This window comes from Gigantopelta aegis, chromosome 10 (assembly GCF_016097555.1).
Source record: "Gigantopelta aegis isolate Gae_Host chromosome 10, Gae_host_genome, whole genome shotgun sequence".
Taxonomy (NCBI): Eukaryota; Metazoa; Mollusca; class Gastropoda; order Neomphalida; family Peltospiridae; genus Gigantopelta; species Gigantopelta aegis.
In genome coordinates this window covers 30,780,117-30,888,415 of record NC_054708.1, presented here as the reverse complement: position 1 = coordinate 30,888,415, position 108,299 = coordinate 30,780,117, and the positions used below count along the sequence as shown (strand labels likewise).

The 108,299-nt window shown below is 38.4% G+C and overlaps 4 protein-coding genes and 1 pseudogene across 4 annotated transcripts in view; 3 read left to right on the top strand and 2 right to left on the bottom strand.

The window, feature by feature from the left end:
* Positions 1 to 1,589: 1,589 nt before the first annotated feature.
* LOC121383363 (ribosome-recycling factor, mitochondrial-like) lies at positions 1,590 to 15,994 on the bottom strand. The gene is made up of 7 exons (XM_041513347.1): positions 15,959 to 15,994; positions 12,684 to 12,920; positions 10,587 to 10,736; positions 9,386 to 9,504; positions 8,050 to 8,141; positions 5,219 to 5,375; positions 1,590 to 3,403 (listed from the first exon to the last, which is right to left on the bottom strand). Exons 2-7 carry the CDS (start codon positions 12,901 to 12,903, stop codon positions 3,317 to 3,319), a joined length of 825 nt encoding a protein of 274 aa, XP_041369281.1. The 5' UTR covers positions 12,904 to 12,920; positions 15,959 to 15,994; the 3' UTR covers positions 1,590 to 3,316.
* A 133-nt stretch (positions 15,995 to 16,127) lies between these two features.
* LOC121383172 (arylsulfatase J-like) lies at positions 16,128 to 30,000 on the top strand. The gene is made up of 8 exons (XM_041513011.1): positions 16,128 to 16,423; positions 17,761 to 17,947; positions 19,882 to 20,123; positions 23,278 to 23,389; positions 24,878 to 24,973; positions 25,361 to 25,604; positions 25,906 to 26,057; positions 28,138 to 30,000. The coding sequence occupies exons 1-8, from the start codon at positions 16,178 to 16,180 to the stop codon at positions 28,407 to 28,409; spliced, it is 1,551 nt and encodes a 516-aa protein (XP_041368945.1). The 5' UTR covers positions 16,128 to 16,177; the 3' UTR covers positions 28,410 to 30,000.
* A 984-nt stretch (positions 30,001 to 30,984) lies between these two features.
* Positions 30,985 to 46,319, top strand: LOC121383579 (annotated as a pseudogene).
* Positions 46,320 to 49,246: 2,927 nt separating this feature from the next.
* On the top strand, positions 49,247 to 66,480 carry LOC121384428. The gene is made up of 6 exons (XM_041514822.1): positions 49,247 to 49,386; positions 60,577 to 60,736; positions 61,505 to 61,632; positions 63,571 to 63,688; positions 65,250 to 65,398; positions 66,226 to 66,480. Exons 1-6 carry the CDS (start codon positions 49,344 to 49,346, stop codon positions 66,270 to 66,272), a joined length of 645 nt encoding a protein of 214 aa, XP_041370756.1. The 5' UTR covers positions 49,247 to 49,343; the 3' UTR covers positions 66,273 to 66,480.
* A 7,681-nt stretch (positions 66,481 to 74,161) lies between these two features.
* LOC121383578 (endothelin-converting enzyme homolog) overlaps positions 74,162 to 108,299 on the bottom strand; it is a 56,438-nt gene continuing 22,300 nt past the window's right edge. The window contains exons 2-21 of the mRNA XM_041513668.1: positions 105,041 to 105,089; positions 100,487 to 100,675; positions 98,063 to 98,273; positions 96,872 to 97,143; positions 95,398 to 95,550; positions 94,144 to 94,260; positions 92,522 to 92,611; positions 91,214 to 91,350; positions 88,569 to 88,654; positions 84,871 to 84,989; positions 83,841 to 83,939; positions 83,290 to 83,367; positions 82,072 to 82,178; positions 81,038 to 81,148; positions 79,958 to 80,025; positions 79,091 to 79,215; positions 77,782 to 77,847; positions 77,019 to 77,114; positions 75,970 to 76,046; positions 74,162 to 75,000 (exon numbers count right to left, since the gene is read on the bottom strand). Of these exons, the coding sequence (XP_041369602.1) occupies positions 74,901 to 75,000; positions 75,970 to 76,046; positions 77,019 to 77,114; positions 77,782 to 77,847; positions 79,091 to 79,215; positions 79,958 to 80,025; positions 81,038 to 81,148; positions 82,072 to 82,178; positions 83,290 to 83,367; positions 83,841 to 83,939; positions 84,871 to 84,989; positions 88,569 to 88,654; positions 91,214 to 91,350; positions 92,522 to 92,611; positions 94,144 to 94,260; positions 95,398 to 95,550; positions 96,872 to 97,143; positions 98,063 to 98,273; positions 100,487 to 100,675; positions 105,041 to 105,089 (2,350 nt within the window). The 3' untranslated portion in view covers positions 74,162 to 74,900. The remainder of the gene's footprint in view (positions 75,001 to 75,969; positions 76,047 to 77,018; positions 77,115 to 77,781; positions 77,848 to 79,090; positions 79,216 to 79,957; positions 80,026 to 81,037; positions 81,149 to 82,071; positions 82,179 to 83,289; positions 83,368 to 83,840; positions 83,940 to 84,870; positions 84,990 to 88,568; positions 88,655 to 91,213; positions 91,351 to 92,521; positions 92,612 to 94,143; positions 94,261 to 95,397; positions 95,551 to 96,871; positions 97,144 to 98,062; positions 98,274 to 100,486; positions 100,676 to 105,040; positions 105,090 to 108,299) is intronic.

The following is a 108,299-nucleotide window of genomic DNA, read 5'->3' as shown; positions in this document are numbered from 1 at the left end:
GGATTAGGACATTTTGAACAAATTCATGTTTTGCTTCATTGTTTCAAAGGTCAATGCCATTGCTACTAAACAAATAAATTACCTCACTGCTCTCCAGACATCATTTCTCATTCAGTTTTCATTAAACTTGATATACATGGGGATTTGCAGCATTCATTTTCATTAAAACACTGCTATTTTTTTTAATGTTTAAATGTAGAGTTTTTGCATAGATGTTACATATTATCAGGGTTAAATAACAGTCCAATGATGCTGCAGATCTCAGGGATTCAAGAGGTCCTTTTTTTAGAATTCTCATCCTGCCCATCCCGGATATCTTAGTCCTCCCTTGCACCGAGATAAGCTACCACATGTTCAGAGATAAGCTACCACATGTTCAGCAACGCTGTAGAGGCAAGACAAAACTGGTCAAATCAAACGACAACACAGGATTATTTTGTAAAAAAAAAAAGGGATTACTTTTATTTCATTCACTATCCTAATCACTGCAACACCACATTGTTAATACATGTATAACAAAGGGTTCACATTCTTAACATTAAACACTAAACTATCTTTAAAAAACGAAACTGCACACAATTACGTGTCACTGATCAAAGTAGACGTAAAATACAGCATTCACATTTCAAAAATTTCAAGAATTAGGACCACATAAAATGTACAAAATCGAATTTCAAGAATTAGGACCACATAAAATGTACAAAATCGAATTTCAAGAATTAGGACCACATAAAATGTACAAAATCGAATGGTCTTAAATCTAAAGTAAAGGTTTTAAAAGTATTTGCTACAAAATTCTTTACTAAAGAAATAAATCCTTCAAAGTGTTTGAAAAATCCAATTATAATTTATATAACGGGATTCATTAATCATCAGCAAAACATCATTTGTTAGTGCACATCTTTTTAAAAAGTCTAAAACCTGGTAGAACATGTAAAATATATTTCACTGTAAGAGCAGTATTAAGCTAATGACAGTGAATTCTAATGACAGTAGAAAAATCTCAAATAGACCATCAGGTATTGATAATAGTATACCTTTGAACAAGACATATCACCTACTAGTTTTAGGGACCATTGGGCTACATCTCGTTCCAGCCAGTGCACCACGACTAGTATGTCAAAGGTCGTGGTATGTGCTATCCTGCCTGTGGGATGGTGCATATAAAAGATCTCTTGCTGCTAATGGAGAAATGTAGCAGGTTTCCTCTCTAAGACCGAATGTCAAAATTATCACGTTTGACACCCAATAACCAATGATTAATAAATCGATGTGCTCTAGTGATGTTGTTAAACAAAACGAACAAACTACTAGTTTTAGGAAGTGGTTTAGCTTCATCACTGATCATCAGTTTGCAATTATGCAATCAATTAGAATATACTATATTAACTAAGGAAGGATGGAAATGTTTTATTTAACGATGTACTCAACACATTTTATTTACGGTTATATGGCATCAAGACATATGGTTAAGGAACACATAGATATTGGGAGAGGAAACCCGCTGTCGTCACTTCATGGGCTACTCTTTTTGATTAACAGCAAGGGATCTTTTATATGCACCATCCCACAGACAGGATAGTACATACCACAACCTTTGTTACACCAGATGTGGAGCACTGGCCGGAACGAGAAATAACCCAATGGGTCCATCGACCCCAAACCGACCGCGCATCAAGCGAATGCTTTACCACTGGGCTACGTCCTGCCTTCAACTTACGAAGGATTTGATTTATTAGTTCTATGCTCATGTATGGTCATGCTCAATGAGATATTGTCTATACATTTTGCTAATTTTACATTTAATACATGCTCAGTATCATTATATTTGCATGAAAACTCAAATTCCAGCAGTTCACAAAGTTAAAGTTTGTTTTGTTTAATGACACCATTAGATCATATTGAGATATTAATCATCAGCTATTGGATGTCAAACATTTGGTAATTTTGACGGTCTTAGAGGGAAACCCGCTACATTTTCCTAGTAGTATCAAGGGATCTTTTACATGCATCATCCCACAGAGTAGCACACACCACAGCATTTGATATACCGTACCAGTTGTGGCACTTCACTATCTAAACATTTTCCATGACAAATTGCTTCCAGATTTTGGCACCTCATTAAAACTCAACTGATAAAGGTTTTAGATTATAACTGATCATCTAGACACCACTAATCAAAATTCACTCTGGGTGGGAGCTGGTACTGGGATCAGAACCCTGCACCTACCAGCCGTAAGGCTGTCGACTTAAGCACTATGCCATCAAGGCCAGTCAGGACATGAACAAAAAGTGAAAGCAACATTTGTTTTATTTAATGTCACCAGGAGAAGACATTGATTAATTAATCATCAGCTATTAGACATATGCAGTCTTCTGAGGAGACCTGCTACATGTTTTTCCACTAACAGCAAGGATCTTTTATATATACTATTCTATAAACAGGACAGCAGATACCACAGCCTTTGATATACCAGTCATGTACATGTACGTATATATGAGTATTCCACCAACTAAGCGAGATCTGATCCCACCTCTACATCAACAAAGAAGTCATTAAAAGGACAGCCATATTTAATGACACTCCAGCTCATTTTAAATTGTGACTATCAACATAATATGGCTGGGTATCAACAAATGGTTATTTCGAAGAGTTGAGAGAGGAAACCTACTACTACAAGTCTGGCTACTCCTACAGAAAAAGCACAGTTTTTTTTTTATCTTTCCCAAAGACAGGACAGTACATACCATAGCCTTTGAGAAAGACAGCAACCCATGTATGTTCAATAGCTCCCCAGAAAGGTGTGCAATGAGGTATGTGATATGATATTCATAAAACAGTTTACTATGTTACCATAGAGGAACCATAGTTCAGTTTGGCAAATATATTTTATAACTATAGCTGCCCAAAAATCCCAAGAAGACAACTACAATTAAATGATAATAATTAGCTTATTGTATGTTTTTTTTAAAGGTTAAAATGTTTCAATTTGTGGCATACATCTTCAAATATATATTATTCAAATGTTAACAGTATGTTTATCCAATTTATAAATGACATGGCAGACACATCAATGGTTGTACTAGATTATTACTGGAACCACTGAATGGAATTTCAACCCCTGTCCATCTTCTCAAGTTATTCAATGGGAAAAGCTGAATCCCTCACACTGTTCTGTCACATCTTCCATACGACAGTCCATCTACTACATGTAGTTTACACAGAAATGGAGGCATCAGTGGTATTTGTAAGATTAATAAAGCTTGCATTAATATGGCATAGTATATTGTTTTTGCAGATGTCATCTAAGAAGCCTCATTTACTTCCTCCCAGTAGATCCTGTTGTTTCATGTTCATCATTTTGTCAGCCTCCTCGCTGTATTTGTGGACACTGTTTAAAATCTGTAATGTAATATAAATGTTAATATTATTAAATACAGTCTAAACACTAAATGTATTAACTGAAATTACCTGGTTACAATTTAATTATTATAAATAAGAGATAGACTGATAAAAAGAAATGAATCCACTGATGACATGTATGTTCATGTATGTATATAGAGGTTATTGCCAGAGTGTTTTTGGTATCGTCAATATCATATACTAGGAATAAAAATTGTATTATGCGAGCCTCTGGCGAACATAATACATTATTTTTATTCCTAATATATGATTTTTATGATATCAAAACACAAGAGGGTAATAATCTCTTTATCATATAATCTGAAGATTAATACAACATGATTCTGTAAACTGTACACGCAACTTTAATTCTAGTCTGCCATTACTAGATATTCAAATGATGAAAGAATATGTGGCGCAGTGTCTTTTTGAATGGCAATAACATCAAACTCAAATGACGTCATTTTGGATGTCCTTACATCAAAATTAATTAGTGTGTAATGTTTTTTTTCTTCTGAACAGTAGACAGCTTTCAGTGTAAAATTGCTATTGAAATGTTTATATTTGATGACTGAATGCATACATGTATGTCTATCATGGAGTGTCACCCTAGTACGTTTGCTTAAATGTCAATAAACCTAGTGCCGTGACCTCAATTAATTTACATTTAATTTGCAAAGTTATCAAATTCTTAAAGTATGTCATCTGAAAAATATCAAATACTTTGATTGCACTGAAAATGCAAGGTATTATATGATAATTATTATTACCCATATGGTTAAAAATACCTTGGTACACATCACAGTGATACGTCCCACTAGAATGCCAAGTGGGATGTAACACTTCGTGACGTCATCGATTGGCGCACTACAACCTTCCAGGACCGTCAACCAAACGAGTTGAGTGATATAAATTAAGATAGATTATGGGTAATAAATACAATATTAAACTCGCTACCATTGCATATTATGCTTATGTCCCTCATGAAATAATTTTCACAACAAATTTGGACAACTGAAAATGATTTCACTCTGGACATAAACATGATCCGAAATGGAAGCTTGTTTAATATCCTATAAATATTCTCACTTAAGTATGCCTTTCCTCTCAACATGTTTGAATGTTTAACACCCCAGAGCAAAAAACATGTCATGATATGTAATGTATTCAGACAAGTATATTTTTTCAAAGGTTAGTTTGAAAATGTATGCCCTCACAAAACTTGCAGGTTTTTTTTTTACAGAAACCTTGCACAAGACTTGACGTACTTTGTTTTATTACCCCAGCAGGCACTCATAACGGGGAAAAAAAAAAATCATAATTCTCAGTTGTTGGTACTAAATATGACGCCATCACGATTTGGCAAAGCACACACAATGACGTCATGTAGTTTAAAGCGTTTACGTTTATGTCTTTCTGGTTTCATTGTTAAACTTGTAATAAAATGGTAGTAAAATTATAGATTTCTTTTCAGAATATCTTTGGATTTTGAAAATTATCTGTGAATCGTGAATAAAACAAAAAGTTAAAGCAATACCCAGAACAGTAAAATAGTTTACGTCGTTTCTATAGGCCTATACATGGACGTGTAGCCGATGTAGGCTATATCGAAAATAAAGGCTTAAAAAAACCCCCCAAATAGTTGGGGTAATAATTAGAATAACAAACTCGGTACCAGTTATTATCAAATTTATGTCCCTCATGAAATAATTTCACTCGGGACATAAATTTGATAATAACTGCATGATAACTCGTTTATTATCCTCTATGTATTTTTGTACAGAATGTAGGTCAAAGCAATAAAACAAAGGCTACCATTTCTTTAACATTTCTTATTATATCTTCTGAATGCTCCGCTGATCCTTTCAACTTGCGTTGATATTTGTTGCCAATATCTCGAAGCTTGGTCTTGGCTTTGTCACACTGGTTTTTGGCAGACTTTGCTAGATTTTCGCGATGTTCTTTTGTCACTCTAAAATAGAGAAATGTTTTTAAACAATAAAAAGAATGTGTACATTGTTTAAGGAAGGAAGGAAGGAAATGTTTTATTTAATAATGCACTCAACACACTTTATTGAGAGTTATATGGTGTCAGACATATGGTTAACCACCACACAGATATTGAGAGAGGAAAATTGCTGTCGACACTTGATGGGCTACTCTTTTCGATTAGCAGTAAAGGATCTTTTATATGCACCATCCCACAGACAGGATATAACATACCACGGCCTTTGTTACACCAGTTGTGGAGCACTGGCTGGAACAAGAAATAGCCCAATAGGCTCAACAACAGGAATCAATTAGGATCGATTGCGCATCAGGTGAGTGCTGTACCACTGAGCTATGTCCTGCCCCTTTGTTTAAGGAAAGGAATAATCCCACAGACAGAACAGCACATACCACAGCCTTTGAAATACCAGTCATGGTGCACTGGCTAGAACAAGAAATACCGGTAGCCCAATTTGGTTGCACCGACGGGGATCGATGCCAAACCGACCACTTATCAAGCGAGTGCTCTACCACTAGGCTATGCCCTGCCTTGGACAGGATAAAAGCCTAAATCTATCAGTGAGAAATCCTATGACTCATCACAGGCATGGATTCAGACCTTCCTGTGAACAAAATTAACGGTAGTGATTGATTGCTCACCTTGATTATGGGGAGCCATTTAAGATATTACCATATTGATGCCATATTGCTACGGGTACCTAAAAATTATTCTCCTTCAGCTAGTCTCAGGGGAATGATGGGGAGTGGAACTAACATCTTCCCTTAAATGGTGAGGTCCGATTCTGCCAGAGATACATCACAAAAAGACAATCGGGATGCAGAAATGGAAAACATATCACTGGTCCCCTGGACCCAAACCAATCACAATTTACTAGTCTGCTGACAGAATTGCAAACTTCATGGTGTTTTCAAATATAATGAATAGCTGACAAATTTTGAAATTCAAATAAAGGTCATTATTTGTGAAGACATTTACGCTATTAATCACACATATTATACGTAGATTCCTTCAACCAACATAGCTTATATACTGAGTCAAATTAAAAACTTCACAATCTAAAATTTTCAGGAATAAATATTGTAATGGTAATGTCGACACTCCATTTGAAGCCCATCTCAGCCCACGTGACCCGATCCATAGCACGTGCACAGCACAATCGAGGCAAAAGTGGTTTTGCATATGCCACTGGTCACGTGACTACAACAACACACGTTTTCATCGTTACTTGCTCACAGTAGTCTGACACAATGAAAAAACACATTAAAAATGATATTTGTTACGACCTGTTTCGATGCCACGCCTCACAAGTGTGCAGCGTGAATGTGCCATCGGCATGTTGCATGCGGGAACGTCGGTAGCTGACGTTACAAGGCGTTGGGTTGCAGTCAACAGGCAATTTATGATCTGCGGTCACGATTACAACAAACGGGCACCCCGACCAGGTAGACCACGTGTGATGCCACAGGCAGATGACCATCATATTGTGTTACGTCACCTCCAGCAACCAGTAATTAACTTTTCAGACGTCGGGTGTCAGCGCAAACAATCCAAAATCGACTGCGAGCCGCTCACCTCCACGCACGGCGCCCATATGTTTGACCCATTTTGACGCAATTTCATCCACGTCAACTGTGGGCACAATGCCACTTGCGATGGACTGAGGGAATGGAATAGTCGTTTTTAGCAATGAATCCAGATTCACACTGCGATTTGCCGATAGCAAGCAGAGGGTTTGGAGACGACGTGGTGAACGTCATGCTCAGTGTTGTGTCATTGAAGTTGACAGATTCGGAGGCGGAAGGGTAATGGTTTGGGGTGCTTTCTGTGGAAATGGATGTTCTCGACTTCTTGTCATCCATGGCAACCTCAACACTGCTGCATACCACGACCGGGTGCTGGCCCAGGAACATGTACCCTTCATGGTAGCTCATGGTCCAGGCCTGATCTTTCAGCATGACAACGCCAGACCCCACATGTCCATCTTGACAAGGGTTTACCTGAGGAACGTGGGCATCAATGTCACAGATTGGCCTTCACGGTCGCCCGACCTAAATCTCATCGAGCACGTCTGGGATGTTCTGGGAAGACGCCTGCACAATCTCAGGAAGCCTCCACAGACTTTGCAGGAACTTGGTGCCTCATTAGTGGAACAATGGCACCGTATCCCTAATGCAGTCTTTACACACATCAGGCAGTCAATGAGGAGGCATTGCCTTGCAGTTGTGGGTACACATGGAGGGCATACATGCTACTGAACCTGTGATTTTATCAACCGACCCCACTTGTGAATTACCATTTTGACCATTTGTGGTCTTGACGAATGCTGTAGGCACATTTTGACTCAACATTTATTTGTATTCTTTCTTTGGATGTCATACAATAAAAAAAAAAACCTTATTTAACATGTTCTTCTGTCATATTTGCTAACTAGCCAAGATGAAATGGTTGTGAAGTTTTTAATTTGACTCAGTACATTACATTATATCATTTCAATGATGTGTCTATTATAACATGTATTGGTGCTGCTGCAGAATATTTAATAGCAAGTTGTCAACACATACTTTAACATTAGCAAAATTAATAGTTAAATTCAAACAGTGTTGGTAAAAGTTATAGTAAACTGTCAATGGCTTACTTTGGTATAGGTAAAAATATGGTAGTTCCGTCCTGTTGTGGATTCACATTAAGTCCTGATGATGAAATTGCCTCTTTTACAGCAGGAAGATACTGAAACATAAATGAAAAAATACAGTGCTGTTATTTACAAAATCGGAATATCAGCTGAATGTACATTTATATCTTCTTATTAAACTACCAAAAATCTAATTTCAAAATCAAATAAATACAATTCTGTAAAGAGCCTTACTTTTATTTTATTTAGTTTTTTTGCCAAATGAGCCTGAATTTATCGAAAGATTGTCTGACCAATTTGCCAAATTTCTAATAATATTCAGGGCTTTAAATTGCTTCAAAGTCAATGCAATAAGAGCTGTGCCCAAAATAATTATGCCCAGATAAGAACAAACATGCTGACCTCAAAACATTTTTCTTAAAAACCAGAAAAATGCTTTAGCTTTAATTACATAACAATAACTTGCAATGTAAATCCGGATTTCTACAGCTCTTCAACTGTTAATATTGTGCTACAAAAAACCTGTTGTATGCAAATTAGTCAAGATTTAAAATCCTGAATATCTGGGGTATAGCTTAAAACCTTCCCTCGTGACACCCTATTTTATTATTGTGGTCTTTCTTTTGACACCACCTCTAAAGCATATTGATTAATGATCAGCTACTGAATGTCAAATATTGGTAATTCTGACATGTAGTTTTTAAAGGAAACCCACTATATTTTTCCATTAGTAGGAAGGGATCTTTTATAAGCACTTTCCCCACAGATAGGACACCACACACCATGACCTCTGATATATCAGTTGTGGGGCACTGAAAGGGATGGGACCCTTTAGCACAGCTAATTCACATTACTGACAGTCTACTATTCAATAGTACAAAATGTATTTGAATGCAGTGGCGATCAAAATTAAGAAAATTTTTAATAATTGTCCACTGACTGTCTGTTCAGTGCTCAAAATGTGAAATGCCATCTATAAATTAAATAAGTGTTGAGAAAAAACCCCCCCCCCAGATGAACAGAAATGTTATTATATTGTACATCATGATTTCTCTCAAGTGCTGTGTAATTAATTTGTATTTGTATCTTACATAATCTGAAAACCCCCACAAAGGATTCAAAGTGTATGGAATGTTGTTTTTATTTAATCAGATGTTGTCAAAAATAAAATGCTTTTATCAATTTATTGTCATGTGACAATCTCCTGGTAACCTTAAATGCTCTTAGCTTATTTTGATACTGGAGTATCTGTACACAAGTGATGCTATGGTATGGTTTGTACAATATGCCCACTGTCTGCAATGTCAGTTGATTAAAACCAGACTTTTTCACAGTGTACCTGTGGAGATGCTGCCATGTTGATGAGAATGAGCTGTGGGTTTTTCTGGACAATCTGCCCGAGCTGAATGAGAGGAAACCGTCCATCATCAGTGTTCACAACCAGCGAGTCAAACGCTCCTGACAGAGATTGTTAAAACACAATGTTTACACAATATCATGTAAAATTAAAATGTTCTGATTGGCTGATGTCACTAAAAATGTTAATGTTATCCTTCAATAAAAGACAGTTGTTATCAACAATGGAACGTCATTATATAAAATATGTCATGGAAAGGACATGTAGAAACTGATTTATGTGTATTTCGATCTAAATAAGTTGTGTTGTTTGTAAATTGTTGTGTGAATTAACCATGTATAATAGTCACAAATTTGGTATAAAGTTACTTTGCTACACCATGTCATTTTATACAATTTGTGATTATTAAACATAAAAATATTCAATTTTTTTTACAAACAATTCTTATGTAAAAGGTCAAACATATTGTCACAAACATATGAAATATACTCTTTATGTAAACATATTCTCTTTCCCCCAAAATAACCCAAAATTTACAATTGCATTACATTATACCAATTTAATTCTTTCAATGCCATCAATATGCCACCATGGTACTATTTTTAAATAGGGGTGGGGGTACGTAGCCCAGTGATAAAGCGTTATCTTGATGCGCGGTCAGTCTAGGATCGATCCCCGTCGGTAGATCCATTAGGCTATTTCTCGTTCCAGCCAGTACTCCACAACTGGTGTATCAAAGGCTGTGGTATGTACTACCCTGTCTGTGGGATGATGCATAAAAAAATATCCCTTGCTGCTAATCAAAAAGAGTAGCCCATGAAGTGGTGGCAGCGGGTTTCCTCTCTCAATATCTCTGTGGTCCTTAACCATATGTCTGATGCCATATAACCATAAATCAAATGTGTGGAGTGTGTCGTTAAATAAAACATTTCTTTCTTTTTTTTCTTTCTCAATATCTGTGTGGTCCTTAACCATATGTCTGACGCCATATAACTGTAAATAAAATGTGTGGAGTGCATCGTTAAATAATACATTTCTTTTTCTTTTTCCTCTCTCAATATTTGTGTGGTCCATAACCATATGTCTGACGCCATATAACCATAAATAAAATGTGTGGAGTGCGTCGTTAAATAAAACATTTCCTTCCTTCCAGTTAGATGACGATGTCTGATACCGCCCTTACCTGACGTAGTTCTCAGTGCTAGCTGGTGAATATAGGTGTCTTTAAGATCTTCTACCACGTGTTTCATCTCAGACTGTAGAGAACTCATATCTATTACGCCTTCCAACTCCTCGGATGTTAGCTCCACAGTCTTGTGACCATGTTTACCAACTGAAAATAACAGCAAACGAAATAATGAAACATCCAAACACAGCACTGTATTATCAACTAATCTAATCAATCAGACATGGATTCTCAGCCATGATATTTCTTTCACTCTGGGGTTTTGCTCTTGCAATGCCAGGGCTCACACTGAAATTTTGGTTTAGTCACTTTTCAGATGTACTTGAAAATTATTAAAATATGGTTAATTTAAGGAATATTTTCAGGGCTTCTAGATTATGGTAGCCCCACTCTCATGGCTAGTGATATTCTCTGATGGGCTATTAAATAACTACTATTGCCATGCTCAATGGCAAGTGAAAAACAAGTTGTCAAATGCTGCATTTAAGTTTATTTTGTAAATATGAATAACCTGCCCCCACTTCACCCCTCAATCTTAGTGTTTTTAATCTTCATCTCCCTCTTTGGGTAACATATCCATTACTACTATTAGTGAAATTGTAATAAGTAAAGTAGGACTAGTGGATTTTTAATCATGGCTAGTACATTTTTTAAATCACTTATCCCATGGTTAGTGGATTTTGTAAAAATGCTAGAAGCCCTGATTTTATTAGCTAAAGACTAAATGTAAATTAGCAATTGGCAATGGACAAATTAGCCATTTGCTCATTTTTATGCAAATTGGCTATAATATTTAGTACACAATGTATTTGACTAATAAAAATTAATGTTGTTTCACTTAGCCACTTTGTAATATTTTCCACAAAAATACAATGTACTCCCGAAGGAAAAAAAATTGTTGTTTGCAACCCCTGGAACTGCCAAAAATTGCATTCAATGCTAACAAATCCAAACTGGTTATAACTTATAATATAACGCACACATCATAAACTTGAAACTGTGAAAACATGCAAATGAACCTAGTGTGGTCGACAATATTGAACATCATGTTTTTTAGGTGTTTTTTTTAGATGAAATGGAAAAGTGCATTTACATGTTTCCGCATAGCTCTCACATCCCTGAACATAGTTACATCATTGCATCATGTACAACAGTGAATAGTGCCCAACTGCTTTGGAAAGGCTTGAAATTCATTTTGTGGAGTTCAAAGCAATCTTTGCTTCTCAATTTTTAATTTGAAAGCAAATATGAGAAATTGAGCCGCAGTTCTAGAAAATGGTCTCGGAATTAGACAACTTATAATTAGATTTACAATGTGACTTTTTTCAATAGCACCCATTGGGTTATTTCTCATTCCAGACAATACACCAAGACTTGTATATCAATGGCCGTGGTATGTGCTTTCCTGTCTGTGGAATGGTGCATATAAAATGTAGCAGGTTTTCTCTCTAAGACTATTTTTCTCTCTAAGACTATGTCAAAATTACCAAATGGTTGACATCCAATAGCTGATGATTAATAAATCAATGTGCTCTAGTGATGTGGTTAAACAAAACAAACTTTTTTTTCTACAGCAATGCAAAAACATAAGACAAACACAGATAAAAGCTTTTGATTTATATGATACATCTCAGATCTGGAAAAGTTAGTTTGTTTTGTTTAATGACACCACTAGAGCACATTGATTTATTAAGCATCAGCTATTGGGTATCTAACATTTGGTTATTTTGACAGATAGTCTTAGAAAGGAAACCCACTACATTTGTTCTATTAGTAGCAAGGGATCTTTTATATGCACCATCCCATTGACAGGTTAGCACATACCACAGCCTTTGATGTACCAGTTGTGGTGTACTCAGATCTGGAATACTGTGAACAATGTCTTGTTGATTGTGCTGCATTCAGCATGCACAAATTTATTGTATTGTAAATATTCAATTCCATAGCACCATACCCAAAAATTTCTTTCTGGCAGAAATAGCCAAATGGGTCCACCAACAGGGATAAATCCTAGGCCGACTGCGCATCAAGCAAACGCTTTACCACTGTATTTACTAGAATGTCTACTAATTCAAAGACAGAAATATAACAAACTTTTTTCCTTCTTGGCTTTTTTGGAGTAGCATCTGGCTACAGACCATGTGATAGACGTGTGTGGAGCAACAACCCTTGTCTGTCTGAAGTGTGGTGAAAGACAAACACCACTTGCTGTGTGTCGTGCGAGAAGAGCTGATGGCCAAGTGTTCACTGTTCGGAAATTTACCACTTGAACAAGCCTCATTGTCACATCCAGGATGCCTCGCTTTGTGGCCATGTTTCAAATATACCTTCCTGGAAAAAAAGAAAAAATAGTGTTAAAAAGAAGAGTGATTTAAAAACGAATTTGCCTTGGTTTCAACAATATGCAACATTTTAGTGGTGCAGTTTTTCAATAAATGTTAAATATTTTAATTAGTGGTAATAGGAGATTAATGATATCAAACCTCTGGGAAAATCCAGTTTGAAGCTCTGCAAAAAAAAGTCTGGAAACCAATTTTTCGTATCTCCTAAGTTCAAGGGCCATAACTCTGTCACAAATGGATAAATAGTCATAAAAGTACACAATAAAGCTATTTATCCTATAACTTACCCATGATATCCATGTGATAAACCCATGTGATAATTTAGTGTATTAACCTGTATAATAATGATATGCAAATTTGCAAGGTCTCTAGTTAATGTGTCACTACCAATGGGTCATTGTTTACAAGCCAATAAGACCTGCATGTATACCCGAGCGTAACATTTTCATAAGATTTAGTTAAAATATGTGATGTCAGACTAATTTGTGCTAATCATGATGACATCATATTGCCATATTAGTACTGTAATTTACTAAAAGATTTATTAAAATGTTATTTTATAAGTGTTATAGGATAAATAGAATTCGCTTCTCGTGTTTTGTAATATATAAAATATCAACCTTGTCTTGTTAAAATTTTGTTATTTTAAACATAGACTCGGTTGATATTTTCCATATTAAAAAACACCTGTGGCGAATCCTCTATACATATATATACACAATTTCAGCTCAATATCCTGAGGAATTGGGGGAAAAAAGTCAAAAAAACTAATTTTGGTATCTTCTAAGTTCATGACTTGAGCCATAACTGTCAAAAATGGATATATCGCCTTAAAAGTCAAACCTGATATGTAACAGTACATTAAAAAGTTAAATAGAACATTTTAGCTCAGTATCTCAAGGCATTGCAAGAACAACATCGAAAACACAGCCAGACGAACATAAATAAAACCTATACTACAGTTCTCTCCAGTTGGACCAGCAGGGCACCAATAGTAAAGAGTGGCTGGACATATAGCTCAGTGGTAAAGCGCTAAAGTGTTCCCTTGATGCAAGGTCAATCTAAGATCAGTGGGCCCATTTGGCTATTCCTCGTTCCAACAAGTAAATCACGACTGGTATGTGCTATCCTGTCTGTGGGATGGTATATATAAAAGATCCCTTGCTACTAATAGGGAAAACTGAAAACTGTAGTAGGTTTTCTCTAAGACTATAAGTCAGAATTACCAAATGTTTGACATCCAATTGCCGATGATTAATAAATCAATGTGCTCTAGTGGTGTCGTATAGACTGAAAAAAATAGTTTTGTTTAACACGACTAGAGCATATTGATTAGTTATCGGCTATTGGATGTCAAACATTCAGTAATTCTTACTCGTATCGTCAAGGTTCCAACTCCGTTCGGTTTGTTTTCTTGTGCACGGTTTGCGCAATCAACATCCGATTTATCGTATGCTTCTTGTTCATTTGTGAGGGTTTTTTCACAGTTCATGAACATTTTCATTAACAATAAAGATCAGACAAGTAAGTATCTCAATATAAAACTTTACAAATCCTTATTTCCATTAGTTTTGCCAAGTCGATTTTGTTTATTCTTTAAAATGACCAATATCGGGTCCACTTGACTCGTAGAAATTTATTTAAAATGGAGGAATTAGATAAATTAACGTTTGGTCAATATAATATATGTCACATGACCTCACACATACTAGATCAACAAGGCCAAATCATTTAATTTTGATGATTTTTAAACCACCTATTGTTAAAATGTGTTTTCAATAATGAAATTTGATCTGCAAAAGGTATGCTACATTTGTGCATGTGCCTCTACTGTATTGAATATTATTTATAATCCATTCGTAACAATTGTAAATAATTTTGAGTGTATAAATTGTGTTAATTACGAATCAATTAATTTGCAAATTGATATTTTCCTATCTATTCACTGGTATGAACGTAACGTCTGTATTCACTATTGATATTACATTTAGCGATGGGTGTTGGTAAAATGCAGACCGGACCAGATCGCTTGACAAACTGAATTTATCCTTTTAAAAAAATATGAAACAAATGTTTTTGTTCAGTGTACATATTTCAGAAACATATAGGCCCCTATTTTATCACACAGTGGCCATAAAAATGGAAAATGACGAACCGCACATACGTGGTACGATACTTTCAGGGATAGCTCTGCCACTCGCCAAATTTGCCAATTGCGAATTTTAGGAACAATTGGCGAATTTTATTTTGATTTGGCGAACAAATTTCATGTACTAATTGGTGGGTTTTTAAAACAAATAACAGTGCACATGAATTAGCATTTTTTAAGATGATTTGGCAAAATGTTTTGCCCATCCAGGGCTAGCCCTGACTTTTTACAAATGCATGCGCCTGAACCAGTGAACGCAGTTAGAAACGTTACCTCTTTCCTGTTTACTGGAGGGTGCTTCACTTTTGTTTACTAGAATGCATTTATTTTACGTCCACATTATCGTAACTGAAAGATGTTGAATAGTATTTCCATAAATATTGTATTGTGTTTTTGTCATTAGGTGAACGCAGTTTGGGACATTGATGGTAGTGGACTAGTTCATCAAGATAAACTTGAATGTAAGTGCACATTGCACTTACATTCGAGTTTATCTTGATGAACTAGTAGTGGACCATCAGATCAGAGGAAACCTGCTACATTATTCCATTAGCAGCAAGGAATCTTTTATATGCACATTCCCAAAGACAGGAAACCACATACCACGGCCTTTAACCAGCTGTGGTGCACTGGTTGGAACGAGTTAAAAACCCAATCAGCTGAACGGATCCACCGAGGTGGTTTGATCCTGCGACGCAAGCACCTCAGCCTGGCTCAGGTCGAACAAGACTCACTGCATACTGTCCCTACAAAGCTATATAATCATAAACAGATATGCAAAGAGTTTTAAAACTGCTTGCCATGCATAGACAACGTGTTTACTGGTCAAGGGCACACAGGCATTTTTTAAAATAAAGAAATAAAACCAATAAACAGACCTGCAATTTGATACGTGCAAGTTACGTGCGCTAAATATAATAAAGGGACACTACTCTAAAATAATTGTTAAATAATCACTCGGAACTCTTCGGTTACTACCGTAGCATGTTCGCGAAATTGGCCGATGAATGACGAATAAAAAGTAATGTGATCATGTGACAACTGGTATGCCAGTCACATGGTATTTGTTAGGGTTTTGATTTTCCATTTTCATAAATATGAATTTAATCTATTTTCTTTCCATTGTCAGCACATTAATTCATTCGGTACATACAGATAAAAGACCGAACATTGTGTTCGTTTTAGCAGACGATTATGGATTTCACGACATTGGTTATCATGGAAGTGAAATAAAGACGCCACATTTGGACAAACTTGCCGCGGAAGGCGTCAAACTTGAGAATTATTATGTCCAGCCAATATGTACTCCGTCAAGAAGTCAGCTGATGTCCGGCAGATATCAAGTAGCCAAATTTGAAATATAATTTTATAAATCATTTTAGTGTGTGTGTGTGCGCGTTATGTTATGTTATGTTATCATTGTTATAGGGATTAACGTGCACATTGGGAGCACACATTCAGTGACATTGGGAGCAAGCTGTTTTAGCGAACGCCTTAACAGGAAAAGGTTGGGGTGGGTGGGGGAAGGGACCGCCAGCACTGGCAGGTGCAAGAGAGCACCAACAGCTCAACCGGGGTCGGTAGCAGGGGAGGGTGTGCGTGAGTGTTTGCGTGCGTGTTTTCTAGTGCATTAAAATAATGCCGAGATTTATTTTAACGAGTTGGGGCCTACGTGTTTTCATGCTTGTTGGTTATTTTAAATTAAGATTCATGCACACTACAAATCTATTCAAATTCCATATTTGACACTAACTGTTGTAGGCACAAACATAGCCCAAGGCTTATCAGTTGCTTGTAGGGTGTAGAGAGGCACTTGGACAGTTAAACGGTCTTTTACTGCCAGAAACTAATCTATATCAATCTCTGCCCAAACTGTATTCAAAGATTATTGGGGGCGGCAGCGTTACAGCACTCGCTTGATGTGTGGTCGATAAGGGATCGATCCCCGTCAGTGGGCCCATTGGGCTATTTAATGTTCCGGCCAGTGCACCACCACTGGTATATCAAAGGCTGTGGTATGTGTTATCCTGTCTTTGGGATGGTGCATATAAAAGATCCCTTGCTACTAATCAAAAAGAGTAACCCATGAAGTGGCGACAGCAGATTTCCTCACTCAATATCTGTGTGGTCCTGAACTATATGTCCGACGCCATATAACCGTAAATAAAATGTGTTGAGTGCGTCGTTAAATAAAACATTCCCTTCAAAAATTACAACAATCCTATATTTGACATTAAATACTGTTACATCCATAATTTTAGAGCTCCTTGATAACAAAAAAAATACACATATCACTAATACACACACTACAGGAAGAAACCTGACAGCATCCCCTTTCTTAAATATGTATTTGCTGACGGGTTTCTTTCTGTAGTGTGTAACAGTGCAGGGTATAGCCCAGTGATTTAAGTGTTTGCCTGATACTGTGGTCAATCTAGGATCGATCCCCATCAGTGAACTTACGGGGCTATTGCTTGTTCTAGCTGGTGTATCAAAGGCAGTGGTATGTACCGTCCTGTCTGTGGGATAATGCATGTAACTATAGAAGATCTTTTGAGCACTGATACTCTAAATGAGTAGCCCACTGAGAGGCAGTTAACCATATATATAACCAATGCCATATAAGCATATAATTAAAGTGTTTAGTGGTTCATTAAATAAAACATTTCTTTCTTTCTAGATTCATACAGGTCTACAACATTCCATTATTTGGGCTTCTCAACCCAACGCCTTGCCACGAGACAGTCCAACACTAGCTGACAAGCTCAGCGAGACCGGATATTCCACTCACGCGGTTGGGAAGTGGCACCTCGGTTTCTACAAAGAAGAATATCTTCCTACAAGACGTGGCTTTGACTCCTATTATGGTATTATTTGCTTGAAGTGCAACTAGCATTTTAATAGCTGTATTTATAGAAGGAGAGGCACTGTCATTATTAGTCCCATACTGTCCAGTGTTTCTGCCAGAAAGAAACTTTTGGGTAAGGGCGCAGTGGAATTGAATGTAACCATACACAGTCAACAGTGGATATGGAGGACCTCCCCCAGAAAGAAAATGGGTTAAAATTAGGGTTATGGTTAAGAAAATCATAAAGTAATGATCAGAGTAATTAATTTTGTTAAAAGGTTAACTTTAAAAAAAAATCTGCCATAAAATTTGGGGATGGCACCATACCCGTTTTACCCTTTGGCAGAAATCCTGTAGCACCATAGTTTTTTGTCTCTGTATGTCCATCTGTCCCGTATATGGTTTTCCAGACCTTATTTTGACAATACCTCAAGATATTGAGCTGACATTTTGGATATAGCTTTATCATGATGTAGAGTTACATCAAGTTTGAGTTTCATAGAGATTTTGACAAGAGTTATGGCCCTTCAACCATCACCGTTTTCAATGCATCAAGATATTGAGCTGAAATTTTGCTTATACATTGTACCTTTTGTTATAATATAGAGTTACAGATTAAATGGGGACTTCTTAACAGGGTTATAGTCCTTGAAGTTAAGTGATATTACTGGTAACCATTACAACATCACAGTTTTCAGGACTTTTCTTTGCAATGCTTCAATATATTGACCTGAAATTGTGTGTTCATGTATATATAGCTTTTATCACATGGCAGTACAGATCAAGTTTCTTTTTCATGGGGTTTAGCCACTTTTTGACAGTACAGCCTTGGTGGTGTTGTGGTTAAGCCATTGGACATAAAGCTAGTAAGTACAGGGTTCGCAGCCTGGTACCAGTTCCCACCCAGAATAAGTTTTAACAAATCAGTGGATAGGTGTAAGACCACTACACCCTCTTCTCTCTCACTAACTACTAACAATTAACCCACTGTCCTGGACAGACAACCCAGATAGCAGATAGCCGAGGTGTGTGCTCAGGACAGCGTGTTTGAACCGTAATTGGATCTAAGCATAAAATGACAGTATGACTGGTTGTACACTATAACTTCACAGTGATGCAATCAGCTAGCATAATAAAATTTCTGAGCGGCTTACTAGTGCAAATACACTATCACTCCCTTGGGGCGGGACGTAGCCCAGTGGTAAAGCTCGATGCGCTGTCTGGGATCGATCCCTGTCGATGGTACTCATTGAGCTATTTCTCGTTCAGTGCACCACGACTGGCATATCAAAGGCCATGGTATGTACTACCCTGTCTGTGGGATGGTGCATATAAAAGATCCCTTGCTGCTAATCGAAAAGAGTAGCCCATGAAGTGGCGACAGCGGGCTTCCTCTCTCAATATCTATGTGGTCCTTAACCATATGTCTGACACCATATAACCGTAAATAAAATGTGTTGAGTGCGTTGTTAAATAAAAACATTTCCTTCCTTCCTTCTATCACTCCCTAAGAAATGTATTCATATATGACATCCCCATGGACATTTTCTAGGTCCAGTATTGCTTTAGAAGTATTCTCAGAATGCTTGTTATTTAAGCCTGTTAGATCTATCACATGTTTACCCCTATGTATATATTAAAAATAGAAGTACATTTTTTGATATGGGTATGTTAAAGATTATTAAATGCTGTGGTATGTACTGTCCTGTTTGGGATAGTGCGTATACATGATCCTTCTGCTGCAATTCATTAGTACTCCAGTGTTGACATTTTACCATAGCACAGATGGCGAGTGCTGTGGTTACCCTCCTTACTGGCCATGTTGCCTCAAAACTAAATGGCAAGAGTGATCTTCAGCTTGCTTTGAGTTTTGTCCATGCATGGCGAAGATATGCCTTGGAGACCATGGAATGATATTTTTAGCATGGATTAAGTTTTATATCTCTGTTACAGGTTACCTGACAGGCAGTGAAGATTACTACACTCACAGGCGATGTGATAGGCAACACCATGACATGTCAGAGCTGTTTGAGGATCCATATATTTATGGGACAGATAACCATGGACATAATGCCTGGTGTGGCTTGGATCTGCATGAGAATGAAAAACCTGTATTTAATGAGTCTGGTGTCTATTCAGCACAGATATTTACACAGAGAGCCATTGATATTGTGAAAAATCATGACCAAACCAAGGTAACTGTGAACCAGAGCAATATATTTAATGGGAGGGGATGGTGTGGAGAAAACTATGAACAAGTGCCCATTTTAGGGCCATTTAACAACTGTAAAAATGTTTACAAGTATGCAAAGTGTGCCTACTTCAATTTTAAAGTGGTAACTTTTGTTAAAAAAATAATTATTCCTTCAACTGCTAAATAATTTTTATTTAAGAAACTGCGTTATGGCAATTGCTGTCTTTGCTGATATTAAGTTGAAGCCCTGTTTACTACCCTCTCCCTCATTCAAACATACATTAAAATGTAGATTTTACAACTTGGGATATTTTGACTGACATTTTCAGTGTTCATTAGTCCTGCCCATCTGTACAGTCAAACCTGGTATAATGGTCACCTGTACATAATGGTCACCTGCTTATAACGGCCACTATAAATCCCCCCCAAATACATTTCCTTCCTTATTTGACCTGTACATAATGGTCACCTGTCCATAACGGCCAGCGGTCACTATTTTTCACCCAAAATCACAGGTTGAACCTGCTATAACAGTCACAAGATGATTGTCATGAAGACGTTTTTTGGTTTATTTTTTGTCCCTGGTTACGTCTTTATTTTTTCAATTATCTTAAAAATTATCAATTAAATGTGTTTATTTGGCCATGTCTGTAGCTTTGGGTTTATTTTCCGTGAAAGTAAAGTTCCATTGTCATTCGCCAATCGTAATTGAAAAACAAAGGCACTCAATAACTTCCGTGACACGCAGTTACTGGTGGTGTAATTCGATTGGTTCTTAGTGTCCTCACTTAACAGTAGACGACTTCCTATTGGCAGTACATAATGTAATCTGTATGTATGGTCACTCTATTGAGTGTCGAGAAACAAAACAAATGAGGTGTTATGTTAGGTTTCTGATTGTTTCTAGCCAGACATGATTGGTAAATAAACATGAACTGCTGAAGGCAGCGGTCATTAAAGATGCCCCATGTTAGGATTATTTAATGACTCATGATCTTATTCAGCTGTAATCAACGGTCAAACTCCACTGAGAATTAGCAGTGACATGAAACAAACAAATGAATTAAACATGCCATATGAGTAATAACCTTCAATTAAACAAAATATTTTCTGCAAGTCAATGTCAGTGTTTGCGAAATGTATTAACGAATACGTTTGCATGCAAATTGCCACCGAAAAACCTTACTGCTTTAACGTTAGAAGAGAGAATCAACGTTATTAACAAATCTGAGAAAGGCAATTTAAGTGCGTGAAAGATCGATGATCATTTTGGTGTAGGACGTTCTCAGATTAATTCTATTTTAAAAAGGAAAGCTGATGTTCTGGCCGATTTTGACAATAGTGTTTCAGCCAAAAGAAAAAGGCAGAAGAAAGCAACAGGCAATGATGACATAAACAAGCTAGTGTGGGAATGGTTTAAAAATGTGACATCTGTTTTTGTTTTTTATAACAGTTGTGATATGCTTTAATATATGGGTTCTAATATTGAACCTGTATATAAGGGTCACCTGTCTATAACAACCACTTTTGTCAGGTCCTTGGGTGGCGTTATATACAGGTTTGACTGTATGTAAGTTTTGGTTTGTGTGCTTGTGAATAATATTGATAATTTAGAATGACTGCTTAATTTAAAGTTGCCCATTTTATGTAAATAAAAAACATCATATTACTCTGCCCTAATTAAAAACATTTTTTTACATACAATTATTTCAGGCTTATTAATAATAAATGGGGGTGGGACGTATCCCGGTGGTAAAACACTTGCTTGAAGTGCGGTCGATTAGGGATCGATCCCCGTCGGTGGGCCCATTGGGCTATTTCTCATTCCAGCCAGTGCACCACAACTGGTATATCAAAGGCTGTGGTACATGTATGTGCCATTCTGTCTGGGATGGTGCATATAAAAAAGACCTTGCTACTAATTAATGGCAAAATGCATTAAAAAATTACAAAATTTTTATGTTGGACATCCAACAGCCGATGATTAATGAATCAATGTGCTCTAGTGGTGTCATTAAACAAAACAAACTAACTTTATTAATAGTAATTGACATACTGATGATTCACTGGTGGGGGGGGGGGGGGGGGATAGGAGGGGAAATTTCAGTAAATAAAGATTTTCTCTTTCAGTCCTGATTTACATTATGAAAGTAGTGAAAAGATTAGGTGTACGGTCCAGGATCTAACCCTAGAAGACTCTTAAACTCACACTTGCAGTTCCACAATGTCTGGAGACTATATGGCATGCATATTCATGTACCTGTTCCGACTTTATACAAAAGTCTGGACTTTAAGAGCCGAATTTACAAAGTCTGTTTTTCTTAACTGCAGGTGTCTAACCATTGTAAATATATGTAGTTACATGCATGTAAGACACAAACAGGTGTCTAACCATTGTAAATATATGTAGTTACACATGCATGTAAGACACAAAAGAGGCTTTGTAAATTCGGCCCTAAATAATTTTTATCACGCCATCACTGTATATTCGATTTGCGTACACAAACATGGATTAAATAATCATTTTCCGAAAATTACTGTGACACTGCAGGATAAAAGAAATAACTGGAGAGCCTCACTGCATTCGCCATATTTTAACCTTCGCAGGATAAAGCCGATATCTTAAGACAGTAACTATTCATTCCCTATTTATCCTGCAACCACCATTTCTATTGACAGGATAAAGCAAAGTCATATCCGTATAGTAGCAGGATATTACTATTGACGTCAGTCATGTGACATCACACTCATAGCTACATCTCAAAATCGCTCATGACCTCTTGGTCATCGTACAATGTGGCTAAAATAACAGAAATATTAGCTTTTCCCCTTAATTTTTATGGTCTGCAGGATAAAGATAATAATTAGTTTGGATATCTGCTTTATCCTGTTCAGGCCGAATGAGAAATCCCGCTTGGCAGAGCCTCGCAGAATTTCCCATTGTTACCTTCACAGGATAAAGCAGATATCTGGCATCATTAACTAGTTATTCTCTATGTAAGTTCAGGCATTCTGATTATTTGGCTGCTGGAGGCACTGATGTTTTAACAGCTCCCCCTGCCCAGCCTCAAATATATATACATGTATGTATCAATAGTATTATTTTGGAATGTTAAAAATAATAAATATTAATCTAATTGTTTTTTCTTTTTCAGCCATTTTTCCTCTATCTAGCCTACCAGTCTGTACACATGCCACTACAGGTTCCAAAGAAGTATTTAGATCAGTATTCTTTCATCAAAAACCGTAACAGAAGAGTGTATGCAGGTAAGAGGAAATGTAGCATACAGAAATGGCGTCGCTGACGCAGAATCAGAAGTAATCAGCTCACATGTTCTTACTTGTGGTCTAATGCTCTTTTACCGACATTTTCAGTTACAATGTTTGACAAATGTTTGAGAAAGTTATCAGCCCTCACAGAAGCTTTGGCTAGTGCCCTGTGTGTTATAGTAATCAGGGTTCGTAGCGGTCTTTAAATTCCTTGAAAAAGAAAGAAATGTTTTATTTAACGACACACTCAAAACATTTTATTTACGGTTATATGGCATCAGACATATGGTTAAGGATCACAAAAATATTGAGAGAGGAAACCCACTGTCGCCACTTCATGGGCTACTCTTTTCGATTAGCAGCAAGGGATCTTTTATATGCACCATCCCATAGATAGGATAACACACACTGCCTTTGATATACCAGTCGTGATGCACTGGCTGGAGCGAGAAATAGCCCAATGGACCCACTGACGGGGATCGATCCCAGACCGACCGCACATCAGGAGAGCACTTTACCACTGGGCTACGTCCTGCCCCTTAAATTCTTTGAAAGTCTTTGAACTGTAATAAAAGTCTTTAAATTCTCACAAGTCATAACTGCATGCATTTGATATTTTCCAGTTACAAGGTTTAATCTGTCATGATTCATGTTAAAAAGCTCAATATTTTGCCATGGACAATAATGTAAACGAACTGATTTGGTATTTTTATTGCATTCTATTGTCTTTAACTGCTGTGTAAAAGTCTTTGAAAGTCTTTGAAAATGGCAGGTAAAAGTCTTTGAATTTGTTTTAGTCTTTAAGGCTGGTAATACAGTCGATAATTCTACTAGTCCAGATCAACAATTCACTAGGGCTAGTGGATCTGTCAAACCCTGGTCCATTAAAATCCAATGGTATAGGAAGTTGCTAAAAATGTGTGTGTATATATATGTGTGTGTGTGTGTGTGTGTGTAGTCACACTGATATATTTCCAGAGGACCTTGAGGTAAAACAACCTGACATTATGAATGTCTTGACAAGGCATTAACGTGGGGATGTGTGGGGTCTTTTCCAGAACATTTTGAAAATTAAGTGGAAAAAATCAACACTTTAATCACATTGAATTGTAGCAGATATGAAAATCAGAGACGGATCTGGGGGGTGGGGAGGGTGGGGGTGTCCCTAAATTTTGCGATAGTTATAATTTTATTATATATTAATTTTAATTTTTTTTATGATCCCCCTCCAAACCTCCCCCAAAGTTCCCTTGGCATTCCACCTCATGTCATTGCCCCCCCCCCCCCCCCCCCCCAAATGGATTTTGTGGATCCACCACTGAAAATTAAAGGTTTGAAAGTTGGAAGAACAAACAGGTTTTTGCCTTTCCACAGAATAGTGGCATGTTAATGCATGTCCCTTCTCCCCACTTTCTAAGCCACTGAATTAATGTCCTTGTATGTTAGTGTATCATTTGCTAAAGTGGTTTGATAGTTTGTTCACAGGTATGGTGTCTTGTATGGACGAAGGAGTGAAGAATCTGACTGATGCATTAAAAGCCACTGGGCAGTGGGAAAATACCATTTTGATCTTTTCAACAGGTACATATTATATTTCTTTACATACTATGTGTTAAGGTTTTAATTAAGAATAAATGATAGGGTGTGAAGACTGTTGTGAGGGGTGTTCGGAGGTGCTCCAACATCATGGATAATTTTCATGTGTTAAAATCCATATTTAGGGTCATTTAGGTGAAACTGTTCTTATATTATATTACATTGTACCTGAAAAATCCAGTGTTTGGGGTGAGTGTGTGAAAGCACAAGTCACACATCTCACCCTGCTTTAATCCACCCCTGTGGAGGGTACTTTAAAGTTGTGCCATCCTAAACAAATGTACAATAACTGTTGCATTTTAAACTCATTAAAAAGAAAAATCTTCATGAAAATGGATTATGAACTGTAGCCTCTTTTTTTTTCTTTTCTAGATAATGGAGGTCAGATTTTAGCAGGTGGGAACAACTGGCCTCTCCGAGGTTGGAAGGGTTCACTTTGGGAAGGAGGGATACATGGAGTTGGATTTGTCCATGGGACAATGCTCACAAAGAGGGGTGTTGTCAACAGTGAGATGATGCACATCTCGGACTGGTACCCGACACTGGTCGGACTTGCTGGAGGAAATCTGAATGGCACCAAACCATTGGATGGTTTTGACCAATGGGCAACTATCAGGTTTGTTTCAAATTGCAAAACGTTTTTAGGAGAGCAAATGTTAACATTTCTGCCCTGAGTGGAATCTCTGGCACAAGTCAGACATTGTGTACAGGGCTGACATATCTGAACGTGTGTGTGTGTATGATATATTATTAATGTTAAAATAAGTCGGTATACAGTTAGAAAGATGATTTTTGAGAAACACAACTTAAGTTTTTGTGGGAAGTATAGATGCTGTGATGTATCAAAACAACTACCGGTACAGTAATGTTCAACATCAGTAATACGCTGTATTACATTTCTTTATATGGTTTCTCAGCCAAGGAAAGCCGAGTCCTCGAAAAGAACTTCTTCACAACATTGATATCCTCTTTCCGAAAGTTGGCGCTCCGATGTTTATCGACACATTTGATACCAGAATCAGAGCAGCATTACGTGTTGGAGACTGGAAAATTATCACAGGAAATCCAGGTATACATACATACATACACACATCATTCACTCCAGGGATTTAGATCTCACTGATTTGGGCACAGCAGATGTTTTTGTCTATTCCGAGTACAGCAAGGTCTTTTGCTTTTAACAGTAATGTTAATAATAACTAATATTCAGAAATGCATTTTAAGTTACTTTACTCTAATTAAAGTACATGTATACCAATTCAGTGGTTTTGAAGTAAATGTTTTAAGGTCAGCATGTTTATACTTAATTCTAATTCAACACATTTGTAAGAACGAATCTGAATGATCTCTGCTAAAAATTTCAAGTGGTAAAATCACCGATATACCGGTCGTAAATTTTCTGGCAGAAATACGTCATAGGTTAAGCGAAGAACAGGGTTGTTTTGTAATGACGTCATAAAGACAATTTCTGTAGTGTTCATGTTACCTACAGAAGTCATTAAATACTGAGAAGTTTTTATGTCAAAAATGAACATAATTATTCTTTATTAGTCGTTATCTAATCACGAGAGCTGATTAAATATGTCAAATTATATATCTATGTTCGAACCGCTAACTGTCTGACCACCCATCTGTTAATGGGCTGCCTAATGACGTCACCAGCTGGTGACATTTATAGGCTTATTCTTACTACAAATGTGACAATTTCCTATTTAAAATCAACCAGCAAACAGTTTAATTAGAATAGGGATAACCCTACTGTGTTTTCCGATTTGCGTACGTATATCGGTGGTTTTACAGTCGCAATAAAGGAGCCAATAAAACTACATTTGCGACAGTAAAACCACCGATTTACGTACACAAATCGGAAAACACAGTAGGGTTATCCCCTGATTTGGGCATGTTTATTTTGGGCACAGCGTTTTTGTCTTAGTTTTGGTGCAGTCTAATGCCCTGAACACGTAAATGTATAAATTTTTTTTCTTCTTATTCCTTATTGTCAAATAACCTTCCCATACCAAGAGCAAACATGGCTTGTGTACATAACTGAAATATTAAAACACCAGATTATAGTGTAGTTACTTTTTAACAATTACGGGTGTAGGAAGGTGCCAAAAAGTGGGGGCACACACACACACACACACATATATAAATAAATACATGTATAAATACATGTATAAATATATAAAAACATCACTGCTCCCCCCCCCCCACACACACACACACACACACACACACACGTCCTATGCCAGTGACAAATAATACTTTAAGGTATTGACTGAAGGCAGCTAGGAAGCAAGTTCCACTAAAAAAAAAGGAAAAAAAAAAGAATGTTTCTGATGATCAATTTACCAACTTTTGCTTTTTATCTTACTTATGACAGTGTTCGAGATATATTCAGAATTCAGGAGTGATATAAATCATAAGCTTTTATCTGCATTCAGGGTGGAATGTAGCCCAGTGATAACGTGCTCGCTTGATGCAAGGTCTGTCTGGGATTGATCCTGTTTGGTGGGCTCATTGGGCTGTTTTTTGTTCCAGTCAGTACACCACAACTGGTATATCAAAGGCTGTGGCATGTGCTATCCTATCCCTTGCTAGTAATGAGAAAATGTAGAGGGTTTCTTCTCTAAGACTATATAAATTATCAAATGTTTGGCATCCAATAGCTGACTAAGTCAGTGCACTCTAGTGGTATCGTCAAACAAAACAAACTATCATTTATCTGTATTTGTCACAAGTGTTTTGCAGTGCTGTTGAAAAAACATCCTGTAAGTTGTCTGTTTCCAGACTACTTTTTATAACTTCTCAGTTTCTAACATTTGCTTTCAAATTAAAATGTGAGAAGCAAATTAGATTGCTTCCCTCTCCACGATTTCGAGCTGTGTACATAGACAAGGCTATAGGTAAATTATGTTTTGTTTAACATCACCAGAGCACTTTAATTACTCATTTGCTAGTGGTTGTCAAACATACACACAGATGCTTGCTTTTACAGACAATCATGCGTCTACAAACACACATCCACAAACACTTACCATCATGAGAAATCATGAGATCAGTTCCATTCAGTTTTCTGTTAATTTCTTTTTTTTAAACATACATCTTGTATATTTAAATGTATTTATTTAACTTTCATCTTATTACAGGAAACAGTAGCTGGATTCCACCACCACATGCCCCACGGAACATGACATCAAAACATATCAACGTCGGTGACCAGAAAAATGTCTGGCTCTTCAATATCAAAGACGATCCTAATGAACACAATGATATGTCAGATCGCTACCCGAACTTTGTACACAGAATGCTTGATCATCTCTTGTCCTATAACAAGACGGCGGTGCCTCCCCGGTTCCCGCCACCAGACCCCCGGTGTGATCCCAAACTGCATGGAGGGGTCTGGGGGCCCTGGGAGTAGTCAGTAGCAACAGACTGTGTACAGTGCACCCTGGTCCAAGATAATCTGTTGAATAATGTTTGAAAAACCAGTTATATTTAAATTTGTATTATTAGGTCCCAGAGGACCTGTTGAATAATGTTTGAGAAACCAGTTATATTTAAATTTGTATTAATAGGTCCCAGAGGACCTGTTGAATAATGTTTGAGAAACCAGTTATATTTAAATTTGTATTAATAGGTCCCAGAGGACCTGTTGAATAATGTTTGAGAAACCATGGTTATTTTTAAATTTGTATTAATAGGTCCCAGAGGACCTGTTGAATAATGTTTGAGAAACCACGTTTATTTTTAAATTTGTATTATTAGGTCCCAGAGGACCTGTTGAATAATGTTTGAGAAACCAGTTATATTTAAATTTGTATTAATAGGTCCCAGAGGACCTGTTGAATAATGTTTGAGAAACCACAGTTATTTTTATATTTGTATTAATAGGTCCCAGAGGACCTGTTGAATAATGTTTGAGAAACCAGTTATATTTAAATTTGTATTAATAGGTCCCAGAGGATCTGTTGAATAATGTTTGAGAAACCACAGTTATTTTTATATTTGTATTAATAGGTCCCAGAGGACCTGTTGAATAATGTTTGAGAAACCAGTTATATTTAAATTTGTATTAATAGGTCCCAGAGGACCTGTTGAATAATGTTTGAGAAACCATGGTTATTTTTAAATTTGTATTAATAGGTCCCAGAGGACCTGTTGAATAATGTTTGAGAAACCAGTTATATTTAAATTTGTATTAATAGGTCCCAGAGGATCTGTTGAATAATGTTTGAGAAACCACGGTTATTTTTATATTTGTATTAATAGGTCCCAGAGGACCTGTTGAATAATGTTTGAGAAACCAGTTATATTTAAATTTGTATTAATAGGTCCCAGAGGACCTGTTGAATAATGTTTTGAGAAACCAGTTATATTTAAATTTGTATTAATAGGTCCCAGAGGACCTGCTGAATAATGTTTGAGAAACCACAGTTATTTTGAAATTTGTATTAATAGGTCCCAGAGGACCTGTTGAATAATGTTTGAGAAACCACAGTTATTTTTATATTTGTATTAATAGGTCCCAGAGGACCTGTTGAATAATGTTTTGAGAAACCAGAGTTATATTTAAATTTGTATTAATAGGTCCCAGAGGACCTGCTGAATAATGTTTGAGAAACCACAGTTATTTTGAAATTTGTATTAATAGGTCCCAGAGGACCTGTTGAATAATGTTTGAGAAATGTTTCAGTAATTCTCTCGGATTGGAATTGCAGACAACTTTGTTATGGAATAAATGCTCAATTTGAACAGTTTTCCTTAAAGGGGTGCATTGCCCTGGCTACAGATTTTCGAAGCTATCTTACCGCTATTTTATCATAAAACCATCTTAGGATATGTTGTCACTACGAGACACGACGTGGCCTATTATTGTTTTACTCATAGGCGTACAGGCTCCCATTTTTGTAGGGAACAGGCTTATTTTTGCCTGAATTAACAAAAAATGCACGAATCCGCACAATAACATTTATTCATATTAGTATTACTACTAAACAGCTATATAGGGTTGTAAAGGAATCACTACACATTTTTACATAGATTACAACTAATGAAGGTAGAATGATGGAAATACATGGTAAAAAGGTCGGTTTAACACATTTTGCCCAAATATCTCTATCAGTTTTGCAAGAATTTGAGGTTTTGCCCCCCTGTTGTGTACGCTTATGCGTTTATGCATCTACTCGTTAACAAAACCAAACGTGAAATGTGAGGACTATTTAAAACATATTGTACAGACGTGAAATATAATGGCTATACCTTGAATTTCATGCCCATTAAAAATACAGCTCCAATAATTTCAAAATTACTAGCAGAAAAGATTAATTTTATAGGGACTTCATTAAAGGCCGACTGACATGTTAATTATGTGTTTTCACACAAAATGTTTTCTGCCCATTATTGTGCTTAGTTTGCTTGGTGTTGATAAAAATAAACAAATAACAAAATATGGTACTTGGCAAAGCTAGCTCTGGGGAGCAGAACATTTCGCCAAGTTAACTATAAAACTTGAAAACCCAGTAATTTTTTGACAAAATTATTACATGAAATTCTCCACTTTATAATATTCGCAATTGGTGAATTTGTTGAATACCAGAGCTAGTACCCAGCTTGCAGATATATGAATATGCTCCTTTAATTTCTTCATTGTCATTATCTTTTAACTCCAGCTAACCTGTTTCCTTTCTTTCATTTAAAGGTACATGGTCTTTTAAAAAGAACACATAATATAGTACTTCTTGCTTGGTATATTCATTTCTGGTGTGTTGTTGGTTGTTTTAATGTATACACAATATCTTAATGTTACCATGATTTTTCTTTGGTGTGTGGCAATAGTTTAATGATATGTTTTGGAAATATATTCAAACAATTCAAATCACTAAGCTGATCATACACTTAAACATTTACTCGTCTCCAAATTAGATTTGAAATGTTTTAATTGTAGAGTGTGTGGTGGATTTGTAGGTGATAACATACTTGAGAATACATTTCACATGACTAGAGATGAAAATGTGACTGTTTCAAGCAAGGAACTACATTTTATTGAAGAATACCATAGAATGTTGAAAGAGGACCAAGTATCAACGTGGAAATAACCTAGATTATGTATTGTTGTGTACATATCTCTACATTAATTACTTGTCATATATACATTGTTGCAGGTTAATATTTATGTACACATTATATTTCTTTTATGCTGCCCCAAGATATATATTAACAATAAATTAATTTTTTTTACTACTCCGGCAATTCCTCGTGTTAATTAATTCAGTTATTTTGATCTATATAGATAAAACTGACTAATAGTACAGTGCTTTGTACACACTGTATTAATGTGGGTAATATGTGTAATTATAGCATTGGCGTTACCAGGATTTTATATGGTGATGTGAGGTGGACACGCTGTCTATGAGTCTGCTTGTACACGTGTTGTGAGGCGGCAGACAAATATAACAAGAGTACCAAGTTGTTCCTACATGTGAGGTTTGATGATCCTGTATGCAAGATATGATCTCGACAAGAACAAGTTAACAGACGTACGGACGAACAACGCCATGCCATAATACGACTCCTCATAGACGGGCGTATGAAAAGGTGGTGAGAAGACTAAGATGTGTTGTTGAAGGTGGGGGGGGGGGGGGGGGCATGGTCCCCTGCCCCCACACACCCGCCTGTGCCACTGAATTATAGGTGATCGCTATGCGTACACTAGTATGATACTCCTATATTTACTAATTTTAGGTAGCTCTCGCCTTTATGTTCTACCCAATTGCAGGCGGTTTGGACAAGAAGGTTTCGGTTTTATAACTAGCATTAATGTACACTGGTCAAAAAACAACAACGCAATCCCCCCCCACCCCCCCAAAAAAACACCAAAAAATCAAACAACAACAAAAAAAACAAAAACAAAACAACAAACCCATAAAAGGCAACAACAATACAATTCAAAACGACAAACAAAACGGGGGGAAAAAAAGAACCCCCCCCCTAAAAAAATAAATAAAATATATATAACAATATAAACAAACAAACATAACAAACAAAAACAAGCAAGTATCTATGAGATTCATATTTTAATACCTTTTAAAGATGGCGTTTATGAAAATACATAATGTATCGAATTGTGATGGGGAAACACCAAAAGTGTAATTATGCTCAGCTGGGATTCAATTTAAAGTTACATTCTCTGGTTACCATATTATATATATAACAACATGTACAAATGTGAAATACAAGCTCAAATGCACTTTTAAAAAAGTCGTGTGTGTTCGCTATGAAAGGATATTGTCAAACGTATACGCTTGATTCGTCGCCTGTGCCGCCATAGCTCGGCAAAGCACAAACGACAGCCTGTTGTCAGTTTCAGTTAACACGTGCATTTGCCGATTTCAAATTGTTGTGTTCGTCTAAAACAATTGAAAGAAATCTTGCGCTGTACGAAGAACGTTCGGTTGAGGATACGGTACTAGAGTCTTTAGTTAAAACCGGTTTGATCTTTACGGTCGTACCTTCCTATTTCAGAATTGATATTTTATAAAGTGTTAGTGGAACTTTCAAAGTTTCGTTTGTATACTAGTAACACATTAATCATGTATATATTTTAAAAATAAAATATACTAAAGTAGGCAATGAACGTTTTCCCTTATTAATTTTACGTGTTAAAATCGACAAATTCAAATAAATATTATTTCGTTTGGAAAGGGTAAAGTTGGGGGGGGGGGGGGTGTGTTTAACGACATCAAAGTTAGAGCATATAGATTTAATAATCATCCGACCCCATACAACCGTAAATAGAATGTGTTGAGTGCGTCGTTAAATAAAACATATCCTATCCTTCCATCTGCTGTTGGATGTCTAATATTTGGTAATTTTGACATATAATCTTAGAAAGGAATCGGTTGCATGTGCAGGGGGAGGGTATTGGAGGTCGAAACCCTTACTTGCCCAAGCTTAAAAAAAATTGAAATGTATTTTTTGGGGGAGCATGGCCCCATATAAACTTCGCTTAACACAGTCTATAACCCCAACCCCGCTGAAATCCCTGCACACGCGCTTTGGAAACCCGCTACATTTTTTTTTAGCAAAGGATCGTTTATATGTACCAACCCACAGACAGGATATCACATACCATGGTCTTTTTGTATACCCGCCGATGGGGATCGATCCTACACCTACCGCGCACTTCCATAAAACACCTTTTTAGGTCTAAGTAATGAATAAAAATAACTATTATATAGTCTTGAAAAATATTACGTAAATCAAACACAGTACCCTCTTCCTCAACCCTAGAACGTTACGTAATTAGTAACACCCCCTTACTTATAACGCGTATGCCAATAACTGGCCACTGTCAAAATGTCAAGGCAAATCCCTCACTCACCGACCCCTAGAAAGGCGTTGTACAATACCTCCATGGATATAAATATGTTTTGGAGATATGAGACGACCCGTCAATCAAGACAGTTAAATTTGTTCAAAAATTGCGAAATCTCACGTGATCTCTTGTTGGGGAATTCTATACTTGTGATAAGCCAATGAAAGCCGAGATCGGTACGAGCCCGTCAAAAGTGTCCCACTTTCAAAATACTGGCTTTGTTTTTGACTTGGATAAGCCAGCGTAGTGAAACCAATGCGGAGTGCGGCGTCATATATGCACCAAACGTAATTGGATGTTCTGTTCTATATGCTTAAATAATAAAAATATTCCAGGGAATGTAATTTTAATAGGGCAAACCACATCTCTTGGGGGCTGTGAGGCGGGATCTAGGTCAATCGGTAGATAGAACGCTGGCCTAAAGTACTTGAGTCGTAGAATAAACCACCTATGTGGGAAAGTGCATATAAAAGAGCCCTTGCGCTAATGGAAAAAAAGAAGAAAAAAAAAAGTAATGGATTTCCTTCATAAGACTATATCAGAATTGCCAAATGTTTGACATCCAATAGCCGGTGGGGACAGGACGTAGCCCAGTGGTAAAGTGCTCGCTTGATACGCGGTCGGTCTAGGATCGATCCCCGTCGGTGGACCCATTTGGCTATTTCTCGTTGCAGCCAGTGCACTACGATTGATAGATCAAAGACTGTAGTATGTGCTTTCCTGTCTGTGTGATGGTCCATATAAAAGATCCCTTGCTGCTAATCGAAAAGAGTAGCCCATGAAGGGGCGACAGCGGGTTTCCTCTCTGAATATTTGTGTGGTCCGTAAATGAAATGTGTTGAGTGCGTCGTTAAATAAAACATTTCCTTCCTTCCTTCCAATAGCCGATGATTAGTAAATTAATTTGCTCTAGTCATATCATTAATAAATTAATTTGCTCTAGTCATATCATTAATAAATTAAATTGCTCTAGTCATATCATTAAACAAAATGAACATTAAACTTTAAAATGTTGATTTTGCAAGGATTACTTTTATCAACATTATGTTCCGGTTGAAAAGCTTACGCTAGCATTAAGTGCGGAGGGGGCGAGACGTAGTCCAGTGATAAAACGCCTGATGCGCGGTCGGTCTACGACCGATCCCCGTCGGTAGGTCTATTGGGTCATTGCTCATTCCAGCCAGTGCACCACGACTGATAGGCCTATATCAAATGGCTGTCTGTGGAATGGTGCATATAAAAGATCCCTTGCTACTAATGGAAAAATGTATTACGGTAGGTTTCCTCTCTAAGACTATGTCAGAACTACCAAACGTTTGACATCCAATAGCCCATGATTAATTATCAACGTGCACTAGTGGTGTTGTTAAACAAAACAAACTTTATTTTACTTTAAGTGCATAATGGTTATTTAGCCTCGGAATTTATCGTTTCAGTCAGTCCGATTTGGGGCACACATATATTTGGGATATGACCACATTTTCAAGTTTCTATGTCCACTTTACCCTTTGCAAAGGAACATGAGGAATTTTAGTCGTTTTACCAAAATGCATATACATGACGAGATCTAGCTCAGTCGGTGGAGCGCCCACCTGAAGTGTTTGAGTCGTGTCATTATATCTATATCTCAGCAGACCATTTGAGTATTTTTTACTCAATTTCCACCAGTGCCCGCGACTGGTATATCAAATGCCATGCTATGTTCTAACCTGCCTGCGGAAAGTAAAGTTTGTTTTATTTAACGACGCCACTAGAGCACATTGATTTTTTTATCTTATCATCGGCTATTAGACGTCAAACATATGGTCATTCTGACACTGTTTGTTAGAGTTAATCCGCTGTCGCCACATAGGCTACTCTTTTACGACAGACAGCAAGGGATCTTTATTTGCGCATCCCACAGGCAGGATAGCACAAACCATGGCCTTTGTTGAAGCAGTTATGGATCACTGGTCGGTGCAAGTGGTTTACACCTACCCATTGAGCCTTGCGGAACACTCACTCAGGGTTTGGAATCGGTATCTGGATTAAAAATCCCATGCCTCGACTGGGATCCGAACCCAGTACCTACCAGCCTGTAGACCGATGGCCTAACCACGACGCCAACGAGGCCGGTGCCTACGGAAAGATGCATGTAAAAGAACCCTTGCTGTTAATGCAAAATAATGTCAGAATTATCAAATGTTCGACATCCAATAAGCGATGATAAATTAATCAATGTGCTCTAGTGGTGTCTTTTTACGACGCCGCTAGAGCACATTGATTAATTAATCATCGGATGTCAAGCATTAGGTAATTATGACACGTGTAGTCATCAGAGGAAACCCACTACATTTTTCCTAATGCAGCAAGGGATCTTTTATATGCACTTTCCCACCGATAGGTAAGAACATACCACGGCCATGGAACGAGAAATCAGTTGAATGGATTCATCGAAGTGGTTCGTTCTTGCGACGCAAGTACCTCATGCGAGCACTCGACTGACTGAGCTAAATCCCGCTCTTTAAAAAACCAAAATTCTCCTTTTCCAGGCGAATATTGTGATTATGATTCTCAGCACAGGTATGAAAGTGGACACCAAGGACATTGTCATACTGATAGTTTGAGGGACAATCACCATCGCCTGGTTCGTGCTGGGCATGTGGATGGTAAGTATTCCTGAGGGCCGGGACATTGTTGTACTAATAGTTGGAGGGACAATCACCATCGACTAGTTCGTGCTGGGCATGCGGACGGTAAGTATTCATTAGGGCCAGGACATTGTCATACTAATAGTTTGAGGGACAATCACCATCGACTAGTTCGTGCTGGGCATGCGGACGGTAAGTATTCATTAGGGCCAGGACATTGTCATACTAATAGTTTGAGGGACAATCACCATCGCCTAGTTCGTGCTGGGCATGCGGACGGTAAGTATTCATCAGGGCCAGGACATTGTCATACTAATAGTTTGAGGGACAATCACCATCGCCTGGTTCGTGCTGGGCATGTGGACGGTAAGTATTCATCAGGGCCAGGACGTTGTCATACTAATAGTTGGAGGGACAATCACCATCGCCTGGTTCGTGCTGGGGATGCGAATGGAAAGTATTCCTCAAGGTCATATCTAGCATGCGGGATTGGACAAGAGGGATAGGCCCTTCCCAACAAAAAAGTGTCTATCTGGGGACGATCGTATATAACAGCACACCGTCGTTTTTACCCTCCACCATCACCCCCCCCCCCCCCCCCCCCCCCCCCCACACACACATACTGTATACGGTACTCATGGTATAGCACTGTTTCTGGTTCTACTTTGTTCTGGGAATGTGGAAGTGGAATGAATGGTGTATCTTTGAACTATGCTGTGCAAATATTTCTTGTCTAATTTGGCAGAACAGTGATGAATGTATTTGTTTTTGGGTTATGTTTTGATATTGGGGAGAGAGAGAAAGAGAGAGAGAGAGAGAGAGAGAGAGAGAGAGAGAGAGAGAGAGAGAGAGAGAGAGAGAGAGAGAGAGAGAGAGAGAGAGAGAGAGAGAGAGAATCAATCAGATATAGACAGATATTGCTGTGCATGTGTGTCTCTGTATGTGTGCTTTTTGCCTATTTTGTCAGGGGAATACAAAGAGTAAATCTATTTAAAACATGTTCAAGCTCATGCATCTACACACGAGAGAGTGCCCAGGATACTTTGTGAAAGTCATAACAGTACGCTCCTTTAAATTATTACCACGTGCGTCATCTTGGAAGAACAGCCACTCTCCAGGATGCTCCTAAAACTGACCCTCCCACCCCACCACCCGGTTGTCAATAGGACTTCAACTCTCCAATACGATCCTACTATATGGTGACGGAACATTGTTATATGGCGTCAGACTTATAGTTAAGGACCACACAGATAATGAGAGAGGAAACCCGCTGTCGTCACTTCACGGGCTACTCTTTTTTCGATTAGCAGCAAGGGATCTTTTTATGCACCATCCCACAGACATGGTAGTACATACCACGGCCTTTGTTACACCAGTTGTCGAGCACTGGCTGGAACGAGAAATATCCCAATGGGTCCACCGACGGGAATCGATCCCAGACCAGAGTACGGCGGATAAAAATTGATGTATGTACCAAAACATCTCGGAAATAAATGGATTTAATTTTTAGATAGATTATAGTAAGAGAATTGCTGTTTAAAATGTGTAAAAGTGCATGAAATAAAATGTCCAATACAAAACCCCATTTCAAACCCATAACCATCCAATATACGCCTTTGAACATATTTAGTTTTTATTACTCAAATTACTTTCTGGCAGAAAGCCTGCTACCTTTGGCAGAGGTTTCAAACAATTGGTCGTCTAATTTTCGACAGTTACCATAAAATAAAATGATATAATTAATCACTTTTGGCATCATGGAAGTGAAATAAAGACGCCACATTTGGACAAACTTGCTGCGGAAGGCGTCAAACTTGAGAAGTTTTATGTGGGAGGGGAACCAAGAAAATAGTGTCACATTGGCTCGTTAAAAGGGCATCTTAATAATATATATATATATATATATATATATATATATATATATATATATATATATATATATATATATATATATATATATTTGCATTTAATATTAATGAGTTTGTGTATATATCACAGTGTAGGGCCTACACTAAATGACTAACTGCGGTTTTCGTTAGCGCTAGCTACATTAGTAAAAATTACAATCTGATTAAAATTAGCTCTACTGGGTTTACCAGCAGATCTAACAGCATTGCGTGGACTCCCATAGCCAGGTGACATTTCATCTATAAATAACAATTTAAATATCGACCAATTACACTTCGCCTTTTATAGCGTTATTCGGGAGCATACAAATTGCAATTAGTTTCCAGCATACTTCGTAATTCACCCGAATCATTTCGTATACCCTCGGCATAATCCCGAATGTTATCAAATTATTTTCAAATCACTGGCATGATTTTGGAAGTAAGGTATTGATTGGTCGAATGAAAGGTTAACTGAACATGACCTCCAACATGCTGCTGTTAGATCCATATGTAATAGTGGAGCTAATTTTAATTAGATTGTAAACATTATTATATGAGCTTTGAGACCCGTCGGAGCATTTTTTTTTTTTTTTTCAAAGTGGGATGGGCTAATGATCTAGGTCGTTGTTAAGCATGACACGTGACGAAATGTGTAGGGGGGGGGGGGGGGGTCCGAGTATGCTCCCCCAGGGAAATTTTAAAAACTGGATGGCTTTAAACGCATTTCCTTGGCATCTGAATCACTAAATTAGCCATTTTTAAACAATAATTTTAAAACTATTTTGAGCATTATTTTGCATAGTATTATAACCCCAAAATGTGTTTTTCCCCTTGGAATCTTCATAGCAAAATTACCCATTTTCAGACAGTGATCACTTCCTCTTTTAGAGTTTTATGACTCAAAAAATATCATTTAGACGAGTTCAAACTCGTTACACTTAGATCTCAATCACTAAATGGTGAATTTTAGCGTTGATCGGGGTGGATGAACGGGGACGGGGACGGGGACGGGGACGGGGACGGGGGACCCGTGAAAAAGCCATAGAATCAATTTTGCTTCGTATTTAAGTGTGACTATCATACATTTCATTGTAATTTGACGTTGATAACGGTTTTTTTTAAAGGGCACGATTCCAGGGACGAATCTGTCTAGGTAGGGAAGATATAGCCTACCCCCCCCCCCCCCCCCCCCCCCCCCCCCCAACCCCAACAAATATCACACAACAAAACAACGATACAAACGGGCACTTGAAAGCACTTGTAAATTAAAACTTTAAAGACAATATTTTAGGGACGGCTCGGTCTAGGTATAGACGTTATACGTAAAAAACAAAACAATACAAAGGGGCATTTGTAAATTATAACTTTAACTAGAACTATTCTAGGGATGACTCTGTCTAGGTAGGGCAGTTACACATAAAAAACGATACAAAGGGGCATTTGTAAATTATAGCTGTAAAGGGCACTATTCTAGAGACAGCTGTCTAGGTAGGGCAGATGTATATAAAAATTACACACATTGCAAGCTTGCGCATGCACGCACAACTTAACTTCATGCAGCTGAAAATGCTTACGTGCAAAACAATTTAAAAAACAACAAAAAGGGCACTTGAACAGTTTGAGGGCACTTGAATATTTTTTTTGGGGGACGTATCCCGCTGGTCCCCCCTCTGGATCCGCCTCTGATTTGACACTAACTGTTCTAGGCACACACATAGCCGTAATCGTATCAGCTGCATGTAGGGTGCAGGGTAGTTCATTAGGTAAACATATACGGTTTAACATTTTAACATTTATTGGACCTACAATAATAAATATCATGCCGGAGACGTTTATCTTGATGAACTAGGTGCAGAGAGGCACCACCATCACCACTTGAGAACACTGACGGTAAGAGAGCTAGATGGACATTTGGACAGTTATTAACACTCTCTTACCGTCAGAGACCAATCTATATATCAATATTGCGCAGTCTCTGCCCAAACTGTAGTCAAAGATTACAACAACAATCCTATGTTTGTCATTACATACCTTTACATCCATAATTTTCGAGCTCCCTGATAAAAAAAAAAATCCACATATTAATCACTAACACACACTACAGGGATAAAGCCGACAACATCCCCTTTCAATAATGTTCTGGTTAAATATGTATTTGCTGACGGGTTTCTTTCTGTAGTGTATAACAGTGCACGGTATAGCCCAGTGATTTAAGTGCTTGCCTGATACTTTGGTCAATATGATATCGATCCTCGTCAGTGAGCTCATGGGGCTATTGCTCGTTCCAGCCATTTGCTCCACAACTGGGGTAACAAAGGCATAGGTATGTACAGTTCTGTCCGTGGGATGATACATACTACAGAAGATCGTTTTAGCACTGATACTCGAAAAGAGTAGCCCACTGAGAGGCAGTTAACTATATATAGAACCAACGCCATATAACCATATAACTAAAGTGTTTAGTGGTGCATTAAATAAAACATTTCTTTCTTTCTAGATCCATACAGGTCTACAACATTCCATTATCTGGGCTTCTCAACCCAATGCCTTGCCACGAGACAGTCCAACACTAGCTGACAAACTCAGCGAGACCGGATATTTCACTCACGCGGTTGGGAAGTGGCACCTTGGTTTTTACAAAGAAGAATATCTTCCTACAAGACGTGGCTTTGACTCCTATTATGGTATTATTTCATAGAAATGTAACTAGCACTTTAATAGCTGTACTTATTAAGGGAGGGGCACTGTAATTATTAGTCACATACTGGTCCTATTTCACAATACCTCAAGATACTGAGCTCACATTTTGGGTATAGCTTTATTATGATGTAGAGTTACATCAAGTTTGAGTTCTATGGAGATTGTTGCCCATTTTGACAAGAGTTATGGCCCTTCAACCATCACAGTTTTCAGGACTTTTCTTTGCAATGCTTCAATATATGGACTTGAAATGATGTGTTCATGTGTATATGGCTTTATAGCATAGAGGTACAGATCAAGTTTCTTTTTCATTGGGTCTGGCCGCTTTTTGACAGTACAGTCTCCCACCCAGAGCAGGTTTTAACGAATCAATGGATACGTGTAAGGCCACTACACCCTCTTCTCTCTTATTAACAACTAACCCACTGTCCTGGACCGACAACCCAGATAGCTAAGGGGTGTGTCCAGGACAGTGTGCTTTAATCTTAATTGGATCTAAGCACGAAAATAACTTGAAATGAAATGACAGTACACTGTAAATTCACAGTGATGCAATCAGTATAATATTTATGAGCGGCTTAATAGTGCAAATACAGTATCACTCCCTTGGGGCGGGACGTAGCCCAGTGGTAAAGCGCTTGGTCGATGCGCGGTCGTTCTGGGATCGATCCCCGTCGATGGACCCATTGGGCTATTTCTCGTTCCAGCTTGTGCATCACGACTGGCATATCAAAGGCCATAGTGTGTACTACCCTGTCTGTGGGAGGGTGCATATAAAAGATCCCTTACTGCTAATAGAAATGAGTAGCCCATGAAGTGGCGACAGCGGGTTTCCTCTCTCAATATCTGTGTGGTCCTTAACCATATGTCTGACGCCATATAACCGTAAATATGTACGCAAAGAGCCATTGATATTGTGAAAAATCATGTCCAGACCAAGGTAACTATGAATTAGGGCAATATATATTGGGCTATTTCTCATTCCAGCCAGTGCACCATGACTGGTATATTAAAGGCTGTGGTATGTGCTATCCTCTCTGTGGGATGGTGCATATAAAATATTCCTTGCTACTAATTAATGGGAAAATGTAACAGACTCTAAGACTATATGTCAAAAAAGTACCAAATGTTCGATATCCAACAGTTGATGATTAATGAATCCATGTGCTCTAGTTGTGTCATTAAACAAAACAAACCAACTTTATTAATAATAAAATGATATATTGAAGTTTCACTTGGGTGGGGAAATGTTCTCTTTGAGTCTGATTTACATTATGAAAGTAGTGAAAAGATTAGCCTGAAGGTCCAGGATCTAACCCCAACTTTATTAATAATAAAATGATATATTGAAGTTTCACTTGGGTGGGGGATAGGAGGGGAAATTTTCTCTTTGAGTCTGATTTACATTATGAAAGTAGTGAAACGATTAGGTGTAAGGTCCAGGATCTAACCATAGAAAACTCTTAAACTTGGACTTGCTGTTCTACAATGTCTGGAGACTATATAATATGTGTATTCATGTACCTGTTCCGACTTTATACAAAAGTCTGGACTTTATATGGGCCGAATTTACAAAGTCTGTTTTTCTTAACTGCAGGTTACCATTGTAAATATATGTAGTTACACATGCATGTAAGATATTAACAGGCTTTGTAAATTTGGCCCTAAATTTTGTTTATCCTGAAACCACCATTTCTATTGGCAGAATAATATGATGACGACTAAAGTCATATCCGTATAGTAGCAGGATATGACGTTTGACGTCAGTCATGTGACATCACACGCATAGCTACATTACAAAATTGCCCATGAACTCTAGGTTATCGTACAATGTGGCTGTAATAACAGTAAATAATAGCTTTTCCCCTTAATTTTTATGGTCTGCAGGATAAAGATAATAACTACATGTGTAGTTAATGATGTTGGATATCTGCTTTATCCTGTTCAAGCCGAATGAGAAATACCGCCAGTCAGAGCCTCGCGGAATTTCCCATTGTTACCTTCACAGGATAAAGCAGATATCTGGCGTCATTAACTAGTTATTCTCTATGTAAGTTCAGACATTCTGATTATTTGGCTGCTGGAGGCACTGATGTTTTGACAACTCCCCCTGCCCAATCTTAAATATATATGTATCAACAGTATTATTTTAGAATGTTAAAAATAATAAATACAGTCACACCTGTCCTAGCGGTCACCTGTATTCAGCGGTCACCTGCCTTAAGCGGCCACTTTTTTCCCTCCCAAACGATTTATAACGTAAATGCACCTGTAATAAGCGGTCACCTGTCTAACGCGGCCAGCGGCCACCAAAATCGGATCCCAAATCGCTAAAATACCTGTATTAAGCGGCCACAGTAAATGTTTACTATTGTATAAATGGGATATTTAACAACAGCCATAAGGCGCGGCAAATAACCAATCTTCACACTTTCAGGAATACTAGTACCCATTCAGTCCCGACATCTGTACTGTGTATCAATTAAGGAAGTATGGCTATGGAAAGTATCTAATTGCCTCTGGGCAGGCTACGCTTGACATTTGTAGATTAACTTACTATGATAATACACCGCATGGAGTAGAAATTAAATAATTAAATGGAACTTGTTGAGAACGGTTAATTTAATACATTCCAGTTGCAGTTTTCCTGAATGAGGCGACATGTCAAAAGTTCATTTATAGTAAACTGTGAAGCACACATCCATTAATTAGCAGTAAAGACGTTAAAACAAGAAACAACAACATATGTTTTAAAGACTATACATGTATGTCGCAACCTGTAATCAGCGGCCACCTGTCTTAAGCGGTCGCTTTTATCTACTCCCTTGTGTAACCGCTTAAGACAGGTTTGACTATTAATCTAATTGTTTTTTTCTTTTGCAACCATTTTTTCTCTATCTAGCCTACCAGTCTGTACACATGCCACTACAGGTTCCAAAGAAGTATTTAGATCAGTATTCTTTCATCAAAAACCGTAACAGAAGAGTGTATGCAGGTAAGAGGAAATGTAACAAGCAGAAATGAAGTCGTTGAAGCAGAGTCAGAAGTAATCAGCTCACATGTTCTTACTTGTGGTCAAAGGCTTATGTCCGGTGACTTAACCACAACACCACCGAGGCCGGTATTGCTGGTCAAAGGCTCTTTTACCGACATTTTCAGTTATAGTGTTCGACAAATGTTTGAGAAAGTCACTAGCCCTCGCAGAAGCTGTGGCTAGTGCCCTGTGTATTATAGTAATCAGGGTTTGTAGCGGTCTTTAAATTCCTTGAAAATGTTTGAATTTGAAAAAAACAGATTTTTAGGTCTTTGAAAGTCTTTGAATTGTAATAAAAGTCTTTAAATTCTCACAAATCATAGCTGCATGCATTTGATATTTTCCAGTTGGTGTAATCTGTCATGATGATATTTTGCCATGGACAGCAACGTAAACGAACTGATTTGGTATTTGTATCACATTCTATTGTCTTTGACCGCTATGAAAAGGTCTTTAATAGTCTTTGAAAATGGCAGGCAAAAGTCTTTGAATTTGTTTAGTCTTTAAGGCTGGTAATACAGTCGATAATTCTACTAGTGCAGATCAACAATTCACTAGGGCTAGTGGATCTGTCAAACCCTGGTCCATTAAAATCCAATGGTATAGGAAGTTGCTAAAATTGTGTGTGTGTATATGTGTATGTGTGTGTGTGTGTGTGTGTGTGTGTGTGTGTGTGTGTGTGTGTGTGTGTGTGTGTGTGTGGTCACACTGATATATTTCCAGAGGACCTTGAGACGAACACAACATGACATTACGAATGTCTTGAACAGGCATAACATAACGTGGGGATGTGGGGTGGTGGGGTGGTGTCTCTTCCAGAACATTTAAAAAATTAGGTGGCAAGAATCTACACTTTTTAATGCCTTCAAAGATCACATCGAAGTGTAGCAGATATGAAAATTAAAGGTTTGAAAGTTGGGAACACAAACAGGTTTTTGCCTTTCCACAGAATAGTGGCATGTTAATTCATGGTCCTTCTCCCCACTTTCCAAGCCACTTAATTAATGTCCTTATAATGTTAGTGTATCATTTGCTAAAATGGTTTGATAGTTTGTTCACAGGTATGGTGTCTTGTATGGATGAAGGAGTGAAGAATCTGACTGATGCATTAAAAGCCACTGGGCAGTGGGAAAATACCATTTTGATCTTTTCAACAGGTACATATTATATTTCTTTACATACTATGTCGTGTGTTAAAATAATAATTATTCTCTGACAAGAATTAAATTAAATCTAGTGTTCAAACTGTTCTTATATTACATTACATTATACATGTATATCTGAAAAATCAGGGGGTGGGGTTGAGTGCATGATAGCACAAATCACACGTCTCACCCTGCTTTAAATCCACCCTTGTGGAGGGTACTTTAAATTTGTGCCTTCCTAAACAAATGTACAATACTTGTATTTTAAACTCATTAAAAGAGTCTTCATAAAAATTGATTTTTTGTAGATAATGGAGGTCAGATTTTAGCAGGTGGGAACAACTGGCCTCTCCGAGGGTGGAAGGGTTCACTTTGGGAAGGAGGGATGCATGGAGTTGGATTTGTCCACGGGACAATGATCAGAAAGAGGGGTGTTGTCAACAGTGAGATGATGCACATCTCGGACTGGTACCCGACACTGGTCGGACTTGCTGGTGGAAATCTGAATGACACCAAACCACTGGATGGTTTTGACCAATGGGCAACTATCAGGTTTGTTTCAAATCACAAAACGTTTTTAGGAGAGCAAATGTTAACATTTCTGCCCTGAGTGGAATCTCTGGCACAAGTCAGACATTGTGCGCAGGACAGACATATCTGAACTGTAACTGCATATTGCCATGTCAAAGAGTATCCATTCATCTGTACATTAATCAGTCCATCCATCCATCCATCCATCGTCTATCCGTGTTTTAGCACTGACCTGTGTGGACCTTTTGTGACACCCAATAGCCTATGTGTATTTTTGTCCTGGGGTGTCGTTAAACATTCATTCATTCATTCAGACCTGTGTGTCTCTCATATTATTGATATTGTTAAAATAAGTCTACATACAGCCAAAAAGATGATTTATGAATTTTCTTTTTTAAGTTGCTTAGTTTTTTGTATGGCAAGTACTGTATCCATTGGAGAAGGTGCTGTCCGATTAATGAAGTTAATAGTCTTTATTAGAAAGGGACATTTTGTTTAGCATGGGTACTCTGGTGAGTATATTGGCAGTTTATGTATGTAATGTTAACAATACATAACCTCACAGTGACCTAGTAATTGTATGTGACACACCACCATCCCAAGTTGTTCCTACATGTGAGGTTTGATGGTCCTGTATGCATTTGTATGCAAGATATGATCCGAACAAGGATTTATTGTTATGTGCAGCATACCGTGAAGAGTAGGTCACAGTGACCTAGTAATAGTACGCGACACACCGTCATCCTAAGTTGTTGCTACTTGTGAGGTTTGATGGTCCTGTATGCAAGATATGGTCTGGACAAGAAAAAGTTAACAGACGGACGGACGGACAACGCCATACGACTCATCAAACGGGCGTATGAAAAAGGTTTTGAGAAGACAGAGGGGTGGTTGGGGTGTGGGGTGTGTGTGTGTGTGTGGGGGGGGTCCCCTGCCCCCACACACCCGCCTATGCCACTGAATTATAGGTGACCGCTATGCGTACACTTGTATGATACTCATATATATTTACTCATTTTAGGTAGCTCTGGCCTCTAATAGTATGTTCTATGCAATTGCAAGCGTTTTAGACAAAAAACATTCGGTTTTATAACTATAGCATTAATGTACACTGGTGAAAACAACAACAACGCAAAAGGACTAACGCAAAAAAACCCCAAAACAACAACAACCCATAAAAGGCAACAACTATACAATTAAAAAAAACTAAACAAAAAACAAACAAAAAAAAACCCGGAAAAAAAGGGCCAGATTTAAACCATGAGGGGCCGGGGGCACTACAGGTTCGGGGACCCCTCAACATAGAAATTAAATTACACAACAAATAATAAAAAAAGAACTAATTTTATAATTATTACAATTGCCCCCTTATAAATCCGGCACTGCCCCCTTAACAAAATAAAAAATAAAAATAAAAAACACAAAACAAAAAGAAAAAACCGAACCCGACAACAATAAACAAACAAACAAACAAAAACAAGCAAGTATCTATGAGATTCATATTTTAATACGTTTTAAAGATGGCAGTTATGAAAATACACCTTGTCTTCAACTTCTGATATCAATACTATAACTCCAACCTTGAAAATAATGCACTGCCTGCCCAAATTGAAAGTCAAATTAATCTATGACTACCTCCTCCCCCTCTGTTACTGATATTTATCTAAAGTTTAAAGTACATGTAATTATATGGAATTAGTTCATAATTCTAACAAAATAAAATATGCTCGTAACATTTCGAATTGTGAAACACAAACCGTGGGATTATGCTAGGATTCAGTATATAAATATAGGGCAAATTATACATGTTAGGGGCTATGGGGCGGGATCTAGGTCAATCAGTAGATAGAACGCTGGCCTAAAGTTCATATAAAAGATCCCTTGCTGCTAATGGAAAAAAAATGTAACGGAGTTCCTTCATAAGACTATATATATCGGAATTATTAAATGATTGACGTGCAATAGCTGATGATTAATAAATTAATTTGCTCTAGTCATATCGTTAAACAAAGTAAACATTAAACTCTAAAATGTTGATTGTGAAAGGATTACTTTTATCGACATTATGTTCCAGTTGAAAAGCTTACGCTAGCATTAAAGAGAGAGTAAACTAAAACAAGAGCCTTATGTGTTGGAAAGATGCATACCGGGACGACCAACACATACTGACACTAAGAAATGAAAAACGCGTAATTTTAGAGTTAATAAAAAACCGTGATTATTCCTGCTAACTGGGGGCAACCATTTTGTTTCGTTTTTGTGACGTCCAGTGGTATAGCTTGGGGTGAAGTGACGTCAGCTCCGTCCAACGCCTCTATGAACAGTGTAAACGCTCTAATTTACGACAAGGCGCTTCGCTTTCATCAACCTGACTTGTAAAAGAACATAAATGACTTGATAATATAATAAACTATTTAACTAAATATATTTCAATTTGCATCAATACAACGAAATGGAGTTATAGTATTTTAAAATCCAAAGAAAAAAAAGCTTATTATTAGGCCTATGGGTACGTTCGAGCAAAAACGACCACTCACGATATCCAAGTGATAATTTTTTTTTCTTTGGGACTACGCAATTGGTCAGTTTTGTGATTTTAGATGGAAAAGTCTACTTAATCAAAGGTTTTACAGAATTACTTACAGCAATAAAGCAGAACGGCTGATAATGTCCATTACGATTTGAGGTGTGTCCGTGCGGTTATCACACAATACCCTGTGATCTCAATAAAAGAGGCACGTCTTTTTAGTGTGTCTAAACACAGTGTCTGGGGACCGTCTAAATATACACCTGCCAATCAGGAACAACAGGTACAGGCCACGGAAAGAAAAGACCAATTAACCAAGAAAACACTCCGATTATTATTTCAGTACGTGGGTTAATTTATGTACAAAACATAAGACAGTTATTTCAACACTTTGACAATGGTGGTTTATTTTGTATTGAAAAATAATATATACTTGGTGCTGGCTTACTGGGATGGATATTATTACAGAATATTGCGATGCATCCGAAGACTAATTCCTGATGTGACACGTTAGGTATTACGTAACCACCAACTCGCCAGAGGGCGTATTCACTAGGATGGTACAAAATGGCTTCGCCCGTTATATATAATAGTCGTCACATTTAAGCGTTTTATTAATTAACTATACGATTATACTTGTTGATATTAAGCAATAATGTGCATTATATATCGTTGACTATGCATACCAGGCCAAATGCCTTAATTGTCCCCTCTTTTAAGTGCGTATGGGGCGAGACGGAACCCAGTGACAAAGCGCCTGATGCGCGGTAGGTCTACGATCGATCCCCGTCGGTAGGTCCATTGCGTCATTTCTCATTCCAGCCAGTGCACCACGACTGGTAGGCCTGTATCAAATGCATGTCTGTTGAATGATGCATATAGAAGATCCTTGCTACTAATGGAAAAATGTATTGGATTTCCATCATAAGACTATATTATATCGGAATTGCCAAACGTTTGACATCCAATAGACGATGATTAATTATCAACGTGCTCTAGTATTGATGTTAAACAAAATACACTTTATTTCACTTTAAGTGCATAATGGTAATTTAGCCTCGGAATTTCTCGTTTCAGCCAATACACCACGACTGGTATAGCAACAGCCATGGTATGTGCTATCCTGTCTGACATGATACATATAAAAGATCCCTTGCTACTAGTGGAAAAGTATATCGGGTTTCCTCTCAGACTATATGTCAAAATTTACCAAATGTTTGACATCTAATAGCCGATGATCAGTGTGCTCTAGTGGTGTCGTTAAACAAAACAATGTTTTTTTTTTAGCCTCGGAAAATTGTGAACGACTACTGAGTAGGTTCAATGATATTTGAAATGTCAGATTCAGTCAAAGTACAGCTAATTTCAATGAAATGTTAATTGGTATCTCGGTTATACGTGGGTTAATAATACTGATATTGCTATTTCCTAAACATAATTGCTCTCCGATTGTATAAATTGTTCACATACATCGGAGAAAACCGATAGCCGTACCAGAGCATTCGTTCACAACATCCACACCATGAACAGCTTTTTAAAGATCCCCGTCCTGGTGATACTTGCCGGTAAGAACTCTTTGTTTGTTATTTATTGACAGAAATACAGTACAGCTTGGTTCCCATAAACAATGTAGCGTAATATGTGGTAAATTAGAGGACTGGTCTTATAGGTTGCTTCCATTGAGAAAGAAATAAATGTTTTATTTAACGACGCACTCAACACATTTTATTTACGGTTATAATATCGCGTCAGATATATGATTAAGGACCACACAGATTTTGAGAGGAAACCCGTTGTCGCCACTACAAGGGATCTTTTATTTGCGCTTCCCACAGGCAGGATAGCACAAACCATGGCCTTTGTTGAACCAGTTATGGATCACTGGTCGGTGCAAGTAGTTTACACCTACCCATTGAGCCTTGCGGAGCACTCACTCAGGGTTTGGAGTCAGTATCTGGATTAAAAATCCCATGCCTCGACTGGGATCCGAAATTATTTACAAAAAAACATATTAAATTTTATAAAATGATGGGACGGACTATAACTAAATTTTTCTGCGTTTAGAATATCAGTGTGTATAAACAAGGTGTTTGCCACAGTTGTTGTCCTAATGCGTGTAGTAGCCCAAACCAGATTTTACCTTCCAGTAATTTCATACGTACGAAAAATTATGTTGCGAAGTAGAACTCCCCCCCCCCCCATTTGTTTTATTTAACGACACCACTGGAGCACATTGAATTTTTTTATTAATAATCATCGGCTATTGGATACCCCCCCCCCCCCCCCCCCCCCGTCTATTACCAACTACGGTTGGACTGGTGCTCCCAAGGCCGGTACTTGTGCCCAGTACAGACGTGCGCTACAACAGCTCGCTCTGAATGTGCACGTTAAACAATTTCCCAATCCCAATGTCACACATATAGTCATAGAGAAGAAACCTGCTACATTTGATCTTTTATATGCACCATCCCTCAGACAAAATAGCACATACCACGACCTTTGATATACCAGTCGTGGTGCACTGGCTGGAACGAGAAATAGCCCAATGGGCCCACCGACGGGGATCGATCTCTAACCGACCGCGCATCAAGCGAGCGCTTTACCACTAGCCTACGTCCCGCCCTCCGTGTCACGAAGTAAAATGAAAATGGACTGCTTGAAACATGAATAACCGGCCGAAAAACACACCGTATTTACAGACATATTGGTATTTTAAACAAGAACATGTATTTCATATGCTATGTAAATCTTTAAGAAGCAATCTGATTAAAATTAGCTCTACTGGGTTCAGCCAGTAGATCTAACAGCAGTGCATGGACTGCCATGTCCAGGTGACATTTCATCTATAAATAACAATTTAAATATCGACCAATTACACTTCGCCTTTTATAGCGTTATTCGGGAGCATACACATTCTAAAAATATCGGGCGAGACTATTTATGCAATAGGCGAACTTGTTGGTCTATTTCAACATTGAAAAAACGCGGAAAGTGCAGTAATAAACTCTGGATTGTATACTAGTATAAACAGATTTTATGGCTATACCATCACGGTTTTTTTTCCGTCTTAAAACGAATTTTATATAAAATTTTATATTGCAATTAGTTTCCGGCATACTTCGTAATTCACCCGAATCATTTCGGCATAATCGCGAATGTTTTCAAATTCTTTTCAAATCACTGGCATCATTTTGCAAGTAAGGTTTTGATTGGTCAAATGAAAGATCAACTGGACATGAGCTCCAACGGGCTGCTGTTAGATCCACATGTAATAGTGGAGCTAATTTTAATTAGATTTGTCACGGGGATCCTATAATACCCGTAACTGAATGAAACACGGTTATCAAAATATCTCTCCTAACTGTATATCTATTAGATCTGTCTGTAACGGGCGGTTAAACCCTAGTATGGCTCGTCTAGGTATGATCAGAGATAAGATCTTATATAAAGTATATATTATTATAGCACGTTTAGTTCACTAGAAAACACAACAAAAACACAATACACTTTGGAATCTGTATTAACCTACGCTGACAAATGTAGTGCCGCAGTAGTTAATTAACAACAACAACTAATAACAACCCAGAACTGATCACTTAATTAGTTAATCTCTAGGTGTCTAGTTTACACAATATGCTAATCACTTCACCGTGTCACAACATCCACACGTGTGATAATTGAGAAACGCTAACACACACACGTACGATAAAAAAGGAACGCTGCCAGGGGAACTTAATAAATAAAGGAATTTCAACTCTATTCCTAACTGGTTAATTTTTAATTAACCCTTAACTACTCATTCAGTAACCTTGTAACATAGAATTAATACTGGTACCTATCACAATAAAGACAATAACCTACAGTTTACCTAGGTCCTCTAGGATGACTGATTAAGCTTTTTATAATTATTTAGGACAATGAGCCTACAGATTACTGCGTCAGATGACCGGCAGCACCGTCTAAATAATATTGGTATAATACAGTATTAAAATATTTAAAGTCACATCAATCACATCAAGGTTATACACAGAGCAGAAAATATATTTACCACGCCCGGACTGAACTTATATATTTCGTTCAGTGGACGACGTCCGTTTCCCCTGCAGCCTTCCTAATGTTTCTCCTCGATATATCTAAAATCCTAGCTATTTATTCAAACTCTCAGAGACAGCGAATATCGCCTGGGGTTACAGGCGGTACCTCACGTATCATGTGGATTTTCCACAACCACCACGCCGGCATATTTTTCTCTGATCGTCAGACTGGCTGTCGCCCTTCCGCGAGCAATCCCCTGGCCATAAACAGCACTACCGGAGATATTACGTAACTACTAGCCACATGGCCTCCACACCTGCGCTGGGTGTGTATTAGAAAAGCTCGATGACCGTCGCGAAAAGGTATCACGTAACAAGTTGCCCATCTGGGCTTAAGTGCAATTGGAACTGCACACTGCCTTCTAAAACAATTAATATCGCCACAGGCGAAAAGAAATTAAGAGCATGTACCGTCACACACCCCCACCTCAAAAAGGATATTTCCTCTACTCTAGGAATAGGGAAATATACTACATTAAAACAAAAGTGCGTTAACCGACGTATCCGGGCATTTATAACACATGTAATAATAAGGTGACTACCAGTAATCACACTGAGTCTCTGAGTACCTGGTATACAAATAAAATATACAAAAACAAAACAGAAATCAAGAATGTCAACACATTATCATAACGTTCAACTTCGGGACAGGGCATCAGCGATTACATTGGATGTGCCCTTGATATGTTCAATGGTAATTGGGTATTCTTGCAGAAGAAGACTCCACCTCAAAACTCTCTGGTTGGTAGCTTTCATTCTGTGACTGAAGGTAAGCGGATTATGATCAGTAAAGACCACCACTTGATGCACTGCCGATTTCACGTAGATCCGAAAATGCTTCAGAGCTTGTACCATGGCCAAAGCTTCCTTCTCTATAGTGGAATAGTTCACCTGGTGTTTGTCAAACTTTTTTGGAGAAGAAACTTACAGGATGGTCCAGTCCATTTTCGTCTTCCTGGAACAGCACAGCTCCAGCTCCCACGTCACTGGCATCCACAGCTAGCTTGAACGGCATTCGGTAGTCTGGTGCTGCCATCACGGGAGACGAGTAGCGCATCTGCTTGAGACGGTTGAATGACTTCTCGCATTCACCTGACTACTGGAACTTCGTTTCTTTCTTTTTCAGTGTCGCACGTTTTCCAGGTTTTCTCCGATAGGCATGCTGTCGAATCGGTGTAGCGTTGGATTCCAGGCGCACATCCTGGCTTAAGGTATTAGTAACCGTTGGAAGGTCCTGACAAATGGAAACATTGTCTTGTTTCAACGTAGTCAACTTTGCTCGCTGGGGGCTCAAGTCTGCTAGAATCTGGCCGTTGGCCAACTTGACCTCTGCAGTCTTGACGTCATCACAGGAAATTGAGTGACTCAGTTTGGACCGATATCACTGGAACTATCTGCAGTCTGTCAAAATAACCTTTTAGCAAATTGATGTGACAATACCTACTTTTCCTAACCCTATCAGGAGTGTTTATCACATATCCTGTCTCATTAACCCGTTTGTGCACAACATAGGGCCCGAAATACCTGTTCTGCACAGAACCCCGTTTAATGGGAATGTACAGCAGCACCCTATCCCCTGATTTAAATTCCCGACTCTTAGCCTTCCTATCAAACACTGATTTTATTTTGCTCTGAGCATGGCTCAGTTGCTTCCTAGCCTTCCTATCAAACACTGATTTTATTTTGCTCTGAGCATGGCTCAGTTGCTTCCTAGCCTTCCTATCTCTAACTCTCTTATTCATTAATACTCCCTTGTCCATATCATAACCTGACATCTGATCCTCCATCTCACCCTCTGTTAACAAGGTAGTGCGAGCTGCCAACAAACTTGGATCAGCCCCCTGCTCTAGGATTAACTCTTGTCTATTACAAGGTAAGTCCCCTCTATCAAACAAAACTGGTTCAATTCCCCTCTGCGGGAGATCAACAGGTTCCACCACATTTAATTCCTCAGTTGACTTATCTACCCTTTTACTGATAACCTCATCCACTCCAATTTCATGGCTCACACACGTATCAGACAAATCACAAATATCCTCTGGGTATCGTGTTACCCTACTGGCCATAGCCCTAGTCTTTACACACGCATGATATTTAATCTCATCAACCTCACACTCTTCTATTGGTAAAGTGCTGTCTTTAATTAACAATTGGTCACATTTCGGCTGACAACACTGACTAGCCAAATCATTTCCCAACAAAACTCCTATGTTTTCAACAGGCAAGTCCTTCACAACACCCATAATGACTGGTCCCGTCACAAACTTCGAACACAAGAAAACGTTATGTAACCGGACAACCAGTTTTTCTCCAGTAACCGAGGTTAAGGCCAAACTACGTCCTGTATCTGTATTTTCTATACCAGCTAAACACTCTGACGTGATCAGCGACTGACTACAGCCTGTGTCTCGATAGATTGATATTGCCTTAGGACTCAATTCTTGTTTCACATCACAAACCATACGAGTGGACACATACGGGTTTACTTTCTCTGCCAAGGGACTAACCATTAACTCTCTCGCTAACGGAGCTGACCTCACTAAACCGACCACTTGCGCATTATCGCGTTTCCTTTTAAAACAGTCCCCGACAAGGTGGTTATCCTTTTTACAGTAACTGCAATGTGGACGAAAAGTTCGTGCATTGGCTGATAATGCAGGCTTATCCTTACTTTGCCCACCGGGTGCTTTCCTTGCCTGACTAGCTGACCAACTAGATGACTCTCCCCGATAGTTACTTTCCCGGGAAAAACCTGGCTGAAATTTCTTCTTATCACCCTGTTGTAAAGAGCTACTCTGTACTGCCTGATCTTTGTGTATTAACACGTAGTCATCTGCCACTATGCCTGCCTCCTCTATCTTTTTCATTTCACGATCCTCTAAATGAATACGTAAGCTAACTGGTAATCCATTTTTAATGTCCTGTAAGATCAACAACTCCCGTAACTCGGTATATGACTCTACCTGATGAGACACCACCCATTTATCAAACATCCCTGCCTTCTTAGCCACAAACTCACTATAAGACTGACCCTGCGTTTTTCTCAACTCGCTATACCGTAAACGATAATCCTCAGGTCGTAATTCATACGCCCTCAACACTGCCGCCTTAACTAGGTCGTACTGACTTGCTCGCTCATCACTCATTGAATTATAAGCTACACTAGCCTTCCCCTTAAACTTAGACACGGCTAACAATGTCCACTTAGACTGCGGCCAATTTAGCTGCTTAGCTGCCCGTTCAAAAAGTTGGAAGAACATATCTACCTCCTGGTCATCAAATACAGGCACTGATCTATACGCCTCCGACATGTTAAACCCATTTCCTACTTCTCGTCTGACTTCTTCAGTATTCAACTTTAACTCATGTTCCACCCTTAATTTTGCTAACTGGAATTCTCTATCTCTATCTCTATCTTCTCTATCCCTCTCTTCTCTTTCTCTCTCTTTCTCTCTCTATCCCTCTCTCTATCTTCTCTATCTCTATCTTCTTTCTCTCTATCCCTCTCTTCTCTTTCTCTCTTTCTCTCTCTCTCTCTATCCCTCTCTTCCCTTTCTCTATCCCTCTCTTCTCTTTCTCTCTCTCTCTCTTTCTTTCTAATGCACGTTCTTCTTTTTCGTACTCAAGCTTTTTAAAAGCTAACTGTTGTTCCATACTCAAGTCACTTATCTCTATCTATGGAACAATCTCACTTTCTTCCATAACAGGCCTATCACCAAAAACTTCCTGGATAATAATTGTCTTTAAATCACCTAAGGTTTTAGCTGATGTTAAATCAATTTCCCGCTCACTTGCGATTTCAACTAACTCGGCCTTACGTGCTCGCTTAATCTCCACTACACTGAGCGTAGGCCTATCCAGCAAATTCTTATCCATGTTTAGATATGACGCACTTATTATTAATTAATTTTCTAGTGAACAACATGCTACTTCTGGTTAATTTGTAAAACTAATTTATAAAGCCCCCATTTACAAACAATACTTTTTTAAATATGCATGTCCCGTTTCAGGTCCAGGACGAGCGCCCCAATTTTCTACTCCTGTCACGGGGATCCTATAATACCCGTAACTGAATGAAACACGGTTATCAAAATATCTCTCCTAACTGTATATCTATTAGATCTCTCTGTAACGGGCGGTTAAACCCTAGTATGGCTCGTCTAGGTATGATCAGAGATAAGATCTTATATAAAGTATATATTATTATAGCACGTTTAGTTCACTAGAAAACACAACAAAAACACAATACACTTTGGAATCTGTATTAACCTACGCTGACAAATGTACTGCCACAGTAGTTAATTAACAACAACAACTAATAACAACCCAGAACTGATCACTTAATTAGTTAATCTCTAGGTGTCTAGTTTACACAATATGCTAATCACTTCACCGTGACACAACACCCACACGGGTGATAATTGAGAAACGCTAACACACACACGTGCGATAATAAAGGAACGCTGCCAGGGGAACTTAATAAATAAAGGAATTTCAACTCTATTCCTAACTGGTTAATTTTTTAATTAACCCTTAACTACTCATTCAGTAACCTTGCAACACAGAATTAATACTGGTACCTATCACAATAAAGACAATAACCTACAGTTTAGCTAGGTCCTCTAGGATGACTGGTTAAGCTTTTTATAATTATTTAGGACAGTGAGCCTACAGATTACTGCATCAGATGACCGGCAGCACCGTCTAAATAATATTGGTATAATACAGTATTAAAATATTTAAAGTCACATCAATCACATCAAGGTTATACACAGAGCAGAAAATATATTTACCACGCCCGGACTGAACTTATATATTTCGTTCAGTGGACGACGTCCGTTTGCCCTGCAGCCTTCCTAATGTTTCTCCTCGATATATCTAAAATCCTAGCTATTTATTCAAAACTCTCAGAGACAGCGAATATCGCCTGGGGGTACAAGGCGGTACCTCACGTATCATGTGGATTTTCCACAACCACCACGCCGGCATATTTTTCTCTGATCGTCAGACTGGCTGTCGCCCTTCCGCGAGCAATCCCCTGGCCATAAACAGCACTACCGGAGATATTACGTAACTACTAGCCACATGGCCTCCATACCTGCGCTGGGTGTGTATTAGAAAAGCTCGATGACCGTTGCGCAAAGGTATCACGTAACAAGTTGCCCATCTGGGCTTAAGTGCAATTGGAACTGCACACGGCCTTCTAAAGCAATTAATATCGCCACAGGCGAAAAGAAATTAAGAGCATGTACCGTCACACACCCCCACCTCAAAAAGTATATTTCCTCTACCCCTAGTACTGGAGCAAAACCTCAAATGTTATCCTGACCTTTTTATCATGTATTTCGGGCATTTTCGTTTAATTCCGGTAAAAGCTAGCCTGCCCCCCCCCCCCCCCCCCCCCCCCCGCTTACAAATATGGGAGCTCGTACGCCTATGCATTAACTCATACTACACCCGATTGTCATTTACTGTATTTTATCTTAGCAGCCCATTGGGCTATTTCTCGTTCCAGCCAGTGCTCCGCAACCGGTGTAACAAAGGCCGTGGTATGTACTATCCTTTCTGTGGGATGGTGCATATCAAAGCTCCCTTGCTGTTAATCGAAAAGAATAGCACCTGAAGTGGCCACAGCGGGTTTTCTCTCTCAATATCTGTGTGGTCCTTAACTATATCTCCGACGCCATATATTCGTGCTGGGGTGTCGTTAAACATTCATTCATTCATTCATTCATTCATTCATTCATTTATTCATTCCGACGCCATATAACCGTAAATAAAATGTGTTGAGTGCGTCGTTAAATAAAACATTTCCTTCCTTCCTTTTATTTTAGCGGGGCGTTGAAAGCCTCGTATTTAAATCAGTGTCTCCCCACTATCACACTGCGTACTGCACACTGCATGCACACTGCATGCACACTGCGCACGGTAATAATTAAAATAAATGAAACACGCCCAAAACATTTAAATAATTTTGCCAGTAATAAGGGAGGTTTCTCTATGTAGCAGAAAGAATCTATTAAAAAAGTTTCAAATATAATTTATTTTGTTACCCACCCTTACCTTTTGGAACAGACAGGCACCAACGGCAGCGGACGATGCTAAACGTTCTGAAACTAGTTGACTCGTCTCCGATGTGGTGATTTGGATACGTGAAGCGCATTAACCAGTTTAGCGAACGTTTTTTTTTTCTGCTTGGTCTGGCTGGACGCGGCCCAGATCTATTTGAACAGTTAAAATGTTAAACGTTTATTTTGTTTAACGACATCACTAGAGCACCTTGATTTATCCATTATTGGCAAATGAATGTCAAACATTTGGTAAAGAGGCGTTCTTATTATGCGATACCGGCCTCGATGGCGTCGTGGTTAGGCCATCGGTCTACATGCTGGTAGGTACTGGGTTCGGATCCCAGTCGAGGCATGGGATTTTTAACCCAGATACCGACTCCAAACCCTGAGTGAGTGCTCCGCAAGGCTCAATGGGTAGGTGTAAACCACTTGCACCGACCAGTGATCCATAACTGGTTCAAGAAAGGCCATGGTTTGTGCTATCCTGCCTGTGGGAAGCGCAAATAAAAGATCCCTTGCTGCTAATTGGAAGAGTAGCCCATGTAGTGGCGACAGCGAGTTTCCTCTAAAAATCTGTGTGGTCCTTAACCATATGTCTGACGCCATATAACCGTAAATAAAATGTGTTGAGTGCGTCGTTAAATAAAACATTTCTTTCTTTTCTTATTATGCGATTAATCGCACCGACTTGTCTCATGCGATCGAATCATACTGTGAGAACACCTAAATCGGAAGACGTACACATACAATTAGAGTCGTCACGATAAATCGCATGCGACAAGTCGGTGCGACAAATCGCATAATGATAACGCCCTTTAAATGGACACAGAAGCCTGAGTGCTTGTCCATACATAGAGACTACTAGTTGTCTAAAAACGTATCCATTTTTAAACAACGCGTTGTAAGATAAATGGTATCTAACAGACACGAATGTAGTATTCTATTTCTTACATATTTTCAGTAAACAGTTTTACAATGGCAGCAAACTCAATCCAAAGTTCAGACAGCAAACGTTCCGCTAACGTTCGCGATCTATTTGATTGGTTCTCGACGTGACCATTTGGTTTATCGTGAAGCGCATAAACCAGTCTAGCGGCGGTTTTTCTTGCTCGGTCTGGCTGAATGCAGCCCTGGACAATCCCTTTAACGAATTTGAGAAAATCACCTTTTGTGCCTTTTCATCTATCTGATTTTATAATATCGCCTTTTCTAACTAAAACCTATGTACGGCCCTAGCGCTTAGTGCTTATAGTTAACTCTTGTGTCACAGACAGATCAATTTCAGGTTAACTTGTACGTCACAGAGTGATAGATTCGATCGTGTGTTTTTTTTCATTGGATAGTATGGCATTGGTGACCTGGACATCACCTAGGAGCAGCCAGTCTTATGTCTTTAAAATGTTATCGCACGTATGTGTGTTAACACTATATGCGTTATCAAAAATAACGAATGATGTTCTCACCAACGGGTGTGTAAGAAAAACTGTTTTGTGAAGGTTTAGATTACTCTAACCAACTTGGGGAATGGCAGTCCTCCTACAGTCAACGTAGACAGAATGTATCACCCTAGGACGTGACAGACCTACAGACGAAGTAGGATGCATCACCCTATGACGTGGAAGTCATACTACAGACGACGTAGGAAGGATGCATCACTCTAGGACGTAGCAGTCCAACTAGAGACGAAGTAGGAAGGATATGTCACCATAGAACGTGGCAGACCTACAGACGAAGTAGGATGCATCACCCTATGACGTGGAAGTCATACTACAGACGACGTAGGAAGGATGCATCACTCTAGGACGTAGCAGTCCAACTAGAGACGAAGTAGGAAGGATATGTCACCATAGAACGTGACGGTCCTCCTACAGACGACGCGGGAAGGATGCATCACCCTAGGACATGGCTGTCCTCCTATAGACGAAGTGGGAAGGATGTATCACACTAGACGTGGCAGTCCTCCTACAGACGAAGTAGGAAAGATGCGTCACCCTAGGACGTGGTAGTCCTCCAACAGACGAAGTAGGAAGGATGCACCACCCTAGGACGTGGCAGTCCTCCAACAGACGAAGTAGGAAGGATGCACCACCCTAGGATGTGTCAGTCCTCCAACAGACGAAGTAGTAAGGATGCATCACCCTAGGACGTGTCAGTCCTCCAACAGACGAAGTAGGAAGGATGCATCACCGTAGGACGTGTCAGTCCTCCAACAGACGAAGTAGGAAGGATGCATCACCTAGGACGTGGCAGTCCTCCTACAGACGAAGTAGGAAGGATGCATCACCCTAGGACGTGGCAGTCCTCCTACAGACGAAGCAGGGAGGATATATTACCCTATGACGTGGCAGTCCTCCTACAGACGACATAGAGAGGATATATTACCCTATGACGTGGCAGTCCTCCTACAGACGACATAGAGAGGATATATTACCCTATGACGTGGCAGTCCTACTGACGAAACATTTGACAGGGGTAATAATGGTAATGACAACATTTTATTTTGAATCTACCTTGTGCAGAGATACGATTTTTAAAATACTTTTGGTTTTGTAGTACATTTCTCTTTTATCTCTTTCATTAACATCACCAGGTCTGGTGAGCAGCATCCGGGCTTCGACGAACTGCAAGGAGATGAATACAGAAATAGAGAAGTGTTTTCTTCAGATCTACACCATGTACGGCTCCACCTCTACAGGACAGGTCCAGTTGAGCGAACTCAGCGATTATCAACAGCTGGACGAAATATGCGAGTTAGTAAACAAAACAAAACAAATAAACCGTTATATCATATTACACTACATTCCATTCTCATTCTCTCTGTCTCTCTCTCTCTGTCTCTGTCTGTCTCTCTGTGTCTCTCTCTCTCTCTCTCTCTCTCTCTCTCTCTCTCTCTCTCTCTCTCTCTCTCTCTCTCTCTCTCTCTCTCTCTCTCTCTCTCTCTCTCTCTCTCTCTCTCTCTCTCTCTCTCTCTCTCTCTCTCTCTCTCTCTCTCTCTCTCTATATATATATATATATATATATATATATATATCGATTACGATTGCGATTACATAAAAACATGTAATCGATTACAATCGATTACGATTACTCATTACGATTATCTCATCTATGGTAGATGTATGTATGTATGTATGTCTCTCTCTCTCTCTCTCTCTCTCTCTCTCTCTCTCTCTCTCTCTCTCTCTCTCTCTCCTCCCTCTCCACTCTCTCTCTCTCTCTCCTCTCTCTCTCTCTCTCTCTGTGTATGTCTTTTTCTATTCTATCTTTGGGAAAGTGATATGTATAAAGGATCTCTAGCTGTAATATAAATGTACACTGTATCATATCACGCATACTGATGTAATCATTTAGCTTGTAGGCTACATTTTTTTAATTGTTTGTGGGTATCTGTGCCCCTAATTCAGCCAGCGAACGTTCGCGAACTATTTGACGGACGTTAGCGACAAGCGGTTTGACTGAACTTTTTAAGCCCATATAATATTTTTTAAAACACCTCATATCATCTTGTTTATTCACAGAGAGCTGCAGACTTCTACCGACTGTACTGAGCGTATATTGAATAAGTGTCACGAAGCTCAAGTGTCGGACATGATAATATCTACACTGACCGACACTTTTGGCTATATCTGCGGAGAGGGCAGACACAGTAAGTAACTCCTGAGGGTCCATGCCTATAAAACTTTTAGAGTCCAGAATCGATCTCTAATGAAAGAAAGAAAGAAAAAAAGAAATGTTTTATTTAACGACGCACTCAGCACATTTTATTTACGGTTATTTGGCGTCAGACATATGGTTAAGGACCATACCGATATTGAGAGAGGAAACCCGCTGTCGCCACTTCATGGGCTACTCTTTTCGATTAGCATCAAGGGATCTTTTATATGCACCATCCCATAGACAGGATAGCACATACCACGGCCTTATCCCAATGGGCCCACTGACGGGGATCGATCCCAAACCGACCACGCATCAAGCAAGCGCTTTACCATTGGGCTACGTCCCGCCTCTCCCCCCCCCCCACCCCACCCCAAATCACATAGACGACAGTAGTAACATCATTTTATGTTGCTAAAACAAATACATAAAGCGCTCTTTTAAGTTTAAAATTGCCATTTTCCGGCTGGTCAGACATATGGTTAAGGACCAGGCAGATATTAAGAGAGGAAACCCGCTGTCGCCACTTCATGGGCTACTCTTTTCGATTAGCAGCAAGGAATCTTTTACATGCACCATCCCACAAACAAGGTAGTACATACCACGGCCTTTGATGTACCAGTCGTGGTGTACTGGCTGGAACGAGAAATAACCCAATGGGCCCACCAACGGGGATCGATCCCAGACCGACCGCGCACCGAGCGAGCGTAAAGCATTATTAAGTTTAAAACCTTGCTATTCAAATGTTCTTTTTGGTTTGTTCACGTATTTTTGAAGGGGCAGGACGTAGCTCAGTGGTACAGCGTTCATGACCTTTTGACCTCTAGTGACCTCATTATTGACCCAATCTCCATAAAGGTAATATTATCATATGAAAGAGTATTCTAAGACAAACATTTTAAGGGATAATCTGTCCATCTAGGATGAACGGACGTGAAATATTAGCCATTTACGATGCCATACAGGAAATAGTTTAAGCGGTTGCCAAAAATGATCAAATTCAAAGTAGACTATTTTCCATTTTGTGCTGTTTTAAAAAAAATTGCAATAAAGTAGACTTTATTGATATGACTGTGTTCCTTGGCACCTATGAGGGTAAAATATGGATATGGCATGTTCTGTGGGGCATGTTCCAGAGATAGGTCAGATTTTTACTTGACCCACATTTTCGTGACCTTTTGACATCTAGTGACCTCATTCTTGACCAAATCAACATAATTTGAATATCATGTTAAAGAGTGTCTCAAGACCGACATTTGGTTGTTGTTTCTAGGATGAAAGACTGCAAAGTAATAGTCATTTTTATTTCCCCTACTCTAATAATTGTCCCGATAATTTTTGTCGGCCCCCCCCCCCCCCGAAAAAAATAGAAAAACAAAGAAAGAAGGGAAGTGGCCACCTTCAAAATTCCAATGGGTAAATTAGGGTACATGTTTTTTTTTCACAAGAGGCCCCCCCCCCCCCCCCCCCCCCCCTCCCCGCTGATGCATTATAACAAACTAACCACTAGTCTACTGTCCTAGACAGATAGCCCGGATAGCTGAGGTGTGTGCCCAGGACAGCGTGCTTGAACCTTAATGGGATTGAAGCATACAGATAAGTCCTTAACTGCTGCTAATCAGTGCGAAGTAGATGATGTTCGATGTGATAAGATACATTTAAAGGCATATTGTCACAGACCACTGACCTATTTAATGGTCTAACAAAGTATTACCTGAACAAAAATAACGGCAATGGTCCATAATTCAAAAACTAAAATTGCCGAGAGGGATGACATGGATTTCGCTCCATCATGGTTCAGTTACGGTGATGCGATAGCTAGATTTGGTTTCCAACAATTAATGCAATTTTTTATTTATTATCCATTTTTAGAGAAATAAGGTCCTTAAGTCCGTGACAGTATGCCTTTAAGAAAACCTAATATTTTCAGCACTGATTGAAGAAGTGAGTTGTTGGCAAAACCCGAGTTTCCAGTCCAGTCTTACTACCTGTGAGCACGAATCCAAGATGGCCGCTCAAAGGGCAAGATCAATGAGCGACGTTTGTGGGTAGGTGTTAAGTCTCATATATATTAGATGCGGCGCGTGCATGCGGTTCCGGCCTCGGTGGAGTCGTGGTTAAGCCATCGGACATAAGGCTGGTAGGTACAGGGTTCGCAGCTCGGTACCGGCTCCCATTCAGAGCGAGTTTGTGTAAGACCTCTACACCTTCTTCTCTCTCACTAACCACTAACCAACTAATAACTAACCCACTGTCCTGGACAGACAGCTCAGATAGCTGTGGTGTGTGCCCAATACAGCGTGCTTGGACCTTAATTGGATATAAGCACGAACGCGTGCGTGGGGTTCCGGATATAACAAATCGAAATACATGCATTAGTTTCTATGAGAGCGTCTAGTGTAGTGCCAACGTTTGTCATAGTAATAATAAACCTTACTATATGTAACCGGCCTCGGTGGCGTCGTGGCAGGCCATCGGTCTACAGGCTGGTAGGTACTGGGTTCGGATCCCAGTCGAGGCATGGGATTTTTAATACAAATACCGACTCCAAACCCTGAGTGAGTGCTCCGCAAGGCTCAATGGGTAGGTCTAAACCACTTGCACCGACCAGTGATCCATAACTGGTTCAACAAAGGCCATGGTTTGTGCTATCCTGCCTGTGGGAAGCGCAAATAAAAGATCCCTTGCTGCCTATCGGAAGAGTAGCCCATGTAGTGGCGACAGCGGGTTTCCTCTCAAAATCTGTGTGGTCCTGAACCATATATCTGACGCCATATAACCGTAAATAAAATGTGTTGAGTGCGTCGTTAAATAAAACACTTCTTTCTTTCTTTTTACTATATGTAATGCGTAAAGTACCGTATAGTCAGCGTTAAAGTCTGTTTGTTTTGTTTAAGATTTCAAGATTTATTAAACAACACTCAGACACATTACAATGTGTAACAAGAGGACATTTTCAAATACATAATTAACATACATGACAAGAACAGGCGTCAACATAGACGTATCTATAATTAACAGAATACAAGATATGCAAACAAAATAGCTAAAATATGCGGAGAAACGTCAGTTCACAAGACAAGATAATCTTTTAATAAATATAGCTAGGTTTTTTAATAGTGGTGCATTACATAATGACAGCATACCTTTCATTTTATAAACGCTAGGATTAATTCTATAATATTGTTTTATATATTTTCTTCTAATATTTTCAATATTATCATATTTACAATTAAATAAATAATGGTATTCATCTCCAATATCGGTATTACAAAGTTTGCATATTCTATTTTCTCTAGGAACGTTAAACCATCTGCCTGTTTCGATTGGTAATCTTAAATTTGACGTACGCAATTTAGTTATCCAACATCTATTTTGGTATGATAATCTCGACAAATAGGTTTCGAAATAAAATTCTGTTTTAAATGATATATAAAATTGACCCTTAGAAGAGTGTAATTTCCGAGAACCAACCGACGAGAATCGATCCCAAACCGACCGCGTATCAAGCGAGCGCTTTACCACTGGGCTACGTCTCGCCCCCCCCCCCCCCCCCCCAATATAAAATCCTTGATTCGCGTCTGGTGTCTACTTGTGTCTTTCTTTCAGCATCTTGTCTGACTATACAACCTGTGTTCAGAACGAAGTGACGTCACTATGCAACGAAAAGGCCGGCAACTTCATCTACAACGTGTTCAACCACGCGACGGCAGCGGTGACCAAACAGATGGGTTGTGCGGCACATTTAATCCACACACGTAAGTTTAAGGTTACACACCACCATTAATTACGCCATGCAATGCAATACAATTTCTGTCAGAATATCTTCTGTGAAGGTGTGTTTTTGTTTAAAGACACCATTAGAGCACGCACATTGTTTTATTAATCATTGGCTGTTGGATGGCAAACATTTGGTAATTTTGACATATATTCTTGGAGAAGAAACCCACTACATTTCTTTTTCCATTAGGAGCAAGAGATAATTATTTATTCGCACCGTTCCATATACATGATAGCACATACCACGACCTTTGGTATACCAGTTGTGGTGAACTGGCTGGAACGAGAAATAACCCAGGCATTAGGCATCAGGCATGAGGCAAGCGACATGCCACTGGGGCTACGTCACACAGCCACACTATCGAGAGGGTCATGTAACTACTAGGTTTAGGGTTACCGTACAAGAAATCAACATAGATCGACCACGAAATTTTTCAATTAGCTAACCTCATGCCATATGTGGGGGTGGGGTGGGGTGTGGGGTGGGGGGGGGTCCATATATGAACCTAGAAGACCTTTTTGTCTTCATGTCCAAGGACACCTATATGAATAATCTAATAATGCATTGTAAAAAAAAAAAAAAATGTTAAAGCCTCAGAGTGGGGTTTGTTTAAACCCACAGAACCCCTAACACACTACGCCCCCTGAAACACCAACTTTCTGTGAGGTCCAGTCTTTTAAACGTTTCCACCTACCCTTCTTCAATATGCTGATGAATTCACAACTTTGCAACCAGAAACAAAATATGCTAATACAAATAAAAGGAAAAACTTTGAATTCTTACACATTTTGTGTTTAACTCTAGGTTCCATCATGGGCTTGCTTTCTCGGCGTGGTGCCCAGAAGAAATGATCTGGCAGATCGGAGAGAAAAAAAAAACGAATGTGAAAATTGCCATTATTCTGAACATCAAGGCAGCGAATATTACTTTAGTTTTCATTCATTATTTAAAATTATTCACTGTTCGTATTAAAGGCATATTGTCACAGACCACTGACCTATTTGTCTAACAAAATATTACCTGAACAAAAATTATTTGATTTGTCCCTAAATGTACTTTATTCAGCCATTTTCATAACCACCATACTCCATTTATTAATGATATTTTGTAAAAATAATTGAATTATGGCAATGGTCCATAATTAAAAAAAAACTAAAATTGCCGAGAGGGTTGACATGGATTTCACTCCATCATAGTTCAGTTAAGGTCATGCAATAGCTAGATTTGGTTTCCAACAATTAATGTAATGTTCCATTTTTAAAGAAATAAGGTCCTTAAATCCGTGACAGTATGCCTTTGAAGTTATCAATGTATTGTGAACATTTTAAATCCATTTTTGGAAGTCTGTTTACCAAATTGATTTCATCAAGGAAAAGTATAAACTTAATGTTAAAATGTCTGCGTCTCTTTTGTTGCTTAGTATATGTGGTGTGTGTGTGTGTTTTGTCTGTCATGTACCGGCCTCGGTGGCGTCATGGTTAGGCCATCGGTCTACAGGCTGGTAGGTACTGGGTTCGGATCCCAGCCGAGGCATGGGATTTGTAATCCAGACACAGACACCAAACCCCGAGTGCAAAGCTCAGTGGGTAGGTGTAAACCACTTGCACCGACCAGTGATCTATAACTGGTTGAACAAAGGCCATGGTTTGTGCTATCCTGCCTGTGGGAAGCGCAAATAAAAGATCCCTTGCTGCCTGTCGTAAAAGAGTGGCCTATGTGGCGACAGCGGGTTTCCTCTAAAAAAACTGTCAGAATGACCATATATTTGACGTCCAATAGCCGATGTTAAGATAAAAAATCAATATGCTCTAGTGGCATCGTTAAATAAAACAAACTTTTATCTTTTCACGTGTACCGATATATGAACCGATTGCCAGGTTGACAAAGTGCACTACATGTATTAGGAAGTGGTCCTGAGTATTAATATTTCATAATGTAATTATCTCTTCACTGTTATTACAGGAAATGTATTTACATAAATATAAATGAAATGTTCTGAATCCTGGTATTTCATAATGTAATTATCTCTTCACTGTTATTACAGGAAATGTATTTACATAAATATAAATGAAATGTTCTGAATCCTGGTATTTCATAATGTAATTATCTCTTCACTGTTATTACAGGAAATGTATTTACATAAATATAAATGAAATGTTCTGAATCCTGGTATTTCATAATGTAATTATCTCTTCACTGTTATTACAGGAAATGTATTTACATAAATATAAATGAAATGTTCTGAATCCTGGTATTTCATAATGTAATTATCTCTTCACTGTTATTACAGGAAATGTATTTACATAAATATAAATGAAATGTTCTGAATCCTGGTATTTCATAATGTAATTATCTCTTCACTGTTATTACAGGAAATGTATTTACATAAATATAAAATGAAATGTTCTGAATCCTGGTATTTCATAATGTAATTATCTCTTCACTGTTATTACAGGAAATGTATTTACATAAATATAAATGAAATGTTCTGAATCCTGGTATTTCATAATGTAATTATCTCTTCACTGTTATTACAGGAAATGTATTTACATAAATATAAATGAAATGTTCTGAATCCTGGTATTTCATAATGTAATTATCTCTTCACTGTTATTACAGGAAATGTATTTACATAGATATAAATGAAATGTTCTGAATCCTGGTATTTCATAATGTAATTATCTCTTCACTGTTATTACAGGAAATGTATTTACATAAATATAAATGAAATGTTCTGAATCCTGGTATTTCATAATGTAATTATCTCTTCACTGTTATTACAGGAAATGTATTTACATAAATATAAATGAAATGTTCTGAATCCTGGTATTTCATAATGTAATTATCTCTTCACTGTTATTACAGGAAATGTATTTACATAAATATAAATGAAATGTTCTGAATCCTGGTATTTCATAATGTAATTATCTCTTCACTGTTATTACAGGAAATGTATTTACATAAATATAAATGAAATGTTCTGAATCCTGGTATTTCATAATAAGGAAGGAATTTGTTTTATTTAACGACGCACTCAACACGTTTTATTTACGGTTATATGGCGTCGGACATATGGTTAAGGACCACACATATTGAGGGAAGAAACCCGCTGTCGCCACTTTATGGGCTACTCTTTTCGATTAGCAGCAAGGGATCTTTTATATGCACTATCTCATAGACAGGAGAGCACATACCACGGTCTTTGGTGCACTGGCTTGAGCGAGGAATAGCCCAATGGGCCCACTGACGGGGATCGATCCCAAACCGGCCGCGCATCAAGCGAACACTTGACCACTGTGCTACATCTCGCCCCTATTTCATAATATATCGCTAAACTGTTATATGAAATGGATTTATATTGTTATATATGTATAAAAAATTTACCCAGTGTTGTACAGTGGTCATTTTTACATATAGTCACAGAGACGAAACCCGCTACATTTGGACATTAGTAGCAAGGGATCTTGTATATGTACCATCCCACAGAAAGGATATCACATACCACGGCCTTGGATGTACCAGTCGCGGTGCACAGGCTGGAACGAGAAATAGCCCAATGGGCCCACCGACGGGGATCGATCCCAAACCGACCGTGTATAAACTAAATACTCTGATAATCTGAAGAACGTTTTCTTCTTCTGAAAATACACCGGCCTCGGTGGCGTCGTGGTAGGCCATCGGTCTACAGGCTGGTAGGTACTGGGTTCGGATCCCAGTCGAGGCATGGGATTTTTAATCCAGATACCGACTCCAAACCCTGAGTGAGTGCTCCGCAAGGCTCAATGGGTAGGTGTAAACCACTTGCACCGACCAGTGATCCATAACTGGTTCAACAAAGGCCATGGTTTGTGCTATCCTGCCTGTGGGAAGCGCAAATAAAAGATCCCTTGCTGCTAATCGGAAAGAGTAGCTCATGTAGTGGCGACAGCGGGTTTCCTCTCAAAATCTGTGTGGTCCTGAAGCATATGTCTGACGCCATATAACCGTAAATAAAATGTGTTGAGTGCGTCGTTAAATAAAACATTTCTTTCTTTCTTTACATTCAAAATAGCACATAACACGAACTTTGATGCCAGTCGTGGTGCACTGGCTGGAACGAGAAATGGTCCAATGGGCAAACCGGTACGCGTTTAGTGTGTTTTCAGAAATTAAAAAGGCAGTTGAACAGTAGTTAGGTAACAGTCTAGCACGTAATCACCCATTACTGGAAAAGTACAAGCCAGTGTACACGATTTTCTATTTCAATTACAGATATTGTCATGTAACTTGAATATTTTGTAATTGCAAACAATTATATAATTCAAGAATGGCAGAAGTTGATTACATAAAATTATACTCTAGCATACTATAGCCCATATAGTGGCGACAGCGGGTTTCCTCTCAAAATCTGTGTGGTCCTTAACCATATGTCTGACGCCATATAACCGTAAATAAAATGTGTTGAGTGCGTCGTTAAATAAAACATTTCTTTCTTTCTTTCTTCTGAAAACACGACAACACAGTTTAGGGTCCATCTTGGTTTATGTGCTTCATTCCTGTTTGCGTATACTGCCCAATAAGTACTACCTGTGTATTTGTATGTGTGTGTGTCTGTGCGTGCGTGCGCGTGTGTGTGCGTGTGTGTGTCTCTGTGTGTATGTATGTGTGTACTGTGTGTGTACACTATGTGTGAGTGTGTGTACTGCGTGTGTGTATGTATATGTGTACGTGTGTCTGTCTGTCTGTGTGTATGCGTGTGTGTGTGAGTGTATGTGCGTATTACTTTGTGTGAGAGAGTGTGTGTGTGTGTGTGTTGTCTATGAGAGTGTGTGTGTGTGTCTGTCTGTGAGAGAGTGTGTGTGTCTGTCTGTGAGAGAGTGTGTGTGTCTGTATGTGTATGAGTGTGTATGTATGTATATGTGTCTGTATGTATGTGTATGTCTGTGTGAGAGTGTGTATGTGTGTGTCTGGATGTGTGTGTGTGTGTGTGTGTGTGTGTGTGTGTGTGTGGACTCGTGTGCTTGTGTGTGTGCAGAGGGAATCTAGACTGAAAATGAATTTCTTTGGGTTTTTGTTTTGGGGGAGGCGAAGTGGGGTTGGGTTATGCCCCCCAAATATATAGATATGACTTGGATTGACTTGGAGCAGGGAACGGGTTTCGCCACCCCCCCAAAAAAAAACCCACACAACAAACCTCCCTCCCCCAACCCTCCTCTGCACTCGCGCCTGTGTGTGAGAAACATATTTGGAAGCGTATATAATTACCCCACTTTCGCACAAAACAAATTGTAGGATTCCACAAACGTCTAAAGCACGTATATAATTTTGTGCGTGTGTTAATTTAATCTCTTTAATTGCCTTATATCCGTGACTACACATGGCTACTAATTATAAAAAGAATAATAACGTGAACATTATATAAAATAATTTTATTTAGAAATTTTGTTTTGTTTTTCCAATTTTCATTCATACCACTGTCAACGCATACACTCTTTCAAAATGATGCATGAATTTCACTGTGTAACATATATAATATATATATAGCAATGCAATGTCCATACATGTATTAATATGAGCAACGCCAACACACGAACAAACAATGAGCAACTTTACTACAAGAAAAATAGTTTGGCTATGGAATAAATATATATTGAACACCAAAAAGAACTTCAAATCCAGTTTGTAACTGTAAATTTGGTATTTGTAACTGTGTACCAGATTGCGTTTATGATAAAAAAAGAAGAATCCAAGCCCTGGTTTGGATTTCCTTTCGTATCCAACATAGAATAATAGAAAAAGACATGTTGTCGAAACAAAATTTAGGACGATATCCATGGGCAAGAAGGAAATAATACAAAAATCGGCCATCTTAATTTTATAAGAACTGATTTATACTATACACACTACATTTTAAACAAAAGTAAATTTATTGTGCCACTCCATATTTTCAACGTAAGAACATGGATATCTGTTCACAGGCGATAGACAAATATTTAAAAAAAACCCCACATTGCAGGGCCGTAGCTAGGATTTTTGGGAGGGGGGGGGGGAGTGGGCAACTGAGTAGTTAATAGTCTAAAACTCCTTTTTTTTTAAAGTTTCTATAATGCTTTCCGATATGCCCCCCCCCCCTGCCCCCCTGCTAGCTACGGCCCTGCATTGGCAACGCTTATACTAACAAAAACGTTTTTAGAAAGGTAAATTTAACAAAAACATATACATCTCTACCTCGTGGTTTTGTACCAACGTCGAATTTAGCGAGTAATGTGGATGAGTGGTAACTGTCGCTCAATAAAATTCACAACCATTGTCCTAAATCAGTAATACACACTAATATAGCGAATCACAAAATAGACCAAGCATGTCTTATTTATATAGCTATAGCGGTTTCTTTAATCGATGATGTCACAAAATAATTAGCTCATTATTAGCTACAACCCCAATTCGCTAATCTTCAGATTTAATTTTTCATAAATCATCAATTAAAATATTTTGGAATTTATACACTCATTAAGGGGATGTAACAATTGAAGACATGCATAGGCACGATGGTGGAAATATTATAGAATGTTTACTGTAGTTAGCGGCCTACTAATTTCGAAAGAAACATCCACTGATTCTTAAACATGTCATAAATATTCGTATACTGAACAACACAACAAACGTGAATACTCATTTGTTTAACATTGTTTGAAATTTGTTTTTTGTATGATGGTAGCGTTGTAGATTTATTTATTTATTTATTATTTATTATTTTATTTTATTTTTAAACATTTTTGACCACTTGCAATCGGGATCGCAGATAATAACTTTTACTGGCCCGAATCCAAAAACCACTGGCCTCGGACATCGGGCCACCGTATTCTAGAACCTCTGGTCAATGAATCCAATTAGTTTTTGAGTTATTAAACTTGTAGATGCCTTGTGAACACTTTAGACCCATTTATGTTGTTCAGTGTACGAAAAAAACAAAACAAGCAAAAATAAATACGGATCAGTGCATAGTTTACAATGAATACTTATTGAATGCAGAGTGTTTAAAAGCAAGATTGCACTACAGTTGACTTACTAATGGCAGAATCACACAAAAGTACGCGACTTGAAATATACAATATGAGTACGTTCCTCTTCGGAAAACGCTCGCTATATACCATACACTGTTAAACATTTTAAACAGCTTTATTGTTACACTGGCTTAATTCAGTTATATACAAAAACATCAATCTGCAGCCCAATCACTAAAAACAGTCGTAACTGCGATCTCGCACTACAATACAAAAATACTTGCAAGGTCGATGTGATGTTGTTTAAAGGAGCTTAAGAGAGATTTTTGAATTAGGCCCCAGAAGTGCGACATGGCGACTATATAACAAAGTTGAATAAAAAAGATTTCGGGAGAAGTAAAATGTATATATTTTCAGACTATTTTATTGGGCCATATAGTAGGTTGTGCGATCCCGTCTGTCTATGTTTGACGCAATCAAGCCAACCACGTGACATAACATAACAATAATCTGCATTAGAGCCAGCCGAGTCTGGTGTATATTATACACAGTACAGCCAATCAAAGAATTTGTTATATTTTTTACTCGACATACAACATGATGTATGCATTCTTCTTTTTCTCATTTTGATTATCTAAAACAAGACATAGAAGGTTAAAGTTTTATTAAACAACACCACTAGAGCACATTAATGTATTATTCATAACCTATTGAATGCCAAACATTTGATAATTCTAATATACAGCCTCAGAGGAAGCCCGCTACAATGTTTTTCCATTAGCAGCAAGGGATCTTTTATATGCACTTTCCCACAGACAGGACAGCACATGCCACAGCCTTTATATACCAGTCGTAGTGCAATCAGACAAGAGATATGTGACATGTTTTACTCAACAAACAAAATGTTACATATTTAAGTACTATTTTCCCGATTATTTCGATTTTCGTTCGCACACATGTTCACCAATTGTAGATCAATTTCATCTAAAACAAAACCTAAAAAAGTATATAATCCTACTGAATCGGTATTCTGAGAAAACACGGCTCGGTGTTAAAGACAAGACGGTAACACAAGATATGGAATAAATAACATATTATTTAGATCAGTCTGACTGAAATCATTTCTTACTTCCCATTCTTTAGTAGATGTGACCAAAACCAACGCCATTCAGCACGCAGACGACCTTTGACTTGGCCAGTCATAACAACCAACCTCTACAATGGCTCAGCGGTAAAACCATCCGACCCATAGGCACGTGGTAAAACCATCCGACCCGTAAGCACGTGAGTTCGGATCTTGGTTGGAGTATCTGGTTGTTCAGTTAGTACACCTTGAGAACACAACATATACAGCAAGACAGCAACTTGTTGCACAGAGTACTAAGAAAAATCTCAGAAACTTCAACCAGGATTCGCCCATGTTCGTAGGTACCCTGTTCGTAAATGGATATCTATCTCCCACCTAGCGAGTTTTAATGGGTCAGTCAGGAGGCGTAAGGCTAACACACCGACTTCTCTCTCACTAACTCCTAACCATTAACCCACTTTTAATACACCGACTTCTCCCTCACTAACCACTAACCATTAACCCACTGTTAATACACCGACTTCTCTCTCACTAACCACTAACCATTAACCCACTTTTAATACATTGACTTCTCCCTCACTAACCACTAACCATTAACCCACTGTTACTACACCGACTTCTCCCTCACTAACCACTAACCATTAACCCACTGTTAATACACCGACTTCTCTCTCACTAACCATTAACATAGTTAATACACTGACTTCTCTTTCACTAACCATTAACCCACTGTTAATACACCGACTTTTCTTTCACTAACCACTAACCATTAACCCACTGTCCTGGACAGACATTATAGACAGCTGACGTAGGTGCAGGCTTTCTGCCAGAAAATAATTTGAGGGTACGTAATGGACTTGACATATTTTGAAATTGGACACTGCATTTCATGATCTTTAAAAACGTTTAAACAGAAATTCTCTAACTATTATCTATCTAAATATATATTCATTAATTTTCAAAATTTAGAGTACATAATTTTACCCTCCGTACCCTCGCACCATAATTAGAAAAAAAACACAAACATAATAATATGTGTGAAACAAAAACAATAATGACGATGCTGGCTAAAATCTGTCTGTCTTAAAAAAACATCATTTGAACACGGAATGGCATTGGTTCATTACGTATCAAATCTATTATGTACAATGCACAAACAATATGTATAAATTGTTCACATAATGCATACGATTATATAAAAATTAGCACACACATACATATAACAAACGAATCTGAAGATAGTCTCCTTCAAAAAGTTCACATAACGTTCGACCAATCATTTTGTTTGAAATCATACTCATTAACATAATATAGGCAGGCATGGCGGAAGAATGGAAGACAGGAGTTTGTATCACAATGTTCGTGAAAGTCTTGTTGTATATATGTACACACGCTCTCCGCATATGGGTTCACCAAACTCGGCATTTGATTCGTGGATTCATACGAGCTGCGTTCGAACATTCGAATGCCCAAGAGAATGTTTTTGAGTTTGATAAAGCACCATTTACTCTGAAAAGAAACAAAAGACTCGGTAAAGAAGAAGAACAAGAAAACAAACATAGCTTAAATTTTTGTTTTAAAGAATTACTTATGTCTGATGCATGCAGTATTATCATAGTTGTTAAAATGAGGGGTTGGGGGAGGGGGGTTTCTAGCTGAAAGAAATTAAAAACATTTCTAATTGAACATATATCGTATAAAGCAATACCAGGCACGGCGGAAGGAAGTAGATATTGGTGGGGCTGACTGAGATCGACGGAGAAAAGTAACCTTTCTAGGGGGTTCGGGGGTATGCTCCCCCGTAAAGGTTTGAAAACTAGATGTCCTGAAATGCAATTTCCTGCATTCTACAAGTAAAATTCATCTCTGCCTTAAGATTTACTGCCAATCATATTTTTGATTGAGAATTATTACGAGGTAGAACCCACCGGGTCCCACGCCCACCCTGCTCCGCCGTGCCTGAATACATACTGCAAGCACTTCCGCCATTCCCCAACGAGAATAAGCTTGGCTATGTTGTTGCTACAGATTTGCAACATGTTTTGAAGAACTATCAAGCCTAACTCAAGCACCATCGCCTGTCAAAGGTACTTTGTCATCCAAATGATTTGAGCAACATTTCCGTAAAAATACATAGTTCAATAATACTATTCTATGCACATTCACGAGCGGCTTCAGACGTTGCTTAATTTGCGAAAGATGTAGAAATGTTTTTGGCGTGCGCTAGAAAAGTGGCAGTCCTGCCATCTTTAAGTTAACACCTTGAGTGTATACATTGTTTGAAACTATTGTTCATGTTCAGCTCCTGCAATTAAGAAAAATGTCCACGGGAAAAAACCCTAAATAAGTGCCGCGGAGAATTAAACATTCTGACACAATCTCCAGGGTATTGTCGACTACCGTGGGCAATTGAAAGGATGCATGTTGTAGTATACAAAATAAATAAATAAAATAAAAACAATTTTGTGTTGTACCTACCTTGCATATCCAGGACTATGGGGATCTTTTAACAAATGATCCAACAATCCAATGTCTGTGTATTTTGAGCAATACATCTGAAAATAACAATACACAATCAGAAGAAGGAATTGTAGTCATTTTTAAACGTCTCAGAATTCATGGAAGGTTTAGGATTCACTTTTGAAGTTTGTAGTTATTGTAACATGTTTTTAGCCTTTTTCAAGTACCACAATTACAATATACTTTTTTTTTTTTTTTTTAGAACTTTTGTATGTCAAAGCTTTACCAGGCCTCCAACCCCCGAAAAATACCCTTTCTTGCTAGGACGTGAATAATGTTTTATTTTTGTATGTCATAGCTTTACCAGCTCTCCAACGCCTGAAAAATACTTGTTCTTACTTAGAATGTGAATAACGTTTCTTATTTTTTTGTATGTCAAAGCTCTCGAAAAATACAAATACAAAAGTATTTTGTACTTTTCGTCTGTCTGAAAAAAGAACTTATAATCCTGCGCCCTCATTCTTCTTGTTATTTTAGACCTTTTTAAAAGTGTTTAAGAATTCATGTAGCTGGCACATTTACACCCAATATTCCACAACCAGAACCTACAATTAAAGTTTATTTTGTTTAACGACACCACTAGAGCAAATGGATGAAGTCGTTTTGGGTTAGTTATGGCCCTGTATTCAAGAAGAAGGAAATGTTTTATTTGATGACGCACTCAACACATTTTATTTATGGTTATATGGCTTTGGACATATGGTTAACGACCACACAGATACTGAGCGAGGAAACCCGCTGTGGCCACTTCATGGGCTACTCTTTTTGATTAGCAGTAAAGGGTCTTTTATATGCACCCTCCCACAGACAGGATAGTACATACCACGACCTTAATTTGTTACACAAGTTGTGGAGCACTGGCTTGAACGAGAACTAGCCCAATGGGCCCACTGACGTGAATCGAACCTAGATCGATCACGCATCAGGTGCCCTGTATTCAATGCACTACTAAACAATGATTCATGGTGTCCCATAATAACTGTCATGAGGAAAAATACCAATCTTACCTGTGCAAAACTAACAAAAAATATTTGATAATGTGTTAAATTGAGGCCAGGCAATTTCGGTTCCTCTGTATGTTCCTCTATCCACGTCTGGTAAGCCTGGAATGAAATACATTAAATATTAAATACTTTCCACATTATGTCATCATTCTGTATAAATAATCAAAGGACAATAATAATTGCAGGGTTTTTCCCAGGGCCGTAAGGCGTAGGGGGCCGATACGCCTTGGTCCATAAGGTAAGCGCTTTGATTACCAATTACAATTATTGTAATTGATAATATATGAAAGAGCTATACAACTTAACCTACTGGTATGATTGTTCACGGTTACAGGATGTTAAAAGAGACTCCGTTTGAAGGCTATTAATGTTAGTAGCAAAGTTATGCCCTGAGTGAAATAATGTTCCTTTGTCACAAGCTACTTATTTATACCATTGTGATATAATGTAAATATACAGTAATATCACTTACTGTCGTTGGTTGTTATGGTAATGAACATGGGAATGGAATAGTCCATGAATTACTAGTTGTAAAATTGTATTTAGTGAAACTTGTGCTTTGTTCTTTCAGCTAATTACATTTTAAATTCTTAATATTACAAAATTGTATATGTTTTTATTTTCGAAAACACCCATCCCCTCTGCAATCCCTTTCTTCAATCTAAATAATTATTAAAACAAAGAGCATTCCCCTTTCCTTTACGAAAATAAATCATGACGAAATAAGGCAATCATAGCGTATACATATGAAATGTCGTCTGCTTACATAATTAGCTGCTCTGACACCACCATTATCTGCGATGTTTTCATCTAAAGTAAAAGATCCATTGACCTGAAAAAACAACAACAACATATGACAAGTCAATAAACTTGGAATATAATATGTTCTAACACTCGTTCCAGCCGGTGCACCACGACATGTATATCAAACGCCGTGGTATGAGCTATCATGTATGAGGGATGGTGCATATAACAGATCCCTTGCTACTAATAAAAAATGCAGTGGGTTTCCTCTCTATGACTATATGTCAAAATTACCAAATGTTTGACATCCAATAGCAGATGATTAATAAATCAATGTGCTCTAGTGGTATCGTTAAACAAAACAAACGTTTAACAAACTTTATATTCCAACGCGCATTTAACGTGATGTGTACTTAAAGGTCGCTGCATACCAAACACCATCTCCTCGGATCAAAGCTCGGAAGTACACCTAACTTTGAATGTCACATTTAATAACCACACCTGTTATGTCTGAAATTAGCAGTTTACTCCACTCCCATTTACATTAAGGTTGAAGGGTTGTTGTTTTCTTTATACATGGCATATATATATATATATATATATATATATATATATATATATATATATATATATATATATAATTGCAATGCTGAATGTAGCAGTTTTTGCCACATATGTTACTATTGTCGTCTATGAAATTTGATTTAGTGGTATACATCCTATAGGCAGGAAGTCCAGTTTTAAACTGCTATTATACTGAAATATCAGAATCATCCAGCTCGTCTGACCTTTTAAAATACAGTTATGAGACCAGCGCCTTTATGATTATGTTCAAACACTGGAAGGTTTACCTACTACAAACAAACACAATTATGTTTCTGGCCGTTAACAAACAGTCAAGCAACTAACATAATGATTGCCATGTAGAGGTCTATTTAATAGAGCTAATTTGCGATATTATAAGCTCTGCAGTATATGATTTCTGCCATCAGCAAACCACAGGTTTTAACCATATCGCCATTTTTTTTTGGACGTTAACAGAATAATTCTTATAAACGCAGTTTTAATCTAAAATATTCTCTTTAAAATAGCATAATAAACTAATTAAAAAAATAAATATATGTAAAGCACCACAAAATACTGGAAAAGTTACAATTTAAAGATCAAATCTTATGATAAAAGATAAAGGTAAAGAAATAAATTTAAAGTATAAAATATATTACCCAAAAGTCTTTAAATACAGAATACTGAAAAAATCACAATTTAAAGGTCAAGTCTTATGATAAAAGATAAATGTAAAGATATAAATACAAAGTATAAAATATATTTACCCAATAGTCTTTAAATTTAAATTTATCATATTGATCTCTAACACAGGGCGTGGTCTCTGCGAAATTGTGTGCTGTGTTTGGATCCCACCAGTTATGAAGGCGCCCCACACTGTCGTATTGTCTACCTGGAACAGAAAACATTCATGGGATCTACTAGGAGTTTGTTTTCAAGAGTTTGTTTTGATAAAGAACTAGACTGGCCTCGGTGGCGTCATGGTTAAGCCATCGGACATAAGTCTGGTAGGAACAGGGTTTGCAGCCCGGTACCTGCTCTTACCAAGAGCGATTTTTAACAGCTCAATGGGCAGGTGTAAGACCACAACACCCTCTTCAATCTCACTAACCACTAACAGACAGCCCAGATATCTGGGGCCTAATTCACAAAGATCTCTTAGGCTCTGTTAGACAACAAAGCATCCTCTTTGCAAGTCTTTTAGCATTGCACTGCGAGATCGCAAAGTTGCGAGAGTTTAGTGAATTAGGCTCCTGATATATGTGCCCATAACAGCGTGCTTGAACCGTAACTGGATATAAGCACCAAAATAAGTTGGAATGAAATAAAGAACTAGTACATTTTATGGCTAATATCTAATATTTCTCAAAGTAACTGAAACAAAAGAGAAAAGTAAACTATTGTTTGAAACTTGTACTGAAATATGATTATTACTAATAATCCAAATAAACTATCATATAAATAATATTTGAATCTTTAAAGTGATGCAAAAAATATAATACTTTGAATCTGATAATTTTATGGAGGCTTTCACTCCACAGTTATCAAGCTAAAATATACATCAATTCATTTGTGCTAAAATTGCCAGTAACTTCCAACCAAGCTTGAAAACGTATGTGATATTTTTTACCTACCTTGTATATCAAATGCATGTGTTATTTCATGACCTATGACGGACCCCATGGCGCCAAAATTTACTGATCTGAAATGAAAATACATAAGAAATGAAATAAACATCAACACTGATGTCGATTTCCTTTATTATTTATTATCAACGGTTATCTGTTTATTACTTTGTAACACAAAACAATAGAAACATCCTTCTTCTGTGTATTAAGATGGCGAATATTAAATAATCACGTAATAGGCAAATGATATCAAAGAATAATTCCAATTTGTAAATACTCTTTTGTTACAACTGCTCGGATTGGTCCAAATAATATCATGTGACTAAAAACCGGAGGTTCATAACTGCATGAATCTCATTTGTGCACTATTTTTGGCAATGCCTAGAAACGAAAATTTATCGTTTCAGCTATTTTCATTACAAATTGATAAAATGATTGTTTTACGTTAGTTGTTAATATTGAATCAGTGAATGTTAATTATTGTTTAAATTGTTTGTATTAATGTGTGAAAGAATATGAACAAAGCTGAACCATGGGAATATTAATCCCCTTAATCCGTGTTTTAAGAAAGAGTTCGATTGTTATTTCATAGTATTTTATATTAATGAAATTATTTTTCACTTGTAATTATGCTTGCATGAACTTAAAAAATTACCACATTCAATTTATACATGGGATGCGACTGTGCCATGGTAAAATTTAATGTTGGTAATCTTTTCTAAATAGTGGGATCGATCCCTGTCGGTGGGCCCATTGGGCTATTTCTCGTTCCAGCCAGTGCACCACGACTGGTACATCAAAGGCCGTGGTATGTACTACCCTGTCTGTGGGATGGTGCATATAAAAGATCCCTTGCCGCTAATCGAAAACAGTAGACCATGAGGTGGCGACAGCAGGTTTCCTCTCTCAATATCTGTGTGGTCCTTAACCATATGTCTGAGGCCATATAACCGTAAATAAAATGTGCTGACTGCGTCATTAGATAAAACATTTCTTTCTTTCTTTTCTAAATAGTTAACTAATAAAAAATATAATGAAGAATCTCACAACTTTAAGGATGAAGGCCACGAAAAGTGATAATCTTACTTGGGGCCGTTTGGAATGTAGAAGGGAAGATGAAACATGGCGATAGGAAATATGAGATCATTTCTTGTAGGTGAGTAAAAAGAGTTCACTGTGATTGGCGGTCGAATCCACCTAAAAACAAACATAAAGGCAAAGAATATAAGGAACTATTAGATATATAGGTACTGTTACAGTGTAAAGCAATATTGTATCATACGATAAACACATCATACAAAAAAACAACAACAAAAAACAACAACAAAAAACCCCAACAAAAACAAAACAAAAATACGTTAAAATATAATATAATAATTTTTTAAAAAATGATATTGTGATAATTTTCATTTAAATATCTACCATACTTTAAAACACTTTAAAATCATCAGAATCTAATTATAGGACCGGCCTCGGTGGTGTCGTGGTTAAGCCATCGGACAAAAGGCTGGTAGGTACTGGGATCACAGTCCGGTACCGACTCTTACCCAGGGTGAGTTTTAACGACTCAGTGGGTAGATGTAAGACCACTACACTCTCTCACTAACCACTAACAACTAACTCTCTGGACAGACAGCCCAGATAGCTGAGGTGTGTGCCCAGGACAGCGTGCTTGAACCTTAATTGGATATAAGCACGAAAATAAGTTGAAATAATTTCAGGTCATCTGGGACCCTATCTCTAAACCATGGAATATTTTAGACATGAAAGTTTTAAATGATTATGTGTACATGTATTCATGTACCAGTGCCAATATATGTGAGTGTGATTTCCCACTTTTCCCGCATTAGTATTATGTTCAAATATATGTTTATACCTTGGGCAAAACATATTTCCCATTCCTATGTTTTAAATTGGTAGAACAGCTCAGGGGCCTAATTCACTAAACTCTCGCAACTTTGCGATCTCGCAGTGCAATGCTAAAAGACTTGCAAAGAGGATGCTTTGTTGTCTAGCAGAGCCTAAGAGACTTTTGTGAATGAGGCCCCTAATATTATAATGGTATTGCAATAATTATTTATGTCAAACACTACAAAGGGAGGTAATCCCGTTAGCCTTACCGTTTCTTTCTATCTGGTTTCTCTTTTAAATCAGTGTTTGAACGTACCAGGTCGAACCGTTTCCATTCCAGTATATTTTGAAACCAATCGCTGGCCTTAATTTTAAACTGTAAATAAAACATTCAAAATTGAAACGTCTCATTCTTCAATGAACAGCATTTATTTTCTAATCACAGAAACGACGTTTGTTCTTAAGCTCGCAAAAACGCTGCTCAAGACGCCAGATTGTTAGCAATAGTGCAAACTCCAATTTCCCGCCCTATTTCTTGAGAGTATATTTGAAGAGTTCAGATGCAAAAAACGATAGATCCATATATCGGTTTTTGCGCCTGAACTCCTTATTTTCCCCCAGTTATCTGAATTATGGTGTGTTCTTCTATAACTGACCAGTATCGAAGATAAAAAGAATATCAACTGCCGTCCAGTGATTTTAATATCAATCGCCATTTTTATATAGCTTGGTTGTCACTCGACCCCTACGAAAGCTTATTGCCAATTGCCACACTAGTCATCATGAGCTACCTACTAACAAAACACTCCATGATTGCAATAATTGGTAATAATATGTAAATTAGAAATCTTGTTGTTTTTTTGTTAGTACTAAAATTATTTACAGACAAAAATTAATGATATAAACGTTAATGGACATCAACACATTTATTTGATAGAGTTAACCAGTTGTTTTATTTTGTATGACAGGTATTTCAGCCATATGTACCGTCACAAACATGCATTCAAACCTTTAAATATGAATCGTATATCCATCTAATTTAAAAAAAAATTAAAACTGATCAATACACGCAGCTAATGGTTAACTGAAATTACTGTAATGTGTATTTTATCCTGAAACCATGTTTTTAACGGCCGATTATGACCATAAGCGTATACTAGCAGATTATGACTGCTGACGTCACATTCACAGCTGCATTACCAATCGCTCATTGGACCTCTAGGTTAATTTACACTGTAGCTGAAACAACAGAAATAATAGCTTTTCCACTTAATTTTTAGGGACTGCAGGATAAAGATAATAAGTATTTAATGACGTAGGATATTAGCATTATCCTGTTAAGGCCGAATGAAGATTTCCCATTCTTTTCTTCACAGGATAAAGCCGATATCCTACGTCATTAACTAGTTATTCTTTATTTACAGATGGGTCACAAGACATATTTCAAAATGGGCATTTATCTAGCGCAACTCTCCATACATACTTACATCATTATAGTAAGTATCCAGAAACGTTGTGTTCAAAATAAATGAAGGGTAGCTTATCTTGTCCACGATGTGGTCTATCTGAAAAAACAACAACCCAAACACGTTTGTTTTAATAGGTTCAACAATTATATTAATAAAACAATCATATTTCACACGTTAATAGCGTATAACACAGGGGTTGCGGAGGGGGGAGGGGGGTGGTGGTGGTGGTGGGGGTGGGTGGGTGTGGGTGGGTGGGGGGTTAGTGGAGGGGGCGGTATTAACTGGAAAGGGCACATGGACCAAGTCGTCAAAAAGGCAGAACAATGAAAAAAATAATAAAGGAAAAAAAAGGGGCATTTGAATAGAACGAGAAAGGTGTGGGTTGGGTGGATGCAAAGATATGAACAATGGGAGGAGTTTCGCTGGTTTAAATGCGTAGATGTCTTACGTCAAACCAAAATGAAATAATTGACAAAAAACGTTTTTGTAGGAGGATGGGACGGACTATAGGGTATAGCATCAAACATCACTTTGAATAATATATGATGCATCATTTGAGACAAACTTACTTTTTCTCCTGCTTTTCTTCTTGTAGTTCTGTCCATCCAAATCTTCATCAACAAATAGTCTTTAAAGGCGTTTTTCACGTACTGAATAAAGTCCTCCACCTAGATAATTAAAAAGTAAAATGACAACCAGTCTCCTGACAAGAACTGAAAACATTACGGAATAACAGCAGTCGTGACGGAAGTTAGATTAATCTGTTGATTGATTGAAAACATATTTTATTGCACAAAGAACAAAAGAATCGGGCACTGCCTTATGAAGCCCTCACTTAATAGCATGCGCGTGTGCAACTGGGGGAGGGTGTGGGGGCTTGGGGTCGAAACCCCCTTGCTCCAAGCAAATATTTTTTTCATAGATGTAATGAGGGACTAAATGTCTATAATATGGAATTGAATAATAGTAATACGTGCGAGCTCTGTAATCTTTAATATTCCGTACTGGCCTCGGTGGCGCAGTGGTTAAGCCATCGGACTACAGGCTGGTAGGTACAGGGTTCGCAGCCCGGTACCGGCTCCAACTCAGAGCATCTCTTAAGGGCTCAGTGGGTAGGTGTAAGACCACTACACCCTCTTCTCTCTTACTAACCAACTAACAATTAACACACTGTTCTGGACAGGCAGCCCAGATAGCTGAGGTATGTGCCCAGGACAGCGTGCTTGAACATAAGTTGAAATGAAAATGAAATATTCCGTGTTCAGTATCAAACAACTGCCCTAATATAAACCAATATTTGCCAACCTTGTTTATGTCTCTCTGGATGGAAGTCATCATTGTATTTTCCATCATTGTGGGGAAGGACGAATGAGGGTGTGTGTGTGTGTGTGTGTGTGTGTGTGTGTGTGTGTGTGTCTGGTTAGCGAAATATTCATACGTGTTCAGGAGACCGAGCAGTCACGGTCGCACGCTAGACTGGTTTTTGCGCACAACTTGAATAGCTGTGATGATATAGGATATGATGGAAACTAGTCAAATTGTTCACGAGCGCTCCTGAACACACCACTGTTCTAAACGGAAACCTCGGTAAACGTATACCTGTTCCACATTTGCTTCGTGGGCCAATTCACGAACATAAATGGCGCCCGTTGCAAATCCCAAAGCCTGATTCGCGTAGAACGCACATCTTTTCCAGTGTTCAACCACCTCGTCTTCATCTAGCACATAATAATAATAATAATAATAATAATAATAATAATAAAAAAAATAATAATAATAATAATAATAATAATAATAATAATAATAGTAATAATAATAATAATAATAATAATAATAATAATAATATATTGACATACTTAAATTAAAATAAAAATTAAAACCTATCTATTGACAGTACATAATTTGCAGTCAATATTTTGACCATTGTAATTAAATAATCAATGGAATACTCAATATATTTAGGCAGACAAGATATAACATTTCTTATCAGTAATTTCTTAATAAACATTTTCATATTTTGTAATAATAATGCTATTCGGGCAACGTTTTGTCAACAAAAATAGAATAAAATAAATATCTGTCCAGTTATTTTACCAATGTACGACCAGCATATGAAATGCATTGGTACATAAGGTCCTGCCTAATGAAAATGTATGGAAAAAGTGTCCCTACTGATAACTAGTAAAAACTGATTATTATTATATGTGGCAACAATGGTTCCCTCCACTAACTGATTTAACACATGTACTCGGCAAGTTAATTACGGGCCACAATTGTGTAGTAGTTAAGGCTAGTAGGTACGGGGGTCTCATCCCAGTACCGGCTCCCAACCAGAGTGTTTTAATGAATAACTCAATGGGGAGATGTAAAGTCACTAAACTGTCTTCTCTCCCACTAACCACTAGCACCTAACCATTAGGGTCACTGTCTCTGACATACAGCCCACATAGCTGAAGTGAGCCCATGGCAACGTGCTTGAATTATTAATAGGATATGAGCACGGAAGGCAAGTAAAACGAAAAGACAGCTTATACAGGTGAGTTATGTGCCAGTATTATCATCATCATCATCACCACCATCATCATCACCATCATCATTATCATCATCATCATCACCACCATCATCATTATCATTATCATCAGCATCACCACCATCGTCATCATCATCATCAACATCACCACGACCACCACCATCATCATCACCACCATCATCACCATCATCATCATCACCACCATCATCATCATCATCATCACCACCATCATCATTATCATCACCACCATCATCATCGTCATCATCATCATCATATTAGTATTATACAAATCAAAAAGATAATAAAAAGACACGCAACTGTTCGTCAGGAAAATGCTATTAATAGAAGATGAAATAACGGTAAATTTTCGTGCGTCACAAAATTAATTTACAAAGAATAATTACATATCATACAGTTCAAGTTGGGAAGGATGCATGCAAACTGGGTCAATAAACTACAAATAATTGAGTTTCCTGTATTGTGCACATACCAAGGCTCTCACAGGTCATGCTGCACGTCACGGCACAACAGACAGACAGACACACAGACAGACAGATAAACAGGAATAATGTTCAATGAACTTCGTTATATAATTGGCGTAGAATGTATCTTGACGCCAATATGCTTACAGTTAAAGGCGGTGGTTTGTTTTCCATAGCACCATTCGTTATTTCCAATGATCATAGCATTAAAACAATATTAATTTGTTTGTTTTAGTTTTATTTGTGATACATTTTTCGTTTATATTGATTGATCAGCGCAACATTGGGATTACGTTCACCACAGCGCCTAACCATTATACACTGTTTCATGGTTTGACCATAACATTTATTTACTTCTGGATACTTTTATTTTACAGTTATGTTCATATGCGGCGATCTCTGCCTTTCGCAGCTGTTAACACTATTACACTATTTTAATAATACTTTTAGAACTCGGTGTTTATCGTCAGTTACCTTTCACTGACACCTAATAGCAGATTTGTTTTCATGCTGGGGTGTCGTTGAATGTTCTAAAATCGTATGTATTTGGCCGTTGTCTTTGATTAAAGGCATATTGTCACAGACCACTGACCTATCTAATGGTCTAACAAAGTATTACCTGAACAAAAATAATTTGATTTGTCCATAAATGTACTTTATTCAACCATCTTCATAACCACCATACTCCATTTATTAATGACACTTTGTAAAAAATAATTGAATTATGGCAATGATCCATAATTCAAAAACTAAAATTGCCAAGAGGGTTGACATGGATTTCACTCCATCATTAAGGTGATGCAATAGCTAGATTTGGTTTCCAACAATTAATGTAATTTTTTGTTATTATCCATTTTTAGAGAAATAAGGTCCTTAAATCCGTGACAGTAAGCCTTTAAAGGTGCAGATCCCTAGTTTCAGTCCGTAAACATGGACACTAAGTTTAGTCAATCTACAAACCTGCAACACACATTTGAATAAACTTATAACATAGAGAAGCTAAAGTCTGTGATGCTTAAACAGGAGAATGCCGTCTAAAATAACTATAGCTTGTCTCACTAACCATAACTTCTTAGACGAACGTGCGTTTTTAGAAACTAGGGTGTGTCCCTTTAAATTAAAACCTCCTTAGCTAAAGCCGTATACACGGAATATTTTATATCCACCCGTGTATATAAGAAACATGGTAATTTAGTTAATCTCGGGCAATAAATAATCTAAAAAGTTACCAGACACAAACAATATTATTTCCACAAATTTTAAATGATACAGAAAAACAAAAACGAAATATACCATGCTAAGATTCAAACATTATCAAAACGACCATTGGCCATGCAAAATAAATGATGATATAACAGGAACAAAAATGTAAATAAATAATAAAACAAACATGTTTTTTGTTTTTAGAAAGAACATTCATTTAATGAAATAAGACTTAAAAAGTCTTGATCAAAATACCTTTGAAAACACGGTTCTGATAATTTAATTCACCTAAAACGAATAAATGAAGATGTTCTCATAAAATCGTGGACGCGTTTAGGGAGTTAGTTAAAACATGTTGAAGTGTCCAGATCTTGGTAGAACAATAATATTAATAGTTAGACACCAAACACGTTCAGTAATTAATTAAATTAATTGAATTTAAATGGTTTTATTTTCAATCCTCTTTAACTATTAAAAAACACATTGTGTGTAAAAACATCCTGTGTGTAAAAAAGAACAACCTGTAATTAAAATTATCGAAACATTTGTTACTAATTCTAAAAAGACAAGGCTACATATTAGCAAGATTTTTACAAATTCAACAGATTTATATAAATTACGGGTAATAGAAACCAGAGATAGACAAATAGATAGATAGAGAGAGAGAGAGAGAGAGAGAGAGAGAGAGAGAGGAGAGAGAGAGAGAGAGAGAGGGGGAGAGAGAGAGGGGGTGAGAGAGAGAGAGAGAGAGAGAGAGAGAGAGAGAGAGAGAGAGAGAGAGAGAGAGTGGTGTGTGAGAGAGAGAGAGTGAGAGAGAGAGAGAGAGAGAGAGAGAGAGAGAGAGAGAGAGAGAGAGAGAGAGAGAGAGAGAGGGGGGGGAGAGAGAGTGTGTGTGAGAGAGAGAGAGAGAGAGAGAGAGAGAGAGAGAGAGAGAGAGAGAGAGAGAGAGAGAGTGAGTGAGAGAGAGAGAGAGAGAGAGAGAGAGAGAGAGAGAGAGAGAGAGAGAGAGAGAGAGGAGAGAGAGAGAGAGAGAGAGAGAGGGGAGGGAGGAGGGAAAGGGAATAATAAGTATAATACAATACCTGGTTTCTGTACTGTGAATGTACTGGGATCAAAATACTCCTTTAAAGATCGAACCAAAGAGAGTACCATATAGTCTCGAAGAATCCTGAAAAGTATAAATTCTGTATTTAAAATGTGTGTGTGTGTGTGTGTGTGTGTGTGTGTGTGTGTGAGAGAGAGATAGAGAGAGAGAGAGAGAGAGAGAGAGAGAGAGAGAGAGAGAGAGAGAGAGAGAGAGAGAGTGTGTGTGTGTGGGGGGTGTGGGGGGGGGGTGGGGGGGGGGTGGGGGGGGGGTGGGGGGCGGGGGGGGGGGGGGGGGGGGGGGGGGGGGGGGGGGCTCTAACAATAACGAAGAAAAACAATAACACAAACCACAAACAAACGCAACAACATCCATAATAATAAAGCATATATCATCCCTGCTATTACTTTCTGCATAATTACCGCACAACAATATCGCATAAGGCATTAATGGTGGCATTAACTGATTATGCAAAGACGGTAAGCATGTGGTTTCTCCAAGGATTGTCGTAAACAACATACAACTGTCAGAACACTGCCACAAATTACACTTTTGGTGCACGAATGCCAAAAATGATTTATAATGCAGCGTGAAACCACTAATTGTGGTAGTTTTTTTTTCCAAATCAAACTCACTCAGTGTGAACAACAATGGCACTGTACCATGTGTTTTTTTTCAAAATCAATTATTGACGATTCGCCAACGTTTCCGTTGAAAGGAACCGTCTTTCTTGCCATTGTCGGTTGGGACTGGGGTATTGAATAACGGTTGAATAATAAGTGTAAAGAACTGCCAATAATGGATGCAGTAATGTATGATACATTGCATTTCGGGGATCACTCGATACACTAGTCTCGAGGGACAAGTGTTTGTATTTTTAATTTTTTTTTTTTAATTGAAATTCATCAACGGAACATTTGATTATAAAATGCTGCGCAACGAGTGCTACGCAAACAATGAAGAACCTCTTTATACCTTGGAATACAGTGAGTTTATTGTCCGTACCATTATCTGTGGCGCACAAGTCTTTTCTCGTGCTTATATCCAACTAAGGTCCAAGCACCCTGTTCTTGGCCTAACGCAAATAAATTAAAACTAGGGTCTGCGTCTTTAAATCATCTGGTTTAAAGGCATATTGTCACAGACCACTGACCTATTTAATGGTTTAAAGGCATATTGTCACAGACCACTGACCTATTTAATGGTTTAACACAGACCGCTGACCTATTACTTGAACAAATATAATCTGATTTGTCCCTAAATGTACTTTATTCAACCATGTTCATAACCACCATATTCCATTTATTAATAACATTTTGTAAAAATAATTGAATTATGGCAATGGTCCATAATTCAAAAACTAAAATTGCCGAGAGGGATGACATGGATTTTACTCCATCATGGTTCAGTTAAGGTGATGCGATAGCTAGATTTGGTTTCCAATAATTAATGTAATTTTTATTTATTATCCAGTTTTACAGAAAAAAAGGTCCTTAAATTCGTGACAGTATGCCTTTAAGGTTAGTAGGTATTGGGTTTGCATGAATGAATACGCTTCGGATATTGGGTGTCACAAAGGTATGTACATGTATATAGAAATATTATTTATATTGTTATATAAAACACACAGTGCAACGTGTTGGGTTTGACTTCTCTTCTGTTAAACACTAACAACTGAAGATTAAAAAAAACACCCAACAAACCCCCTCCAAAAAACCCAAACAACCCCCCCAAACCCCCCCCCAAACCCCCCCCCCCCCCCCCCCCCACAAAACCCCCACAAACAACCCCTGAACATTTGTTCTGGACAGAGGTGTTGCCCATCAGAATTTACTTCAATCGTAACTCAATATACACACATAGTAAATGAAACTGAAATGACAGCTATCTGTGGACATTAAATAGTTATCACATCCCAGTATTATGCAATGATATACTGAATATCATCAAAATTAATCATTAGGACTAAAATTGTGGATACTCAGTTACTTATGAATACAGAATTGATTGGACCTGGGAAAACAAAACGTGCTGTTTGATAATGGGGTTTTTTCTTTACTTTTTTGTTTTGTTTTGTTTATGCTAAGTACAAGACAGGCATATTTCTACATTAAAATATCAATATTTATCGCGGGTAATGAACGCAGCGAAGAAATCAACTGACACTCACAGGGGTGTTTTTACAAAGTTATAAGACAGCGTATCAGTCGAAGATGACAAGTGATATCGACCAATAACTCATGTGTTCGAATCCAAGGCCTTTCTTAGGATCAGTTAACAGGGGAGGGTGGATATATATATATATATACACACACACATACCGTGAAACTCCTCTAAACCGAACACCTTTGAGACCAAGTAAAACATCTGGTTTTAAGAGGTATCCGGTTTAGAGATGTTCTCTTCTGTACAAATATTTAAAAGGGGGCCACAAAAAACGTCAGTTTTTTTTAGGGAATTCCGGTTTACAGAGGCTCCGGTTTTGAGAGGTTTGACGATATATATATGTCTATCTATCTATCTATCTATATCTATATATCTCAAAACCGGACCCTCTGTGTGTATACATACAGTGAAATTTCTCTAAATCGGACATCCTCGGGACCATATAGATACATATTTTATGGCCTGGCAGCTACTTACATGGTGAGTCTCGGTTGCGACATGTAGTCCTTGACGATGTGGCTGACGCGACTCAGGTAGTGTGGGTGGAGGATGACCACGTAGTCCGCCTCCTTCACCGAGTAGCCAGTCTGCGTGAAGTACTTCACCCAGTGAATCTATAACACAGTTTGTGGTTCAGAAATAATACGTAAGCTTATATCTACAAAATGTAATTCTTAAAAAAACCCTACATTATATGTATTAAAAACTTAATTAAAATATGATTAACTTAAAAAAAATTAACGTCTTTGGTTTTTTTTTGCCTGAGATGCGATGATTCGTAGGACCGATAGCCAGGATGAACAGAAAGATGGGATTTTGATCTGAATGGGTCTGGCTTCAGACATTTCGGAGATAACGACACCACTAGAGCACACTGATTTATTAATCATAGGCTATTGGATATCAAACATATGATCATTTTAACACAGTCATAGAGAGGAAACCCGCTACATTTTGTTTTCATTAGTAAGGGATCTTTTATATGCACCATCCCACAGACAGGATAATACATACCACGGCCTTTGATATATCAATCGTCGTGCACTGGCTGGAACGAGCAATAGCCCAATGGGCCCATCGATGGGGACCGATCCCAAACCGACCGCGCATCAAGCATGTGCTATCCTGTCTCTGGGATGGTACATATAAAAGATCCCTTCATACTAACAGAAAAATGTAGCGGGTTTCCTCTCTAAATCCATATATCAGAATTACCAAATGTTTGACATCCAATATCCGATGATTAATTAATCGATGTGCTCCAGTGGTGTCGTTTAACAAAACAAACTTCGGTGGGTTTTTTCACAGACAACTAAACCTGTTCTAATTACCATAACACTGATTTGCATTTCTTTGGTGCTCAATATACATGTATATGTATGAGATATAAACAAAAAGAAAGAAATGTTTTATTTAACAATGCACTCAACACATTTTATTTACGGTTATATGGCGTCAAACATATGGTTAAGGAACACACAGAGTTTGAGAGGAACCCGCTGTCGCCACTACATGGGCTACTCTTTCCGATTAGCAGCAAGGGATCTTTTATTTGCGCTTCCCACAGGCAGGATAGCACAAACTATGGCTTTTATTGAACCAGTTATGGATCACTGGTCGGTGCAAGTGGTTTACACCTACCCACTGAGCCTTGCGGAGCACTCACTCAGGGTTTGGAGTCGGTATCTGGATTAAAAATCCCATGCCTCGACTGGGATCCGAACCCAGTACCTACCAGCCTGTAGACCGATGGCCTAAGAGATATAAACAATGCCGACCACTTACCATTGTGTAATTTTTCTCCAAGTCTGCGATGGATATTATATTATAGAGGTTCATTTTGTCATGCTTTGTATGCAAAACGTTTGGTGAAGCCTGAAAGAGAAAACGCATTTTAAAAATGTTTAATAGTGCATAAGCTACGAACGTCGAACAATACAGACATATGCATATATTTTAATATTGCTTTTAAGTTAAAAAATAAAATAAAAAAACCCGACGGAATTTAATAAATACTGGTACGCTATTTATTGCACAAACCAACATTTATTACAGTGACATAATGATAGTTACATCATACCAAATAGAATCCCATATACCACAAATGTTAACGCTGCCATGGATCGTCTGGCCGGATCCAATACGGATGAAAACCTTACGGATGACCCCGGATAGTGGTCTATCCGCGGCCCCGTACGGATGCACCACGGTTTAACTACGGTTTTCAACGGATAAACCGAGGATTATTAAGGACAGGGGTTAGCTGACAACAGGGAGCGCTACGGGTCGCTAAGAATCGGTATAGTTTAGTACGGACCACAACGGATTGTCACGAATGATGCCGGATCGTATTCGTGGCTAACCAACGTCCTGATCTTTGACAGTTTGACCGGAGCTGTAAAATACTATACACAATACATCAACCAAACTATGATTAATATATATATATATATGAATGCTACTACACGTCCCCCAAAGTACAAACCCCAAAGTACAATGTATGTGGAACCTTTCATGTCTCTTTCTCAATATAAATTGAGTGCAGGAGAAATATATCATGTGATTGTGATGTACTGGAGCCAATTTCACAAAACATCGTATAGTAAGTTTACGTCTGCGACTAGCAGTTATGCCGGGCATACATTTATACGTGTTTGGTATCTATTTCACGAAGAAAAGTACATCATTACGAAAAATTGAGCATTTTAAGTATGAACGGAAATGAAATATGTGTACTTGTAACTATATCTATGGTACTGTAACAGTATTAAGAATTGTGGTTTAGTCGTAGATTTACGATTACATGCAAAACTAGGCTTACGATATTCAGTGAATTTGGGCCCAGGGTCCCGTTCCACGAAGCAATCTTAGCACTAAGGTCACCTTAACTACTCTATGCGCTTGAGGTGATCGTTGCGCTAAGATCGCTTCGTGGAACGGGGCCCATGCCGTAGGAACGATATTTGAAGTGTGTGTGTGTGTGTCTGTGTCTGTGTGTGTGGTGTGTGTGTGTGTGTGTGTCTCTCTCTCTCTGTGTGTGTGTGTGTGTGTGTGTGTGTGTGTCTGTGTGTGTGTATGTGTCTGTGTGTGTGTGTGTCTGTGTGTGTGTCTGTGTGTGTCGGTCTGTGTGTGTATGTGTGTGTCTCTGTGTGTGTGTGTGTATGTGTGTGTGTCTGTGTGTGTGTGTGTGTGTGTGTGTGTGTGTGTGTGTGTGTCTGTGTGTGTGTGTGTGTGTGTGTCTGTGTGTGTTACAATCTCTAGTGGTGGAGCACAAGCATGATTTTTACTTTTATTTATATAGATTACGACCAAAACAACAACAACAACAACAACAACAACGAAAAAACCTTTCCATTTCCGTCTTCAAGGTTCCTACGGGCCTGATGTGTTATGTTATGAGAACTTACTGATGCAATAATTTCCTCTAAGGTTAAAAGCAGGTCTGCTCTTGTTTTCGCTTCAGTCTCTTCCACGCCAAGAGCTCGCAGTATATGTACTGTATCATCGACGTAAACTTTCTTAATCTGAAAAACATGTGGCATGACAGCTAATGAACACGAGTATAGCACCGTACGTCCTCTCTCTCTCTCTCTCTCTCTCTTCCCGTCGCTCTTCTCTCTCTCTCTCTGCCTCTCTCTTCTCTCTCTGTCTCTCTCTGTGTGTGTGTTCAGTCTCTCTCTGTGTGTCTTCTCTCTCTCTCTCTCTCTTCTCTCTCTCTCGTCTCTCTCTCTCTCCTCTCTCTCTCTGTCCTGTATCTCTGTCTCCTCTCTCCTCTCTCTCTCCCTCCCACCATCTCTCTCTCCCTAATCTCTCTCCTATCCTCCCTCTCTCGCGCCTCTCTCTCTCTCTCTCTCTATCTCTCTCTCCCTCTCCTCCCCCCCCCCCCCCTCTCTCTCTCTCTCTAGCTCTCTCCTCTCTCTGTCTCTCTCTGTCTCTGTGTGTGTCTCTCTCTCTTTCTCTCTCTCTCTGTCTCTCTCTCTATTACTTTTTTCTTAATTGGTCATCATCACAACGTACTAATATCAACAGTGGTTACAGGATAAAATATATTCCAACGAGCTCAAATACCTCAAAGATTGGCAGAAACCCAACGTTCAATGCGTGACTTTCTTATTTAGGACTCAAAGAACTGCATTATCCAATACACTTAAATCCCAAAGGGTTTTGGTCATACTGACGTGTATGACTTCATTGCCCTGGAGTCGGTTGTTTAAATGTTAGTTAGTTAACAGACATTTTCAAAACCTAATATTGAATCAATACAAATAATAATTGAAAACATAATGTTAAAACTTGATTTACAACTAAAAGAATCCATACATAATCAAATATAAAGTTGATTTTGTATTTGTACAAAAAATAATTAAAAGGAAAATATTGGACTAACCAAGGGTTAATTTAACTATGCTTTGAACAACCGGACTCAGGACTTCAATAACGGTAAATAGTCCCAATGATTATATTTATTAAGACACCCTAAAACTGAATTTTCTCTTCCTCTCCCCCTCTCTCTCTTTCTTTCTCTCTCTTTCTTTCTCTCTCTTTCTGTCTCTCGCTCTCTCTCTCTCTCTCTCTCTCTCTCTCTCTCTCTCTCTCTCTCTCTCTCTCTCTCTCTCTCTCTCTCTCTCTCTCTCGCTCTCTCTCTCTGTACATAAACTCACGTGTGTGACATTGGCTGTGGGATTGACAGGCTCTGTCGTGGAAGTAACCGGAGTTCCAGTTGCATTTCCAGTGGTGGGTTGGGGTGTTCCGGGCGTGGTCGGGTGTCTCACTGGAAACAGTTCTGACGGTAAACTCGTATGACCAAGATCAATCTGCAAGAAACAGAAAGGCGATGTACACTTAGACTTAAGACTTAAACTGTATGTTGGTGCCTATGTCTTTTCAAGGTTTAGACACACACTAAGATTACATACAGTCCAGCTTGCTATATGGGTATACCGACTATCACATCTAGAAAATGTATGCCACTGGCAAAAGTAGGCGTACCGGCTCCCATATTTGTAGGGGGCGGGTTGGCTTTTGCCCGGATTAAAACAAAATGCCCGAATCTGGATAAAAACATTTATTTATATTAGCATTACTACCAAACAGCTATATAGGGTTGCAAACGAATCTATACGCATTTTTATATGGATTACAACAAAGTTTGAGGATAGAATGATGGAAATACATGGTAAAAAAAGTTTCTAGAGGTTGTATTATACAAAATAAAATCCCATATGTGATATTATTAACGTACTCGGCTAAGAATACTATATGCAACATATCAACCACATTATGAATACTACAAGTCCAAAACACCACTCACAAAGTATTAACCGAAAACAAGTGAAACCTTCCATTGCTGATTTTCGCTATAACCGGATGTGCTGGATCTATATTCTAGTCCGGAGTGAGAGCACAGTTTAATCATCTGGATAGGTGTATTTTAAAAGATCCTTTACTGCTGACAGAAAAAAAATGTAGCAGATTTTCTCTGAAGACTTCGTGTTAAAGTTATTAAATGTTTGACATTCAGTAGCCGATAATTAATTAATCAGCGTGCGTTAGTGGTGTCAAACAAAAAAAATAACTTAGCAATAGGATTACTAGCCATTGACTTCCATGTAGGACAGATAACCCAAATAGTGAGGTATGTCCCAATTTAGTTGGATATAACATGAAAAACAAAAATAAACAAACACATGAACAAATAAATGAATAACGACGGCCGGAAGTAGGCGAGTATAGTAGGTGGTTACAATTGCCTCGTAACAATACCAGAAGTAACTACTGAAAACTCTCCGTGGTCAAACTAAGCCCACATGTATAGCTAAAGCTGATGGAAAAAGACAGGTGTGTGGCACGGACAACCACAAAAGACAAGCACCCGTTGCGGTTAGAGATACAAGGACTGGGATGTGGAGGAGGACAACGAAAGCAGTTGCAAGATAGGAGAAGCTGCCAGATCGGGAAGAAATGAGCCGGAAGTCAAAGAAAAGAAAGATAAAGGGGGTAATGGGATATATATATATATATATATATATATATATATATATTAACAATAATAAAAAATAAATAACAATAATAAAAATAATAATAATAATAATAATAATAATAATAATAATGATAATAAAATCCTCTAAATCTCACCTTCAACATGTGTCTTTCTGTCGGATTTCTCTCGTCGACGTCCACGATCACTTGGAAGAAAGGTCTGGCGCCTAAGCTGTGGATGAGCTCCAGGGCCGTCTCAAAAGACCATGAATCGCCAGTATCGTTCGAGTAGGACCACCCTCCCACCTGCGATATCAGCTTGTGAAAGTCTCGGAGGGTTTCTGCTCTTCTGTCCACGCTCTCGTTCATACAGCTGGAATAAAACTCTTTAACCTTCTGCTGGGCTGTTCCTCGTGGGGTGTGACTTTCTGAAAAGACAACGTTAATGCACGTAAAATCATGAGTAGAGCGAAAACAGTAGCCTATGTTAAGGCAAGAATTTCGCGGAAATACATGCTTCGCCTACCATAAGTTTATTCAGTGTTGTTGATAGATGAATCCATAGATGGTCATCTCAATCCATGTTTAAAAAAAAAAAAAAAAAAAAAAAAATAATAATAAAAAATTGAAATTTAATAATTTAAATTTAATTTTTAAAAACCCCCATGTAGTGAGATGAACATTCAAAGATGTAAATATAACCCAAAGTTCATTTATATAAGGCCTACAGTTTGTGAGAAACACATATGTAGAGCTAAAAGCAAAAGTTATTCAGTCAGCCGCAAAGGTAACGCCTTTATCTCGCCTTTTTAATCTACAATAAGTAGATAAAACACAAGACGTAATGCAGTTTTACCAAAATCGTGTGAGTGATATTAATAGCGCCAAACGTAGAATATTTGTTATTTTTTCCCATAATTACATATTAATTGCTAGAAATTACTTGTGAATGAAAGAGTTTTTGTATAATATCCATTTGCTCCATTTCGTACAAAGATACAATAACTGTTTGAATACAATGAAGGTTTTGTGTTTTTATCAGTGATTTTTGGTTTTCTCTCTTTGCGAGTTAGGAGTTTTTATTGCAGGGGAGATGTGTGGGTGATTGTGTGTGTGTGCGTGTATCTGTGTATATGAGTGTGTGTCTTTGTATGGGGAGAGAGATATGTGTGTGTGCGCGCATTTGTATATGTGTGTGTATTTGTGTATATATATATATGCGTTTGTGCGTCCGTATGCGTGCATTCATGTATAACTTTGTACGTGTGTCGTTTAAAGAGCGTGTGTGTGCGTACGTATGTGTGTGTTCATGTATACATTTGCACGTGTGGCGTTTAATCTACATACCTATGAGATTCTTGAGAATGTAGAGGTTTTTGCCCGACAGCTCCTGGAAGCGATCCCACTTCTGGTAGCCCCTGGGAATGGGGTTGTTCTTGACCCAGCCCCCACAGGCGTACAGGTAGAAGTCGTCGCACGGGTTAACGGACGGGTCCAATGCGTCCAGCAGGGAACTCGAGGCCTTGATGCATTCCTGGCGTCTTGCAGAACTCCTCGGCTAAAACCAGGGAATTAGACATCAGTGCCATAACGACGCAAACAACCTTTAACATCTTGAAAGGTTCCTTATATTTGTATTTCTGTCGGCAGGTCGATCCCTTGAAGACACGACCGCTTCTGCGTGATTCACGAAGCTTCATCATCTATTTGCTTAAACTTCTTCAACTATGGTGAATAAACTATGGATGTTTTTGAAATATGTTTTACCTTGGTCTTAGTGAAAAAAATATCATTAAAATGTCGTCTGCTAAACTCAAGGTATTGTATTGACGTTTTCACCACACGTCTGTCTTGGCAAAAAGCTTAAATATCTCTTTTCACAAACACAAGGTATGGTTGAGTGGAAACCGAAAATGATCTCTATAGCTAACTTACGATCAGCTAATTTACAATCAGCTAACTTACGATCAGCTAACTTACGATCAACTAAACGAAACTGGATTCTTCTGATGCCTTATATATATCAGGTTCACAAGTAACTACGTAATTACTCCTACATATCCGCCGGACACGTGAATGTCAACTCCATAACAAGTCCTGTCTTATGTGGAGTTAATATTCAACGGGTGTCCGGACATTAACTGCAGCCAGGCGGTATTCTCGGAAACACGATATCTGCCGTTGAAGTCCTAACAAGAGACTCGATCTCGCCGGCATAGCAAGTAATTCCCCTGTCATTACGGTATGTCGCATTGTTGAAAACGTCTTTATTAAAATATGTCAATATCTAAGAATTCGGAGCGCGTAATTAATAATTCATTGTAAACTTTCCGGGGTTTTCTGTGTCCATATTTCATGACAGGTATTCAAATCATAGGGAGTAAGAGGAGTAACGGAAAGACAAACAGTAGGAATTAATTCGCATGTCATAACGATATGTTGGCTCGGAGACGAATGCTCTTTTGTTTTTGACATATGAAATGCTGTGTTTTAGTCACGTAAAGGCTAATTTATACAATATTTCAATTATTACATTATTAAAATTTATATAATATTTGTAATTCTTATTATTACAAAAGCTGCAAGCTTTAAAATCTATTTTTAAAACAAGTTAGACCTTTATAAGGACATTCCCGAATTTGCTGCAATTTTAAAGATGTTATCGACTAGCAGAGTATTGTTAATGTTTCTGATCGTTCTAATATTTGTACTAGTTTAAATTTCATTTTATTTTCTAAAATAAGTTTTGTTTTCGTACGTACGAAATTACTTGAAGACAAACTCCAGTTTGGGTTTCTTACAAATATTAAAACGTCCAGAAACACATTGAATATACAGACACTGATATTCTAAACAATTTTTTTTATTTAATATGTAACTTTAATCGTAGAAATATTGTATTAGTCGGAAACATCTTACAATGCAGCAAACTCAGGAATGTCCCTTTAACGGACTCATAGAGTTAAATTTATCTGCTATACTTTTACTGGTGCTATTGTCGTCATCTTGATTGCTGCAGAAGAATTTATTACCGTTTTCAAAATATGCCCTTTTGAATTAGGCATACCCTTAAAACTATAGAAGCAGAAACACATATCTTGTATATTTTCATTGTTTCTAAGGAAGCAATCTTTGTTGCTAGGTAGTTAAAAACAATAGTGCCTGAACCTTGAAAATGTATGGGCACGTAAATAGAGTTTACTCCTAGGCCTACTACTAAAATAAAAATACATCTTTTGTGCACCTCATGATATAAAATTATGAGATGCGCAAAACGTTTTAGTTGGTTTTTGGTTTTGTTATCAGAACATACCAAAAACAAATAAAATATCATTTCGCTGATCGCATTTGGTAACAGCCTTCTTTTCCAGACATATAGCCAAGATAGCTGTGACATATGCTTGAACACTAATTAGATATACATGCAGATGCGAAAATCTGCTTGAACGCTTATTGGAGGAGGAGATGTTTTATCTAATGACACACTCAACACATTCTATTTACGGTTATATGGCGTCAGACACATGGTTAAGGACCACACAGATAATGAGAGAGGAAACCCGCTGTCGCTACTTAATGGACTACTCGTTTTCGATTAGCAGCAAGGGATCTTTTATATGCACCATCCCACAGACAGGACAGCACATACCATGGCGTTTGGTATACCAGTCGTGGTGCACTGGCTGGAACGTGAAATAGCCTAAACGGGCATTGGATATAGGTGCGACAATCAAGTTAGAAACAGAACGAAAAGAGACACCTACCCGGTACAGGGACGGGTCTGGTGAGCCCGACGGTGAGGCCAATGATGACAGCCAGGGCGAGCACCATGAACACCATGAGGAACTTCTCTAGGGCGGTCCTGTTCTTCAGACATGACGCTTTGATCGTGAGCACGTCGTCGTATTCCTCAACTATGTCGTCCTCGGAATCCGTCCTCCCGAATGGAGCGTCTGTCATCTGGGGATATGAAAGAAAACAAATGATTCTTATTGGAAAAGAAAAAAGAATGGGTCAAATTTACGAAGCCTGGGGTTTTGTTTTCTTAAGAAAGAAATGTTTTATTTAACGACGCACTCAACACATTTTATTTACGGTTATGTGGCGTCAGACATATGGTTAAGGACCACACAGATTTTGAGAGGAAACCCGCTGTCGCCACTACATGGGCTACTCTTTTCGATTAACAGCAAGGGATCTCTTATTTGCGCTTCCCACAGGCAGGATAGCACAAACCATGGCCTTTGTTGAACCAGTTATGGATCACTGGTCGGTGCAAGTGGTTTACACCTACCTTGAGCCTTGCGGAGCACTCACTCAGGGTTTGGAGTCAGTATCTGGATTAAAAATCCCATGCCTCGACTGGGATCCGAATCCAATACCTACCAGCCTGTAGACCGATGGCCTAACCACGACGCCACCGAGGCCGGTTTGTTTTCTTAAAGACAGGAGGTTAAAGGCATAGTCACGGATTCAAGGACGAAAAGTAGAAAATAAATGAAAATCACATAAATATTTGGAAACCAAATCTGACTATTGAATCACCGTATCTAAACTAGGATGAAGTGAAATCCATGTCAATCCTCTTGACAATATTAATTTTTAAATTATGGACCGTTGCCATAATTCATTTTTTTTATATTTATAAAATATCATTAATAACTGGAGTATGATGGTTAATTAGATTGTTGAATAAAGTACATTTTGGGACAAATCAAATACATATTTTTCACGTAATACTTTGTTAGGACATTTAATAGGTCAGTGGTCTGTGACAATATGCCTTTAAGAATTGTGAATATAATTAGACAAAGACAGGAATTATAAATTCGGCCCTAATTGGTTTAGCACTTGGTAATGTTTAATCATGTTTTGCCTTTACCATAGTTTGACACCCAATAGCCGATGTATTTTTACGTGCTGGGATATTACATACAACGGCCTTTGATATGACAATCGTGATACACTGGTTGCCACACACACACACACACACACACACACACACACACACACCGATGGGGATCGATCCTAGTAAACTGGTTGGAATACAATATGTCCAAATCCGTATCTCAGCACAACATAGAGATCAAGTGGGATTTATATTACATTGTGACATGACTACAAAAATAGTGTAAGTATCTTTCTACTTGATTTGAGATCTTACGTCCACCACGACTTCAAGGCATATTGTCACAGACCATTAACCTATTAGATATATATATTTGATTTGTGTCTAAATGTACTTTATTCAACCATCTACATAACCACTATACTTCACCTATTAATGATATTTCGTAAAAATAATTGAATTATGGCAATGGTCCATAATTCAAAAACTAATATTTCCAAGAGGGTTGACAATGACTTCACTCCAACATAGTTCAGTTAAGGTGATGTGATAAGGTAGATTTGGTTTCCACAAATTAATGTAATTTTCATGTATTATTAATTTTTAGAGAAATATGTGACAGTATGCCTTTCAGATCTCAGTCTGTAGATCTTAGCACGGCCAAGTGTTACCGCGTATCAACTTGACCTTGCATTCGACCAACCAGAACACTGCCTGACGAGACTGACAGTAACCGTTACGGATTTGGAATGTCTGTTCGAGATTGAAGTTCACCTTGACACGGCGTTGGCATACGCCATGCCATACTGACATTTGAAGATCAACCAACTTCTTCTTTGCAGCCCATATGTTCTGTTAGGTTTGTTTTTGTATCAGTACGACAATCTGCTGTTTGTAATAAAATTATATTTGGTATTTCAGCTAAACACTGAAAACTCATAAAATGCTCGTGCGTTATTCTTTCTGTAATCTGTTTTATGTCAAAGCTAATTACAAAGCCACCACAAACAATCAAGAAATTTACTCAGATTTGGATATCGCAAAAAACATCATATTCAAGTGTTTTCTATTATATACAAAACAAATTAAAAAATAGAAATGTAAATACTGGAGCTAGTGATTTTAATGGAATTGAATGGTACAGATTTCATGGAAGGGATTGTACTGTACATCTAGTTAAAACGTAGTGTTCTACTTAAAATATTATGTTCATCCAGTATATTCTTGATTGTCCCAATGTCCTGCGAAGCTCAAAACAATGTCTTGGCGTAAAATTAAGTAATTATATTTTATGGTCATCCTACACTTAGCTATCGTGCGATAGATTCCCAACGCTTAGTGACCATACATCATGCGACGAAACACGCATGAAACGATCAGGGCCCATATTTTCGAAGCTATCTTAGCGCTACGAAATGATAAAACCATCGTAGGATGTGACGTCACAACAGCACACGCCACAGTGACGTCATAGCTTACGATGAATTTTACGATGGTCGGAAGCAATACGTGCTATGGCTCCATCGCAAGTGATCATTCAACAGCTGGATTCCAATTTGGAATGCCGACATCATCGCACGTCGTACGTCGTACGTCGTACGTCGTAAAGGCTTTACTATGGCCCAAACTATTTTATGTTTCCCCAAAGGTATGCTCTCGGACGCGTACGTTGCACGATCGCTTTATTTTGAATGGATGGTCCTCGAGAAGAGGGATGGATGGATGGATGAATGACGGTTTAACGACACCCTAGCACGAAAAATACATCGGCTATTGGGTGTCAAACTATGGTAATGCAAACAAATAAGGTGATGATCAACATCAATATAAAAATTCAAGATTTAAATAAAAACAGTGTAAAGAAGAGTGCAAAAAAACAGTGTAAAGAACTGTGCAAAAATACAAATATCACAGATAGATACTGACTTTTACTCAAAATTTCAATTTGTGCTGTATTGACCATTCTCAAAGAGAATGTTACACCCCTGCACCACGGTGAGGTTACAGCTCGCGCAGGGGTTGATAAGAGGGAATCTTTCAGAAGTACATCCTGGTGAATCATCAAGATGTGTGATTATTCGGAACATTTCAATCTGATCACAAACATCGACGTCACTCCGATGGGGGCGGAACGTAGCTTAGCGGTAAACCGTTCGCAGTCGGACTAGGATCGATCCCCGTCGGTGGACCCATTGGGCTATTTTTCGTTCCAGCCAGTGCTCCACAAGTGGTGTAACAAAGGCCATGGTATGTGCTATCCTGTTTGTGGGATGGTGCATATAAAGGATCCCTTGCTGCTAATCGAAAAGAGTAGCCCATGAAGTGGCAACAGCGGGTTTCCTCCCTCAGTATCTGTGTGGTCCTTAACTACATGTCTGACGTCATATAACCGTAAATAAAATGTGTTGAGTGCGCGTCGTTAAATAAAACATTTCCTTCCTTCCTTCCTCTTTAGATGCGATTTAAACATATTGAGTTTTGTAGCATTCGACGAACGTGTAAGCGATTATACACTCGGGAATACAGGTCTTATACACACCCCTGGAAACATTGTGTGGCAGATCGATTTAAAGACATATGATTGGCTGCTACAACCGGCCTCGGTGGCGCAGTGGTTAAGCCATCGGACTACAGGCTGGTAGGCACAGAATTCGCAGCCCGGTACACAGACAGGATATCACATACCACGGCCTTTGATATATCAGTCGTGATGCACTGGCTGGAACGAGAAATAGGCTAATGGTCCCACTGACGGGGATCGATCCCAAACCGACCACGAATCAAGCGAGCGCTTTACCACTGGGCTACGTTCCGCCCCACGTTCTGTACAGAGGCACATTATAAAGTGCACTAGCACTGATCGAGGCAGTTTTAACTTTGAGATCATCTGCTTGTCTTAAACTTTAACAACACGATGACACTTTTAAATTATATTTGTAATGTTGAGCGGCAACCAGTTAATTCCCATTGCGTAATCAGCTGGATTACGTTTGGTATATGCGGGAACTTGTTTCACGTTTTCTAATCTGAGGAGATTTTTCTATTACAGATCGCGACACCAAAAAAAAAAAAAAAAAAAAAAACAACCGGGACACATATTGACAGTAATAGGCCACAGACCACAATTAATTTCGCTATGTTTCTATATAGCCTTAGTTGCTCAGAGAGAGAGAGAGAGAGAGAGAGAGAGAGAGAGAGAGAGAGAGAGAGAGAGAGAGAGAGAGAGAGAGAGAGAGAGAGAGAGAGAGAGAGAGAGGAGAGAGGGGGGGGGAGGGGGAGGGGGAGAGAGAGAGAGAGAGAGAGAGAGAGAGAGAGAGAGAGAGAGAGAGAGAGAGAGAGAGAGAGAGAGAGAGAGAGAGAGAGAGAGAGAGAGAGAGAGAGAGAGAGAGACAAACAGAGACCGACAGACACACATGACGAAGGAAAAGGAAAATAGAGATTAATATATATATATTTAAAAAACAAACATTACTTACCTTAATAGAGTTGGCATTGAGGAGTTCGTTTTCTTCTGCACATGTAGTTCTGGGGAAGAGAGAAAAAGAAAGAAAATAAATCCTCTATATTTTCTTCTATGTGTCTATAATTATGCTTATTACAACGCGACAACACCGAACACTACATAACAACATAATTATTACGCCCGGGCAGTTCCACACTTTCTCGCGATTTGTGTTTGGCAATTCGTCACGTATGAAGCGTTAAGAAAACACCAATTCACACATGAAATCCATTAATTTACTATCTGCTTCCAAAGTCAATAAGAGAAAGCGCGTTCTACTCTTGGTAGATGAAATATTAATGATACACCGTTATCTGCAACACGGCTGTCAACAAGTTACAGATTGGCATATTTTATCAGTTTGCATAGAAGCGAATTTCAATTTGCTGTTGGGTGCTATAGGTTCCATTGGACCAGCTCATTTCCCATTACCGATAATGTTAACATTTTTCAACGAAACTGATGTGGGGCACAAATGCATGGCACAATGTCTGGAACAATGTGTGGCACCTGGCATTAAAATTCCTGCCAGGAAACGAGGTATCGCGTGGCAGACAACAGATTTAAAGAATGTTTTTACTAGCAAGTTTCAGTTTTGCAGAAAATGGCAGTTCCGTTTCATTTGCAAGCTAGAATGCGTTCAACCTCTAACGTGCTACAGTGTTGTTGTAGTTATTTGTTTGTTTGTTTGTTTATTATTATTTTTTTTTAATGTTTCCGCTTTCAGCATTTTGCACCAACTGTTAACGTCAATAAACATTAACCTTTACAATCTTGAAAATACACTTTCTATCACGCTAGTATTTGCCTTTGAAGAATGAGAGATAAGTCAGGGTTACATAAAGTAAATGCTGCAATCATGAACATGGTTAAAATCATTGAACTGGCGTCCGATATAATATCAGCGATCGCGGTTTGTGAGGCAGTGCAGACGAAGTTTGATTGAAAACATATTTTATGGCATATAATGTTTATACGAAAAAGGATTGAGCACAAGTTATCCCACTTACGAAAGAAAGAAAGAAATGTTTTATTTAACGACGCACTCAACACATTTTATTTATGGTTATATGGCGTCAGAAATATGGTTAAGGACCACACAGATTTTGAGAGGAAACCCACTGTTGGCACTACACGGGCTACTCTTCCGTTAGCAGCAAGGGATCTTTTATTTGCGCTTCCCACAGGCAGGATAGCACAAACCATGGCCTTTGTTGAACCAGTTATGGATCACTGGTCGGTGCAAGTGGTTTACACCTACCCATTGAGCCTTGCAGAGCACTCACTCAGGGTTTGGAGTCGGTATCTGGATTAAAAATCCCATGCCTCGACTGGGATCCGAACCCAGTACCTACCAGCCTGTAGACCGATGGCCTACCACAACGCCACCGAGGCCGGTCCCACTTACGAAGCCCTCTCATTGCAGTTACCCCCCCCCCCAAAAAAAAAAAAACAACAAAAAAACACACACCAAAAACAAAAACAAAACAAGAAACAAACATCAAAACACCCCCACCCCCACAAAATGAACCCCGTGACGCTCATATGTAAACATCACTATTGGCAACCATACATCACTATAACAGTACGCATATCCACGTAGCGGGGGAGGGACGTAGCCCAGTGGTAAAGCGCTCGCTCGATGCGCGGTCGGTCTGGGATCGATCCCCGTCGATGGGCCCATTAGGCTATTTCTTGTTTCAACCAGTGCACCACGACTGGTATATCAAAGGCCGTGGTATGTACTACCCTGTCTGTGGGATGGTGCATATAAAAGATCCCTTGCTGCTAATCGAAAAGAGTAGCCCATGAAATGGCGATAGCTGGGTTTTTTTCTCTCAATATATACCGGTCTCGGTGGCGTCGTGGTTAGGCCATCGGTCTACAGGTTGGTAGGTACTGGGTTCGGATCCCAGTCGAAGCATGGGATTTTTAATCCAGATACTGACTCCAAACCATGAGTGAGTGCTCCGCAAGGCTCAGTGGGTAGGTGTAAACCACTTGCACCGACCAGTAATCCATAACTGGTTCAACAAAGTCCATGGTTTGTGCTATCCTGCCTGTGGGAAGCGCAAATAAAATGTCCCTTGCTGCTAATCGCAAAGAGTAGCCCATGTAGTGGCGACAGCGGATTTCCTCTCAAACTCTGTGTGGTCCTTAACCATATGTCTGACGCCATATAACCGTAAATAAAATGTGTTGAGTGCGTCGTTAAATAAAACATTTCTTTCTTTCTCTCAATATATGTATGGTCCTTAACCATATGTCTGACGCCATATAGCCGTAAATAAAAAATGTGTAGAGTGCGTCGTTAAATAAAACATTTCCTTCTTCATATCCACGTAATATATACTGATGGAAATAAGTAAGGGACCACACCAAAACTAACGGCAAAGAGTGATTGCTACCAACGTACTCATCCATAGTATCAGCTGATGGAAATAAGTACGGGACCACACCAACACTAACGGCAAAGAGTGATTGCTACCAACGTACTCATCCATAGTATCAGCTGATGGAAATAAGTACGGGACCACACCAACACTAACGGCAAAGAGTGATTGCTACCAACGTACTCATCCATAGTATCAGCTGATGGAAATAAGTACGGGACCACACCAACACTAACGGCAAAGAGTGATTGCTACCAACGTACTCATCCATAGTATCAGCTGATGGAAATAAGTACGGGACCACACCAACACTAACGGCAAAGAGTGATTGCTACCAACGTACTCATCCATAGTATCAGCTGATGGAAATAAGTACGGGACCACACCAACACTAACGGCAAAGAGTGATTGCTACCAACGTACTCATCCATAGTATCAGCTGATGGAAATAAGTAAGGGACCACACCAACACTAACGGCAAAGACTGATTGCAACCAACGTACTCATCCATAGTATCAGCTGATGGAAATAAGTAAGGGACCACACCAGCCCTAACGACAAAGAGTGATTGCTACCAACAGTATCAGCTGATGGAAATAAGTACAGGACCACACCAACACTAACGGCAAAGAGTGATTGCTACCAAAGTAGTCATCCATAGTATCAGCTGATGGAAATAAGTACGGGACCACACCAACACTAACGGCAAAGAGTGATTGCTACCAACGTACTCATCCATAGTATCAGCTGATGGAAATAAGTACGGGACCACACCAAGACTAACGGCAAAGAGTGATTGCTACCAAAGTACTCATCCATAGTATCAGCTGATGGAAATAA

Coding starts and splice junctions, on each gene's coding strand:
- LOC121384428 (XM_041514822.1), top strand. CDS start 49,344: ATGAACAGCTTTTTAAAGATCCCCGTCCTGGTGATACTTGCCG. Junction 49,387..60,576: donor CGTCCTGGTGATACTTGCCG/GTAAGAACTCTT, acceptor TAACATCACCAG/GTCTGGTGAGCAGCATCCGG. Junction 61,633..63,570: donor CTGCGGAGAGGGCAGACACA/GTAAGTAACTCC, acceptor TAATATTTTCAG/CACTGATTGAAGAAGTGAGT.
- LOC121383363 (XM_041513347.1), bottom strand. CDS start 12,903: ATGGCCACAAAGCGAGGCATCCTGGATGTGACAATGAGGCTTGTTCAA. Junction 10,737..12,683: donor AAAAGCCAAGAAGGAAAAAA/GTTTGTTATATT, acceptor TGTTATTTTCAG/TTGGTAAACATGGTCACAAG. Junction 3,404..5,218: donor TAAGAAATGTTAAAGAAATG/GTAGCCTTTGTT, acceptor ATTACATTACAG/ATTTTAAACAGTGTCCACAA.
- LOC121383172 (XM_041513011.1), top strand. CDS start 16,178: ATGAATTTAATCTATTTTCTTTCCATTGTCAGCACATTAATTCATTCG. Junction 24,974..25,360: donor CATTTTGATCTTTTCAACAG/GTACATATTATA, acceptor TTTCTTTTCTAG/ATAATGGAGGTCAGATTTTA. Junction 26,058..28,137: donor AATTATCACAGGAAATCCAG/GTATACATACAT, acceptor ATCTTATTACAG/GAAACAGTAGCTGGATTCCA.